At 45.5% G+C, this 144179-nt stretch overlaps 5 protein-coding genes, 1 long non-coding RNA gene and 1 other non-coding gene across 15 annotated transcripts in view; 3 read left to right on the plus strand and 4 right to left on the minus strand.

The window, feature by feature from the left end:
- Positions 1-4103: 4103 nt before the first annotated feature.
- On the minus strand, positions 4104-4179 carry Trnap-cgg (transfer RNA proline (anticodon CGG)). The gene has a single exon. It is a non-coding gene; the product is annotated as a tRNA-Pro (tRNA).
- Positions 4180-17701: 13522 nt separating this feature from the next.
- On the plus strand, positions 17702-75852 carry LOC119446112 (E3 ubiquitin-protein ligase MIB2-like). 5 transcript variants are annotated; one of them, XM_037710464.2, is made up of 19 exons: positions 17702-17816; positions 20418-20735; positions 28988-29159; positions 33292-33398; positions 37191-37385; positions 40990-41156; positions 45269-45379; positions 46537-46641; positions 47302-47470; positions 48691-48818; positions 49214-49362; positions 51876-52038; positions 53047-53201; positions 54878-55004; positions 56329-56544; positions 58086-58270; positions 59616-59848; positions 60408-60771; positions 67487-75852. In XM_037710464.2, exons 2-18 carry the CDS (start codon positions 20507-20509, stop codon positions 60659-60661), a joined length of 2865 nt encoding a protein of 954 aa, XP_037566392.1. In that variant the 5' UTR covers positions 17702-17816; positions 20418-20506; the 3' UTR covers positions 60662-60771; positions 67487-75852. The 5 variants fall into 5 exon arrangements, with proteins under 5 accessions (XP_037566392.1, XP_049519868.1, XP_037566393.1 ...); XM_049663911.1 differs by lacking the exon at positions 17702-17816 and adding an exon at positions 17901-18195 and having other exon boundaries at positions 60408-60775; XM_037710465.2 differs by lacking the exon at positions 17702-17816 and adding an exon at positions 17901-18195.
- A 110-nt stretch (positions 75853-75962) lies between these two features.
- Positions 75963-92914, minus strand: LOC119446114 (synaptosomal-associated protein 29). Of its 2 annotated transcripts, none has more exons than XM_049663914.1 (5): positions 92609-92914; positions 91800-91901; positions 87754-88081; positions 77049-77120; positions 75963-76934 (listed from the first exon to the last, which is right to left on the minus strand). In XM_049663914.1, exons 1-4 carry the CDS (start codon positions 92882-92884, stop codon positions 77113-77115), a joined length of 714 nt encoding a protein of 237 aa, XP_049519871.1. In that variant the 5' UTR covers positions 92885-92914; the 3' UTR covers positions 75963-76934; positions 77049-77112. The 2 variants fall into 2 exon arrangements, with proteins under 2 accessions (XP_049519871.1, XP_037566395.1); XM_037710467.2 differs by lacking the exons at positions 75963-76934; positions 77049-77120 and adding exons at positions 77995-78889; positions 78953-82319 and having other exon boundaries at positions 92609-92913.
- Positions 92915-100500: 7586 nt separating this feature from the next.
- LOC119445036 (organic cation transporter protein) lies at positions 100501-103095 on the plus strand. The gene has a single exon (XM_037709363.2). It carries the CDS (start codon positions 100570-100572, stop codon positions 102367-102369), a length of 1800 nt encoding a protein of 599 aa, XP_037565291.1. The 5' UTR covers positions 100501-100569; the 3' UTR covers positions 102370-103095.
- Positions 103096-107887: 4792 nt separating this feature from the next.
- Positions 107888-109624, plus strand: LOC119445037 (organic cation transporter protein). Its single transcript, XM_037709364.2, has one exon. The coding sequence runs from the start codon at positions 107888-107890 to the stop codon at positions 109622-109624; it is 1737 nt and encodes a 578-aa protein (XP_037565292.1).
- A 1313-nt stretch (positions 109625-110937) lies between these two features.
- LOC119444127 (uncharacterized) lies at positions 110938-120010 on the minus strand. Its single transcript, XR_007466281.1, has 4 exons — positions 119370-120010; positions 114753-114800; positions 114178-114231; positions 110938-111141 (listed from the first exon to the last, which is right to left on the minus strand). It is a non-coding gene; the product is annotated as an uncharacterized LOC119444127 (long non-coding RNA).
- A 13783-nt stretch (positions 120011-133793) lies between these two features.
- Positions 133794-144179, minus strand: part of LOC119446117 (uncharacterized) — a 52844-nt gene continuing 42458 nt past the window's right edge. For all 4 annotated transcript variants that reach the window (XM_037710468.2, XM_049663919.1, XM_049663920.1 and 1 more), the window contains 5 exons: positions 144084-144179; positions 138818-138879; positions 138131-138302; positions 136201-136301; positions 133794-134155 (listed from right to left, as the gene is read on the minus strand). The exon at positions 144084-144179 is cut by the window's right edge and continues 76 nt beyond it. In XM_037710468.2, coding sequence (XP_037566396.1) covers positions 133941-134155; positions 136201-136301; positions 138131-138302; positions 138818-138879; positions 144084-144179 — 646 coding nt within the window. In that variant the 3' untranslated portion in view covers positions 133794-133940. The remainder of the gene's footprint in view (positions 134156-136200; positions 136302-138130; positions 138303-138817; positions 138880-144083) is intronic.

Below are 144179 nucleotides of genomic sequence, written 5' to 3' on the forward strand. Positions count from 1 at the left end.
CATCCCTTCACCCCTCCCCCGGTACAGGGTAGCCAACCGGAGATAACCTCTGGTTAACCTCCCTGTCTTTCCTTTACCTTTTTTCTCTCTCTTAAGCCGTCTGACATCAGAGCGATCACACACGGAACAGGTTTGTTAATCGCACTAATTCGCAATCACACCGCTACCGTTCCAAGCTGCTGCTGGCAGAAACGGCAATTCGCACATACCAGTGCGAGGAGGAGAGCGGCGCGACGCGCTTGCTGGAGGCCACGTTCTTCCTCGCTGATAAAACGCTCTATAATTGGCTGGCGCATCTATGCAAATTGTGTTTGAGTTGCACCGCGTACATATAATCTTTTAAGGCGTTACCAGTGGACTGTCAAAGGGGAAAACAAGTGTGGGAAGCTGGTCACGTGGTCGAGGTAGAGAGGGGATGGGAGCGCTGAGAAATGTGTGTGTGTGTGTGTTCGTATGTGTGTATGTATGTATTTATGTATATATGTATGTATGTATGTATATATGTATGTATGTATTTATTTATGTATGTATGTATGTAATGTATGTATGTACGTACGTACGTATGTATGTATGTATGTATGTATGTATGTATGTATGTATGTATGTACAGTGGAACTTACAGTGGTCTGCTCCGTAGACCACCGTCAGTAGCTGCACTTTGCTCTTCGAAGAGGCACGACGTGTGTCGAGTGAACCCCTGAACAAGAATTTGCAATGACGTGAACGCGGTGTCAGTCAAGTATCCGGGACACCGAGAAGGTGTGACGTAATGCTAACGCACTTCTCTCGCATTTACCGACAAATCGCCACCGAATTGGTTTATTCTTAGGTTGTCGCCGACTATAGTGTTTGCGCGCACGAAGATCATGCCAACAGCGGAATTCAACGAAAACACAACGAAATCAACGAAAACACACTGCTTGTCTCTCACGTGTCCGAACGCCTTCTAACGTTCCACGCTCGAAACGCGCCTGCGCCATCGACCGTGACAGCATGGCGGCGGCGGCGTCGTCGATGGCGCCAGCGCTCCTCGAGTGTTCGTATAATCTCTGTCTCAATAATATTAAATAAGTTATAATTAGATGTTTACTGCTCACACCAGAGCGTACACACAACAGCTCAACAGGAACGCTAGTGTTTTTTTGTTTTTGTTTTGTGTGTGTGTGTGTGTGTGTGGTGTGTGTGTGTGTGTGTGTGTGTGTGTGTGTGTGTGTGTGTGTGTGTGTGTGTGTGTGTGTGTGTGTGTGTGTGTGTGTGTGTGTGTGTGTGTGTGTGTGGTGTGTGTGTGTGTGTGTGTGTGGTGTGTGTGTGTGTGTGTGTGTGTGTGTGTGCCGTGCTCCCTAGGGCTGAGAAGTGGCGTTTTGGTCCTTTACATGTATTGTGGGCAAACGCGCCGTTTTTTCTTCGATGTGCGAGAGGCGTGGGAGGGGGGGGGGGGGGAAGGGAGGGACGTTTGTTGCGGCACCAAGTGCCTTTTTTTTTATTTATATCGAGGTCCGGCAAAGTCACACGCCGCAGCATTTGAGCGAACGTGGGCAAAACGCGACGGTGTCGACAACGTTCTGGTGTTGCGTGTGGTGTGTGTGTCCAGTTGTACAGTGTAAGTATACTGTATCGTGTAGCTCTCTACCATTTGCTATCGCATTGAGGCCACCTTCAGTGTGAAAACTGCGACAATTTTTTTTTTGGTGTCCTTTATTGAACTTTGCATCTGTTCGGTTCTTTTCTTTATTATTTATTATTCCTATCTTCCTTGCTTAAAGAATTGCAAGGAACCCGCCGTGGAGGCGTAGTGGCTTTGGCGTCTCACTGCCCGAGGGCACGGAATTGAATCCTCGCGGCGACGGCCCCATTTCGATGGGCTCGAAATGCAAAAAAAAAAAAAAGAAGAAGAACGCCCGGGAACAGACTGTGCATGGGAAGCACGGTAAAGAAACCTACAGGTGGTCAAATTATTCCGGAATCCCCCACTACCGCTTGCCTCTTAATCATATTTCTTCATGATGGCTTTGATACGTAAAGCCTCAAAATGGCAATTTTTTTTTAACGCGACAGCGTTTAAGGGCCCCGGGTCGCAGAAAACCCGGCGTCGGCAACAGGCGTGCGATGCGGGTGGCGGAGAAAATCCCCATCCACCCCGACCGTGCAGGCCCTCCACGTGGTGCAAGGTTTTGGTGAACAAAAAGTGAATTTCTCACAGTGAAATCCGTCAGGAAAACGGTAAAGTACGACTTAACCATTCAGCGTCGGATTCGCCGTCGGACTGTTTACCAATCGGCGTCGGATTGTAATTTGAATGTACGAGAAAACCTAATTCTGCTGCGAGGAAACTCAAACACAAACCCCTTTTCCATCATTAACAAGCCCCCCCCCACCTGTAGATGGGCGATCTAGGCGAAACGACCTAAAGTTACACAAACAAAAGACTTTTTCAGGAGATAACCAAGTTTCTCGCAGTAAAATAGCATCTGGACAAAGCTGAGAAGATAGAACATTTAAATTTGTCGAAGTAGCGAATATTGATCTGCAGTTGCACTGTAGCAGGCTTATCTACCTTCCAGGGATGAGAGCACCGCAGAGGCAACTGCCTCCTCCAAAATATTGGCTGTTGAGTTGACTCCAGAGAAGATTTTGAGTGTAAAGAGAAATTTAGAGAAATTTAGTGTAAAGTGGTAGTCTTCAGCGGAGAACACCTCGTTTTCTGTGCCCGCATGTCAATTTGCACGTGTGAGGTATCCTGAGAATCAGAATTGTCTGATTTAGTACCGTACTTGTTTGAGGAACCTGGAACAGGCCTGACTTGCTTTATGTGAGATGTCGTCGCAATTACCCAATCGTCCTGATAGTGAGGTACAGTAGCATTCATGTCAGAGTTTACTGGCTGAGCAGTAACATTCGGTAGTAATTGCACTAACTGTGAGGATACAAGTCCATTAAAGCATTCCCTGGCGGTTTCTACAATACGCTCCATAATTTTGGACTTTGGAACGAGCCATGGACTTTTCCCTAGGTTGCGATTACCTCGGGCAGGATTTCATCAACGACAGCCTGGTGTCGTGCTGTCACACTCGCATATCTATGGGCTCGTTCCTTTACCGCCGCAATGGCCCCTCTGAGTGAGCAACGCCTTGTGTCCATAACGTCCAGTATTTGGACTTTAGTTCTAGCAGGGCAGTCAGAGTGGGCTCCACCGCAAAGACAGCACGTGTCCGATTGAGCCGAGCAGTCACTAGCGGAATGCCTCTCCCCACAGGCGCACCAACGAAGGCTCGACTTACAGCCACCTATGCCAAAGCGCCAACAACTGCGGCATTGTAATGGAAGCGAGGCAAGCGGCCGGGTCCACTCTGAAGATTGCAAGTAAGACCTTTATCTCCGTGAGGCAAGATCCACCCGCGAACGTTGCAATTACTAAGTAGGTGCACGTGCATTGTTCATCATTCTGTTACGTCGGTAAATAGCAATTACACCAGCCGCGGAGAGCTTTTCCAGGGTCTTTGTTGGACTCAAATTGGAGTCCACACTCCTAACTATTTCCTTGGTGCAGGCAAGATGCGGCGGGATGAAGGGACCCACTTGCATCGATCTAAATGATGAGCACTTAAGTAGGTCATACACGGACGCCTGATTTGGCGAACAGCAAACAATCCCACGTCTGCCAAACTGTCGTACATCAATAATGTGCAAGTAGTGACGCGTGGCCGCCTGAAGTTCCGCCTGTACTGCTTTCGGGTTGTTCAGCCGGATGGCTCCTCCATGCAAAGGCACCAGCGCCACAGAAATACTGCTCACCCCACAACTAAAGAAAGATTCAAGAGGCATTTGATCAGGTGGTAGTGAGGTCGACCAAGGCGGAGTTCACCCCGGGCTGTTCCCTGGAGAATTTATCGACATCTGTGGCACTATCTCACCCTCAAACAATTTAGTTTCTCTCAAAACACCACTTGGCACCAAAAACAAGGGGATTAAATCCGCCCTACCGTGCTCACGTTGGTTTCGACGGGAATTCAGGGCGCAGGCTCCTTTCCCAAGCGCATCACCCCTGAAGAAAGCCGAACGCCAGGCCGGGGCGCGCTTGTACCCAATTTGAACCAGTGGGTGCCCGGCGGCGGTGGGAATCGAACCCATAGCCTCCCGCAGCCGAGGCGGGCGCTCTACCACTAAGCCACGGCCAAAGCCCCGAGAGCACACTGTTCGAAGAGCCGGACAGAGCGCGGTCTTGACACCGGTCGAACCTTCCAGCATCAGTGAGACAAAGATACATTTTTTTTGTGTGTTCACATATAAGGAACGGGCCCCCGCCCATGCGTGAAGCTCAGTTGTTGTTGTTGCCTCAAAACATGGCTCGTACCCACGAGGGGGATTGGCCACACTGCATAAATTCTATAGCTTTCGTGGAAGTTTGGCGTCATCAAAATCTCTCCCTTCTTCTTCTTCTTCCTCCTCCTGCTGCTACCCGGAAACTACATAGTGACACACTGGAGCCAAATAAATCAAGCATCGCTTCGTGCACACTACAATAAACAACCTTCATTGTTGCGCTGGCGATATCTGTGGTGTTAGATTAAATATTTTGTCAACGAACACCAGCTTCCGTTGAGGTAAAGGTAGTCTGATAAAAAATAATGTTTTCGGAACGCGTCTTTTAAACGACTGTCTACAACAACACTGAACAAAAAAAGCCACAGCTTCGCCCGAAAAGGGAGAAACTGATAGCGATCAATGAACAACTGCACGAGGTAGGGTTCGTAATATTTAAAGCGAAAGCTTTACTAACCCAGTCGAGCCGAGTTTCGCCGTCGCCAGCAATTTGACCTTAATTTGACCGCAGCTGCGCCGTAGCCTAGGCAACGCATCACGTGACTCGCCGGGCCGAGCTCCACCGCCGCCGCGTGCGCTAGCCGTCATGCAAGCCGCAGCGAAAAATAAAAACGCTTAACCTTGCACTCAGCCGTGCAACGCTTGAAACAGCGAAGCTGGGCGGTCGTAGCCCAGCATTTTCCGGAAGTGCGCGCGAACTTTTCATCTTGTTACTCATTATGATGATCATTTCTTTTCGCGCGTCTCGGACTTAACGGCCGTCACTGCGCGTTGCATAGCGCAGCTCGCAACACCGACACCGCGTTCCAGCAGACCCGCTCCGTGAATATGTCTCTCTCTCACTCTCGTTTTCTTTATCTCTCTCCCGAGCATAGCGCGCAAAACCTCTTCACCTCGCAGAGCACGAGCGCGCGTACGCGCTGCTGTGGACGAAGATGACGACGCTCGAACGCAATCACATGGTGCGCATAAATGCATGTTCAGCAAGCGTGGCTGTATAGCCTAGTGGTTACGCTCGCCTTGGGACCGCGGGCACGCAGGTTCGAATCCCGCCTCAGCAAGAAAGTTTATTTTCTTTTATTTCTTGATACGAACCACAAGCCACAAATTACGGCTGGCTTAAACAGCTTCGCTGTTAAAAAAAGTTGTCGCAGTTTCACCTGAAAGGCGAAGCATCAATTGCGATAGCAAATTTGTAGAGAGCTATACGGAGTAATGATAGTAGCTTTATCAGCTGTATAAACTTGGACATGCAGCAGCACCGGCCACACGCAGAACTTGTCGACGCCGACGGCGTTTTGCCCGTTCGCACAAAATGCGTGCGGCGTTGGTGACTGTTGCCGGAGCCTCTGATATAAATAGGCACTTATAGGCAGCTAAACGGAGCCTCTGATATAAATAGGCACAAATAGGCAGCTAAACGTTGCCTACCTTCCCTCCCCCTCCCCCCCCCCCCCCCCACGGCCTTTAGCGCGTCGGAAGAAGGCGCGTTTGCGCTACATATATGTTGATTGTAAAGGAGGAAAGAGACGCCTACTTCTGCAGCCCTTAAGGGAGCACGGCGCAGAACGCGCGTTTGTTCTCCGCCGTGGGTTCACTCCCTGTGAAAGCGCGCGTCCCTCGCGCCCTTCCAGTCGCACATACAGCGTTCGGCGGCGCGCGGCGAGGATTTCATCTCCATTGACGTCATACGGAACCTCACGGTGACGGCGACGACGACAAATCTGCTTTGGAGTGTCCATATAATTGCTATCGCAATAAAAGCAGATGCCCGGCGAGCAGCTCGGGCGCGAACTCGTCGGCGGGGCCTGGGTCTTCCGTTCAAAGCAGACGACCCGGGCGTTCGCTTCAGCGGGCTCGCCGTAACGTTGTATTTGTGCGCACTTAAGTCAAACAGCAGCTGTTCTTGTCGGTGTCTATTCGAGGGCCGTTATACTAACAACGCTGCTAAGCGCAGTGTGTCTTTTTTCAGAATTTGCTAGCCTAAGATGGGGGATGCAGGTGGGACGCGTGAGTGCCCTCAGTAGAACTTGTCAGGCGCGCGGATGAACGGGAGCAACACACGTGACCAGTTGCCTTATCAATCAAAACGGCGACAATTTCTTTCTCGGCCGTCAGGATGATACAGCCATAGAGAAAGAAAAAAAAGTAAAGAGTGGACACTCCCATAGACCCCGGCGGCCCAATCGACTCTAGCGCACCTGGTGGTTGGTGAGAGCAACTGGCTTGCGCTTCCCGTTTCGGTTTCACTGGCGCGAATTTTGGATTACTGTGCGCAACCGACGTTTGGCTATGGCGAAAGTTAATGATTTCAGACCACTTTTCTCCGCCCAAATAGCAATGCTATTGTTTGTCGTTTTGATTTAGCGATTCCCTATTTGTTTTAGCTCAAAACTGTGCGTGCGAATTGAGGTCATGACGTAATCTTTATTTCGACTAAGTTATAATAGAAAGATATGCAGGTAATCATAATTCACTACGGCTTTATTCATCGCGCTTTTCTTTTGGAACAAGCGGTCAATCTATATATCAATCAAAGAGACAGAGTACCCGCAATGTTTTTATTCCAAGGCAAGGTAGAGGCTGAGCATATAAAAAGCACAAAATGAGAAGAACATCGCACAGAAATTTTTCTTTCTCTATGATACAGCATGATAGTTGCTCCGCGGGCTTGTGATCTTTTCTGGGAGTTTCCACTCCTAAAGGTTTCTTGCTCCGTGGCCAAGGATGAGAGCGAGACCAGGCCGTCTTCTGTGAGCGTCGCACGGGAGAGGGAGGCTTTGAGCCGTAGTCGGCAATCGACGTCTGACCACCCCGCGGATATCGCCCGGCGAGCTGCTTCCCTGGAGAGGGTCCGGAATGCCAAGCGCGCGAAGCTAGCGTCGGAGCCTGAGGAAGAGCGACCAGTTCGGCTCGCAAAACGCTTAGACTTGTCGGCTTATAATTTATACCTGGTTTAACGATGAGTGTGTACCTAAGTATAATAAGTACAGCTAAATCAAAGGTTAACCAAGTGAAACCAAGACTTAACCAGGCTAAACCAAGCTTTCGCTTTGCATATCCAGGGTTAGCTGAGCTAAGCCGCAGTCATTCTTTAACAGCGAAGCTATTAAAGCTGGAGGAGAAACTTCCAAAGTGTGCCGAAAACTCCGCGCCGTTGCCTAGCAACAACCAAGCCACAGCTGCGCACCACCTGGCCCAACCTCGCCTAGCCGCGCCTGCGCCGAAGCAGTAGCAACACAGCAACCTAGCTACCGCAGCAGCTGGTAAACCGTTTCCCGCCTCGCCGAAGCTACCGAAAATAGCTGGTACGTGTCGCCTAGCAACCATCTACGTCATAACTGACATAAACACCCAGTGTGCATGCGCTTGGCCTCGGAGTTCGTCATGAAAAGGGCTGCGCCTAGTCGTGTCAACTTGCGCTAGATATCGAGCGGCTAGCCTCCAACGCATTCGGCGTCGCAAGCAACAGCGTTCTTGGCACTGTGCCAACCTTGGTTAGCCTGCCTGTGTTTGTGCATAGCCTCCTAAATATAGGAGGCTATGGTTTGTGGCATGCCAGGAACGCCGTCGCTTGTAGGCGCCGACGCGTCCATAGCTAGTCACGCGAAATGTCGCGAAAGGGAAGGTAGCTCCGAAAATGATCGTTCGAGAATGCCTTCCCTACATGCGTAGTTAAGTTCTAAAAAAACGGGTAAGTTTGCACTCGGTCGTGCAAAGCTTAGTCACAGCGAAACTGTCGATCCTCAAGTCTTACTGGCTGCTACTGCTATGTCTTAACTTGGTTGCTACTAGGTCTTAACTTGGTTGCTGCTAGGTTCTAACTTGGTTATTGCTAGGTTTGTAAGTAGGTTTTGCTTGGCCTAGTATTTTGCTATCACTTCGCATTACTGGACTTGAAGATCGACAGTTTCGCTGTGCCTAAGCTTTGCACAACGGAATGCAAACGCGTTCGCTTCTTATATAGACATTTTAATCGCACCGTGGCCAGCACTGTGTTCATTACACCTGAAAACTTCTATAGTCATGCATTTTTTCAAACATCAAGTTATGGGGTTATACGTGCCAAAACCACCATCTGATTATGAGACACATTGTATTTGGGGACTCCGAAATAATTTGGATCACCTGGCGGTTCTTGACAGCCAAGTTAGCCAAAGAAAATTTTAAGTAAAAATCTCCTCAGGGAGTTATCTGAATGATGCGTAAGCATTCCGTAGTAACGACGTGGTGTTAACACTGCTGGTAATCCTAGCACTGCTGAGCAGCTGCGGTCGTCTTGGCGCCATTACGGTAAATGCGACAGTGCTGCAGTGACAGGAACTGCAGTGGAAGGCGGCGCAGCGTGAATTGATGAGGCAAGCAAACTACTGCAGGGGGCGGCGCCAGGTGGAGCCACGGCTGCTCTACATTTCTGGCTTACTAAACGTGTGCCTAGTGCGTGCCTTAATGCACACGTCACGTGGTCACAGAGACGTGCTTGTGCCACTGCTCGCGCGTCGTCATCTTCCGCAGCTGGCTCCGATGCAGCTGATCATGACAGCGTTCTCATACTGCCCCTCGCGCAACTGCTCGCGCGTTCGCCGTCGCAGCGTCTCTGGTCGTCGTCTTCCACAGCGGGCTCTATCTTGAAAGCGATCGTCTTACGCGAAGGACGGACGGACGCTCGGACAGTTTTCTCGTTTGGTTACCTTAGAAATGCTTACGCATTTAAAATATTCTTGGGGTCGCAACATTCATATCGGGATGGATTACCAGCGAAGCTGTTTAGGCTGCATACATTATAAAATCATACATTTTAGGGGTGAAGCTCCTTAGGGTCGAGCCTTGTCCGCCGTCGCGCCGTTCTAGCTACGCTAGTACTCGCCGCTCCCGCTAGAGGCGCAGCTGTGCTCTTTTTCTCTTTCTCTCTCGTTCCCGACGCGCGCTCTCTCTCTCTCGTCCGTAGCTAGGGGCGCTGCGGTGCACAAGAGCGTTCGTTCCCGACGCGCGCTCTCTTTCTCTCTCGTCCGTAGCTCTGGTTTACCCGAATGATCCCCCGGTGCTTCGCCGACTCATCAACATTCACGTCGTGGATATGCGGTGATTTTTTTTTTTTCATACGGCACCACACTACGCCGACACAAGCGCCGCGCGGTCACCGCACCTCCCATGCGGTGACCGCAACCGCAGCCGCACCGGCACCTCCGACGCGCGTGACGTTTTAACCACAGAAGCACAGGCCACGTGCACAATCCTGTCCAATCGTATCGTCTCCATTCCTGTCACCGATACGGACGCAAGCCGCCAAGGGTGCCCCCAGTTGGAACGCATAGGGGGATGCATACGGGGGCTAGAGGTAAACAGCTTCGCAGTAATAACTATTTTGTCCAGTAGTTTACTAAATGTACATTTTCTTGATGTGTTCGCATTCAAGGAATGGGCCCCAAGCGTCAAGCTCAGTTATATAGCTTTCTTGTTTTACTTCACAGAAAATTCATTTTTCGAACATTATAACTATGCACCAAAGCTGGTGCCAACTTGAGAGTTCGATATGGTATAGGCCATTTATTTATTTATTTATTTATTTATTTGTTTCTTTGTTTGTTTGTTTGTTTGTTTGTTTGTTTGTTTGTTTGTTTGTTTGTTTGTTTGTTTGTTTGCTTGTTTGTTTGTTTGTTTGTTTGTTTGTTTGTTTGTTTGTTTACATCATAGTGCAGGCCGTGTGGCCCAAGCAGGAGGGGCAAGGTAGCACATCAAAAATATGTGTACAAAATGCAGAATTGCAAGATATAAAACTTAGGAAAGCAAACAAAATAGCACAAAACAGCAATGTTACTTACGAAATACTAATAATATGAGTTTGAATTGATTCAGAGTAGTTGAGATGATGGAAGGTTATGAGATTCCATCAAAAAATTTAGAGGGGTTTGTCCTGGCAACGTAAGGGGAGAGAGTTAGGGGCTGGGAATGACGGGTTTTCCTCCATGGATGCAGAAAGAGCTATGTATGGACTAGGATCTAAAGAAAATTTACCGGTTATTAAGGAGTAAAGCAACTTCACTCGTATTATTTTTCGCCTTTAGTACGCAATAATTCAGTTATAGACTCTTCTGGGCCATATTTTGAAAAAATAAAACGCATGGCTCTTCTACGTACCATTTCAAGGGCGTCAATCTTGATTTTGGTAAACGGGTCTCAAATAACGCACGAATATTCCAATTTTAGTCGAATGAAAATGGGGTCGGCTAATGATTTCACTTCATGGGATGCATGTTTAAGCTTATGGCGAAGTACACATAGTTTTCTGAACCCAGAAGAGGCGGTGTTAGCAATGTTGCTATTCCAATTTAAGTTGTTCGTAAATATAATTCCAAGATACTTGTATGCGCTCACTTCGGACAATAGGGTTTGGTCAATGGAATAAAAAAAAAACGTCAGGGGTAGTTTTTTTGTTTGTTATATGTAGATGGCTACGGGGTGCGTGCAAAAAGTACAGTCGTATTTAACATGTAAAAGGGGGGGGGGGGGGGGGTCCGACTTGTTTCTTAATTTTTTTATTTTGGCGAAATGTTTACATGGCATAGCAAAATCCCTCCACACATTGGAACCAAACTTTCTTTTTTTTTTTGCGCACACCTTTGTTTGAGCATGCAAACATTTAACTGCGAGAAGGTGCAATATGCTTCTTACGCAGTTGCACGATGTTCCGACTTTGACAGTCTAAAAATAATATAAGGTCTTCTGTGCTTCCATAATTTTTTACTTAGTTCACACAACATTTTTAACAAAAATAAATTACACTCAAGAGCCCGCGCAAACACATAATGCAAACAAAAAAATGGCAAACATGGCTTTTGAACAGGCAATAAAATATGTCGTTCTGGACACTTTTTATAGCTCTTTTGTTTGTATTTATTTTATTGGTGCCGTAAACCCATATCTGGGGTCATTGCAGGGCGGGTTACAATCATAGGCAATCATATACCGTATCAATACACACTCAGGTGCCGAAACACATAAAGTTACACAATTATTAGATGCATATCTAATGCACGTTCAAGTTCGTGTATATCATTTTTATTAACAACCGAGTTGGGTAGTGCATTTCACATTTCTATTGCATCAGGAAGAAAATGAGTCACGAAAACCATCGGTACGCGATAAGACTCAATGGCTCTACTATTATTTGTTCGCACAGTTCTCCTTCCTGGATGTCAAATGTACTTCTTTTATTTATCTCTATGGGTTGTTGCAAAATCCGGAAAAAGAAGCTTAGCCGATGCCTCTTCCTGCGGCGCTCCAACAGCTCTAAAACGTACACATGTATTTAGAATCATCATCATCAGCAGCAGCAGCCTATATTTATGTGCACTGCAGGACGAAAGCCTCTCCCTGCTATCTCCAATTACCCTGTGTTGCGCTAGCTGATTCCAGCTTGCGCCTGCAAATTTCCTAACTTCATCACTCCACCCGGGGCCCACCTAGTTTTCTGCCGTCCTCGACTGCGAGGACGACGGGCTTGTGTGAACGACGTCTGTGACATGAGTGCAATAACACACGCGTCAAATTTGCCGCAACTTTTTTTTCGCAATTTCGCGTCCGTGTGGTTGCTCCAAGCCGCGACGCGATCAGCGCGACGGGGTCTGCCAGTCGCGTCGCTTGAATATCACGTGCATGTACGCGAGCGGTTTCGCATTTCGCTCCCATGTAAACGCCACCGCCGCGATCGGGAATTAAACCCGCGGCCTCGTGTCAGCAGCATGCAGAATGCCATAGCCATACGTAGACACCGCGGCGGGTCTGTTTGGCTGCAGGCGCAGCAATTGGATAATTCTTGCTAAATTACGATGAGAAAATGTGCGCATGCACGTATAATAAGTATACACTAGCCCTGCAGTTATGCACTACAGGTGTGTTGAGCTCATTTGGCTTTGTCAAGAGATGCAATAATGCAGTTTGGGAACCTAGCGTGTGTGCTATATAGTTCGTTCCTCTCTCTCTTTTTGAGGCGCAATAGTGGGGTAGCCTCGCTCGCTCTTGCCAACGCATGCATTGCCACCCCTGCCAACACGCGTTTTTGCACTTGCTCCGCTAATCAGCCCCGACCACCAGACACCTTGTATATAGTTTTTTTTATTATTTTCTGTTTTTAGTCTATACAGGAAATTATTTTAATTGCCTATGGCAAATATAATAATACTATTCCACGTTGCTTACTCGAAAAGGCGGACATTACTAATTTTTACGAGAAATCAAGATGCGCAATCGAAAATTAACAAACTTTCGCTAATTATGTTTACTAATTGTATATTACGGTGCATATTGCAATGACGAACTGTAACCGATGAGTTTGCAAGGCATACCGACTTGGAATGAATTCTTAGGATGGCGCCGGTTTCAAGATATGCAACGTCATACTTGCGGTAAAAGTTCGCTGTCGTTCCACTTACTTTTATTTAACAAAATGCCGTTTTATGCATCGAAGCACAAAAGTTACCGGAACGCCGCTGTAATTCGTCACACACTTTGATAACGAATAATTCTCGAAACTGGTGCCATCCAGAGAGTGTCTTTCCAAGTTCGCCTCGCGAACTCTCCGGCTAGAGTTTGCAAGTTGCTATGTGTGGCGCAATGTATTTAGTTAAAAAAAAGTCGATCGCGCATTTTAATTTTTCGTGCAAGAAATGTCCGCCTCCTCGAGTAATTCAGTTTCGAGGATTAGAATTGTGCTATCTGCCACAGGGCGATTAAAAAGAAAAAAGAAACACCCGGTATAGAGGAGTGTAACGGACAAAAACTGGTATATGAACGGGCCAGAAAGAAGCAGCGACCACGAGAAGGAAGATACAAAGGCTTCGTTTTGTCCAAAAATGAAGAGACAGAAAGAAGTTAACTCTCGCACCCTGGAGCTGTGCCACAAGTGCCTTTATACCCCTCCTCCCAGCCCACGTAGGCCAAGTTGCGGTCCCGTTATAAAACAACTTAATTCTCTCTCCATCTCTCATTACCCGTCCTTGCATATTTGTCAGCGCTTATAGTTTTCGCAGCTCCTTCCGACCGTAGCAGCTGCATACTCAACAAAGTATACATCCTCGCGTCTTTGTTTATTTTTTTCCTCGCTACAACAAGAAAGAAAGAAAGAGAGAGAGAGAAAAAGAAACAGCCGTCAGATCCACGCACCTTGCTCCGTAAATGGCGCACTCTGGCTTAGTCAGGAACAAATGACGTGAGCTTTGTCTGTGTTCTGTTCAGCTTCGGATCCATAACGGAAAGATATACGGTAAGTGCAGCTAACGAGCTTCAGCGTTATCGAAACACCCTTCAAACTGCGGCGCGTGTGCAATATGAGCCGCCGTGTTGAAGCCACGCACGTGAATGCGCTCTTTCGTGTGCTGAGGGCAATAGGAGGAAACATCTGTAAAACTATAAAGATATCTGGTTCCTGGTCATTATTTGTTTTTAAAACGAAACAAAATGCCTTAGCCATAGATATGTTGCTCCTTGTTTGAAAACACGCGTGTATTTATTTATTTATTTATTTATTTATTTATTTATTTATTTATTTATTTATTTATTTATTTATTTATTTATTTATTTATTATTATTTATTTCATCTGAAGTTGTAACAATACAAGCGTCAATACAAAGCAGCACAAGCTAAAAAATTCCGATGTTCACAACGACAAGGCATTGCTTCTTTTATCTCCATATATTTAGTATACGGGGTGATCATTTTTAATTCATCCGGAATTTTTAAAACTCGCCTGTTGCAGATAACATAATTCTAGTCATTGAGCTGCATTATTCAGAGAGGTGGACATTACGCGCACGAGAAATCGAAACACATATTCAACTAATTAAACAAAATTCACTAATTATCTTCTCAGTTATTTACTTTATGGTACGTACTGCAATTTACGAATTGCAGCCGGTGAGGTTGCAAGGCGTATCCTCTTAGAATTGAATTTCCAGAATGACATCATTGGGATATGCGCAATCAAACTCGCCGTAAAAATGCACTGTTGTTCCAGTTCATTGTTTTTATTAACAAAACGCTCTTTTATGCATTGAAGCACAAAAGTAACCGGAACGCTTATGTATTTCGTCCCACACTTTGGGAAATAAGTATCTCGAACTTGGTGTCATCCTGGAGATTAAGTTCCGTTTGGTCAGCGCCCGTCCTGTCGTCTTCGTTTCCGTCAGCGTGTTCCTGTGCTGTATACATATGATGAAGGAACACGCAGTGGTCTCGTTTTGATCACATACATATTCAAACGAGTGAAATACCTGACGGGAAGATGTGATGACAATGACAGCAGCTCGCAAGTCATGTGCCGAACTCATTTATTGCCGAACACATTTATGCAAATTCTCGTTGGTAGGCATTATTTGTACTTTTGACGAAGAGGCAACATAGACAAAAAACAATAAATATAGACATGTTTGGCGATCCCTTCTTTACTCCTTCTTTTCCCCCCGCTTAGGTTCCCACGCGGCACAACGTCAGTATGAAGCTAAATATAAGCATGCAGGCCTGTTTCATGGAGTTCTGCAATAGCGACTCGTTTCTTTCTTTTTTTTTGTTCTCTGCACTTTATTTACGAAAATAATGTTGTAATGTAGTGCACATGGGCATTCTTCGCAAGAGGTGAGATGATTTTCCTTGTCTTACGAGCCCTTTTAATTGATGTATATAGGTTATCGTGTGAATTTTCAGCATTTATCTGCCCATCATATGTAAAACGATTGGGCGTTTCGTCCTTGTCTGTTGTCCTGTTTCCCTTCTTCGTCGCCATGCACCATCTTGAAATAACATTTATGGAACACCAACTACGCCAATCTGCCGCCCTTCATTTAATGTAGCATAATTGAGTAAATGTCTTCAAGCTCAACGTCAGAGCTAATGTTCGCAGTGCAGAGCAACATCAGCGCTACATCCGGGTTTCTAGCACATTACCGCCGTTTACATGTATGCGATGTGTGGGAAATGCGATACGATGGGTCACGTAGTATTCATGCAAACGAAGCTGCTATAGAAAGCAACAAGCTTTCGTTCACACTAGGCAGACAGGCGCTGTACGCTATACGTATACCTATTATACTATATGCCGGTTTTCGCGTTTGAGGGCTCAGCGAAAAGGACGCATATGCCATATTCATCCACGAATAATATTACTAGCATATATTGGCCACATGCGCACAAAAGGTGGGTAGCGTTCATTAGTTTTGTAGCACATTGCAATTATTATTATCCTTTACGAAAGCATAAGCACTTCCTGCAGAAATCGGGTTTAACCGGATTTTTTTTTTTTTTAATCGGGGTGTAGAAATTTGGAGTCATCGGCTTTTATCCGAAAAGGAAGGGCACTATATATGTTTGGTGCTATGACAAGTTTCATGAAAGCAAAATATTTGGTTCTTTGCCAACTCGAAGTACAATTAAGCGCCTGATCTAACTGGCAGAGCTTGTTTTTTTTTTTTTTTATCAGATTAGTTCGGGTGCCGTGGGTGTATATAGAGGCCGGCTTATTTCTTAACGAAATGGCAGATTTGTTGGCGAAGGCGTATCTGGCTGGTCCGGTTATTCAAGTCATATCTACGTGTAGTTTTCTCCACAGCGGCTACATTTCGGAGACAAATGACGCTGTGTGCATTCTGTGCCCCGTCTGACAAACTCTCCAGATTTTTGGCACCAACAACGCCAATCTGCCACCCTTCTTTGAACGTAACATAACTGAGTAAATGTCCTCTAGCTCAACGTCAGAGCTACTGTTCGCAGTATAGAGCAACGTCAGCGCTGCATCCGGGTTTCTAGCACATTACCGCCGTTTACATGTACATAATGTACATATATTGCTTCAAGGATACATGTATGTATCCTTGAAGCAATAAATATCTGTCAAACGCCAATACCTGAAGTCGTCATCAGTCGACTACGTTGTCTAATACGAATCCTAAATTTTTACTTACACAGAGCTGGCACCTTCACCGATTTTGTGTGTTTGGGGGAGGGGTGAGGAGGGAGGATATAATACAACAGACCGTTTTTTTGTTTCATTGATTGTTAACGATTTTCTAATTTGCGAAAAATAACATTAGAAGCACCGCTCCACCTTCTTGGACTGTTGGGCACCGCGACGGGAAGGTTTACGCTGCCATCCAGAATTTGTTGTTGTTGTTGTTGTTGCCTCAAAACATGGCTCGTACCCACGAGTGGGATGGGCCACACTAGATAAAATAAAACATACCCCCAACAACGTACAAAAGGGGTAAAGGCGAACAATCAAAATGAAGATTTTGACCACTAACTCCTAACACAGATTTTGAGAGGGCCTATACATATACTAACTAAATACAAAATTACGAGAAAACTAACTACAAAAATAAAGTAACATGCCCCACGGTCGGTACCCTAGCAGCGTAACCTACCGGATGCTTCAATCGAACCCTGGCTTGTGCCTAATTGACAGGCGCCAAAAGACAAAATGTTTGGTGTTGTTAAGTGCCAAACCCAGATTACTACTTGGAAATATCAGAAACATTCTACGGAGGGAGGAGAAGCGGTGGCAAGAAAGAAAGAAATGGTTAATAGTTCCCGGTTGATTACAAAACGAGCATAGGTCAGTGATTGATAAACCAGATCTGTGAAGATAAAAATTTAGGCGGGGAACTCTGCAGCGGAAATCTGACAGCGTCACCTCACATTGGCGTCTAAAGCATTTGCTCGTGTTCCACCGAAATCTTAAATGTCGAAAATCGTCTGAGGAAAGTATGGACGATTCATTGCAATTCAACAATAAAAGGCGTTTAAATCTAGCTCCTGTATTTTCTCGTAGGGTCATTGCGACTCATAGTTGTCGTCGCCTTCAAGATAAGGCACGTACCCACGAGGGGGGATTGTCCATGGTTCGCAATGGAAACATAATATTAAGTCCTTGCTTCCCATTAACTATAGTGGTTGGTACTACCTATATTTAAATATTTCAAAAATGCAGACCTTCAAATTTACCCCCCCCCCCCCCACACACACACACACGCGCGCAAACACTCATACAAACTAAATTGACTTCGATTTGTTTTAATTTCATGTTTTCATTTAATCACTCATTTTAATAAATTCGACAACTCAATTTATCTCTCTTGATACTATTTGACCTACATATTATCCAATTTTGTTTGAATTATTCTACATTTCTTCCTTATTTTGATTTGAACTACTTGTTCTTGGCCAATACCACAGTGGGTATGTATACCACTGGCTCCAAGGTGCTACATCTTCTAAACCTCTTTGACGCATTTTGTGCACACCGCCCAATTCATCGCCGTTCCCCACGAATGGTACGCACACAAGAACAACTTCCTCGCACCAACACCCCGTGCACTCAGACGACTGGGATCTCGCGACGGCGAGACGACGCCGAGCACGGTACCGCTGCGCGTAAGCCGAGACGCCGAAACCTGAACCGAAACCACTAACGGCGCACCGTGTACTTCCCCGACATGGTTGCAACAGGGTGAGCATAGTTTTTCCTTTCGTCGACCGGCCGCTTTTCCTCGATTTTCCGGCTCAAAGGCATCATCCGAGGGCCGCGGTTTTCATTTCCATTCATCGCGGCACATCATTTACGCCAGCAGACAGACCTTTCGGCGGAAGCGCCTGCAAGCAAAGGCTTCTCTTTCCATTGTGTCCCAGCGTCAGGCTGCGTGAACGGAAGCTCGCGGTGGTTGGTTGAGCGTGCTCTATTGTAATGCGGTGTTCCAAACAACATGGCTTCCTGTTGTTGTAGGCGGCTCGAACGCTGCGGCTAGGGGCTCATTTTTCCCAGTTAGCAGCGGCTGTTGTGCGATCGCATGCCCGCAGTGTCGGCGTTCACTGCTGCAGTGAGAAGGCAGGTGAGTCCTTTTCATTTTCACGAGCTCTTTGCAGAGATTTAGTGCGCCGACGGCTGGCGCAGCGGCACGATCGGCGGACGCGCTGCGACCACTACCGCGTATGTACTTTCCAGTGCAACATGTTTACATTTTCCTCATTTGCGCTAGCGTTGACGTATCCTGCGTCTGCGTTCAAATCCGAAGTCGTCGTGACGCATTCGAACGTCTGAGGAAAGAACAGAGTGCCGTTCGGTTGACTTGTAGGTCGTATTCGAGGTATGCGTCGTTTCGGTGCCCAGGCACGGTCGCGTCACGGTTCGATTGGTTGCGGTCAGTGGTTCCTGCCGAAAAATCGACGATTGGGTCATATTTAGAGCGTCTGCTCGTACTACGAAAAAAGAGATAGCAATCCTCTTGTCCATGGCTCTCCGTAGTCCATGCACGGGACCGTGTTGGGACTTCTCGAAATTCTTTTTTTGTGAAGTAAGTTGAATGCTTTTGTTGACATGGTGACCAACGATTGGTCACTCCCATGACCGACTCGATCGACGCTTCAACTGTAGTCGCAAGGGGTGCATTTAATGGTTGAGAATGTGCGCAAAACAAATATCTACATGTCACTGCTTAGTGCACGAGAGGTTTTGAGAGCCTCTGTATTTACGTAAACTTTGCTTCCCGCTGACCCGTGGCTGCACTCGGCGTCCCACGCCTGAACGAGTGTGGGCAGTATTTTTCGTGTGCAGTTAAAGCGTTTGTGTTTCGAAGTTTCTGCGCTACCGTAACGGGTTCGTGCAGAATTTGTAAACTGATCTGAGGCTATTTACGATATTTTCCCCGTTTAGGCTGCTCTCAATTGTGGCAGATTTATTGCATTGTCTCCCATGTCATTACTACTGACTTGCTGCTTATAAGTTCATACATTGAACCTACTCGCGGTGCACACACACATACGCGCACGCACGCACATATGTATATATATATTCTTGCCCTTGCACATTTGCTCGGGCTATTCAACATAATTAACACAAAGTGCCTTTGCGCTCGAGTGCCTTGTAATCATTGCATTTAAGAATAACTTTGCACTAGCAAAATAAAATACCTGAGGATCTATCTACACATAAACCATCTTTTACTTTTGTGTAAGGGCGAAGTCAAGCCAGCTTCAAAATAATTAGTGCAAAATCAGTGATGTCAATGGCTAGAGAAACACTGCTGTTAAATGTTAGTGTGTGCACGTAGCTATAATGTGACCGGCACATGTAAAAAAACTACCTGTCATCTGGGAGAAACTGTTTTACATATTGCAGCACCTTTTTACCATATATGTCATGAGACATCTGTTGAGAGCAGACCGTGATAGACTTGACAGGGATCCTAAATAATCATTTGCAAAGTAGGATCATTGTTGTAGACTGACAGTGATCCTGTTCTTTTTTTTTTTGTTTCTTTTTTTAAATATGGTGATGATATAGGCAGTTTTCCAGGGTTGGTACATTGTTATGACTGCTGCTGCTGAATGTCGCCCTGTGCTAAGCTTGAAATAGTCATTGCACTGTATGGCCTCAGACTATCCTGTGCCATCCAGCGACATCATTAAGCACTTATTGCTGCAAAAGCCAATGCCTTCACTGTTAAACCACATCAGTAATTGAATTTATCGTACCCGTGCCTTCACTAAACTCATGGAGAGGTTGCGATGACTAGAATTCAGTGTCACGGCACAGAACTGACCGCTGTTCACTTCCTGCACGGTTTTCTTGTGTTCAGGATGAAGCGAGCATTGCCTTTATAGAGCAACCTGGTTGAGATCTATGTAAATATTACACTAGCTAAAATGCATTGGAGGTTTTTGATCAGTCATTATTGGCTGGTGCAAATGTGTGTGCTTCCACATAATCGTTATTGCTTGCTGTGTTGGACATTTGGTAGAGTAGATAAGAAGAGGGAGCTTTAGGTATTGCATAGCTAAAGTTAGGAGATGCAAACTGCTGGGTGTACAAAAGAATGCAAAAAGGTATAAAAAAAATCCAAAAGGAGTACAAAAGAACGCAAGCAAAGCATATGGTTTTGGTTGTGCAAAGATGCTTGCGTGCGCTATTTCTTAAACTCTCTGATGATGTGGAATGAACTCAAAGTTGTTCCTTAAGTATATCAGCTCCAATGTGGTCATAGAGCTACTATGCAGCGTTACATCAGTGGCGCTCTTCACTAACTGTCGCTGTCTCTTTTTGCTCACTTTGCAGGATGGCAACAAGTGCCGTCCATCCCGTCCGTCGAAGGTAGTAGTGACAGTGGGTGTGCGCGTGTGTGGTGCGTGAGTGGTTGTGTGCCAATGGCTGTTGAACTGGGCCTGCGGGTGGTTCGTGGGCCCGACTGGAAGTGGGCGAACCAGGATGGTGGCGAGGGACATGTGGGCACCCTCGTGGAGATTGGCGAACCTGGGAGCACATCTTCACCAGATCGCACTGTGGTGGTGCAGTGGGACTCGGGCTCCCGTACCAACTACCGCGTCGGCTACCAGGGCGCATACGACCTACGAGTCTTCGACAATGCCCCAGCCGGTGAGTTACATAGCCCTCATGAGAAAGCTTTTACATGTACAGCCTAAAATTAATTACATATCGGACTGCGAGTGCCAACATTATTTCGCGCCACATTTGGTCGTGGCATCCCAAGCTATGAGATCTTCACTGGATGTTACATTTTAGCTGGTATACATTTGTGTATAATGCAGGTGAATACTCGTAAAGCTTGTGCTGCAAGATAAAATGTCATTTGTAGCGAATTATGTTCACTGCAACCTGTGTCAGTGTATTGTGCTGTAGTAGATAGCAAAAAAAAAAAAGTTTTCACTTTTGGGTTAGCAGTGATAATAGTCGTGGTGACATTTTTCTGCACCACATCATGTATGAAACTCACCTGTCTGGTCTAAGCACTGTAATTAGCAAAACCCGGTGACTTCTGAAGCTGTCTTCCTGTGGGCGATATATTATTGCACAGCTGTTCTCGACGTTGCATTTCCTCTTGGCAGCACGTTCGCTAGAAACCGTGAGGGATTTATGCTGTCAGCTGTAATTTTATACTTATCAGCGTCATGACGGTATTAAGTTTTGGAAAGTCTGCAGCTGTTTCCTGTGGCTGGGAGTAAGATCTGTCATGTCACACAGCTGTTCTCATTGGCACTTTTCCTCATGTGTCGACAGGACGAGATTTCTGATATCAATTCTACATATATATTTTATTCTCCTAGATTGCTATGCGGCATAATGTCGGAATGAAATTACATATAAGCATGAAGGCCTGTTTCATGGAGATACTGCAACAGTGACTTATAAAATATATTGTTCATGAACCATCATTCATAGTCTTGAGGTTGGACAATTCTCAACTTATCAGTTATATTTACGCGACTGTTTCGAGCGCCATGTCAGCTAGCAAAATTTTCAAAAGGGGTTCTGTTTATAAGGAAAAAAAAATTAATATATATATTAAAAGTTAAACACAGCATATCAAATGACTGCTCACATTCCAGACCAGTGTTTCACAAGCTGTGGTCTATGGACCATAGTTTCATAGAAAAATTACTAGAGGGAGCTGCGGCATAAATGCAACAATTCACAATTATTATGCATGTGTACAGGAACTTACTGCCTTTGTACATTTAGGAAATGTTGATTTTTCGTAATATAAACAAAAATGTACTGTAGTAAATAATGTCACAAGAATGTCCGAAGCCGCAAACATGAAGGTTAGACAAATCTAAGTACTACCCGTCATTCTTATGGTAGCTGGACGACTGCAGTGCCATGGTTCTCTTTAGTGATGTTTGCAGGAAACTGTGCTATACACCAAACCAAGAGTCATGAAGGAATATCTAAGGGAAGGGGTGTCATGGGGAGCGCAGCAAGATTTTACAACACTAGAAACTATGTAGAAAAAGCAATGGGAGGCTAGATAAGAATTTTTGGTGACCAATCTTTGTGTAGCGAAATTTTCACTGGAATTCAGCTGCTTTGAATAGAAAACAATAACGTAATATTGAGTTGGGTGTAAAATTTTGATTGTCTTCACTTGAATCAAATGAGACCACAGTCGTTACCATGCAGCATTATCTTTTTACAGGTCGCACACTGTGCGTAATGTGTGAAGCACCTATTATGTAAAGAGAGAGAGAGAATAAACTTTATGCAAAAGAGCACGCGAGCGTAGGTAGCTCCTCCGCTCTGCAGTGGGTGGTCCCCTCAGTCCAGGAGTCCAGCGGCCTTAGCTGCCCTTCTCGCTCGGTTGACCAGGTTGAGCTGGTCCGTCGAGTCGGGGCTGGACAGCACTGCCTCCCATTGCCGTGTAGTGGGGTGTGTTATGGGTGTGAGCTGTGGTGTGTTTGCACAAGCCCATACCGGTGTGGTAAAGTGTGGGCATTTATAGGAATACAGCGCAGGGTGTATGGCGTGGTAAAGACTCAAATGTGGATATGTGTTTGTTTGCAGTTTTCACCATATTACAGCTTCCTCTCGTGTCAGAGCATTGTGAGGCGGCGGTAGAGTTCTTTGTGAAAGGCAATAGTGTTGTAGGATGTGCGTGTAGGTTAATGGTATGGGCTCTGGATGAAACTGCTCGGCGAGGCCCTCTCGGGGCTCCCGGTGTGCATGCACTCGGGCGTAGGTGTGTGCCTGCTGATTGCCATGTAAGGACTCATGCCCTGGAGTCCACAAAATTTGTATGTATGGTGGGAGCTGGTTCGCTCCATTCAAAATGCGATGTGCGGTCCTGGAAACTTCGGCGCTTGAAAAATTTCTTCATGCCGTCTGAGGGTCCCTCAGAACTATGACACATTCCCAGTGCGGTCTCGTCGTGATGGCTAACGCTATCGCTAGTTCCTCTGCCTCCGCAGCACTCACTCTGGAAACCGACGATGCATTGATTTCGGTCCCGTGATTGTCGACTACGCTGGTGACGAATGCGGTGCTTCTTGCGGTGCTGGCCGCGTCTATGTACAAGACATTGGGGTGGTTTTCCTACTATTTCGCGAGCGCCTGCCCTCACGCTTGTCGCCGTCCAATGTGGAAGTTTGGGTGCATGTTCCTGGAAATCGGTGAGACGTGCATAGTTTCTTGTATTCGTGTTGGGATTTTTGTCAGTGTGCTGGGGCGCGATCTTGTACGCGTTCCAAAATGGAACGGAGGCGTTCCGTTCCATCGAGCCGCACAGGATTGGTCAATTTCAACCGCGACGTTCAAATTGACCAATTGTGTGCGGCTCGATGGAACGGAACGCCTCCGTTCCATTTTGGAACGTGTACAAGATCGCGCCCCTGGTCTTCTGTACGGAATATCCAAGACGTTCCAAGACGCAGCGTCCCACTATTGTGCATAGTAGCCTTTCTTTCTGGCTTACCAGCTGGGCCTCTATGATTTCCCGTGCGCTGTTGTACACCCCTGTCTCCTCGAGGCGAAAAGTAGCCATTCCAGGTGGGAGTCCGAGCGCTTGCTTATACGCCTTGCGTATCAGCCGGTCGAGTACTTCCACTTATTGCGGAAATTTAAATATGGTGCCGAGTACGCAATGCGGCTCACAATCAGAGCCTGCGCACTAGTCAGATTAGGTCCTATTCCTTGAGTACCCTCTTCCTGCTTGTAATTCGTTGCATCATGCGCAAGATCTGCGTGGTCGTGTGTTGTAGCTTCATTATGGCGTATCCTCCGCCCCCGTCCTTTTGTAAGTGTAAGCCAAGGATACGAAGTCTGTCTACCTTGGTAATTTCTCTAGGACCTATTCGCAGGTGGATGGTTGGTGCCGGGGCTTTTGATCGTCCTCGTGAGTGCTTCTTGATTATGAGGAACTCTGACTTCTCCAGCGCGCATTGCAGTCTGCATGTCTCCACATATCTTGCTACGACGTCTACTGCCTTCTGTATTGCCTCTTGCTGTTCTCCTATGGACCCTCCGATCGTCCATATCGTGACGTCGTCTGCGTACAAGGCATGTCTGATCCCCGGTATTTTCTCGAGTTGGGCTGGTAGTTTCATCATTGCCACGTTGAAAAGGGTCGGCGACAGCACTGCTCCTTTTGGTGTTCCACTGTTAGGTGTATCTACTCGCTGTGACCTCTTATTTCCCAGCCCTATTGTGGCTGTGCGATCTGTGAGAAAAGCCCTCACGTAGCTGTATGTTCGTCGGCCGCAATTCGTGTCACTGAGATTGCCTAGTATGGCTTCGTGCCCCACATTGTCAAAGGCTCCCTTTAGGTCTAGTGCGAGAATTGCTTTTGGGCAGCACGGCGTTGCTGCAGTCAGTACTTCCTCTTGAGCTGCAGGAGCACATCTTGCAGTGACAGGTTGGGCCGAAAACCAAACATCGTGCTCGGCATCAGTTGAAGTTCTTCGAGATGCGTCTGTAGCCTGTCTAAGATCACACGTTCCATCAATTTACCATGGCAAGACATAAGCGAAATGTGTCTTAGGTTTTCCAGGCTGGGCGTTTTTCCTGGCTTTGGTATCAGCGTAATCTCCGCATGCTTGAATTCCGGGGGTAAGGTCCCTCTGCTCCAGTGTACATTAAAGAGTTGCAGTACCTGGTGGTTCCTACGGATGTATTGTCTTTTTAGTTTAGTTAGAGCCTTAGCTTGGTGGCAGTTTCATGCATGCTATTGTGTAAAGCTATAAAGTACCTCAGGGCATCTTGCATGTATTGTGAGTGCATCAGAAAGTGTGCCTCAACTTTTAGCGACAGCAAAAATTAAAGTAACCCTGGTCCGCGACATTGTCTTCAGTTTTACCTAAACCTTGGGGATAGCCAAGGAAGAGTGGAAGTTTTTGGAGATATGGATTTGTAGAAGCAGTGGCGAATGACAGTATATGTATTTTTAGGACTGTAAATGACAGTCTCAATGCCTCTTATGACTTCTGTACTCAGTTTCACACATTGCAACTTCAAAACAAAAAGATTTTTCACCGAGGTAATACCACTTTTTGAATTAGCCTTGCTCGTTGTCCATCATTCCAGGGGAACAGCACAGAAATCTGATTTTGTCAGATTTTGTCAGATTTTTGCGCTGTTCACCTGTAAGATTTTACAAGAATTTTTAGTGCATACGCTTGTAAAGCTAGCAGTAGTCTTCTTTGACTCGGACCTTCACTCAGTTACTAGTTAATTATCACGTGTGGGTTCGAGTACAAAAATGTGGTATAACATAGGGCTTCAAAACTGTCCAACTTTGAGGTAATTAGTTAATTTTTGCGGATGAGGGCATGAGAGGAGCAGTACAAACGTATACTTAGTGGGTGAATGGTGCAACAAAATGACTGAGAGGGGAAAATCTCTTGATAGCCCACCAAGTGAGAGAATGAAAATAAAAGATGTGCACAATTTGACCTAGACACTATGTATACATACATTACTGATAGTAGAATCCAGTTTTGACTTGTCACCCAATGCTTGGCCTAACTTTTAAGCTATTATTGAGATAGTTGGGTCAGTTCTGAACTCCTGGTGTTTGAAACTCACCCATGTTCGATCTCCTAGGATTCGAAACTCAGTAGAATACTGAATAATCTGTTTCTGCTATTGACAACAGATTTTGAGAGATGTGGGCTATGATATGGATTTGTATCAAGTACCTGTTTCATAATCATCATGTTAGCACTATATGGCCGTTCTCAACTATCTGTTTTTTCATGATATATGTTGTTGCCCACTAGTTGTGTTGTTGAACTTATCATGTGTTTTCTGAGCCACTGCTGTCATAAATATGAGCTGAAGACAAGGTGAAGGCTGCTTACATCTCATAACTGAAAATTTGATGCTGAGGCTTGTTATTTTATCCACACCTTATAACTGAAAATCTGATGCTAAGTCTAGTTACTTAATCCGAACATCTAGTTTAGTGAGTTGGAGACTGCAAGAATGGAAATAGGGGGTGTGATAAAAGTGTATCTGCTGGCTACTGTAGTTTCAAACATCACTTATGGTAACCATAATGTGTGCCTAATTAATCATATAAATTTTGATAGTTCAGGACAAAGCTGCTGGACATGTTGATGAAACCTTTTTTTACTTAGTTGCATCACTACTGAGAAACAAAGCCTGCAAGTCAGCCTTGAGTAGTTCCAAAGTTTGCAGATGTGGAGGTAGGCCAAAGGCTTTCCAACGTGGTGTTTTCAGAAGGTTTTTATCTAAACAGAGGCTGATAAAGCTGGGAAAGCATTTGGGGTCTTGTTATCACTTGTAAACAACATTTATCATGTTGGTTGCACATGTGCTCCTGCTTGGCTTCTGCAAAGCCATACCTGTGCTACCTTGCAGTAGTTTCTGATGGGATTGGGATTGCCAACACGTTAGCTAAACTTGCAGCTTTTGGTTAACTTGCCAGAAAGCTTTGTTAACCGCCTAAGGTACCGAGAAGAGGCAGGAGCGTTTAAGATGACAAATTTATCCGTAAAATATGTTGTTGAAGTAGAATAATTGGCTGCAATTATTACTAGGTAATTTGCGCTTCATCCCCCCTTCTCCCGTTTTCTTTAAGGCATCATTTCTTCAGGCTTAAATTTGTTCATGTTAATGCATTACCACGTTTGTGAATCTTTTCGATTTTTTTTACCTTCTTTATTGCAAGTTCTTTATTGTAAGTTCAAGGACCATGGGAACATCTCTAGTGGCAAAGGGAGGTGCCAATTCATTGACCCACCAATCAATTAATCAACCATCTTTATTATCTCATCAACCATATTTAGACAGTGTTCACTAAATTCTGCACTTGGATCCTCAATCAGCTGTCACAAAATTTTAGCTATAGATGAATTAGAGAAAATGAGTTTAGCAAAATAAATGCTGAAAAATCATCTTATTACATGCATGTGCAATGGTATTGTACAAGAGTAATTGTTGAGATTATCAAGAGGATTGCCAGTATGTTGGCACATAACAATACAATAATAAAAATGAATGTTGTAAGCTTTCGACAGCAACGCATACTATAAGCATTAAGACATGTATAGAGGTAAGAATGAGGAAGCATGAAAAACAGCTTTAACACTTAAAAGAATGGCACTGGTCTTATTATTATGAGGTAGAATGTTCTGGAAGCTCTACCAAATGGTTCACATTGCCCTTTAGTGTGACTCACTTTCATAGGGTTGTGTTTATCGTAGAGGTGCAGACTCTGCTCTTTAACCTTGCCAAAAGAATCCCTTAATTTTTAAATTATTTGCTGGGAATATTGGGTCTTTCTACTGAATTACTGCTTTATTTAGTCGGATGAGTGACAGCAGTCGCTGTTTATTACAAACTTTACCCCATACAAAAGGAATGGAGACTTCATGAGTCGACCAGTCATCTTGTAGGTGCGACTGACGTGTGCGCACTTTGTTTGCTCAGTACTACGTTGTTTGACGTAGACCAGAGGAAACGCCATCGTGTCTGCTGTGGGCTTTCCCCAAACACACTTATCGTAGCAGGGAACGCCCAGATAGGAAGTGCCACTGCGATATGTGATGCCTCACCTCCCCCCCTTCGACTCTCGGCTCCGGAGGGCGGGTTGACAAACACTTCCTCATCTCGCGCTGTGCGCTTCATGTTCCCTTCACTCGCACCCCACAGTGTCCTTGCCTGCAGAGCCTTGGAGACAAGTGTAGGTGCATTCTGCTGGTTTTAAAGAGTCTGTTCTCTGACCGTTCTGCTTTGCTCAGTGATGCTAGTTCAGTGATACATACTCCCTCTTCAAGTACTTATCCACTCTGTTTTACCTATTATGCTTTCATGGTTGAGAATAGGAGAAACTGAGAGGGGGCTTTTTGTTTTGTTTTGTTACAACGACATGAAGCCAACAGATAATGAAGCCAGGGGAAGCATAGAGTAAATTAACTTCATTTTAATTGGAATCTCAAAATAATGTAAAGGGAAATGAAAGTGGGCAAAAAAGACAACTTGTTGCAAGTGGGAGCTGAACGCACATCTTTTGCATTAAACATGCGATGCTCTATGATTGAACTACCATCGTGGGCATCCTCCCACACACTTTCTAGGCATTTGCATATATGTGCTGGGATTGTTAGCCACTACCAGCCACAGCCATTGGTGGCAGATATGGAAGATCCTTTTTTCGCTCCTTTTATTATTAAAGTTGTAGTCTTTCTAAATAATTTTTATAACTTCCTTTTTTTTATTAATGGGTATGGGTCAAGCGCTGTTACTTGGAAGTGTGGTTTCACTGAATGACCTATAGTGTGGAACAGGCAGCATTCTTGATATATTTTTCACAATCCCACCAGCTTGTGCTATAAATGGCTTGTATTTTCTTTGTAAGTTGTTTGCATTGAAGTGGTATTTGTGAAAGTGCTGCATGTTTCTGGTACTTCTTGGGACATTCTTCTTTTGAAGCCCAGAGTGTACATTGCATTGTAATTTCTCAATCAAGCAACTCCATCCGTGTGCACAACATTATGCTTTGTCTTCTGCACTTTTTTTCTTCTTGTTTATGTATGTAACATGCTGCATGTGAAGTGTGGTGGATGTGTTGTGTCTGTTGAGTGCTTTTTACCACGACAAATCTGATCATTAAGATTTGCACACAATTGCAGTAATGCGCATATTTATGAATTGTTGGGAAAATGAAAGGTTTCTTAACTACCAGTATGAAAAGGCCAGATGCTTTCTCTCTGCAGAGCATGGGTGTGACTTGACTGCATTTCTTTCTTTTCTATCCTAGCAAAGCTTTTATCTGAAACACATTATTGTGCAGGTATTGCCTCAGAGATAGGCGGGCTACGCCTTTATTCATTCAAATCTCTGCTCCAATCCTCTACTGCCTCTCTGTGCAGGTGTGAAACATCCGAACATCATATGTGACGCTTGTGTCAAGCGTGGCATCAGTGGCACCCGGTGGAAATGCACACGTTGCTATGATTTCGACTTGTGCAACCAGTGCTACATGGCGGACAAGCATGACCTTACCCACACGTTTGTTCGCTACGACACTGCTGGCTCCGCGGGGTGAGTGAGTCCTGTGCATTTTGCAACCACAGAAAGCCGTACAAGTTGCTATGGTTTCGTGTCCTTTTTGCTCATGTTGCGTCTGCATTTTCTGCGCCTGTTGTCTCAAACCACGAGCGCCTCAACATCTGTTGGCTAAAACCTCGCTTCCCGATGTGCAGATGGTCTCATTGCGGTAGGCCAAAGGATGAATTCAACAGTGGGTGAAGCCTCAGTCTAGTGCGAACATTTCGGCAAAAGGTTGTGTCATTGCTCCCTCTGACTGAGGTCATGCGGATGAAAGGACAGCATACACAGCTCAATCAGGTGGCTTTATAGAGAATGGGTAAAGCCTTACAGAAAGGTTACATTGAAGGCTCACGAAGAATAACTCTCTTGTCTGAAGGGGGAAGGGGTACTTGAGAATTTGCATGCCTGCAGCCAAAGTCCAGCAGCCATATTCACAGACGGGAACACTCCATTTTGGTAGCCTGTTGACGCTGCGGGATTTACGCTACTGAAGGTCTGGTGAAGGTTTGCCAGTGCAGTATACAAATAACAGGACAGTTTAGAAGACAGTTCACTTTCGCTTTTAGAAACCAGTTGGAGTGTTAGGTTCAGTGCGAATGCTTTCAGTTACCCACACTACATTCTGCCACAAGTTTTAGAGTGAGTAACCTGAAAATGTACTCATAGTATAAACTGGCTACCCCTGGCAAAAAAACCTCAGATGACACTTATGATAAATATTAATAATCTTCTATGATCATTGAGAACACCTATGAAACATGTGTTGCTGCAGTGGAACATGAAAGAAACTTTATGCACATAAGACGAAGACAAAGAAGAGGCTAAGACACACGAGCGCAGTTCGCAGCAAGCAACCACATATCTGGCAAAATCTGTGACACATCATGTGTGCGCCGCCCGCAGAAAATTCTCATCTTTACGCAAGGAAGATAACTCCTTCCTAGATAAGGTGATAGACGATTTTGACACACAGGTGTCGCAGTTCTGCACTTGTGCATCTTCTCTTTCCTCATCTTGTGTGCACAAAGTTTCTTTCATGTCTTAACCAACATGCCCAAACAGTCACCGTAGTGCAGTGGAAGCATTATTTTTTTAACTTCAGTTTGCTCCCATTGAAATAATGGCCTTCATATAGCCTGTAAATTAATGTAGCTAACCTTTCCTAGGGTCAGCTGTTAAAGTGGAAATACTGTCAACTCTTATTTCCATACGTGACACTAAAAATATATAACTTCAGTTAACTTCTGGTCTATGCATGATGCAACATTGTCGGACATTGTGGCGACAACTTGGAAGGATGAAGACTAGGTTGTATGCCACTATGACATCACTTTCCATTAATAATATGGTTCTTGCTAATGTTTAAACTTCTCTTTGGGGGAACTTAGAGGGATCTGGAAAAAAAAAGTGAACTATCTAAAATTATCTAAAAGGCACAAGGATAATTAGCTACAGCAGCACCAAACTTGTTAAGTCGTAAATATAGCCCATGAAAATTTCGTAATCCTCAGGAGAACTTTCTTTCTACAGAGAAGTTTGTTTTGCTGAGAAAACAATGCAATTAGAAATCAAGTGTAAAAAAGATTTTCCTTTACAGGAATCAAGGGCATTAGAAGTGGTTGATACTACACATGCAATTGACCCACTGGAATGCTTTCCTGAAGCCCATATAGAGCACTGGGAAGGTGTTCTTATGTTCCCCCAAACAGAGACCAACACTTTTCCTATGTGCACGCTTGTGTTGCTCTTGATAAGGGCTCTTATATTTCAGCGTCGTCCATAATCACTTTGACATTTAGGGGCATGGGAACTTCCATGGTTCTTAAGCTAGTAAAAAAAAAAAAATTCTTAAAATGGTCGTTAGCTGTGATTAACCACCATGGTTCAAAGATTTAATTGGGCTTATTTTGAAAATTTTTTAACCCTTGGAAACTCTGAATCGCTCACATAGCAATAATTCAGGGTGTAGGGAAGTCACAAAATATCTGTTTGACTGAAACGATATAACTCTTAATTAGGGGATATTCAAAGCATCACATTGATAAGCTTCACATTGATAGCTCATCAAAACGGTGAGTATAACACTTCCAATGGTTGATGCATTATCATCTTAATAGGCTTTTGGTAGCGGGTCCGTTGAGAATCTGCAAATAATTTACTTCGAAGGTTGCATCAGCAAAGTATGATGTTGGGCTAGTCGATGCGTAGCAGTGAATGTTTGTGGCGGAAAGGGACGGAAGGGAACAAGAAATGTGGGGCCTTTTTTGTTTCTTCTTTTTTTTTTCTAACCTTTTGAGCCATAAACATGACTGCATCAGTAAGCATGCTGCAATTCTTTTTTTTTTTTTTTTCGTCTTGAAAATGAAAAATTTATGTAGTGGACTTTTGACAAAGTATTAACTTGCTATATTTCAAAGGCTAACAATAGCAAAGAATGGTGCAGGGGCATAAGTATATAAACTGCCAATGAAGGCTTTTTTTTTTCCTTTTTTTTTCTTGCCATTGGTGTCTTTTTATTATGGAGCCATCACTTCGCTTTTCTTTTCCTTACTTTTCTTGCTATGAAATTTCACATTTTCCTGCACAGCTGCTATGTCAGCACTCACTGCATATCAGTGCACGGGGCACGCGACTACGAGGAAGTCCCTTTGTTTTGGTTGCTGTAGGAATGAAAGACAAGAGAGCATTTGGTCGATTTCACAACGACTTGCAACCCACACCGGTCGGAGTAGAGAGAAAGAGAAGCGCTCCCTCTCACGCATCTCATCTTTCCACCGCTCACACGCACGTTCCTGGTCTGCTATCAGTGCCTGCTCTTCGCACACTTCACACACTGTGTTCTTTGACTGGCCCATAGTGCTTATCCGAGGTGGTCGTCGCTTTCAAGAGAGAACCGTGTACGAGCGTGAGTAACTTGAATGAAGTATGTGGCCTTTTCTGGTTCCCTAAAGCTAGGTAAAAGACAGTTGGCTATTTCTTCTTTTTTTTTTTTTGCATTGCTTGCTATATTTGTTGAGTTGAATTTGGTGACTGCTAAATTTTTAATGGAAGCACAATCCCCAGGGCATTGGAGTGATGGTTGATCGGCAAATTTGCAGGCATAATGTGGGTCCAGTTTGGTGGCGGACAACGGTAATAGGAAATATCTGTGAGAGCCTTTTGTCTGATAATGACAGTGAAATCTTGTACAGTAAGGTGTGCTGGAGCTACTGGTTTTACTTTTATTCTTTAGTTAAGCTGTTGGGCTTGCTTCTACAGTAATGCAGACTGATTAAAGATTGGAGTATCAGGGCTTAGTAAATTATATTTGGGCTAATAATGAAGATTGTGTCTATTACACAATTTATTGTGTATAGCTTATCGATTTAGTTGAGCATTATTTTAATTTGTCGATCGAAATTTATTTTTAACTTCTTTCAAGCTTTTACAAAAAAAAAAAAAGAATGTTTGTGTTCAGTGCTTCTCCCAGTGGTTAGGGTTTTTACTAACTCATGGTGAGACAAGCAAGAGCACTTAGTCCCAACATGGGGACTATGCCTAATGCAAGCCACATTTTTATATTATGTTCAGAGCACTTGTGTAAATTGTTGTATAACTTATTGGTGTTTCTGTTCAGGGTGAAGGAGTTGTTTGTCTATAAATCTTCAATCTAACAGACTTCATGCAAAAAGCCCATCCATGTTTCACATGATATGCAAACATTTTCCTTGCTTGAATGGCAAAACATATTTGAGGGCTAAGAAAATGACCAACGGTATTTGAAACTGCCAATCTCCTCTGCCCATGTGCAAACCTTCAAAATTTTTAATTATATCTCACAGCTGCCTTTTTCAAAAGTCTTATATATTAGTGCTTTTTCTTCCTGTGTAAGTGCCACATTTTGCCTGTTGTGAGTGGTTAGTGCTCCCCCCCTTTTTTTGTCTATTAGCTGCAACCAAGAAAAGAAGCACAAAAAGTATGGCCAACTCTACTGCACAATGTTCTCTGTGATTAACCTTTGCCTGTGTGTCTCATTATTTGCTATTGCCCTATCAAGAGTTGGGCTTGGACTACAGCTAAACAAGCTTTTTCATGGCTGTGCGAGATCATATGTTAGAGCTTGTGGTCCTGTCTGTGTTTGCAGGATAGAGATGCCCAGGAGGCAAGGTGCTGCCAAGATTCAAGCACGGGGAATATTCGCCGGTGCCAAGGTTGTTCGGGGTCCCGACTGGGACTGGGGCAATCAAGACGGTGAGTGCTGGTGTACCACTGAACTTGCTGTTGTTTACCTCTGCCACTGGTTGCCCTCATAGTTGACAAATGTATTGTTGATGCAGATTATAAAAGTGTCTTATGCGAATGTAGTGGCATTTTGCTACTATGTAAGAAAGTAGCAGCTTCGGTACAACTTTGGTAACTTGATTCAATGAAATTTTCTATATGATGCAACTTTATCATTCCCATAGAGTGTTTCTACGGAAGATTGTGCATTATGTTCTCAATTTACTGAATTAATTTTCTGGCAGGTCTTATTAAGTGTTTGCACATTGCTTGCGCTCTTTATCACCTGTCTCACGAGGGTCTACATGAGCGATGAGCCTATAAATGCTTTGCAAAGCCATTTGCCAGCACGGACAAGACACACTCAATTTGTACTAATGGGGATAGGAAGATATATATCCACAAGTGTCCAATTAACCTACCGATTGACTTTCCAATTAACCAATTAACTTTAACCCATCGAGGAAGATAAAAAAGGCAGAGAAACTAGCAAAAAAGAAGGAATTATTTTTCAGGTGCGAATGATTCTGTTGATCATGTAGAGCAAGACAAAGCAGAAAGTTTGTCAGAAAGGCAAAGCTTATCAGAAAAAAAGAAAAGCGGTGTTTTACACTGTAACAGAGGTGGGCTTCACTGTAAACAAATGCGTTTCACTGAACATTTTAGCTTTTCTTATCTACACGTTTAAGCACAATACACTGTGTTGCAAAATCATTCCCACTCGAAGCTGAGCTCTGCAAATCACCATGTAACTATGTAAGTTATACTCTTCTCTTTGTAAGCTAGCTCTTCCCTTTAACATAACTCGAAGCATTCACCCATCCCACGGAGGGTGCCGTTTTGAAATAGATGGCTGGCGACACAACAACAAAAAAAATACACCTATGTTCATAACTTAGCTCTTCGACAACCTCCTTGTGCCATCTAGTGTTGTTTACAACAAGCACAGAGCAACGGAGAAGTTCAAATCGTCTTGAGGGTTTGCAGGAAAAATAAAACAATGCCGGGCTTGTCATTCGTCTTTTCTGCAAGTGTGCGCCGAGGCTACAGGAAAGTATTGTTAATTTGACGTGGGACATGTTCTTGCATTGAACTTTAATCATGCTGACATTGCGTGGTAAACGTTTTTAAAGAGCCAGGCTGTCCCGTTTTCATACCTGCATTAGCTGGATGGAACATTGTGGTTTTTACTGTAGCTAGAAAAAAAAAAAAAAAAACAGTGAAGCTACACCTTCAGGCCAGGTTTTCTGCCATTTAGTTTTGTTAGTATCTTCTAGGGAAGTCCACCTGAGGGTTCGGCCAACTGTACTTGCCACGGATTTGTTTGCTTCTGTTATGAGAGCTTATTTAAGGCAGGCAGCAGGCAATCCAGCATATAGTTTTGCCGCCACCGTAGCGAGCTCACACGCATTGCACATGTTTGTCTGCATCTTTGGCTAATTGCCTTCATGGATGCTTATATGTTGATGCCTGTGTTGCTGTGTCAGGCCAAGTTGTACACAGGTTTCTTAAACAAACATTAAAGTAATGATCTTTGTTGCTTGAAGAACTTTCATCAAATTATATATTTTCATCTTGTGCATGGCGCATCATAGCCTTAGTTACTTTTGCGCCATAAAACCTTACATAACTAACTTACTAACTATCATTTGAAAAAACAACTTCATACAGCACTCAGCCTGAGCTGTTATTATTACTTTGAGTGTAAACTGGAGCTGCCACGTTTGTTTTGTGATGACAAGCAGAACGACCTGAAACTACACCAAACTGGCTAGCTTACCATATTGTTCCTTGTATAACTTGCCACCGCGTATAACTCGCACCACCAATTACAACAGCCCGAAAAGAAAAGGAAAAACCACGCATATAACCCGCGGAAATAACTGCATACAACGCTAAAATCCTTGCAAGTAATCTCCGTTCGCAGATGCACGACTCATCCAAGTTGTATCTTTGACCAGTGGCTCGTCCCCCCCTCCTCTTTGGTGATGCTGATAAAGCTGGATTTACACAACGGTCGTGATCGCATGATCGTGGACCAATCAATCATGGGACACGTGACGTGAATCGGATCACTTCTCAGCTAGCATTCGCAGACAAAGGATGTCAGTGCGAACGGAGCAGCCCACGCATGGGCGACGGAGCAAATGTGACTGATCCGTATCGTGAAGCGTTCCGCGTGGGCCGAGGGAGCACCGCAGGCTCTGGTGACGTACGTATGATCACGTGATATGTAGTCCGCAAGCTGAAATCTCGATTTGCTTCATCGTCTGAAAGCGTTATCATCAGCTTCTGCTGTGCTAGGATGGCCGTGGAGCGCAGCTCATCGTGATCCGTGTTCTAGTTTGCCGGCGCCGCGTGTGCTATTCACTAACTACTAAACGCAATATTCTGATCTCATAAAGAGGAGAAGAATGGGTGACCATGGAGGGGAGAGGAGAGCTTCAGCACGCAAGGGTGGTCCTCCCAAGCAGGTATAGGAGCTGGGAGTCGTGGCCTCGGAGTCCGATGTCAAACTGAGGGTTGCTGTGTAGCCTACGCCGCCGGTGCGTCTCGTAACGGGTAGCTGGCCTACACTATCGGGACGTCACATGGAGGCTAAGCGGGCCCATGCCGTCGTCCGAGCAGAGTTGATCAGGAGGGTTGCTTCTTTCATGACGAGTGTGGGTTCGAGAGGTAGGGTAAACGGAACAGGAGGTTCATTTACATTTGAAAGGCAAACTTAATTACAGGACATGGTGATACACGTACTCGCTAGAGTACGGAGCACCGTACATTGTTCTTGTAGCTTGAGCTACATGATGGAGCTGATGAAAGAGCACGAAGCTACATCTCTCACAGAGAGCACTTGGGAGAGCCCTTACTACATCTCAGGGCAGATGGGAAAGCCCTCGATGAGCCACAAAAGTCTGCTTAAAAGCCCTCTGGTCGAGCTTCGGTCCCACCTTCCTCCAATCGGAGCGTTGAGAGTCACCGAAGGGTCCGCCGAGGGTGCGCATAATTCCCCGGCGCCTTTGTTCCCTGAACACATTCGGAGAAGTGCCCTCGGGCACACACTGCGCACTCCCCCACAGAAAGGAGGGGACACTCGTAGACAGGCGGCTTCGTGCTTGACTCGAACTGGCGCGTCTGGGTTCCCTGGAAGCGCCAGCCATCGACGGGTTTGTCTGGAGAACGGCCTTGGTGGCCAGCGGGTCTGTTGAGTGGCCATGAGAAAGCGTTGTAGAAACGGCCCTTTTCCAAGAGTTTCTTGCTCCTAGCGTTGTGGTCGGCGTCCGGGTGACATCTAGTAACCACATATTCTTTGAAACGTGTCTAGACATGGTGTCGCCGCTGAACTTTCCCATGGGACGTTTTTCAGCTTCTCGAAGCAATTCGTCACAGGCAATCAGGAGATACTCCAAGTTCGCTGCCCCCGCTGGTAGCCGAACGTAACAGAGATCACGAAACTAAATGGCAGAAAACCTGGCCTGAAGGTGTGGCTTCACGGCAGTGCGACGCGTGCTGCCGCGAAGCCACATTTAAAGGCGAAATTCGCCTGCCATACTGCCATGAAGCCACACTTCAAGGTGAAATTCGCATATAACCCTCACCCTGACTTTACTGTTGATTTTTCTGCATTCTTGTTGCGGGTTTTACACCCACAAATAAGGTGACTTCTCTCAGCTTTCCCACAAGGCAAGGGGTGTTAGTCACCAAACAACTGTTGGCAGCAAAGTGATCTGCCTTTGTTCCAAGTGATATGGTGGTTGCATGGCGCAGGAGGTGACGGCAAGACGGGCACGGTGACAGACGTGCGCGGCTGGGAGACCGAGTCTGGACGTAGTGTGGCAAGCGTGCGCTGGTCTTCAGGTTCGACCAACGTCTACCGACTGGGACACCTGGGCAAAGTGGACCTGAGGTGCATCCAGGACGTGCCGGGACCCACGTATTACCGAGATCACCTGCCTGTACTGGGTGCGTGACAGAGGCTGCAGGCATAGCTCTCTTTCTCCCTCTGGCTGCCCTACAGTGCTACACAGTTTGAATTATCAAAGTGGCCTCCTGGTGCAGCTAATGAGAGACAATTCAATGGAAGGCATGATTGGTAGAATTATCAATCAGCTGCTTTTGGTGTGTGTGTGCCGGTTGACTTAACCTGGCAAAACCATGTCCCGCTAGAATGGTCAGCACATAGTGCCATTAGGGAAATTAAGTGGCTGACATGGAAGTGTTAAAAAAAAAAGCAGTGCACATTTGCGAGGTTTACCTGCAGCTGCATTTGCTTAATGGCGTCATAGTAGGGTCATTCCACGTGAAATGTCCCAGACTCCCAAAGCGACCATCGCCACTTCTCTTGAAAAAAAAATTCTTCTAGTTGGTGACTGTGTGAATGAGGTTTCACCTAAGTATTTTTCTTGAAAAAAATTTCTGGCTGACATAAGCACCCATTGAAGTCTTCCGGGAAGAAGAAAAAGTTGGTTGGAGGTAAATTTTTTTAAACTAGTGGGAAACTAGATCAACAACAAATCTTATTTTAACATATTCTACAGGCATGGTCCTTTTATGTGATGTCATAGGTGAGCACATTTATGAATTTTCTGCATTTAATTGGCTCAGTAAAAAGTACAGAATTGTGCATTTTGAGAAATTTTTTGCGTAAAGATTGTTAACATTTCAGCCACAATATTTTTTACTATTTTTCCATGCTGCTGTAACTTATGCTAAAATTTAGATTATGAAATCAAGTACTTTTCCTGGAAATTACTTCTGAATTTGGCAAGAAGCCACTTTTTGACAATCATCATCAGCCTATATTTATGTCCACTGCAGGATGAAAGCCTCTCCCTGCGATCTCCAATAACCGCTGTCTTGCGCTAGCTTATTCCAACTTGCGCCTGCAATTTCTTCACTTCGTCACCCGACCTTGTTTTCTGCCGTCCTCGACTGCGCTTCCCTTCTCGTGGTATCCATGCTGTCCATGACAATGCTTAAACCTAAATTGAGCATTGAGGCTCCCTAGGTAAAAATACGTGAAAAAGATTGTTAAATGCAGCAACCTTTTAGCTTGTGATCTAGAAATTTTATTGGAGTAAATTTTGTTTGAGGCGTGAAAAATATTTTTGAAATCCACAACCAATCTTACCGGTAGACCTTCCCGAACTGTGCCTTCACTGCAAAAGACGTGCGGGTGACAACTGAATTCTTGCTGTGCTTATGAACTCCTTATGCATAAAATATTGGCGCATGCTTAATTATGCGCAGTAAAGGGCAAAGAAGTATCTGTTTACACTGTTTGTATGTTGATGCCCCCGTACCTATGTGTTACGATAATACATTTGCGTGATTAAAGAAAACCACGACTGCTTCGAGGTCATTGTCATGACCGGATATTGTGCCTACACGAGATATTGTGCATGACACTGATACATTGTTTTGCAAGTACTGGAGATCAGCAGTTTGAGTTATGCCAAGAACCTGAATCATCGACACTCCGCGCCACCCGTGGCATACGAGTCAAATGTAAAGAAATTTCCCATTTGTAGGCTAAAGTCTGATCAAGAGCCGTTTTAGTTCTGGTGTGAAGCAGCGGAGAAGAAATGAACATGTGATTATTCTGCCTCTGTATAGGATAGAATGAGGCGAAGTTGGCCATTATCTGCCACTGCAACAAGCTCACATTTCCGGCGTGTTAGCCTACCTGACCGCCCCGAGCCTCCCAAATTAGAAGTTGTGAACTGACAAGCATACACCGTTTACGATGTATTTATGCTGATGTCAAATGACATATCACACATTTGCTTGGCAAATAGCCACATTGCATATGGGTTCCAGGAAAATAGCCGACTGCCCATACGTGTTCTGCAGTGAAGAGACAGTTTGGGAGTGCCTGCCCTTGGAAAACAATTTTTTGTTCGTCCCTCAAACAAAATTTACTCAAATTAAAATTGCTAGATCACGAGACCAAAGGCTGGTTAGTTTAATGAGCTATCTCACACATTTTTATGTGGAGGGCCTTAATTTAAGCCTAATTTAGGTCTTAACATTGTCAAAAAGTGACTTTATGCTAAATTTGAAAGTCACTTTCTGGAAAAGTACCTAATTTCATAGTTGAATAATTATTTTTAGCAGAAGCTATAGCAATGGTAAGAATAGTAAAATAATGTTGTGGCTGAAACCTTTAACGATGTCTATGCAAAAAATTTCTGAATGTGCAGAATTTGTTGCTCTTTTAACTGAGCCAAGTAAATGCAGAAAATGAGTAAACGTGTTCACATATGACGTCACATGAGAGAACCACACCAGTAGAATATTCTAAAATAATATTTGTCATTGTACCTTGTTTAATGACCTCCAATCAACTTTTACTTCGTTGCGGACACTTCAAAGACTGCATATGTTACCCAAAATCTTTTTACGAGAAAAATACTTTGGTGAACCCTCATTCACACAATCATCAACGAGCCCAATTTTTCCCAAGAGAATCTGCGATGGGGAAACTTTTGGAATCTGGGACGTTTCCCGTGGAATGACCCAATAGTGTATCATGGTATGCTAAAGCATTCGAGTTAAGATATCTTGTGACAGGGATACAAGCACACATAGTTGTATTACGTCATGTGTCCCCGCTGAGGCTGAATTATCAGTCAGTGACTGTATAGGAAGTTTTTGCTTTATTAAAACAGGGTTTTTTATATGTTTAGGTTTGTGGGGGTTGGAATTTTAAGGGAATTATTATTATTTTGTTATATCAATTTGTTTGGTACCAGCCATTTCGTTATAAACAAAGTTTCACGGTACTTCTGATGCTTTTTGAAGTCACCTTTGCATGCTCATTTTTACCTGAGATCCAAGCACTCAAACTTGAGACAAATGTCAGCTACAGCTATGAGTCTTCAACATGCGTAGACCTCTGTCAATAATAATACAATTAAGCACTTGTCACCGCTGACATGCAAATGCAACAACCGGGAAAAAATGGACTTAAGAATTCATTTTTAAATATTAGCCAGCTTTAGGAACTCTTCAAACTCCGGCAAATGTAACATTTACAATGTGTCTTGTACGAAAAGTTTTAGATTTCCCACCGAATAAGAGGAAGTGTGGAAGGTGCACTCTTTCATCGGTCTATTTGAAGTTGCATGTGGCATTCGTTTTATCAGCAGCGTATTCATTGGACCATAATCACTTGCAATAAGGAAGAGGTTGTATAGAAGAGCCTACATTGGTGGCACACGTGCACGGTTATCTATATCGCACGCTGGATGATAACACTGGGACAAGTGAAGTGTACTAGCGTAAAGCAAAGGAAAACAGTGCAGTTGTGCTAACATAGTGCAGGTCGCACTTGCTATTGGCGTTATCAGCAGCATGTTTCCTGCCTCTTGAATGGCTCGGTAAGGCAGATTAGCAAAGAAGGAAGGATTATTCTGTATGGCACCACCATTATCCTTGCGTACACATTGAAACACAGGCATGCAGGAACTGTCTGCTCCATTGACTACACAGCAGGGTCATGGCAGTTGGCTTATCGCAGCAGAAGGGAGTCAACGTATGATTGTAACATGTGTTTGCCGTGCAGGCATGGGCTCTGCATCAGACCGGGCAGTTGTTACTCTGAGAGGCGCATCGGCACAGTCGCAGCGCTCTCCGTTCAGCGTGGGAGACCGGGTGGAAGTGCTGCTTGACATCGAGTCCTTAAAGATCATGCAGGATGGGCATGGTGGATGGAATCCCAAAATGTCCGAGGTTGGTGCACTTGCATCCTTTCAACATGCAATATTCCGGATGTAAAATTCTGTGCAGTCATGTCTAGAAGTCTAGGGGCAAAAGCCTGCGGAAATTTTGTATGCAGCCTTGCACGGTCCTTTGGAGCACCTAAGCTGAATTCCTCTGTTACCTAGCTAGGCTAGGAAACAATGCAGAAACGGAAAAAAAAGAAGAGAATTTGTGCCAGTAGCAACTGCTGGCAGTTGCTTTTATTGATCTGAGTGAGCCTGTTTTAAAAGTGTGCTGAGGCATACAGACTGCAAATTCCATACCTAAAAAAACTGTAAACTGTGGCTTTTACTCTTACAGCATCACGTTCAAGCGCTGACCACTTTGTTAAGCTTCTCAAATCTCTTTGTAACTTTCAGCAGGAAATGGACAGGGTCCGATGTTTTGGAAGCACTGGTTCTAAGTTTTAGGCAACCCTTCACTCTTTATCCATCAAAGCACTGTGTGTGCAGTCTGATCATGCTTTATGCAACTTCGAGACTCCCCTTTATTAATTAACCACGATTTGATTATGAGGCATGCCATTGTGGGGGACTCCGAATAATTTGGACCACCTGGGGTTCTTTAACGTGCACTTAAATATAAGCACACGGGTGTTTTCGCTTTTCACCCCATCGAAATGTGCCCGCCGTGGTCGGGACTCAATCTCGCGACCTCATGAGCCACTAAGCAACCACGGTGGGTTTAGGCAACTTTGAAGAAGTATGCACTGCTATGAGTGTATGACATGACACAGTGCTACATACAATTGCTACAGACATGTACAAACATTTGTAGAGCAGAAATGGGCAATCAGGTCATTCGTTTTGTCGTTTCTGCTTCACTCTTTTTCAAGCTGTTTATCCGTGTTGTAGTTTCTGCAGTGCTCCTTTTTCTGTGAGCAGTGTTGTTGATTGTGTAAATAAAGCCAGTAAGAGCTTATGGCATGCCCTCACTTAGCATAAATATACATTCGACTTCGTTAATTTGACCCGGACAGGACCAACAAAGTTGATAAACTTATCCGGCAGTTCGAGTTAAACAAATGCAGAGAAAGCATCGAAACAACACGGCCTGATTCATTTGGCAGTATTTTCCTGATTCTAACACACCCCTGAATCAAACGTTCGCCCACTTTCTATGTGTCCAAAGCAGAAAACTAACGTAGAAATGGCATTAAAGCTCCTAAACGAAGTAGAAGTCTAACGCGCACCTGATTTTGGTCAGGGGTGGATGCAGGATAGCCTCTAAGTGGGGCCCTCATCAATGCATACAGAAAATGAGGGGGGAGGGGGGGGGGGGCATGCCCACCCTCTCTGTATCCACCAGTGGCAAGGGTCTACTGTGTTGCACAGCAGCTGCCAGTTTCCTAAAGTCAGCTTCGCCGCAAAGCATTTGTGTTATGCGGTAAAGCACTCAACTGCTGCAAAGGTGTTTTTGGTGTCGTGTCCGATTGGCACCGCGCAGGCAATTTCCAGCCCAATTTTCCTGAAAAAAAAAAGCACGTGTTAGAATCGGTTAAGTACCGTAATCATACATTGTGAGCTAGGGTTCTTGCTTGAAAATCTTCCTAGGGCAACCTGAGAATAGGCGTTTTTAACAGGAGATGATATGTGTTCAACAATTTCACTGACCCCTAACACTTTCCTGTTCGCGCCTATTCCCATCAATAGCCCGCTATCGATAGTTGCAAATTCGTATTCTGCTGCTTTCCGAGCGCTCTCGGACAGCTAGCACAGTTATTAGGTTATGTATGAACTATTTAGTCAGTTTCGGATTTCTTTTTTTTTTTTTCCACCACGCGCATATTTTTAAGCCACCTTTAGAGTAGGGGCGTGGTCAGCACGATAAGCGCTTGTAGTTTCCAAAATGGCGTCGGCGTCGCCCGAGCAGCTCTTGCACGGAAATGTTGCATTTCTACCGATTCTAATACTTCTGCGCGCCAGTTTTTGGACTTCGGAAGCCGCACTGACGCGGAAGATAACTTTGGTTTCTCAGAATTTGAGACGGTGTTTCGCTTGCTTCACCGAACAGCTTCAAAGGTGCGGCGCGTCAATATATAGATATCTTGCGTGTTTGAAAGGTCACTGTTCTTATCTGCAGCCTTCGGTCAAGGGATAAAGTGCCAGTGGCTTTGCAGTAAGTCAAGTTTCGCACAAAAAGGCGGCGGGAAGTCGAGCTTGGCATCGCGCTAGGGCTAGTCACTAGGGCTGACATTTTCCTTTATATCTCAAGAAATGTTTTATACATTGAAAAATGATATTTGCTGTAATATTGCATAGGCCCTTTATGTTGAAAATGTATATTCTAAAAGTTTAAAATGTTTTTTCTACACGAAGCAGCAATGACAATATTATGAACCTTTTTATTTCTTTTTACAAAATTTTGCTGACATATTTTTAAAATTCTTTTTAAAGGGACAAACAACCGCTCAGAACATGAATCGACATAACGCTGCTGATGGAAAGATTGGCTATCGTACTGGTTAAAACGAGCCATGTTTTTCTCATTAAACGTGAATTTATATTTTTAATTCTTCATTAAAAGTTGCGAGAAATGACCTATGGCGCCCCCACACGGCAAAAACATGAAGATGCATAGGAGGTCTACCACGTGACCTTCTATTAGTGTATGCGGTTCCTGGTCTTTTTATTAGTATTTAAATTCAGTACACTTCTTTCTGTTACAAGTTTTTCTTAACTTACAATGCGCAGATAGGCCTTCGTTTGTAGCTAGTAGAGAAGTGGCGCTGCCTTCGCCTTCGATGAGTTGGCTTGGCTCATCTATCGACAGAATAGCGACGACGGGGGCCAGCCAGCCATGACGTAGGCGTGTACTTGGGGAAAAATGCGGTACAAGTATAAGAAAGTTCTGTACAACAACGCAAACTTATTGTACCAGCTTTTTATTTTCAAAAGTGGAAGGTCAAAATGCAGGTGGTTAACAATAGCTGCACTCAACTCCTGTGAAAGCATAACGATGGGCTGCTTTCGCAATTTGCGAGGTGGGCTATTGGCATCGCTCTCACTTCTCAATGTTGCTGGAGGAGGGACTCTTTCTTTCTTAGAGGCTGCTCAGGACGAAAAATTCTGCATACAAAATTTCCACGCACTTTTCGAAGTAACAGCTGCAGGTGTAAACACTACCGAGGGTGAGCTTTTCGTTGCGCCATAAAAAACTAGGTCCTTAACAATTGCAGCTCAGTCGACGATTGCGACTCAATCTCGCGCGTGCATGGGAGCAAAGCGGGAAGGAAGCTCGCCGTCTTCCATCACGCGCTAGGTACTGGAGTCAGGGGGAGGGAAGGAGGGCAGCGTGTACTCCCGTAGCAACTGCGTACTTCCACGGCCATGTGCGGCTTATCTTAAAAGTGATCTGTGTTGAGGGCAGAGTCTAGGCGCTTCGACGGCTCATACCTTTATGCGTGTTGCATTCTCGCCGCTCAGTTTGCGTTGAAGCAATAGACAGCACGAAGGTCACTTCACTCGCTGCTGCTGCCGCGCTTCCGCATGCCAGCGTTTTGACAGCGAGTGTCCGCGCTCATCGAGTGTGATGTGTTCATGTTTGCTTGTGCGCGCTGACACCATGCTTATTAATTTAGTTAGGACGCGTACGTTTGCAAGTTTTTACGGCCGATAAGACTACTATTCTTAGTTTGTATAGCTGTCTATTAATTTGCTATCGCAATCGATGCTTCTCCTTTCGGGCGAAACTGCGACCATTTTTTTTTTTTGTTACTTTTCAATCACCCTGCATTTAATGTTTAACTTGAGATGTAAGTGCTGCTTAAGGGCAAGATAAAAAGAATTGCGCAGCTTACTCACTGCTGTTCTACAGAAAGAAGCAACAAAAATAACTTGTCCTATTCCATGTTTGTAAGCTTCAGGTTGTCAATAAATTTGGCCTCACCCTTCAGTCTGCTAGCCTTCCGGTTAACTCTGGTGGTAAAGAGACTGTCCAGAAAAGTGTTAGTCCCAGGTTCGATTTTTGGACTAGAAAGACTGTTTTTCTTCAACTGCGAAGCTTTCTTTCTTAGGAGCCTGATTTATTTTGCTTCGTATCTTTCCTCTTCAATAACAAATAAGCTCACATTTGGCTTGCAGGTCATAGGAAAAATTGGCACAGTGCATCGCGTGACAGATCGTGGGGACATCAGGGTCCAGTACGAGGGTTCTAACAACCGCTGGACATTTCATCCAGACGCCCTTACAAAGGCAAGTATATCTTCAAGTTTGAAATGCTTCAGTATAGCAAGACTTTAAGGTGGCTCATCAAACATTTTGCTGATATATTGTCGAAGTTGTGCCACACCGCGTTAGCTCATCCACATCACAATGCCTCATGATCAGGCGGTTATCTAAGTGACAGCATGCTCGTCGTGTAATAGTCTCTGAATTATGAAGCCACATTCTGACATATATTTAAAAGCGAAAGCAGGATGCCATTTGATAGGCTACTGTAAAATCAGACTTTTCTGTTTTTTCTGTGCCAGTGTCCCAATGCACTTCTACCAGCGTTAAAGGCGTAGGCGGTCACTTGCTGTCCACACTCAACTTTATGAATGGGGCAAAAAAAAAAATCCTGAAAACAGATTTTATTAGTATCTGTTTTCAAGCTTTCTTTTTTTTTTTGTAAATGTTCAGAGTTGTATCAAGTGGCCTAAACGCAACATAAGTTTAAAGGAATACTGACATAATATTTTTGACTTGTCATTTTGCATTGCATGAAGTTCAAAATTCTCTAAACCCTAAAAGGATACCGCCAAAAGTCAGAGCAACCTAAATAATTAAATGTTTCTAATTTACTGTTTCTACAAACCAGTTTCCTTAGGAGTGTATGATGATGTCAGGATACCCTAGCACGCTCAGTTCCTGCGATCACTGCAGCTGCCACATATGAACACAGCCCGAAATTTTTTATATAAAAAAGCATGTAGCACTCTTCGTTTACGAACGTGATCATATCTGCCCTTATGGCTATGCGATGTCGGCAAATTTTGGCGATATTGCTATGTGTCATGATGTCGCAGTAACGTCGATGACACCAGGCTTGGCATTTTGAGACCAACTTTAGTATTAAAGGGACTTTCGTTGATTTCGTGGTAATTGGTTGGTTATCTAATGGGCAAATGGACCGTCAAAGATACGATGTTTCAGTACTTCTTTAACAGCGCCTGTTCTTGGACTGTGTTGGTTCAGTGCTCACCCTGGGGTACTGTTCCTGTCCCTGTGATTTCCTTTGCACAACGCTTTTCGTCATTCCTTGGAAGCTAACTATACTCTCAAATAAAATGTTCAGTACTTTGTTTGGGCTTCAAGCATTTTCCACTGCGGCGTGTTCTCAGTGAGTGTGCATCTGTTTTTGTGCCCAGGTCGTGATGTTTTCAGTAGGAGACATGGTGAAAATATGTGACGACTTGCACAAGCTTAAGGAGTGGCAAGTGGGCCACGGCGAGTACATTGACGCCATGAAAGCGGTAAGTAGTACTGAAGTATTCGGGGTTTCTGTGAAGCGCGTGTGTTTTGGAGAGCCTGTGTATGTCAATTCAGACACGAGTCTGAATTGACACCTCTACGAACATCTTTTAACGTGGTGTGTAGCTGCGCAATTTGTGAGGGTTACAATAGTGAACTTTAGTGGAGCAGCTGCGCTCATGATGTAATATGAATGAAACTATACATCGGAAGAGAAGTGCAGCTTCTTTCTGTGTAGTATTTGGATTCCATAGCTGGTTCACAGCAATCCCTCTTGCTCTGGATAGTTCAGACGAGATTCTTTGTCAGTGTCTCTAGTGTTTTCCCTTGCTTTATTTTTCTCTGCTCATCTGGCACAGTGCAGCGAGTTCTCACATTTTACTCATACATGCCAGGACTTGCAGTGCAAGGCAAGCTATTGAAGCTAGGCTTGCAAGTTATGCTACGTGCTGATCCCCGACACTGGCATCGCAAGGGAGGTTGCTATAATGCCTAGAAATCGTCCAAAATATGTGTGCACGATTCGGATTGTTGGTGTAACTGTACAAACTTGGGCGGTGGAAACATTTGTGCTCTGTTTAGGTTCCCTGGAGCCTAGTTTGGGAACCCCTGCTCTGGTTAGCGGCGAACCATTTCCAACCAAATTGTGCCCATCAATGCAGTGTCTTGGCAAACTTGGCAAGGTGGTCAAGCTGTACTCCGACGGTGACCTACGGGTGAGTGTGGACGGCCAGACGTGGACGTTCAACCCGCTGTGCGTAGTCCCAGTGCCTGGTTCAGCCACCGAGATCAGCAACACGATGACGGCCAACACGCGAGAAGAGCATGCGAGTACGTCTTTCGTTCATTTCAAGTATTTGTACAACTTGTGTAACTTAAAAAGAGTAGCACTGACAACTTAAAACTTCATTACACGTGGAAAGTAATGAAAAATAATGTTTTGTCTAACTACTGCTGTATCCCAATAATGACTGTTGTGTCACTTATCAGTCAGACCTTGTCATAACGAAATAAATTACAATAAACTGATCTAACTAACAAAGTGATTGTAGTAGTTCAGCTTGAAATTCCAGTAGAAGTTTTGAAAATGTGCTGACTCAAAAGCCTAACATGAATAACAGACATTCATTCAAGTATATACAGGGCAAAGTGCACATCTGAGAATGTTGAATAAACAAACAAGTTTAAAATCTCATTTTAATGAGGTAAAATTTGTTTTAAATGGGTGTAACAAACTATTTCTTTTAATAATGTAGTATTTATTTTAATAGTGAACAAAATTAGTGAATGAGTTTTTTTAGTGAATAATTAAACTTCGCTGATCTAGTTGCATGCATTAGGCCAATATCTGGTGGCATGCAACGATGCTAGTAACTCACCTGGTGCAGCTGTTCAACACTTCTGCCGGCTACCTGGCAGTGTGCCAAACCGACTGCACTGCCGAGTCGGTGGCCCTGCTCGCACTCTGCCGCTGCCGCCTCGCCAACATTGCGGACTCCTGCACACTGTACACACAACAAGCTGTGCCTATGTCAGAGCTTTTGTACCACACTGTAATGAAATGCAAACAATGGAATGCAAAGAAATGGGGGTAACGACGGGGTCGATGTTTGCTAGCCACAATCATAAGAAGTGAGAGATAATAAAACCAGAGAAAGCATAAGGAAACGTAATCATTATATTTAATTGAAATGTGGAAGTAATAATGTAAAGGGAAATAAAAGGGGACGAAAAGATAACTTGCCGAAGGCAGGGCCGAACTCACATCTCTGCATTACACTTGTGGTGCTCTACCTATTAAGCTACTGCGGTGCTCTCTCTCTGGCCAAGGTGGCAAACATAGAACGCCTGCTTCACCGCAGGTGTCTCATAGTATGTAAGCGTAGGAGCAGGCAGCTGGCCAATAAACACTCGTTTACTTTCTCATGGCATCTTACTATTTCTGCATTTCAATTAAACATACCAATTAACTTTTTCTATGCCTGCTCTGGCTTCCTTGTCTGTCACTTTGAAGCATGCTAAAGAAGTGATTGCGCTCATTCTTTCTGCAGACCCACTGCTCAGTCACTTGCTGGCCGAGCAGCAGAGTGACGCAGGCAGCATGGACCGCCTGGTGCGGGACGCGGCCCAGGGTCACCTGGAGGTGGTGCGCGATCACCTTGCCAAACACCCGGACAGGGTACGCGCTTTGTCAGCCTTACTCTGTTTCAGTGATGACCTGCATTTTAAACTGAAAGTTTCTTCTTATTTGTCAAAAAAGAAAGAAAAGAATTACAGTTGATCCTTCTTTCATAGTAACATGAAAGTGAAACATGTCTTCACAGAAGCTGTTGCATGTTTGCTTTGTGAACTCACGGTCCGCTGCAGCGAAAGGCGTGCGATTTGCGGGCCGGCGACCATGTTGCAGGCCTGCAATAATGTTGCAATACAGTCAAGACCTGCAAAAAGTAATTGAGTAAAATGTCTTACACCTGCTGCTCAAAAACAGTGCGAATAAAACTTCTGAAAGCATGAGCTCTTCCTCTCTCTCTCTCTCTCCTTCTAAACTGTCATACTGCGTGCCTCGCCCCATAGGTGAACCAGAAGAGTTCGGGCAAGACAGCTTTGCAAGTGTCGAGCCACCAAGGCCATCGAGAGATTGTTGAGCTGTTGCTACAGTGCGGCGCCTCAGTTGACGCCCAGGACGACGATGGAGACACTGCACTGCATTACGCTGCATTTGGGTAAGGTCTGACCTCCCTTCTTGAGTCCCTATCGCACACTTAGTTTAATAGCCAATGAATCCAAAGGACATCAAAATCTATTAGCCTCTGTTGGCTCCAGTGTTACCAACTAGTAGAAATAAAAAAAATGTGCTAGTCGAGACCCCCCCCAAAAAATCTAATACCCACAATACGAGCACCTAAAATCCACTAAAAGCCTGCTAAATGCAGACAACACTCTGAATCACTTTCAAAACATGTTTTCTTGCATCTACATAAAACAGAGTTATAAGAAAAAAAGGTACACTAGGCAGAGAAGTTTTTTTTTTTGTTTCTCAAGCATAATGAGATAAAAAATGTAAATTACCCATATTAATAAGCACTTTTCTTGTGCAACTGTGAAGTGTGGAAACATATTGCGAAACGAAATAAAAGAAGATGCTTCCGTGAGCTACAATCAGTGGTTTAACTTCCGGGTAGTGATTAAAATGACTGAAAAAAGCTCTCTGTTTCATCTTGGTATGGTCTCACGCACATCCTCTATGTTTATTTGTTCGCTGGCGTGACTGGGTCTAGGATCTGTGCCATTGCTGACCCCGTAGGCCTCCATCGTGCCAATATTGCGAACAAAGTGCTCGGAAAGCTTGTATAACTGAAGCAGCATTTACCATTTCTTCGGAGACTAGCCCGCACACTAAAGATGGCATTTGTCACCTCAGCGAACATTCTGTTGTTTAACTTCGATTTAATCACATTCAGCTGGCTGAAAACGCTCTCAACATCTGCGTTGGACCACGGCAGCACCAGTACTGATAAAGCAAAATTAGCCAACTGAATTTTTTAATGTATTTCACAAGGGTAAATCCTCTAAAGCGCGTCTGCAAAAATGGAGAAAAGTGAAACTGCTACAAACGAACTGCTGGAACTCTAGAACTATGGTTCAGAGGAGGCATGGAGACATAAAGGAAGAAATGTGAAGCACACTGTTTGTGGAATGATGATCATAATTCCCTCTTACTAACCAAAGTGCATGAATAAGCTGCCTGTTTGCGACACATGAAGAACGAATTATTGTAAAAAAATATAAAGTTTTTGTACCGCCAAAAAGAAAGCCAAGATTACATGAAAACTGCTAAAAAACTCGCCGCCCGCAAGTGTACAAATTTTATCGCTAAGCAGTGCAAAAAACTGTTAAATTGGCAGCACTGATTGGCTCTCTTTTGTGATCTGTATCAATTCATCAAGCATATTGGCTAAACCTGACAAATTGAACACACTCAAAAGCAGGCCTTGTCATAATGGATGAACACTACTTATCCTGAACACAAAAGTGGTCAAGTAGGCAATCTTATGGCAAGGTGTTCTATCCGAGGTGCCTTGCGGCAAGCGTTATGCACAATAAGTGTGCTTGCAAAGAAACTGCGCGTTTGCTCAAAAAAATTGCTTGACCTTTCCGACTGCCTGCAATCATTTTTGCTATCGAATCGCCGCAATCATTCGTGCTAGAGGTTCACGTAAACATGCAACGAATTGGGTACTGTCTGCATTGCTTCAGGCACCGCAAGCATTTACTGCCACCTCAGAATGGACGCTATGGTCCACTTTGAAAGGGAACATGAACTAGTAATCAAGGCAGTGCAACTTCAGAATTTCGTTTTGTCAGGAAACTGTGACTGATATGCGTTAGGCATCTGTATGTGCAAAAATAATCTGCCGGCAACCCCATCGCCAAGTTTCCCGAACAGCCGTGGAAAAGAAAAAAGAAACTTAAAAGACATGAAATTTAAAGTGAGGAAAAAAAAAAATAAATGAGAGCAGTGTGGTCTTAATCTGAATGTTTTTATTTGTTAAACTTGTTCTTTAAGGCTTTAAAAGTAAATCAAGAATTTGTCTGCCATTCTTTTTTGTTGTTCATCAGTGCCACGTTAAGTGCTTGAAGAGCCACCTTGTTGGCCGTGTCACATGTCAGTGCGGCATACTTTTGCAGAATATTTAGCACTGGAAACCTACTTAGCTTTTATCCTGAGGAGTTTTGCCTTAGCTTTGCAATGTCTGCCTGCTCCGTAACATTGTTGTTCAGTGTTGAAGGGGATAGATTCAGCTTCTTTCCAGTGAGGACTTTCTTTTGCTTTGGCTGGCTATCGAATGCATGGAGTTACATCTAGTTTTTGAATAGAAAGCACTTCTTGCTTTCTTGATGCCATCAATGAAACCACGGTGGCATGGTGGCATTAACCAAGATTGCTTTACCAAGCACGCTACTATGCAAGAAGGGACTGGAACTATACAAGATGCAGGAACATGACAAAACAGCGGCATATCAAGTGGCAACGTAATACACGAGAGTCTATTGGCTTTAGGTTAGTGCTACAGAAATGTGACAGCGGGAGAATGCAAGTGAGGAATGTATTAGTGGGGTTCTACTTGGGGTTCTATTTTTTGGGAGCCATGGCGGGGATTGTAGAAAATCTTAGACATCTTGAACTCTCTGTCATTGATTATGTCAACTGCTCCTCCATGTTCTTACATTGCAGCAACCAGCCTGTGATCATGGAGATACTGTTGAAGGTGGGTGCCAACATCAATGCCGTCAACAGAGCCAAGTGCACAGCCCTGCACGTGGCAGTCAACAAGCAGCACACGAACTGCATTCGGGTCCTGCTCAAGTTTCGCACTATTCTCAACATCAACATCCAGGTGGGTTTGCCTGTTTCCCCCAACCCCTCGTATATTGCATGCAGTAAGTGATATTCGAAAAATAAGACTCTCTTTAAACAAGTACTGACTTGACATTTTTTACTTTGTCATTATATTGTGTTTAACAAAGGTCCGAGCCCTCTAAAGCTTAGACAAAGTTCTGGCAAGTGTCAGTGCCCTAAATGATTTACTGTAATACAATCGAACCTTAATCTAACGGATGTGGATATAAGGAAGTAAATAGAACATTTGGTTGGTGATGTTATATTTCAGTGAGTTTTCTGCTTCTATTACAACACTGGAAATGCAAGGTCCGAGACATCATTGGTTATAGCGAAGTGAATATTTGTTCACTTGAGAGCTCAAAGTATGTATTCCGGTATGAAATGCCATGTATTGGCACAATAAACCGCTAATGGGCCACCAAAATTTGTGGTAGGCACATCCTCAATAAGCCATCAGATCTGCTGTACTTGTTATAGGCCAACCACAGACTGTGGTGGACTTCCACTTTTCACTCATTTGACATCTGCTATGTGAAATAGACTCCTGAATAGCATTGCATGTATTGAATAAGACTTTTCTCGTGTATGTGCACTTGCGCGCATGGATTACCTTTCCTCTCCACGTTTCATTTTCGGTTTTCAGCTTTCAGAAGCAAAAAATTTTGACATTCAATTAGATCTACTTGGAAGTCCATGTTTGTCAATGATATGTTCATATTCAATTCGATTAGCAAATTTGTTTGAAAATCAGTTTTTTTTTTCTGGAACTGTTCTGCAGTACAGTTCAGTTATGGTCTTGCATTTGACTTGTGCTCACTTTTTGCTATGTCCTGTCTATTTCTTGAATGCCAGGATTAGCAGTTCTGATCACCAACCAGTCTGTTTTTTTAATGCCTGCTAATCATGATGCAGGGTTCTGATCACCGGCCAGCCCAGCTTTCTAGCATATAGTGCTGCACCTGGGGTCATGACCTTCTTAGTGTAAACTGATCTTTCAATCCAGGATACATACGGGGATACTGCCCTTCACGACGCCATTGGGAAAGACAGCGTTGACATCATAGACCTGCTCATCGGTGTGCCGGAAGTCGACTTTTCACTCAAGAACAAGCGGGGTTTCAACGTACTTCATCATGCGGCTCTCAAGGGCAACAACTTGTAAGTCTGCCTGTGACCTCCTCAAAAACTGTTGCGATTTCAATGTTGCCTAGGTGCTTTAATTTTCTCAGTAGAGGACATAATTATGTAGTAGAAGTGTTTATGTTTAGCTTATTAAATAAAGGCGGTGCATGTTTGCAGCCGTTTGGGGAGGGTTACTTGCGAAAGGTGTGCAACGTTGTTCCAATAGAAAATGTTCGTTTCATCTCTTGTGTGAGATAGATAAGCACCGTATTTATTTGATTATAATTCAGTCGCAATTATTCGGTCATCATTATAAGGCGACGGTGCAGTTCGAGGACCCAAGAAAAAGAAAAAACAAAGCATGCACCGGTAGCAAACTGATTATTCGGACCCTGCAGGCATTCTCCCACAGACCTTATTTTCATAAGCCCGAAATATCATATTCCCCAGTGAACGTGTCGAAGACACATAATTTCCCGCCAAAAATGCAGATTCTTATCTTGCCTTGGCAGGTATTCAAGCAAAAACATCAGCTTATAGTGAGTGATTACCATTTTTAGTTGATTCTAATGTGTAAATTTTTTTCCATCTGCATTACAATAGGACACAAAACCAAAACCATGTTCACAAGATTTGCGACAGCCAGTGCTGCGAACATAGCTGCAGATGATCGTTTGTGTGCATTGTACTTGAAAATCAGCATTGGGCTTCTGATTCATTGTATCATTATCTTTTTACGTAGTTATTATCGTCATTTTTTATATTAGCATTTATTAGTTTTGCATTCTATTATCTTTTTGTATGTCTCCACATGCCTCAAAGGGATGGATCCTTGTCAGCTTGTTCCTGAATTCTTGTCCTTTCTCAGCACTTCGGCATAGTGCTTGCAACAGTGCGTGGTGAAGCGAGAAGGGCACAGGTGTAGGCCAGTATCATGTAGTGCACTCAATCTTGCACGTCATTATCAAAGGCTGCACAGAGTATTCAGTCATGGACAAATGAAATGCAAACACGAAAAGAATGCCTTTTATGAGTAAAGATCTGAGGTTTGCAAATGCCTTCCTTTTAGTTTTCCTCACAATGCAAGCCATGTCCTCACCTGACCCTCAAGTAAAAAAAAGTTTGCCTACCCTCCCTTGCCCTCACCTATAAAAAGTTTACCCCCTCCCTCACACTCATGTTGAAAAGGCTACCATCCTTCTCTTACATTTGGTTTGTTCCAATTTCAAATAAACCATTTGCTCGTCACGCGAGCTTAGTTTACAAATATGTGTGCTTGCTGTGCACCCTCATCTCACTATGTGAGGGCAGATGAGGGTGAGGATGCTTTCATGATGGCTCACCCTCTGAGGGTGCCCATGTCTGGTAATGATTCAAGAGCATGACTTTGCACCGCTACCCTACAAGGGTTGCGAAATTGACGTCACATTAACATCTTTGCCAGCATTGTTTGTGCACAGTATTCGAAAGGGAAGCTTGACCTTTGTCTTGATCCATCAACCTTTTCTTCGGCGAAAGAAACCACTGAAGGCATACTGAAGGATTACTCTACCAGTCACTGTTGGTTCAGTGCTTTAGTGCTCTGTTAAGGTGACAAACTATGCTAAGAAGTTGCAATTTCCAATATGAAATCAATAAAGATATGAAATCTGTCTCACATTTGCTGTCATTATCTTGCTTGGAGTGTCAACACCGTGCCCTTCTATTCCTAGTGCGACAGAAAAGCTGCTATCACGGACAAGGCAGATTGTTGACATCAAGAAGGATGATGGCTTTGCAGCACTGCACCTTGCGGCTCTAAACGGCCATTACTCCGTTGTGGAGACCCTGCTAACACAGGTACATACCCAGTGCCATGTTCGAATTTAATAATTTTCCCAAAGTTCTCTCTAATCTCTGACAGAACAGGTTCTTTCTGATGCTTGCTTAATATTTATAGTAATATTTGAAGGTCTGTACACGCTACATGCTACTGGCATGATCTGTCTTTGCATACAAAGTTCTGGAGCTGATTTCTCATAGTACTTACATTGCAGGCTTTTACAGTGATAGTTGTGAAAGGCGCTTTCTATAGCATTTGTGGCATTAGTTTCAAGCATTGTCGTGTTTTATCATAGTGTTTCCTTGACAGAACAAATTGTGAGAAAAGTAAAGAAAATTACTAGGGATGGGCGAATAGTGAATTGAGGTTTGAAGCGAATTTGAAGCAAATAGTAATTTGTTCGAATAGTTCGAATAGTATATATCGCATATTACAGTAAAACCTAGTTAATTTGAATTTCACGGGACCGAAAGAAAATGTCCCAATTAACCGAATGCCGAATTATCAGGGTATCCAGAAAACAATAAGCAAATGCTTACTACATCAACACGCTTTTATTAGTGAAATGGTTGAGAAGATCCCTTTGCTATTTTGCACGAAAGCAGTGCAGAAGCTGCAATTCTTGTCATCTCATGACTGATTGGCTCTCGCACCGGCGATCGAGGCCTTGCGACTTCCTTCACAGCACGGCCGCGGCGCACGCCATCATTTGCGACACGTTTTGCACTACCGCGCGCACATCTCGATTATTTTTTCACCAATAAGCTGGTCGCCAACAGATTGCACTTCCATCGCGATGTAGCCAGTGCTCTTCAGCCTCAACAGCTTTGCACAGGGTCAAACCAAATTAACTGTTTTTCGTAACTTTTTATCGTAAAGTTCGTAAGTTAACTTTTTATCGGTAAATATGGACTACATTGTATTCTAAAAGAGCCAAAAACTGAACTTAGCATGTCTTGAGAACTTTAACTGTGCCACATTGCCCAAATACAAAAAAAATATACCTATGTTGAAATCCGTGACATCACACTGGCGTACTGGCAGTGGCGTTCCCGCTCGAAGTAAAAAAGAAGTTTGGCGGTTTCTCATTTTTCTCTTTTCACAATAAACCTATTACCATAACATTAAGGAAACTAATTTTGAAGCAATTTCCTTATCGGTGTAAACAGATGTACTGTTTCTCTTTAGTTGTCCCTTTAGCGATGTGCAGAGCTTGAAGAACCCACTGGTGTGCTCTTCAGAACCGTGGACCACCTTGTATACATGTTGCTGCAAGAATCAACCAGCTTGTCAGTATAGCGGTAATGCGGAACTTTTTTGTTCTCTCTCCACCTGGGGCAGGGCCAATGCGATGTGGACGTGCGCAACAACCGCAAGCAGACGCCGTTGCTGCTCGCAGTCAGCCAGGGCCAGTGTGGCATTGTGGAGCTGCTGCTGGGCATGGGAGCCCTGCTGGATGCACAGGACGAGGACGGTGACACGGCCTTGCACCTGGCCCTGCTCAAGCGCCAGGCCCTGCAGATCCCCGAAAATGGCGAGGCACCTGCCACGGCCATGGTGCGTCTGTTCTCACACAATTTTCGCTGTTCTGCTTGCGTTCTCGCATTGCCTTGAAGAGGAGGTGCAGCTAATGAAATGAACATACCGCACAATTTCTGAGTGACATCTTTATAAACTAATGCTTTATTTGTCCCGGTCAGGGAACTCCAGACAATACAAAAAAAAAAAAGAAAGAAAGGTAGCTTGAGGACAACTGGGGCCCAGAAAGCAAGTACAAGCATACATTGTACAGAGGCGTGAGCATGCTGGCACTATTTATGTCAGCGTGCAATGACAAAATATTTCAGCTATGAAGGGTGCAAGATTCAATATGAAACATTGGGGAAAACACTGCTGCATCAAGCCACCACACTTCTCGGCTCACTCTCGCAAGCTTTCGCTCCCACCTACAGCATACAGCGCGCGGCCGCAATGTTCTCACAATTGGACTTTATACAGAACATCATGGTGACACCAGGAATTTGCCTGGAGTATCCATATAATTGCTATCGCAATAAAGTTAAAAAAAGAGAAATGGGGAGGACATTGCTATCGGTGCCAAGGAAACGTGTTGAGGAGGAATGGGGAAAGTAAACATTGCATTCTTTATATCTTTGTTATTGTTTGGTCCTATTCAAAAATTTTTATGGGGATATATTCACTGAAAGGAATCACTCTCACTGCAGTGTGTTCTTAGTATTGGAGAAAAGGGTTTCCAGAGTTCCTTTAAACTAAACAAAGGATACACAGGAAGATGGAGTATTAAAGTTTAGTTATTAAAAGTGTACAAACAACGTCAAAAAGCAAAGTTCCCTTGTTGAAACATTGGTGCCAGGCTGATATTCATTGTTTGCCCAGTTTTCAAGCTTGAGATTTAGAAATATGGCAATCTAGTTGGTACTGCTTCACCATGCCATCCGGTTTTTCTGCGCATACATTTTCTTTAAAAAAAACTAAAGATCAAATCACCAGAATTTTATGTAGTGTGTCACTTGAGTCCTCGCCAAACTGGAGTGGCCTGCTCCAATAGCCTCATTTTGCAACATGGTGCTTCAAATTAGATTGCTTAGCTGACCAATTGTGTAATCTAGACTGCATTGTAACTTTCATAATATTTGAGCGATGTGTAATGGTCGTCTTGAGAAACAAGAAAAGGGGGGGGGGTTGGGGGGGGGAGTGCATCGCACAGAACAGAACACAAAGGTGAGACAACAGAATTGACTAAACAACTTCTGCACTTGCAAACTTGGTTTTAGCACAAAAATTGAGCACCTTTGTAAAGTTGGTGCCTCTGCACAGACGGTATTCCTGGTTAACATGGGAGAAGGCCTAGGGGTCCATGACAGATGTTTGACTAGAGTTAAGCCTTGTTATAACAAAGTTGCATTGGACACGAAAATGCCTTCGTTATATTCAATATTTCTTATAAGCATATATTCATTACATGCTGATAGCAGTTAGAAACAGTTTAGGTTTACTTCATTATATCGAGTTTGACTAAACTGCATTTCTTGGTTCATAATCAGTGGTACTATTGTCCCCTTGTGATGCCCGACCAGATTGCGAGCCAGCTGGCTGCTACATGTCCTCCGGAAGTGGATGGCAGCAGCCTGGCCCTCGCATGCCTCCTCGTCAAGGAGGGTGCCGACCTGCACCGGCAGAACTTGGTGGGGCGGACGCCACTTGACCTTGCCGGCAGTCCAGCCGTCCAGGAGTTGCTGCAGCACTGGAGCACACTCAGGGAGTAAGTGTCCTTCTCAGTGGGCTGATCTTCTGTTGCTAGCCCAGTGTGTGCCTCTCATGCTGTACCTGTCTTTTCTGCACACATTGTCTCTATTTAAAAAATACAGCCCATGTAAGTGGGGCACGAGATGGGAGCAAAAAAGAACAACTCAAGTACAGGTGGTGCCAAAATTTCAATAATACAGCTTTTCACAGAAAAGCTGTATTTATAAACACTTTGTGCTCACAGCCAGTACGACGCTATACTGTTCGCATGTACTAGTACAGTTTTGATATCTAAATACCAGCCTAGGCTATGGAAGTTTCATATTCTGTGTTCTGCTAATTTTTGGCTACAGTAGTGCAGCTGCAGTCAATATTCTTTAGATTCTGCAGTAATGACCAGTGAACTGAATTTTCTGGCATTGTGCTGCATGGCACAAATTTATGTGGATCTTTTTTTCTCTGCAAACGACAGACCCTTGTTACTACCAATTGAAGTTTCCATAAATTTAGCAACTTTAGCACGCACAGGTAAACTTGGATAATTCTTGAGTATTATCGCACAAAATCAAAGCGGTACATAGAGTTTCGTGGTGTTTAAATTGGCACCATTAAGGTAGGGCGCTATCTCAAATATGAAGTGCACTTCGGGGTTCGTCACCCCCTGCATCCACAAGCCGTGACGCAAAACTTGCATTTTGCATGGCCAGGTAACTCGCCAACCGATTTTTCAAATGCCTGATTATTAGGACTTCCCCACAGCACAGCACCACCACCTACTCCGTAGAACCAATGTATAACGGTGACTGTAATTTTGGGCAATGCAAGGTGTGTCACCTGGTTTTTCAGACTAATCTTTGCATTTCATGCCAAAAAAACATTGCAGTTCGCAAACAAAGTTACCGCCTGTTCTATCACTTTTAAAGTCAAGGCTATTTCTTGTGTTTCCAAGTGCCACGCGGCTGCTGCAAACACTTTCATGACTCGGTACCAAAGTGTAAGTCACTCGCGGGCTCCAAACTAATTGATGCTGCTTAGGCCTAGCTGATGTGTGTGGTCGTCGCAGCAAAGTGTGGTCTAGTCACGGGAGGCTCGCCTTTAATATGTTAGTACACATAGACTGCATCAAAGATTGCACTCGAAATCACATGCATAGGCTGGACTGACTGATTATTTGGACATTTTTATGGCCCTGTCGGTGTATAAAAAATAGGTTGGTTACTGTGTCTATATTATCTGAAACTAGGCTGTTTAGCAGTGAAGAATTTCATTGCAGGTAGCATTTAAGTAGGCACCAACAAGCCCAACATGTCATCCTCCAGTGTATTGCTCAAAGTTTCGTTATCTTTCTTTCCTGTGTGCAGAAGTGCATCTGCACTGACAGTGGCACCCACACTGGAACCACCCAGCGGAACAGCAGTCACAGTTTCATCAGCTGATGAGCTGCCTCATGTCGCTGAATGCCAGATATGCCTAGAGTCACCAGCCTCGGTGACTTTCGAGCCGTGTGGCCACCGTATGGCCTGCGAAGACTGCAGCGTGCGCATGAAGAAGTGCCTCACCTGCCACGAAGTCATCACTCGCAAGCTGGATGCCTGTGAGTTTACGCCAGAATGCGGAATCTGCACATGCAGCCAACCATTTTACCAAATTAAAAAATTTATTTCTGTGGTTTTACGTACCAGAATCACAATCTGATTATGAGGTACGCAGTAGTGGAGACTCTGGATTAATTTGGCTAGCTGGGGTTCGTTAATGTGCATCTACTGTAAATACACAAGCATTTCTGGATTTCACTCTCTTCGAAGTGCAGCCAAAATCGAGCCTGTGACCTTGAGCTCAGCAGTGCAATGCCTCAGCCATTTGGCTACTGCAGCTGCAAGAAAGTCTGTACTCGGGAAACTGTTTCGTTGCTATCAGTGCTCGAGAAGTATACAATATGTATTTGTTTTGACCACAGTATTTATTTTACATTACAGTTTACCTCCATCTAAAAAAAATATTGGTTGTAATGAAGTACTAAACCTAAAATGTTTCTCGCTGATATCATTGTGTAATGGAAGTATGCTTATAACGAATATCAGATAGCATAAAGGAAGGTTATTTTCATGTTGCATACGACTTTGTTATAAGTTTGCTTTGTCTGTGTACCCCAGCTGGCCGGGTGGTAGCGCCCTCAGGCAGTGGCCGCCAAGGTGGCGCTGGTGGGCCTGTGAGCCTGGAACGCCTACGGCAGCTGGAGTTGCGACTGCAGGAGATGGAAGAGTGGCAGGGCTGCAGCATCTGCCTGGAGCGGAGGCGCAATGTGGCCTTTCTGTGCGGACACGGAGCATGCAGCGTCTGTGCCCAGACTCTTCGCATGTGCCACATGTGTCGCAGGGCCATCACCCGCAAGATCTTTCTCTACTAGGCTCTTCTACCTCGTCCGTCGGGCATCAGCAATGAGTGTTTTTTCCTTCTTCTAGCACCGCACGGGCACCTCGAAGCAACATTTGCACGTCACACCGGGGTAGTTACAAGGTAGGTGAGTGTGGCTTTGTCACTTAGAAAGCAACTTCGGGAGTGAATCGTCAGGAAAAAAAAAAAGAAAATTGAAGAGAAGCCAGAAAATGTGGCATGTTCCTGTGCCCTATTTTCAAGTACAGTCGAATCCCCCTACAACGAATGCCGCTATAACAAAATTTCCGCTACAACGAAGATTTTCCTATTCCCCGTCAGCTGCCCATAGAAAGTAATACAAAAAAAGTACCTTCATAACGAAGATCTTTTATTCGGTATTTCCGCTTCAACGAACGTTTCAAGAACGAAACTGGGACTGAATTGAAATTGGAACTGCCGAGTAGTCAAATTCGAAGGCCCTTCCAAAGCTGTGACGATCGTACGCCCACTTGAATGAGGTTTTTGCTTGTCTTTTTCCTTGTCTGGTTCCGGTAAAGACGTGGACTGCTGGCTGTCACTGTTGTTTTGTCTGTGACATGACTGGTGGAGGATGCTGGGTAAATGCACCTTTGCTCCCAAGTTTCCGCTGTCACTCCTAGCACCTTGCAGACAGCCACAGCTCCCATAGCAAGAAGCAGCTGCCACCTGCGAGAACTACCACCCGAATTCGGTCCCCTGTCATCAAGACTATAAGTAAGGTTGTCAACGACCACTACAAACCAGGCGAGCCAAACCTCCAATCTCTCCCGCATGTTTTTCATGAGCCACAGACACCCAGGCCGTTCCATGGAGACACATTTGAGGATGTTGAAGACTGGCTGGACCACTTCGATCAGGTTGCCAGCATCAACGAGTGGGATGATGTTCGCAACCTGCGGAGAGTTTACTTCTCGTTGGAAGACTGCGAAGACGTGGTACGAGAACCATGAGGGTTCCTTTGCGACATGGCAAGAGTTTAGCTGACACCTTCATGACACGTACCGCAACGCCGAAAGAAAGGAGAGAGCCGAACAAGCCATCTCTTCTAAGAACCAGCGGCCAAACGAGAGAGTCTCGATGTTAGTCGAGGACATGCTTTGTCTTTTCAGGCGCGCAGACCCTGCAATGTCTGAGGAAAATAAGGTGCGACATTTAGTGTGTGAGTCAAGAAACAGCTTTTCGCCGGACTCGTACGGAATCTACCAACAACCGTGGCCAAGTTCGTGAGTGAGGCAACCACGATGGAGCGTACTCTCCAGCAGCGGTCGTCACAGTACAAACACCACGACATCACGACTATTGCATGCTCTATTGGGTTCAACAGCGAGAAGCAGGCCCTCGCAGACTTCATATGAAGAGTTGTGTGTGACGAATTGCGGCAACTCCAATCAGTGAGACCAGTGGGACCCCAACCACCTGTGACAGCACTTGCAGACGTCATCCGGAGTGAAATCATACAGGCGGTACAACCACTCGCACCACCAAGACCTGAGGTCCCCATCCTAACATATGCGGCGGCATTGAGGGCTCCTGCACCACCATCTACAGGTCCCATCATGCGGACAGTGGACCAGGCTACACATCTGTTCCCAGACACCCCTTCGCATACGCTACCCGGCTCAACGTACCAGAACGTACCTACGTATCTACCACCTGGCTCATGATGGAGCGCTACTAAGGCAAGTGTATGTCACACATCGGATAACCGTCCGCTCTGCTACCACTGTGGCGAAGCGTGTCACGTGTACCACGACTGCCAGTACCGCCAGCTAGGTCTTTGCGGCTTCCACCCTGACACGCAGTGCCCACGCTATGGTGAGCGTCCCCGCGAAATTAAAGCGTATCTGATTGGCCAGTAAATTCCTTCGACTGTTCAGCACCGCCAATCGCGATCACCATCTCTTTGCCAGTCCGTGTCACCTAGTTTGCCCTCATCGTCTTACACTCCCCTCAGGAACCAATCAACGAGTCCCCACAGGGGAAACTAGGAACCGCGACTTCTGGGGGTGAAGTCGCTTTCCAAAGAACATTCAAAGAACCTCCCTCGACGCAACGACCCGATGACGACCATTCTGTTTTTTCTTTATTTTCTGACACTAATAAGATTGTTTCTGCTGACATTACTGTATTTGTGGACAATAATGCTGTCACTGCCCTCGTCGATACCGATCCCAAGTTATTCAGTTATGAGCGGCGTACTGGCATCTGAATTGAGGAAAGTCACCACGCCGTGGCAAGAGCCCCAGTTGCGCACAGCAGGTGGCCATCTGGTGATGCCAACTGGAATGTACACGGCACGTATTCGAATCTGTGCGTCGACGTTCACAGAGTCTTTCCTCGTACATATTACCTGCATGCTCCCACCCAATAATCCTTGGAAGGGACTTCCTTCGTGAGTACAGCGCAATCATTGGCCTATATGAGTTGCTGGTGTCGTTCGAGGACCCTTTTCCTTCTGAAGCTGACAACACCCAATTACCAAAGACAGCGCTATGTGTGTCTGATGAATCTGTGACTGTGCCCTCTCGCAGAAGCCTCTTTGTCGATGTGGAATGTGAACAAGACGTCCCCAACACTGTAATTGCAGAGGCAGATTTGTCTTTACTTCTTGCACGACAAATCTGCGTTGCTCAATGAGCAACCAGATTTCAGCCTAGAAACAGACAGGCTCACCTGCTGGTCACAAGCTTCAGCGAGGAATATCGTCATCTTACTAGACGCACTGCCATTGCATACTTTGAAAGAATTGCCACCGTCCACGGTCCGCCAATATTAGCTGCTCTTTCGCCGTTCGACCGTTATACCAAGGTGTTCGCGAGCACTCTTGATGTAAACCCGAGCCTATCATCAGCACAACAAGAAAGCCTTCTGGATGTACTCGATTCTTTTCAAGATTGTTTTGCTACGACGACGAAGGTTAAGCAGACACTGCTTGCCCAGCATCGTATCATTACCGAACCTACCGGAAGGCCCGTTGACAACATGCCTATAGGGTGTCGCAAAAAGAACAAGACGCTAAATGCCACCAAGTTCATCAGATGCTTAAAGACGATGTCATCCAGCCATCAACCAGTCCCTGGGCTTCACCAGTTGTGTTAGTAAAGAAGAAAGATAGTACCTTGTGCTTTTGCGTCTATTATTAAAAATTGAATAAGATCACGAAGAAAGACGTTCATCCTCTGCCCCGAATAGATGACTCCTTGGATCGTATACGCAACGCTCAATGCTTTTCTTCCATGGATTTACACAGTGGCTACTGGCAAATTGTAGTTGACGCGCGTGATCGCAAAAAGACCGCTTTTATTACTCCTGACGGCTTCTACAAGTTCAAAGTGCTTCTTTTTGGTTATGCCCAGCGCCAGCTACTTTTCAAAGAAAGATTGACACGGTTCTCTCAGGGCTGAAATGGCAATCGTGTTTCGTTTACTTAGACGACGTGGTGGTCTTTTCGGACACATTTGAACAGCACATTCAGCACCTGCAGACAGTTCTTCAGGCAATTTGCACAGCTGGACTTTCTCTAAAACCCGAGAAATGTCATTTTTGGTACGAAGAACTGAAGTTTCTTGGTCAAGTTGTGAGCCATGCCGGCATCCGCCCAGACCCTGAGAAAACGAGCGTCATCGCCGCATTTCTCGTGCCAACAAATAAGCGCGATCTACATCAATTTCTGGGGTTCTGTGCGTACTACCAACACTTTGTCAAAAAAATTTCTAAATTGCTGAACCCCTCAACCAACTTACGAAAGAAGGCGCCCCATTTGTTTGGGACCAGGATCAGCGCCACGCCTTCGATTCCCTCCAAAACCTTCTCCAAGCCCCACCTGTACTCAGTCACTATGATGAGAAAGCTGACACAGAGTTGCACACAGACGCCAGCAAAGTCGGGCTTGGAGCGTTATTTATTCGTTCGGTGTCAAAATGACGTAGAGCATGTGATTGTCTATGTGAGTTGAACGTTATCTGCTGCCAAGAAAAACTGCTCTGCAACAGAAAAAAAATGCTTAGCCATTGTCTGGGCCATAACAAAGTTTCGACCATACTTGTACGGTCACCCAGTCAGAGTAGTCAGCAACCACCATTCTTTTTGCTGGCTCGCGAATGTGAAAGATCCCTCAGGTTGTCTGGCCCGATAGAGCTTTCGGCTAAAAGAATTTAACGTCACCATCATTCACAAGTCAGGATGTAAACACACCGACGCTGACTGTCTCTCACGTGCACCATTCGGAAGTGCCCACGCTGACCTTGAAGAGGATGACACTTTTCTTTCTGCCATATCAGCAACTGACTTGGCTCAACAGCGCGATAACTTGGAGCTTGGCCCTCTCATTGACTGCCTGGAAGGGCACACGTCAAGTCTTCCTCAATGTTTCACACGCTCACTAGCCTCCTTTTGTTTTCGGGATGGCATCCCTTATAAGAACTTTGACCATACACAAGCTACATAACCTACATACCTGCTAGTTGCGCCAACCTCTTTTCGTAACAATATTTTATGTGCCAGTCACGACGAATCATCGTCCGGACACCTAAGCTACAGATGCACGTTAGAATGAATTCACCGCTCTTACTACTGGCCACGTCTCACAAACACTGTGAAGCAGTACGTTCGCACATGTCGCGACTGCCAACGACATAAGACTCCACCTGTGTGGCCAGCAGGACTGCTACAACCAATAGCAACACTGAAGTCGCCATTTCATCCGATTGGTATGGACTTTCTGGGATCATTCCCACATCTTCCTCGGAAAATTGGTGGATTGTGGTAGCTACCGATTACCCGACACGGTACTACGAAACAAAGGTACTCCCGAAAGCTGTCGCAGCAGACGTCACCCATTTCTTCGTGCGCAGCATCGTACTCCGTCACGGAGCACCTGCAGTCATCATTACTGATCGTGGGACAGCTTTCATCGCAGAGATGCTGCAGGAAGTCTTGAGGCTAAGTGGCACTGCACATCGCAAAACGACAGCTTATCACCCCCCAAACAAACGGACTCACTGAACGCCTGAACAAGATGATCGTGGATATCAATGTATGTAGCCATTGACCACAAAATGGGACGATATCCTTCCTTACGTCACTTTTGCATACAATACCACAATTCAAGAAAGTATAGGATTCACCCCTTTTCTCTTAGTACACGGTCGAGAGGTCACCACAATGCTCGACGCCATGCTCCTTCCCGACAACTTGGGAATGTTTCACACGGATGCTGTCATGTCCGCCCAGCATGCCGAGGAGGCCCGTCAACTTGCGCAATGCCGTATTCAGTGTCACCGGACTGCAAACGCAAGCCGTATTAACCTTCGCCACCGAGAGGTTACCTACAATCCTGGCGATGAAGTGTGGGTGTGGACCCCCATCCGACAGAGCGGCCGGTCAGAAAAGTTGCTACATTGCTACTTCGGTCCCTACACGGTTGTACGGCGACTCAGCGACGTTACCTACAAGGTTCTCCCAGAAGGCACCTCAGGACACTCCCTTCGGCTTGCTCAAACTGATGTCGTTAATGTTTCAAGACGTCAACCATATTTTTCGCGCCGTGACTCAACCGTCAAGTAACTTTACTACATTGATGACTTAGCGTCATTCTTTTTTTTCTTTCCCCTCTTTTGTTCCTTCTTTCACAGGAGCAGATTGTTATTTCGTGTTACAACACATTTCATTCGTTCATATTGTAACCCTCATTTAAAAAAATTTTTACCCTCGTATACAGCATTGAGACAATGCTTCTTTGAGAGAGGGGGTAATGGCACATGGCCATCACTTATGAGCCATGCTGTGGCACGTACACGCTTGGGGGTTGGAAGAAGAAGACAACGTTTTTCCTTGTCTGGTTCCGCTAAAGACGTGGACTCCTGGCTGTCTCTGTTGTTTCGCCCGGGACAATATACAAGTGCATTCTTTTGAGTGAAATAATGCTTCTGTTTCTGGCCATTTCACCTTGTTTTCAGAGATCTGCCTGCTTTTTCTTTGGCCCAAGTTCATCTGGCCACCCTTGTCTTTCCCCCCATCATTGAGCACAGATGTAAAGCTTTTGTAAAGTCCACATCGCCGCTTCTGCATTTGATGACCTCAAAATATGGCGTTGAGGTGCAGTGGTGGCCAAGAGGAAGACAGTACAACTGCAGAATAATTGAACGAATGCAAAGGCTCCATGTGTCTAGAAGTGGCAGCTGCAACTGTGCTGTCAACTTCTAGCCATATGTCCAATTGGCTGCTTCCATTGTCAGAGTGCAGTGGTGTAGGTTGCAGAGCCAGTTTTTGCAGACCTGCGAAGCCACGTGTGTGTCCGCACTGCGCTCCCTCCACGGAGAATACACAGAGGACTGTAGAAGGATTAAGACCACCTGGCGTTCTTTCTGTGTCCACCAAAATGAACACGGAATTGCAGCATGCAGGTGGTCAAACAGTGCATTCAAAAAGGAAAAGCAGTATCATGCCTTAGTGTTTTTTATAGTACTATGCTAAATGTGTTGTACAAGGCACTGCTCATTGCTATATTTGTAACCTGTTTTTGCAAATTCTGTTGTTTCTTATATAGTGTATACTAGCATACCGGCTTAAACTGGAGAGAAGTACAAATTTCATGTGACATTCCTTTTTCTCTCTTATTTTTTTTTTTGTTCAAAGATAAGGGCCATCTTGCAAGAGCGCATTACATAAGAAGGCAGATGTACGCGCTTTTAATTTGGCATTGTCGTCTTAGTCACGCGAGTTGAAAAAAAAATTTTTTTTTTCAGATTTTTTTTTTTCTTTTTTGAGCCAACATAAGATGCCCTTCTTATCCCTTGTTTCTTTCTGTCCTTCCCAGATGATGCTTGTCTATTGTTGTCTGCGTTGGGAAGCATCAGCGGAACCACATGTGGCGTATCAACAAGAGCACCTGACAGCAGACCCACTGCCTGCACTGTGAACTTTCGAGTGCACACTTTCGTTTTATTTTTATTTTTCCCGGCGATACATTTGAAATTGCAGCTGTAAATGATCACCTCCACGTTTCGCGAGTTTTGTCATAATGACAAGCCTCTTGCCCGTGGACTTCGTGCGTGCACTTTCTCCTCCTGTGTCATTGCCGTCGGGGGCCCTGGTGTCGACGCAAGAACTGGCTGCATCATGTTGTCTTTTGTAAATAGCTGGGGGCCTTCTTGCACACCTGAGGAACCTTGTGTCATGACGACGCGACTGAAGTGCACAGATACGATTCAAACTGCATAACCTCGGGCAGCATTTCGAGAGCTCCAAAACCATGGCTCTCTGGTAGTGCTCCAGTCGGCATGCACGAGGGAACGTACATGGTGCACCAATTTTTCGTTTAGTGACCCCGTTCTGCGTTAGCACTTTCTCCGCAGAACTGTGAAAGGTTCGTTTCAGAGACTTAGGTCACGATTACAATGGAGAAGTTCACGTGACTTGGTGAGAGGTAGTGCACTCTACATGTTAGTTTTAGTTAGGATGATGTTGCCACTTGTGTGGGTGTACATTTTTGGGATATTATGAGAGAAATAGATCTGACTTCATTGTATTGTGTAAATAGTAGCCGTTCTGAAGTGACCGAATTCATTGTCTGTGTGTGAAAGTTGAGCTCTGCTTATTGCTTGCAATAAGGAATGGGCACAGAACTGTGTGTATGCTTTGCCTATCACTAATAGACCGATCTTGCAGCGAGTTTTTGCCGCAACACTGCTCCCACTGCCACTTTAAGGGGCTGGTAGTCGCAGTCCTTAGTGAACTGCGTGACAACTAGTAGTATAATTGGAAGCCTGTAGCTCTGTTTACTATTTACTGACTTCTTTTTTCCTGCAATGGAGAGCTATCGGAGAAAGGATAGATAGGTTTGGAGGAGAGGAGAAAGTTGTACATTAGGGTTTGGGTTGAGGAGATGCCCTTGCATCTGTTACTTGACAGATGTTTTGGCAAGCCTTCAGTCTGTCAAACTATGAATATCACTTTCATTCATTACAAAGAAATTGGGAGAAGCATTTAGCTGGTGTCTACCCCCGTAATATTATGCTCTCCCCCACAAAACACTGTGGGCAATAACTCCAACATAGATGGCCTTGGCATTCAGCTGAAGGTTCTCTTAGAGCCCAAGTACAGCTGGAGAGCGATGAGGATTACCGACAACACAGCACTTGATGAGGCAGGTGATCTTGAACCAGAGCGTGGCAAGATCGGTCTATTACCAATTTTCCTGTAATGCTTGTTGGAGCCTTCATTGCATTTGCCTCACATTGAAATGTGTTTTGCCCATCGCTCATTGATAGTGACCTGTTCACATAATGTATTAATTGCTCATGATAATTAACTAATCATTTTCATTCTGCTGTAAAGTTTTTGGTTGTTACTTGAATGCACTCTTCCATTTGTTGTATAGAATTCGTGGCGAGTTGTCACGATAATTCAGGGGTGGTCATAACGAAGTTGCCTCGTCATTTTGATGAGCTCGTACTGGGGGCTGGGTGTTTAGTAGTTTCTCAATTAAATACCTGCTGTTAACAGGTAGTTGCTTGGTTAATTGGTTACATTGATTTAAGTGCATACGTCTGAAACAGCGGATCAAAGTTGCACATTTTGCATTCGAGAGTTGTTTTAATTGTCAGATCAGTGACACTGCGGAGTGTAAATTGAATTTGTGTTGAAGGCAGTGAATGAGGATCCTAACTACACCCATTATCCTGTCATGATAGAAGGTGGTTTACTCTAACAAAGGCGCTGTATTTCCACGCAGTTGTGCGTGCAAAAGTGTGTTCAGCTCGCTGGACATCAACCAGCTATAACTGGTTAAAGATATTAGGTACCGTGAGTTAAGCATAGATAGTTTAATGAGTCACTCAGCCAGCTCTCGATATCATGTGCCAGAAAGGATCCTGGCGCAGTCCGAAGTTTTCTCTGCTTTATGTTGCATGTTTGAGGAAGAGTAGCAAGATCAAGTAGATGCATACAAGTATAGTACAGTTTTCAGATAAATATTATGACAATATTCTGATTGTCTTTTTTTTTTTTTCATTTTACTGAAATGTAAGCAGGATTACTGATCACTCGGGATTACTACTGCACACAACAGCAAGAAAGTGTTGGTGCTTCTGCTGCTTGAGCCAACCTTCAAACACTTACAGCAACGTCCCTGGAGCCATATGACTGAGAAAATGACTGCTTATAGAGAACATTTGAAAGGACAGGCTCTTTGGCTGGCAAATAGCTTTTCAGTTTAACTTTTTATCTTGACATTTGCATAGTGTTTGGTAAGAATCTGCTCTCCCTTTAAACGCTAGCAATGTAGAGAGTGTGTGTAGTACTGGAAGGAGTGTTTGTTGTGGTGTTGTGCCAAGGACAGTGAAAACGGGCAGCTCTGAATGTCGGAGCAAATGAGATTGTCATGTCCCTTTATAGTACATTGCATTTTTTATCGAACATCTAAGGGGGAAAAAAAGCGACGTATTGGTCTAGTCAGCGTTATTCACGCCCAACAAGTCTTCCATGACATCTGCGTGTTTTGCCGTGGGCGTTATTTTGCTCCTCAATTAACTTTACTAATGAGTGCATAGTAGTAAGTAATTTAGCCATAGGTGCAGAGCTTCTTTTTTACTGCGCCACCTTGCTATCTATTGCTGCGCATGTGCGATATGTGAACTGTAATCCTAGGTAGGCCAGTTGCTGCAGCTCTTACAATGCGTGTACACACTTAAAAATGTTTTTTTTCTTTGGGAGTACAGACATCAGCATTGTAATTGCACTTTATTCCATCATTTGTAAGCACTGATTATAATTGTAGCAGACATTGGACCAGGTAAATCTGCAATGTTTAACCATTGCATTTGTTTATGGTGCAGTTTCAGTTTCTCACGCTGTTGAACTTATTGGAATTGGCAGCTTGCATAACTTTAAAATGTGGGCAGAAGCATTCTGAAGCCTGCAAGTTAAATGCTCCAATGTAAAGTGGGCCCCACAAAAGTTGTGTGTCGCGGAATATACAAAGATTTCATTTTTCAATATTTTTTTCCTTTTTTATGTTTTGTAAATGAAATGTCTGAATTACATTAATAGTATCATGAAGGCAAACTTTAAGTCATGCTCAAGTGACAGAATGTATCCCTAGAAACATCTCGGCCTTTGTTCTGCACTAGCAGATGACTTTGATCATTGAAAAAATTGTGCTTGAAGACTTATCTCTTGGAGACAGCAGATTGCCTTAGAAAAAATGCATAAGTCACTTGCAGAACGTCTTACTAAGTAACAATAACTACCACCTGCTTTAAGTGTGAAGGCAGAACAAAAATTGTGCCACATGTCGCAAATAGCACAGACTGTGCAGTATGGAGAGGTGGGTTCTTGTCATTGGGCTCTTTTGTAGGAAAACACAATTGAATTAGCCCAACTGGACTTCCAATTGAAGTTTAAATGTGGGTTAGGTGTCTGTTCCTTTTATAATTATCTGTGGTTGAATTCCATTTAGCAATTACTGTGAACAGAGCAAAAGACCTCATGGAGAGCGGATTCAGTATTTTAGATGGTATCACCAATCCAGCCTGACATTCCTCGCTTGAAAAAGCCCTATTCTTAGTAAAGTTGGCACTCTGATCATCCTGGAGTATTATTCACTTTAGCATGACTTAACATTTGCCTCTTGTGTCCTTTTCAAGGCCATGTAGTCAATGCCACAGCTGTGACCACTTTCACATACATGCTGTCAAGAACTCTCATGATTCACCTTGAGCGTCCGGTATCTGGAAGAAGGAAAAAATAAAACTTGGTAGTAAAATATCTCTTCTGTGCTTGGGAGTTTCATATCGAGCTTTGTAACTGGCAGGGATATTTCTGTCATTCCTTAAGCACAAAGGGGAGAAGCCTAAATTTTGATGTCAGTACTCCTTTCTTTTTTTACAAAATATAGAACAGAAAACTTGTTGCTCAAGCTATAGTGCATAGTAGTCTTAATTCTTTATAGGTGAAGGGGATGGCAGGTGCCAGTAGTGTTTTTTTAGGGCATATTTCACTCTTGTGCACAGTTTTGCATCTATATGGCATTGCTGAAGTTGCATCAGTCTTCTTGTAGATGTTCCATGTGACTTGCCCTTTCGCAGCTTTCAGGCCTTTTTCTTGTTTCCTGTTTGCTGCCTAGAACGTTGCTTCTTGAAGACATATTTCACTGCAGTGACATTAGAGGTTTAGGAACAGTGGGTGGGTTGATAGGCCTAGAGGGCTCGAGAAAGGGCATTGCCATTGCTACACATGTGGTGAACCTGAACTCTGCTCGACTCCTTTTTTGTTGTATGCAGGACCAGTAATGTACAGCAAGTTTGGGTATGCTGTTTCTGAAGCTACCTATTGAAAGCTATGAAAACTACACAACTTAGCCATTTCCTCATCGTCGGTGGTTTAGAGTGCAACAGCCGCTCTCATTGTATTGTGAAGCATGCATAGCCTGCGACTATAAGTGCTGTCTCTGAAAATTAGCCCTAGCTGCTGACAATATGCAGAGAAATCGCAGCATAATCTGTGTCGCTGTTTGTCTCTCTCAGTGCCTTTTCTTTTTCCTTTTTCTGTGCGGCAGGTGTTGAGACAAAGTAAAGAGTGTTGAAAATAATGTGCTTGTATAAAAAGTCTCCCGGTGGTCTAAACTTTCAATTTGTTGCATTACACCCCACCCAAGTAGACTTGTCGTGATTGGTTGAAGACAAGCTTTACTCAAGAATCTCTAGGGGAGACATTTATTTCCTTGTCTGCTTTTTCTGTTTTCAAGTAAGACTTACAATATTTCTCTACTGTTATTCTTCGTATTTTTCCCGAGTTGTTTACTTTGTAGGTGATTTACTACAGAGCTGTTGTTGAAACTTCTTTTTCTTTCTTCTATAGTATGTTAATTTAAGAAAACTCATTTCTACCAGAACGAACATGCATATCCCAGTACGATTGTGTTGTTCATGTAGACTGCTAATTTCGATGCACTTGTGCTTGTGATTGCTGTGTTACTTGCTTGAGTATGACATGTAAAGCACCTTTGTTAAAGTTTTGGTACTTATGTTCATTTTATCGCATTATTTCAAGGCAAAATACTTAGATCATATCCAAGAGTGATTGCATCCTGGTCACTTAGGCTAGAAACATATTTTTTTTTAATGGAACTACTGATAAGATATTCAGGAAATGTAACTGTGTTATCCGAAAACTTAGGAGCAGTTGCTTGTATTTTCTTTTTCCAACATGTATGTTATGTTTGAGTGGCTGTTGCTCACATCCAAAGCATCTTATCATTGTGTCAGGCATAATTTATCATCCCGTGGTATCATCTCTCAGAAATCATTTCATGCATTGCTGTATTGCTTCATGATGAATGAGTGGTATCTACATACTGTTGTAAACACTGGTGGCATATTCTTTATGTTCAGGTGAATTCAGAATTAATCTTAAGTTTTTCTTCCCAGCATCTCTGCCTTTGTTTTACCTCAAACTGTGTTTAAACTGATTTTGGAGGATTATCACACACCTGGTCCTCGGTCATTCTTCCGCAAGAAAAGGAAACAAAGTGAAATGAAGCAAAATGACCACACCCACATCAGAAGGAAGGAAAAGATGCACAGGAAGCAAGAGACACATTGTTGTTGCTAAATTTCTTGGGCAGCAACTAGATGCAGGCCTACCCTCCTCCTGTTGAAACTGGCTGACCCTGTGCTACTCGGGAATGTGCACTTTTTGCGCTTGTGGACAGATTTGAGAAACGGCAGCTTCAAGGACGTGTCTAGGAAGATGGCGCCCTGCGTTCATGAGTTTCAGACGTGTTTTTGCATGCCAGAGCGACTAAATGCTCATTAAGCGACAAGGCATATTGATGATGACTATTCATTTTAGCATCACTTTTAGTGCTGGTTTACAGCATAAGTCCAGTCCTGCAAAGCCGAACTTTCAAAAAGCTCTACTGCTTTTTTTTGTTTCCTTTTCTTTGCTCTGTTCCTTGAAAGGTGTATTACGCCATTTGAGATTTTGGAAGTAGATAAGGCTAGTGATACTACATAGGCCCAGTACAAAGTACACAAGTCGCACGTACAGCAACCTATGCATGCCTGTAAGATTAGTCACACCGGTGATGGAGCTTCTACGATTTCCTAGTTTCGGAGCGATGACCATATCATGTAAAAGACTATGAGAGCACAGTGCTGTCTATTGCTCAGTAGAATGTACAAGAGTTGCCTCCTCGGGAGAGTCAGAAGGTGGACTGCTCTCCATGTTTACTATAGCGCAGTGTCTGTACAACACTAGCCCTAGCCGCAATTGGAGCCTTACTGATAGTCTTAAACCAGTAGAAAAAAGAAAAAAGGCCGTGCCTACATATTTTTACAACACGGCGGCAGCATTAGGGTGGGGAGAAGAGTCCCTGGGAAGCTCCTGCACATATCTCTCTACTTCTTAGCTTTCGCGCTGCAGGCAGGCATGCCAAGGCACAGTACAAGGTGTGCCACGCAACTAAATAGTTCATTATAGCTTATTAGCCTTAGTGAGTGCATTGCACTTTTACGCAGTTTTGGCAGTATTTTGACTTTTGAAATGCCGCGTGCAGTTTTTCCACAGCATGCCGCCTTGAGGTACGTGCGCGTGGTAGTGTAATCCTGGAGCATTGCTAGTGTAGCACGCCTGCAGGAGTGTGTGATATCTTGTGGGTCGTACTTTGTTTTCTTCTTTTTTCTGGCACATTATACTTCTTGCAACTCAGTCCATAGATAGTCGATGTTTAAGCAAGGACACACGTGTTCGCCGTACCACATATGCAGTGTTCATTGCATGCATGTCAATAGGTTGAAATTAGTGTGTTCGGTGTACCTTCTCTGCACATTTGCAGAAAACAGTTGGGGATGGTTTGTTTCTTTCAGAAATGATTGAACTTTCTGTGTGTTCGTGTTCTCACTTTTTGTGTGGTAGATGCTGCCTGCATAATTTGTACTGCAGTGTGTTTCTATGTGTGAAGTGTTGTGTCGTCTCCTCTGAAATGAAAGATGTGGAAGCGAGGTCGATGCCGCTGACCATTTGGTGATCTTTGTGGGAGTGATTCAAGAAATGGTAGCTGAAACGCAGATGACGGGAAACTTGTTTATTTCATTGATACATAATTGTCAATTCCACGATTGCTTTTAATATGTTTAAATATTTGAAATGGCCTGACTCTGCTAGACATGTTGAGCCCTGAAACTCTTCATTGTGAGCTCAAAATCTTGTCCTACTAAAGCGGTTTTTGAGGTTTAGCAGTAAATTGCTTGTTACCGGATGTTTGCCCAGATTTTTTTGTGCCTGATGATGATATGAACGTTGACCATAGCATTCATTTCATAATTTTTTTTTTCAGTAATGGTCAGCAAAATTTGTAATTCCTGTAGTTGAAAAATTATTTTAATTTGTTTTACCTTTGGCAGGTCACAGTGAAGCACCAGAAGTTTCTTTGTGTAAATATTGGGACAAGCGTTGTGAGAAAACATTGCTGACCAGTGTTGTGTGGTACTGTGTGCAGAAAAAGTTGAGATATTTCGTTTGTTGTGCTAACGCCCCTTGTCCGCAATGTGAAGTGCAAATCCTGCAAATGATTCATTGCACTCTGAGTAGTGGTCTTCGGCTTAAGTTGGGTTTCTAAATCTTTTTCCAGTTTTGACTCTAACTATCGCACTAACAATGTGCCTCTTACCTGAGCTGTCCAGGTCACGCATTTCAGCTTGAAAACATAAGCATTGTTCATACGGCAGCAGTTTTTCTTTGTGAACAAGCCTACTTTACTGGTCAGATTACATTTGGATTGAACGTAAATAAGATGCCAGTAGCAATGACTTTGTGTTGCTTTTTGTTCATTTGTTTGTCTACAGAAGTAAAAATTTTCAGGCCTGGCTGTATGCCACTCTTGCAACCGACTTGCATCCCATGTTGCGGTGCAGTTTTTGAGCGCTTGAAAGTGTTTTGTCATGGGAATGTGTACAGTAACTTACTTGAGTGACGTGTGATATACAATAGTGATCAGTCACTTTTGCGATGCCCCACTTGTACTTTGCCTACTAGAAATATGCCAGTGGCCCACCCCCATCACTTCCCTCCCGTTTTGCGGGTTCTCAGGTTGTCCTCCTCGTGTGCTTGTGTCAGACTATTTTTGTCGCACACCATCTGATGGGCACTTATTTAATGAATAAACCCTGAATTACACTCTGGTGTCTGCCTCTCTTAATTTAAGAGTTCACTAGTACAACAGACTCTCAATAATTCTGGAACCATCAAACAAATTGAGTGACGTACATGCCAGAGCTCGTGACTGGGATCGGAGCAATTGCGACAAACTTTAGTGACCTGACCTTTCACAACAAACAAGAATAACACTGATGGAAAAATTTTTGTTAGCTTGCTTCTGAAGATTACATTGTTGTGCATTTGTCTGCTTATGAAAGAAAGCTTGCAACTATATTTAAAAAAAAACCCTTAACTGCCTAACAAATTCGAAAACATTTTTAGAAGTGCATAATTTTTTCCAAGACCTGCATATATTGCACGATGTCTTTCTCAAATTTTTTGCAAATCTTTTATAACGAGTTGTCATCAGCACCAGAGGATGCTCATCGTGATGCTCATCTCATCATCACCATTTAAGGGGTTAAAGGGACCCTGAAAGTTGCAACACTTTTTGAACATAGTAATAAAATGTTGCCAATCTGTTAACGAGGCTCCTGTGAACATGTGAGCCAAATATTGTACTGCATGCTGCAGGGAATTTACAATCTCGTGTCAAAAGCACTGAAAAATCTCTTGCTCTTGCTTCCGCAATGTTGTCATGCAGAATCGTCGCAAGCTGCTGGACCCACACCAGCTATTGGCCGACTGTGATTGCAAGAACATTCTAATACAATTACTGCTCATCTGAGTTAAATGAACATGTTACGTGCTATCTTACGTGTGGAAAGACACATACAAGAAAGACTATTTACACTGTATGTACACTGGAGTGCCAGGCAGGTGCTCGCGCCAAGAGCCCAGACACTTCGTCTGGACATTGTCACAGGTTGTCACAGTGGAGGACGTAGTGGGCATGGCTAGAATGATTTCATAGTTGACATCGGTCACTTGGCGAGCACGTGATATGGGCCTGTGTAACAGGAGAGCAGTTTTTCACAAAGGCCAACTTTACGAGATGGTGACCAAAGCAACGCTGAGGCTGCTGGGCGAAAAATGGACGTCACGGTGACTGAGGTCGTAGCGGTGCTTCTGTTTGCCTTGAGACACTTGCAATATATATGTGCGATCTGAAAGCGACAGAAAAACCATTTCATCTTTGCACTGCCAGTCAACACATGACAGTTGCGCATTGCTACATCTGCTGCGCGTGGCCTCCAAGATTAAAAGCATAGCATAGATACCTTTGGGTGAGGCAAACGGGGCATTGCTCCCTTGTGGCTTCTTGCCATCTCCCCTGTGTAGCTTTCAGCGAGCTAGTGGAAATGAAAGGAAACCGATGACTTTTTATCGGTCTGATAATTGCATCTAACTTCGCTTGTACTGAATGATCTGCAAAAATGTTTTGCGGCAGGAGATTCGTATGTTAGGTAATTTAATAGTGTTGTCATTCTATGATGAGTTGAAGAAGTGTTTCAGGGCCCCTTTAAATGAAGAATGACCAGGGTAATGGATGTTGTATGTGGTTTGGCCATGCACTTACAAGAGACAAGAACACCGTGTGCACATGGATGTAATGCAAAGGGGAAATTTGGTGACTCAAGAAATACAAGAATCATTTGATTTTAATGCAAAATTTTGATGTGAAATGCAATGTTGCTGAACGTAAATTTCTGCACAGCATAATGTGTGATCCGCTGTAGATGTGTGCCTGTGCAGAACCATCTGCATATGCACTAAGGTCTGCATGGGCACGCATTAATGGTAGCGGATTGGGCCTTTGCGGCACTTCGAACAGGCAACCCTTGATTTTTGCTTTAGACCAGAGCTTCTTACCTGTATGCACCTTTGCAACATGCAGTTGTTGCTAGGTGACGCAACGCATGTACCAAGTGTCTCAAAGCATTATCATGCACGAAGAAAGGAGTGGCAAGGTTTCTCTGGTGCTGTGCATGTGTCAGTGGCTTAATGCGTAGATCGGGCTGCTGCACTGGGAGTTGTTCTAATCCCACCTTGGTCATGCAATTGTTTCTTTTATTGAACAACAACTTGTATTAAAGCGCTCACTGTACCTATCCGGTGAGAAACACAGTGAGCCAACCACACCAAACCCCAGTGAGGTTGACAAAAAAAACTTCTGTTCAGAAAATTACTTTCACCAAGAGAAAAATTTTGTCTTAAGATGAAATATACAGAACAGGTGACCAGCATTTTATTGCATAAAAGCACAGTTCACTGATAGCGGAATGTACTGTATATGAAAAGCATCTGCATGACATGCATCTTTTGCTGTATTGAATGGAAAGTACATACATAAAAATCATATTAGTTTTTCATACAGCAAAGAGACTCTTGTATATCCTGTAAGAGCAAAACATGTATGACTGTGTGCATATAACCTACATACATAAAACCACATCACAGTGTTCTTGCAGTAATTTCTGAAGAAGAAGCTTCCTAAATACTAAACTTGAACAAACCACTGAAGACAAAAAGCTCAGATCACAGTTCCAAATTCATATGTGATAAACAGCTACACAGTGGATTGTACAAAGTATGGACATCATTATAGTAACACTGATTTATTGAGACTGCAAAGCCTTTTTATGTGCATGCATAGGTCAAACAAACTGTGGTGGTCTCTAAGCACACGGATCACAGATAAGAAACTCCACTATCAGAAATAACGGGAAGAAAGAATACGACTCGACAGACACTACTTCTAGTAATATCTCCCAGATAGACAAATGCCGTCTGTGGCAGATTGCCCCATGTTTGAAACACATGGAAACTTCGAAGATTGGCTTTGCAGCTTGCAGCTGTAATTTTGCTTCGTAATAGTCACCAATTACAATATGAATATGAATCAGAGGCCAGTGAAGCTCTGTTTCCTTTGCCCACCATCTTTAAACAACATTCAATAAAGTATTTACCATCATCACTTAAACCTTTTTTTTTTTTTTCTTCCTTCTTCACCAATGTAGAGGTTATTTATAATGTAGTACTGTGCACGAAGTATCTACTCCTCATGATAGTATCCACCACCCCGCCATCATCCCCTGCTGCATTCTACAAGTTCCAGTATCTATTCATGATAGCATCCACCACCCTGCCATCATCCCCCGCTGCATTCTACAAGTTCCACGACCTGCAGTTGAAACATGATTCACCACTCCAAGCAGCCAGATACCGCCATTCAAGAGACTGAGCCTCCTGAAGAAACTAGACAACTTTAGCTTGGCATTCACAGTCCACTCCACTCACACATGTACCATTGCAAGCTGCATGCAGTTGCCGAGTGGGGACGCTACAGCGTGTGGGTTCAACACTCGTGCTGTCAAAAGAATGTATCCTTCACTCCACCGCTAAGCTGACCGAATGGACCATGACAGCTCATTCATTTGGCTTTGCTCATTACCCCACAGCCAAGCTGACTGCATGCCACTCGTATTTCTGCCTAGGAGGATCATTGGAACTGTGAAATATGCGCTCCTCGACGGCGCCCATGTGTGCAAACTGCAGGTAAAGCAAACCAAAAGAGACGCTGGGCTGATAAGTCTACTGAAAACTCCTACGATATGCCTTCGATATGAATTACAAGTTGTGAAGTAACGCAGGTGTGTGCCACTAGGATGGACCCTGCCACAAAGTGGTGAAGATAGCTAGGCGAACTTCCCAATAAGACCTAGCTTGTGCTCGAAATGTCAGCAACATTAACGCTAGCAACTATGGCTTGGGATTCAAGTGCCAAGTCGAATGCCGTATATTTTCCTCATGTGGTCAATAATGACAAATGTGGGATATTGCCACTGTTCTACAGGTCTATTCAAAAACACACCTTGAATCAGCATTTCTCCTAGAGTCCATTTAGTGCAGGACAGCATCACCCCTCAAAGGCAAGTAGGCACTGTGCTTCACAATGCTAATATCAATTTCTGAACTACTACATTTTCGTAATCAAGCCTTCTCAGCATCTGCACCTGAACGAACTGAAGTAGAGGGATGCTTCTGGAGAAGCTCTTCTCTCTACAGAAATTGCAGATAAGCATCATTGAAGCACAACACGCAGTACTTGCACAGACATAGCATCTCCAGTTGGCATAGACAAGGAGTGTCACATTTAGGTATGCTTGAGAATATTCAGATTTGTGTGAAGACGTGTGCCTCACACGGCTTGCCAAATGTGGTACTTCTACTTGATCCCACACACACAGCTACGCTGTGAATGTGTGGCCATTATTATCTGTAAAACTTTTTTTACCGCTGCTACCACATGCCTCTAGCTCATACGGCGCAACTTATGCATGACACCTTACCTTGCCGTCCCAACTGGAGACCATTATAAAAAATAAATTGGTGTTTTATGTGCTTCTAGTGCATGCCAACATGATTTATGCGTAATGCCTTTACGCTGTACTAGATCATTTTCTGATTTGCACAAACATTTATCATTAGCATACTTTTGTTTGCCAATTTTTACTTGGTCTTCTGCCTCTGCCCCAGAGCACATTAACAAAAGTTGTCCTGACTAGGCGGAAAGTGTGCGCATACCTAATCACAGATGCTGTTGAAACTTTCCACCTTCCAAACACTGTATGTACTATCGTGAGCAATACGAGCGCGTCAGATAGCCTCGAACTCTGCTATGGGCGATACGCGGCGGCGCCGTCGGAAACAAAGTGGAAAGGGGGTGCTGTTCTAATAACTGTTGGTACGTACTCCCACCATGGGTCTGTTTACCCAAATGCAGAACTTCACATCGCCAGCGTACAGTGATAACTGTCTGGTATTGCAGTTATTGGTAACTGTGCACCGAAGCGTGGCCAAAAGTAGCAGTTTTAATGAGTAAGCAACTCAACGTGTCGATTGACATTAAAAAAATGGTTTAAAATACGAGCCAAGATCTAAAAGTTCCGTCATACGGTTGCATGAACAAAAAAACTCGCTGTCAGTCACTGTGACACATAACTGTCTCATTGGCTGTCGGCGGCCAGTGAACTGTCGTAAGCTGCGGTTTTCAACAAACACAGGCGTGGTGGGAGTTCCAACAGTTACCGGAAGAGCACCCCCCTTTCCCGTCTGTTTTCGTCAGTACCATCTGCGTATCGCTCTAACTTGGTTTCGAGGCTATTTGCCCACGCATTTGCGTGTTCCCGCTTATTACTCACGATAGTACTTTTGTCATAGCTCTGTCACGCTTGGATGGCTCGTCTCCTGGGCTGTCTTTTGGGCATTGTTTCCTATTAGATTTTTTTCCACCAGCTTCCATGCATTGAAACTCTATTTGGCCTCAATATTTTTTAAGTCTAAACATTGGGCTAGAAAAAAAAAATGCACAGTCAGCTAGCACGATGTTTATTCTCAACAACCAACTATCCTAGCTTTGCAGTCTAACAACCAGCAAGCAATGTGGCATAACACTTTTATTGAGCCAATGGTATCTTAATGAAGACACTTGACGATTATGGCTGCAGCAACTTCCAAAGAAAGAAATGTTTAAGCCTGTGTACAAAGTGAAGTGCTTGATGTTTACATGAATTGCACACAAATTCCAGCTCAGCTGCCATTTTCGATGGCTCTCTGACTAGACAGCTGTGCTCTCCTTGTAAGAGCACAATTGAATATCACCACAACACCAAATAAGACTTTATTAGTAATTTTTCTCAGCTGGTGCCACTAAGAGTACCATGAAATCAAGGTGTCGCCATCTACAGTAAGTCCAAACATATGGCAAATACTAGTACACCAAGTAGTTTGCTATGCAGCTGAGACCCCATCCTAAAAAAAGTTTCCCAGTTCTCTTAGAACATGTAATTGGCCTAGTTAAATAATGCCAGCTAAGACAATTGTGCTATCACATTCTATAAATGTTAACAAGAAAATAACGCTAACCAATAGTTACTTTTGCATTTTGTATAACATTTTGTATTCAACACGAAACAACCAAATGTTACACCTTTTTTTAACACTGATGGTAGCATTTAAATGAAAATACTGAGAATGCTAACACTTCTGCCTTGCACAGAGACATTCTCAAAATTTTGCATACTTTAGCCAATGCAGCCTTGACCACATGGAGACAAACCTCCATTGCAATATTTACAGTGTTGCAGTAATGTCTGACTGAACTGTTTTAATTCAAGTCCTGCGTCTTGTGGCAATTAAATACAAAATTCTGGAACAGCTGAAGATAGTTCCCTAGAGTATTCACTTCTAAGCTCCACAAACTCCATCGGTGTAACACAATCTTGTGACATTCTCTTCCACGCTGTTCTTGCAAGCATTTCACACCGGTGTGTCAACCTTGTCACGGGCACACCTGGCTGTCGTCCGCTGTGGTGGTGCCACTCACTTCTTGAGGATTCGCCTGATCTGACTGTTCTGGTGCACGACGGTTCCTTCAGCCAGATCCGTCTTCTCCGTCAGGTTGTCCAGCAACTCGTTCTGGTCGTCAAGCTCTTTGCCAAGGCCTTGCGCCAGAAACTTCAGTCTCCCCAAACCACTGCCAAGTTCCTCTGAAAACGAGGGCACACACATTTGGCAGCTGCTTCTTTGTCCTCAAGATATACTGCTCTTTTTGCTACCCTTCTTTCATCTTTTAGTGCATATGAGCAAGACCAGCATAACTTTCCGAGCAAAACACCAGAATTGGCCTTTTTGTAAGGCTGTGATGTATTTCAATCTGCATGTTCCCTTGTATACAATATACAGGCTCCATGCCCCTCGAAAATGCATGGGCAAAGGGTTTTCAATTTGCAACAAATGTCACACAGGAGGGCATTTCTGGTGATCGCTTGAAATGGATGGATTTTTGCGGTCATGTATCATAAACTGTTAGTAATGTCTTAGTGTGTACCGATATCACAGCACCGCCTTCAGTGATAAGCCATAGTATGATATAACTAGCGAATCTCAAAAGGCAACATTGTGATTTATGTTTTGGAGAATATGGTGGTCACTTCAGCAAACTACATTGATCATAAAGGCACCCTGGGGCAATACTACTGAGCTCAAATATTTTTCAATATAATGTGCAGTGTTGCTAAGAGTCTGCACAAAACTTCATGGAGAACTCATCTGAAAAATGCAGATTTCACCTACAGATGAAAATATTTAGCCACCTTCTCAGAGTTTACTGTAGATATTTCACGTGTGAAGAACGGCTAGGAATAGATTTACTATACATTTACTATACATTTACAAACAACTATACATGTTGTTCTTGGTGCAAAGTACGGAGCATGAAGCAAGGGAACAGGAAAAAGGAGACACAGAAAAACACCAACTTGCCCAAGAAGAAGTTCTTTTGGAAGATGCTAGACCTTCTCGATACTGGCATAGCATGTGTCCAGATAAGTGTGCTTTTCTAAAGTTACTATGTACTATGGTATGATGAGCAGCAGTCGAACAAGGAATGTCACTTCAAGCCAATGTTTCGACACAGGGACTTATCTTCTTCAGGGTAGATGCTAATTTTCTTAACAGCATTTTTATGTATGCGTAAATAATTCTGCCCCACCCTCATAGGGGGAGGTGAATAAACCAGAGTGTGGTGTGGGGCAGGTAACACGAAAAAAAAAAAGGGAGGGGGCAGGTGGAAGACAGATCGGAAATGACAAGCGGAGGAATAAAGATACGTTTCAAGTTATAAGAGAAATTTTCTCTCATAACTCCAAACTTGTCACCTTGTCATTACCCGTCACTCTTATTAGTGCCTTTTTTTTTCTTTTTTTCTTTGACACGTCAGCTGCCGCACACCACACTCCTTCCTATTCTCTTCCTCCTGCCCTATGAGGGTGGGGGAGAGTGAGTTATGCATACATAAAAACACTGCTAAGGAAAGCAGTTGCTGCTCTGACGAAGACAACTCCTCTTGTCGAAATGCTGGCTTCAAGCAACATTCCTTGTTCGACTAATGCTGATGATTTAAAGTTTCCATCTTCTTTTCAACTTCTGTCTAGTTCGGATACACTACATACCAGGTAATTTTATAACGGTAACAGATATATTAAGAAAGGGCATAGGGCTTAAGTGTTATAGGAATTTTTTTCCTTACTATTTGTACCTTCAGCTCAGCAAGCACTAGATTGGGGAGACACCATAATACTTCTTAAAGGGGCCTTAACACCAAATTTTCGAGCTTGAATTATGCTTGAAAAAAAAAAAAGAAAGAAAGAAAGCACCAGCAAAGGCAAGGATTAACAAAATCAAGGTACAGTATAGACCACTTATAACGTAACCGCTTATAATGCAGGACTGGATATAGTGCGGTCTTTTCAGACTCCCGTTAATTTTCCCATAGCACTCCACGTGTACACGTATCGCTTATAGTGCAGTTGCGGGAAATGAAATACCGGTTACAGTGCGGCTGCCTGGGAGTACAGAAGTCAGCGGAGACAGCGAACGCTCCCCTCAAACGGGCGCCCCAAGGAGTGCTCGAGGAAGAGAGACGAAGTGGAGGAGGAGAAGGGCACGTGGTGCGAACGAACAGCCAGTGAGGCTGAAACCAGAATCTTGAGTGCGAGTCGTGAAATATCACAGCGCGCATAGCGAGCGAGGGCCACGAAACTGCCAACGCCGGCCAACGCTCACTTTCAAGATAACGGCAGTAAACGAAACTTCAGGGAGCGGGCGGCGTCGGCACGGCACGGCGCCCTTCAGGGCGCACGCGGAGACCGTGGAATGTGAGGGAGGAGGGCGGCAGGGAAGCGGATTTATTTCGCCTCGGCAACTCCGCCGCTTCGGTGGCTCCCCTCGCCCTTCCTCGTAACTCCCTCACTTTCGACTGTCACCGTGCGCGCCCGCCGCCGTGCAGGCGCCACCGCTCCAGCCGGCCCGGCGCCAGCTCCCCGAAGTTTTGTTTTCTGCCGTTATTGGGAAGCGGGCTTTAGCCGGCGTGGGCAGTTTCGTTGGCCGGCCTGGGACAGCGCCGCTGCTTCCCTCTGCGCCGTAGCTGCAGCGTGCAAGGTCAACACGTGACTCTAGAAAGTAGAGGAAGCATAAAGGAGAAAGAAGGGTTCACTGCCATTTTCTACGCGTGGCTATGGTAGCGTGGCTGAGACATCGCCACGTACACGCATCTTCCGGCGCAACACAGAATCGGCGACCTTGCCATTGGAGAGAGGGTAAAACTTCCGCCGCGTTTTTTTTTTTTTTGTTCGCGCGCAACATTGAGGGGTCTCTCCTAAGCTTTTACTCTATATGGCGGTGCCGGAGCAATGCCGGTCGGAGGCGCCGCCGCGTGAATTATTTTGAATTAACGAGATTCGACTGTAAATTGAATGCAAACATTCTAGCCGCATTCCTCGACTGTCGCATATGTGTGGCGGCTCGGTGCACATGTTTTGCATATGTGCAGGCCTTGAAAATTGTTGCTTTGGTTATAGTGCAGTACCGCTTATAGTGCGGATATTCGCGACTCCGGCGACTTACGTTATAAGCGGTCTATACTGTATATTCACACATGAGTGCCGACTCTCAATAGAAGTTTATTTGTGGAAAAACAAATAAATAAACAATGGACATTTTGATAAAAATAATGTAAAGATGTGCAGCCTTTATATGTTTTTTCACAAACTTCTAGTTGAGAGTCAGCGCTCGTGTGTGAACCTGCATTGATTACTTCATTCTCACCTTTCTTAGCGCTGTTCTTTTATTCAGTACCCACAGGCGCCAAAAGGCATTACAGTGGGGGGGGAAGGTTTTACAAAACAGTTAGAAACGTTCACAAAAGATTTTTTTCTGCACAACGTGTGAGGAAAAAAAAAAGAACAACAAAAGTTCAACAACAGTTACAGAAGTTTCAAAACACGGTAAGTTATACATGGGCAATTCAACAAAAAAGTAAAAGAAACGGGGTAGTTGAGTCACTTCAGCAGGGCAAAAAATACATCATTTGACACGACGTTGACGACACCGGCAGGTAACTTATTCCATTCTTGTATAGTCTTTGGGAAAAATGATTTCTTATACAGTTCTGTCTTGCACAGAACTCGTATTTTTAGCGCATGGTCCACGCGTTGTGACCGGTAATGAGGCGGCATTATATATTTGTCCCTTTCTATACCAATTGTACCATAATATATGGAATGAAAGAGCTTCAGTCGCAGCCTACTGCGACGTACCTCCAAGGTATCCCATTTAAACTCTTCCTTGGCACTCGCAACGCTGAAATTAACTTTGTATCGACCTGACATGTGCCGCACACCTAGATTCTGTACCCTCTCAAGTTTATCGATGTCATGTGCAATCGGAGGGTCCCACACTACACAGGCGTACTCAAGGACAGACCTTACGTATGTTTTGTATAACAGCTCTCGTGTAAACGTGCTGAATGCTCTGGAGTTACTACAAAGAAAACCTAGCATTTTCCCTGCCCAAGCGGTTACATAGTTAACCTGTTTCTGCCATGATAATTCTGGGATGTACCAAACACCCAGGTATTTAAACTGTGTTACTTTAGCTATTAAATTGTTATTCAAGGTGTTAAGAGAAATTTATAGAGTTCTTTCGAGTGAATGTCATGTTGACTGTTTTGGTTAGGTTTATTTGCATGCGCCACTTAGTGCACCATTCACTAATTAGATTGAGGTCTTGCTGAATCAGACTGGCATCATGCATACTGCTAGTCACCCTATATAACACGCAGTCATCTGCAAACAGCCTTAGCTGCGAAGTCAGACCATCGCCAATATCGTTTATAAACAATAAAAAAAGCAAAGGCCCCAGGACGGAGCCCTGGGGTACACCGGATGTAACTTCTTGCCAGATATGAAGGTAAATCTACTTGCCCAAGTATTCCTGCTCTTAAATTATGCACTGCATATGAAAGCGTGCACATGCCACAGCAAGCTGAGAAAATTTGAGTGCATTTGGTGAGGTAGTAAATTTGCATTTCAATTTTTTATATATCGTTAATATATCGTTGAACCCGATAACAGTATGGCAGCACTAAAATGAAATCACACCTCCGGCAACAGCTGCCTCAGAGTAACGGAAGCGAATCTCAAAGACCATGCTTTCGTGTACTGCAAGTACCAAAAGCAATACCACAAGCCAGAATTGCATCATATCATCGACGGTCAGCCTGAGATAGTAGCTTGTGCAGGCATTCTCTGGTTTGTGCTGCTTTTATTGTGCGAGTGAAAGAAGTACGGGCGCAACGCCGTTGGGTGCCAAAGTGTGCGGAGCAAGTGTCCAATGCAGCTTCAGACTGTTTCGGAGCAGATGAAACAGCGGTGGCCTCGAACTACCTGCCATCACACAATGCATGCCAAAATAGCAGTCGCTGTTAGTGACACGAGGGGCTGGGGCACAGCACTTTCAAACTGAAATTGAGCTAAAAAGTACACCGAGAGCCCAGTTCTTTTATGTGTACAATCATATTGGCCCCTCTACTCTGGGTTACAATGATAAACGGAGAATAGTTGGACGACCATGTCATAGCCCCTTTAATTAAAATAAGCTGAGTGCGTATTAACAAAATTGATACGTTAACCTTTTATTACTGGCGTAAAGACCCTTATTACGTTGGAGGGGGTCATCATAGGACATTTGTTGTTGAGACACCTTGAGTCAATTTTTTCCTTCTCTCAGCTCTAATCCTAAAACAAGGTTGACGAAGCATGCCCTAAGTGCTGCCCATGCGATGCATCACACCTCATTTGGTTTCTTCACTGTTCACTGCCTGTGCACCACCATCTTATCTCACAAAGTGCATCTGCTGGCATCAGACTGACATTTTCGGAATGAATGTACAACGAATAGGACACCTCCGCGCCGCAGGCCATTGTATTAGTGAGCTACTTGACATCATGACGGCATCTTTGGCTATCATATCCCCTCCTCCTGCCTACTTAATTTTACCACCCCTGTTCTTGAGGTAAGAGAATAAACTAGCAGAAGCTTGCTTTGCACACATGAAACAACATAGCAAATTTTGCTTCATACCGAGGTTCGAGTCCAGCTTCTGCTCAACTTCAGCTGTACGACTCTTGTAAGGTGCTTGCTGGGGTCGCGCAGCGAAGTCCCCCTTCTCATCCTCAAAGCCAGCCCCGAATCCAGAGGTGTCCAGGCCTCGAACCCGAAAAGCAGGATGTGTGGACGGCCTCGATGCGCTGCTGTCCTGTTTCACCTTGTTCAACGCCTTCTCAAGCTCAGTTGCAGGCCGCTCTTCTTCTTCTTCATCGACTCCAAATCCAGCAGTTGCACCCATATTTCTGGAGGCATCAGCGCTGCTGCCGCCGCGAAAGTAACTCTTGATGCTTCCAAAAATACTCTGCATGTGACAAGAATATAAAATGGTCAGAGCAATCCCACCCTTGTATCCTTGAGAAAAACACTTATACTGACACCCAAGCTTTTTGTGGCATGCTGATTATTATACTAAGTCTGATGCTCAGATGCCATCGTTAAATGTTACTGACACAGTGAGACATATTGTGTAGACTTGTGTAATGGCTGCCCCTTTTCTTTTGAAAATGTCACAAGGTGTGGCTGTTACAGAAATAAAAATGAAAATATTTAGCAATGTAGATTCCTTTAGGAAAGTTATGTTGTCTTCACAGACCTAAATCAACTGTATGGGCTGAGGTGGGTTGTACCAGCAAGTGCAAGCACACAGATATACAATCATCGCTGCAGTATGAAATGGCGAAAACGAATCTGCTGCTACATTTGACCTCCTAGTGTTAAGAGGGCAGGTTATTCATGGTTAATATATCAAAAGAATTTCTAGCACACTCTGTTGGTCAAAGCTAGGGGTGTGGCTATTACATTAACACAGCTATTAGGCACAGCTACATACAGTTAAACCTCGATATAACGAAGTCGTACTTACAGTGAAAAACTTATATCGAGAAATTCGTTATATCAAGGTTTCATTAATTCAATAGAACTAAGGTGGGGAAATAAAAATAGTTTGTTACATCGCAAATTTCGTTAAATCGAGGTTTGACTGTATTATGAACTTACATGGTAAGTGGAAATCCCACCTCTGGTAACTACATCTCATAAGCCTGGGGTAAGCTAAAGTGCATCAATGATGATGATATGTGATGTTTAGTGGCGCAAGGGCCAGGTCTGGCCAAAGAGTGCCATGCAAGTGATTATGAATATTTAATAGAACAGTGAAGTGGAAAGGATTGAACACGGCTGTATATGGGCCTAAAAGTAGAGTCACTGTACAGTGCGTAAAACATGTTTTGAAAGCATGATTTACTAAAATTTGTAAGTGCCAGTGGCACTGCTGCGTCATCAGGAACCTTGCGTGGAAGGCTTTGGAGACACGTGCCATACAAATGCTAGTATCGCAGCAGTAGCCTCTGTTGAGAGGTCATGTTAAAGTGCATCAAAATCCTTGCGGCATTACACAACCCTTCATGGTAATAAATAAGCAAAAGGAGTTGCACTGTGTTCCTGTTAAAACTTTCACCATTAGTGGTAATGCGTTGGGCCCCCCACTCGACACGTGAACATATTGTTTCCAATCGGATGTCAGACAGTGCCCGACGCGCGATTGCACTGGTTTTTCTTTACGTTTGTAGTGGCACCTACCTGGAACTTTTTAAACTTTTCATAATTGCACTTTGGTGTGTCTGCATACGAGGGCAGCACTTCATTACGGCACACTCAAAGGAATTTGTTTATGCTTTTTATGGCACAAAGTCTCAAGAAGATAGCAGCATTTTTTCCATGTGCATTTCACAGAAAGAACTTGTAATAGTTCCAAAGATGATTTTAGTGCCGAGGAAGAATATATTCCGCCTTTAGATGACCAGCAAAGTTCCTTGGGACTCTGGAGAAAACGGCTTCTGTGATGATCACCAACAATATGATGCTAGCTAGAGACTACGCTGCAGGAAAGTCATAAAAATTAATATGTTCTGAGATAAGTCACTTAGTATTAGGGATCGGCAAATATTCAAAGTTTCGAATATGAACCCTGTATTAATGCACTAGCTATTCGTATTCGAAAAGGAACTATTCGGTATTTTCGAATATTTGAAACTAACCAAATATTTCTGAATAGCCGACTTTTAAAAATCTGTTAGTGTTTTCCATCTGCTAAACAAAGAACCACAAATTATCAGAAGTGAAACGACAGCAGTTTACAAAGGAATGCATAAAGAAAACGAATAATAATTCAAGTTTTGTTAATGGTATCGCGGTGGAAACCTTCATGACAACCTGTGAGGTTTGACTGTAGTCTGTCATTTAATGTTTCTGGCAGTCTAGTTATGTAGTATTTCTATCTCTTACGCTACAAGTGATGTTTACCTAACACTGGGTCCTTTTACATGTGTAAAGAGCACACGAGTTCTTAAGCAGCTTTTGTTTTTTTTTTCTTTTTCCAAACTTGTCTTTGACAAGTGTAGAGGGTCGGTAATGTGGGCAATTCATTGTAACACAAGCACAGAGCAAAATACAGGGACAAGATGCAAAGACACAATGGCGCTGGGTTCTGCTTTTTTTTAGCAACCATTTATTTTGCATTTTTGTAGAGCTCTATTCCATACAGCAGGCCTGTGGAAAGCTCGTTTGCAACCCCGCTCTAAAGATGTTGAGAGGCTACTCATGCAGTTTTTAACAAAAATTGGTCATCTTGCATTTAAAACTGATTCGTTGTATTTTTTTGGACTAGTCAGTACAGGTGTGGTAGCTAACTATACAGGTATAAATATTCCTACTGTAAATACCTATATGATTCTGCATTTGACTATTCAATACTTATTATTCATATTCGATTCCTATTCAAGAAATTTGATATTTGTCCATCTCTACTTACTATGTTTATGTTTACACACAAGTGCTCTTTCTGCGCCTTGTCCAAAATGTGTGAAATTGTTCCTGACCCAAATGACCGAAAAGCGGGTAAATGCTCATGACTGCAAAGGGTCAAAGGAGTACTAACACAAAGTATGTTTTTTTTTTCTTTGCTATCACGACAGGAAGCCTAATTTTCTCTAATGCACAACAAATTACCCTTTGATGTGACAAGATAAAAAATGTGCAACAGGTGCAATACTGTCTCTCTGCTACGCGAGAGATCACCGCCGATTGTAGGTATACTCTGTTCCACCAACTCCACGTGATGCAGAGAAAGCTATGGGTCACGTCACCCAACAAGAAATAAGAATCGGAAGAAAAGTTCCTTCACTGTCTACCTCCGATTGCTATCCACGCTGGTTGAATGGAAGCTTCAAATAAAGTTTAGTGGTGTGCAATGGGCGAGCCCCTATTCTTTCTTAGAGCACGTAGCTGGCTATCATAAACCACAGAAATGTGCACCAGTCAGCCCATGAGATGCAATGCTTTGAGGCCACAGCGCCGGACCTTTCTTTCACTGCAGTGGAACACTAAACTGCAACCAAAAAAGAAAACAGAAGCAGCCCATACTTTTCAATGCTACCAGGAGACAGCAGGATAGAACTGCAAACTATAATGAGAGTTTTACATGTTGTGGTTGATGATAAAATCACTATGTTTCAATATAAGTACTGAGGCTACTAATACACCTTGGTATGACAGTTACTGCGGTAATAATGTGCTCATCATGCCAAAGGCTTCCGTTAAACCAGCTGTACTGACACAGCAGGATTTTCTTTTCAAAACTATAACAGAAGAGAAACTTTGGCATCAGTCGGCACATGGTTGGATGCAGAGGGTGCTACTACACATGCAAGTGCCCCTGCAAAAATTTTGTTGTTGCTTGCAGCCTAAACATGCAACTTGATTGAGATTAGTACAACCCACATGTGCATGTACAAACAATGTAGTAAACATCCCGATTCTAGGATGCACGGCCCCGTACAAGAATTTTTTTTTTTCGCTGATATTAACTCCAAATATTACATGCTGATTATCAACCTCGGGTATCTCCACAACGTTTTCATGGGATAAAACCACAGGAACAGCAAACAGTTGTCTTACCAAGGCTTACGTCATTGGGCCATTGAATACGCAATATTAGGTTATGAGTGACAAGCCCTGCTTACCTTCATGGAATTCAGGTGCTTCTGGCTGACTTTGAGGTTCGTGTTGATGGTGTCCAGTTTACGGTCGACATTTCTAAGCTGTTCACCTTGGTGCGCCAATTCCTGTCGAAAGATGAATAAGGCAGAAATGGAAACGCGACAAAGCCATTAGAGGAGACACATCGCACCCGGGTGCGCAACAGGGCGTTGCGATACAAGCCGTGTTACATGACACCGTCTTGAAGGGCGTTCGTATCCCGCTGTGCGCTAAGAGGCGTAGTTTTGGTAACTATCTTTCTAAAAAGGGGCATCATAAGTGAAGCTCGGACGTTTCACTGAGAGACTAACAGAATGCACCAACTTGAATCTGTTATGGGATTTAATGGGTGACAGCGCGGCCGTTCCCGTTGGAAACAATGAAGGTGTTAAAACGCTTCTGGCAAGCTTTCAAGTATTTGACCAACAGATGTTCTCTTCTTCCGTGTATTTCTGAGAGCCAATTTTCACTGCAGAACACAAAAATTTTAAACGCGAATACCTTTTACACGCTCGTGTTTGTCACGCCCGAGCGTATCTGCACATGAAAACCGCAGCGCACCGTGATCAGAAAACATTAAACGTCTGTAAATGAGCGGTTCGTTAGTTTGGATTTATAACGCGGTGTACGTCGCATCGGACGGCTAAACTGGCAGTAAATTGCGGATGAACAAGCAATGTTTACACATGCAGGAACGAAACAGCTGACTACTGATACAACAAAATGCAACGGCACAGGCAGTAGCCGTTTTACCCGCATACAGAATGGGTGGTAAGAGAGACGAGACGCTCACCTCGGCAGTGGCTATGCCAACTTGTTCCGTGTCGTACAGTACGCGAACGGCCGAGTTGGAGCTTTGCAGGATGCTGTCTTCCAGCTGCTGACGTTCGAGCAGTAGCTGGTCGCGCTGCTGCTCCCACTGCTGATTGCGCAGATTTTGCTCATTGCCCAGCGAGTACGGCGAAGTGTTTTTGCGGGCACTGTTGAGGAAAGTGAAGTCGTCCACATCTTCGCATTCGTCATCTAAAAACGGATTCGCAGCTGCCTTTCCTCGTCCAGCGCTCGCCATCTTTCAATTTTGACTGGCACGTGACCCGTCGCCCAGTGTGGCCAGTGCACATTGAGCCCCACCGATGTTTCTGACTCGCTCGCTTGTACAGCCCTTTGACGCTCAGCGCAGTTTGCGAAAGCCAGCGTGAAGGTACAGTGTAGTGAAGGTCAGCACAGCTGAACTTCACAGCACTATATTACAATAGCGAATCTTAGGAGAGTTTTAGTAGAGTGTGCTAACTCTAGCTTTAGTAGCGATCATAGCAGCCTGCCTACAATGGTGGCTTGTCTTCTTTTATTTTTTTCTGTCCACCCTCAATAGAGGCCTAAGCCCTTTTACCAGTTTTCCTTACCCTATAAAAATAAAAAAAAGGAAACGTTAAGGTGCCCTAAATCATTTACTATAATCCAAGTTATTTCTACAAATCAGTTTCGGTTTCGGTATACGTACCCAGCAAATTGATGCGGCATGACATCATAATACATCAGCTCGTTACATGGAGAGCTCGTTATATCTATTCTGGCGATCACTGTAGTTTACACCACGACCTACGGAACTCCAGACCTGAATTAAAGAGAAGGAAAACTCCAACCAAAATTTATTTAAAAAACCCCGAGTTTCGGAGCCCGACCGGCTCCTCCTTCAGGGCCGAGAGCAGCAATACGTGTTACATAAAAGTGTTTTTCCGAGTATGAAAGAAGCCTGAGAATACACGCACAGAACCTGAAGCGGCGAGTTGCGCGGCAATTTTGCGTGTATTCGCGGGCTTCTTTCACGCTCGGAAAAACGCTTTTATGTAACACGAGTAACAGAAAGCTGTATCGGGGATTTTTCATGTTGCTCTACAATTTTCTCGTTGGCACTTTTAATCGATAATATTTGAGAAATTGATTAATTAATTAGGACTAAATATGTAACTAGGCGGAATGCAAAAAAAAATAATCTAAGTATCTCCAAGCGATGGCAAACAATATTACCTTGGTTCTGTCCAGCTACGTGGCATTTGAATATTTTTAAATCTTGGTGCATGATAGTTGGGACCCCCTATACTAGTACATGCCGTGCGCACGATGTATGTACTACGTTGCAGTCGTGGTGAACGTAATTTGAAGAAAGGCGAATTTCGCCCCGCTAGCGTGAGATTTTCGCGACGCTTGTTTTGAGGCTAAATAATGTGAGACTGCGTTTGCATGTGCGATGCGTATTTATGGTTTGTCATGAAAAATCAGGGTTTTGTCAGAACGCGTTAAAAATTCAGTACAATGCTTAAAGACTTATTGAGAGGCCACGAAGCATCTGGTCCAATATTATAGTTATACATGTCCCATTTCTGAAACTTACGTAGTACATGTCTGTATTTCAGATACCAGAGCGGGACCATAGTAGAATCAGTCAAGTCACCTGGCTGCACAGTTCTCAGGTAAATGGGCTTACGCAATTCAAGGAAGGACATTTTCAAGTACCCATACAAGACTTTCACTAATTAGTTGCCATTTTATGTTTGTCACAACCACTAACCTACCATTACAGCATTTCACAACAAAGTATTCCAGTTTCTGTTGTCTTTGTATCTAAATAGTTCAATAAAAGTCACCAAAAATCAACTGTAGTGATAATTTGTCTACAAAGCGCTCGCCTTCGATATATAGCGCGCTTAAGGACACAAGCGTGCGCACGAATTAAATAGCGAATTATATATGCTGTCCTTTCCTATATGTAAAACTATCTTTTTTTTTTATTCTTGTTGCGCAGATACCAGCAATTCGTTTCTTCATCTGGGTTGCATTTAACAGGTGGACATTACTTTCCAAATGAGCAGTATAGTGCATAAATTTCTAATTGACTAAACCGTACCAATTATCTTTTTAATTATTAACTTTAGTGCACATGTTGCAATGGTGTAAATGAGCCCGCTAACATACAGGGCCTATTCAGTTGGAGCCAATTTTGTAACTACCATGCAGTTTCAAGGTATACGTCAAAATATGGTGCAAAAATGCCTTGGAGTCATCTGTATTTTCTTGCGGCACTGTGAATATCATTTTTATTGCGATAGCAATTATATGGACACTCAAAAGCAGATTTCTGCCGTCGGCGTCGCCGTCGCCGTCGCCGTAGCCGTCGCCGTCGCCGTGAGGTTCCGTATGACGTCAATGGAGATGAAATCGGCGCCGGTGGTAAGGTGGTAAGTGGTTCTTGAGGGAAAGGGAAAGGTTGGCGCTATCTTCAACTGCTCAGGTCTCTCCTCAAATCCGCGCCGCGCGCCGAACGCTGCATGTGCGAGTGAAAGAGCGCGAGGGGCGCGCGCTTTTACGGGGAATGAACGCACATGCGCAGAACGCTAACCGACCCATACCGTTTACCGTGCGCACGCTATTTCTCAGAGTTAACGTTACCGTATTAGCGTGTTTACGTAGTGTACGTAAAACATGGCGGCGGTCCCGGCCGCCCGCTTCGAACTGAATTAGGCGTTGTTTTTGTAGAATTCACTTCGTTCGTAGCAAATGACTGCGTAAACGGCTTTTGCTTAGTCTCATGTCGCTTCGCCGAGAGAGTGTTATGGCTAATCTTGAGGAATTTTCGAGATCGCTTCTCGTTTCGAACGCGCCTAAGCCTAACGAGAGAAATTTTTTTCTCAGATCCGAGCGCCATCTGTCGCTAAAGTCGGGAGATAGGCGCGACGACGGCATATGACCTCTGAGATTGGAGGATTTCGGAGGCTATGGTAGACAGCTTGTACTGCTTGTCTGTTTCGCTGCAGATCGGCGGACATGGCAAGTAAAAATACAACGCGCTCCTGGCTTCCATTGCGCTGCCTCTCGCACTTTCCGGACGCACACAAACATATCTTAGGTGCCCTATGTATGCGAAATTCAAAGCGTAATGGAATAGCGTCCCGCACGTAAACTACGCTATCACGCTATACTAAAACTCTCTTTCTGCAAAGTTCGTTTGCGGAACGGTAACGCTATTTCCCGTAACCCCGCTATTACGCTAACGCTAAACTAAAACTGTCTAATGTCTGCAGTTAAGGTAACTCTGCTGAACAAGCGGAATATTTGGTATCTGCACAAAATCGACATAAGAAAACACACAAAAACACTCAGTGCATGTGAGCGAAAAAAAAAAGCCTACATATAAATGCCGGCAATAGAATGCTGGCCGTGGACAAGCCACGTTGGGACCGTCGTGTGGAAGTCGTGGGCCCGTACGGTGGCCAACCACGGCCCCAATGAAGCAACCGGCGGCCATTACGTCGGCCCGATGCTGGCAAACAGATTGGCCACGTGCAACAACCGAGCCTGGCCCGACCCAGAAGGCTGAGATCGGGCCTTCGTCTCTTTACCTGGCCATGGGCGGCCGCCCGATTTCCTGCCGAGCTCATTTTTTTTTTTTTTTTTTTGCTTGGGTTATTCGTTCCTTCGGCCCCCTTGCCCCTGCCACTGCAGTACCTCCAATGCCTACAGGACTGCATTCAGCAACTGCGCCCCGTCCCGCCTCGATCTTCTGACCACAGCATCTTTGAGCATCCGGACCTTCCGTATTCGAAGCACGTCTCTCTCAAAGACTGACTTTGTTAATTTAGTTAGTGTGCCGATGTTAACAAGTTGATACGAGCGATAAAACTACTATCCTTACTTTGTATAGCTGTCTACTAATTTGCTATCGCAATCAATGCTTCGCCTTTCGGGCGAAACTGCGACTTTTTTCAGAAGGATGACGTAAAACATGCACTACTCGTTTGTGTGCGGATCTTGGACATACTGAGACACTCACTTGCTACATTCCGGAAGTAGCCCACGACGTAGGTGCCGAAGCAAAAAAGTTTGAGACTCTGCAAGGTCGATCGCAATGAGACGATATTTGTTACCAAGTATACTGTGGACAGTCTGGGGTCGATAGCGTGCGGGGATCGAAAATATCGCAGCAGAAAGAATCAACGGCACACCAATCCTGTCACGGCACCTTAGTAGCAGGACGGACATATTTAATAAATGACCCAGAAATGGCAAAACGAATTACGTCAGAAGGAACCTCAATGACGTCACGTAATAATGCCCTCTGGCTGTGCTGCAGCCCTCATCTCTCCTTTGCGATTTGCAACACCAATTGCAGCGTGCTCGATGCCCATTTGTCAGTTGCAAAGAGGGCTTCAGAATAAACTCTCGATGCAAATGGGCACGAGAGCGACGACTTGCTCCCTAGTGGTTTTCATGATAGGGCATAGTGGTGCTTCTAGTTGTTGTTGCTTCAAAACATGGCTCGTACCCAGGAGGGGAATAGACCACACTGGATTGATTGAAAAGTATACCTAACAAAAAGTGGTGTTGACCGACAGTAAAGAAAACACATGCTTCGTCTTCTTCTTCTTAGCACATAGGGCTGCCTAACATGCTGCGCTGACTGTCTCTCAGTCCTTATGTGACTAGGTAGTACAAATGATTCACTACTGCACCGGTGGCTACACCTTTTCATTCGACCTCATGCTAAAAAAATCGGTTTCTGTGGCTTCCTGGACCCTGTAGACTCGCGTACGATGAGATTGCAAGCACTTTCATTACGTTTGATTACGCAATTCACGACAATAAGAAATATGATATGGCAGGGAGCCAGAGTAGAAGGAGCGGCGCAGGAAAGGAAAACAAAGAGTAAAGCTGGCAGATGGTAACTTTTTCTCTTTTTTTTTTCCTTCGCAGAAGGGAATAGCTTCTGATGGCAGGTAACTTCATCCTTGACCGCAGGCAGCTTTTATGAGTTAATTGCAGATAGGCTGATGCCAAAGATACATTATGATATACGGCTATGTGCCGTTATATGCAAGCCGGAACGAGTCGAATGGTCTGGCATTAGTTTTCACAAGTTTCTTGCGACCAGCCTATTTTGAAAAAAGTAGATCGAGGCTGCTTCAAGGAAAAGTGACCATTTTTTTTTTTCAAGCATTGTTTCACGTCTTGGGGAGTTCAAAGCTTGCAAATGGTATTCCGGTGTTTTAAAAAGCGCTCTTTCCGGTGGTCCACATAGGCAATGTCACATATACCCGTGACCCAAGTTGACCCGACGGTCGCTTTTGAATCCGGTACCCTCATCACAGCAGCCTGTTGCGCGACCCATTCGTCCAAAGAGCACCCGTAACCCAGGCTGCCAGGAAGACGGGGAGAGACATAAGAAAGTCAGTCCCCTAAAAGGGCGTAAAGTACCCACAAATTGCTAATCGCATTAATAAAGCGCAAACCACAAAAAGAAAGTCCGGGCTGGCTCTATCCTCCACAGATTATTCACCCTAAATTGAAGTGCTATTTACAGTTAGGCCAACAAGTACAACAGTATATACAGGATGTGCCAACTATCATGCACTAAACTTTAAAACCATGCAAATGCCACGTAGCTGGATAGAACCAAGGTAATGTTGCTTTGCCGTCGCTTGGAGATGCTCAGATTATTTTTGCATTCCGCCTAATTGCATTATTAGTCTTCATTAATTATTCAACTTCTGAAATATTTTAATTAAATGAAAAGTGTCACTAAAAAAATTGTAGAGCAACATGAAAACTTCCGATAGAGCTTTGTATTGCTCAATACGCGCTACATAAAAGTGTTCTTCCGAGCCTGAAAGAAGCTAGAGTATACATCCAAGATTGCCGCGCGACCGGCCACTGGAGGCACTTTGCGTGTATTTGCGGGCTTCTTTAGAACTGTAAGAATGTAACCAGGAACCAGCAAAGATGACATTGGTACGTCGACGACGGCGACATTACTTTTTAGTATGACACACATATTCGGGACGAGCTTTTCAGCAAGACAGCAGTCAGTAGCAGCCGCAGGAAATTCGAAGGAAGTCGCAAAGAAAGCTTCTCTGTAATAAATGGAACTCACTAGATTCATTCTCAAATTGTATATTTTTTTCTTAGGGCTCACTTCCGACTCACATTCACCAAATTTCTACTCAACTGGACTCACTCGAACTCAGACTAACCAAAATTTTACTCATCTAGGCTCACACATATGCCACGTGTCGGTACGAGTATAAGCGAGTCAACTAAAGTCTCATTTTACTCCGATAGCAATTTTATGGACACTCCAGGCACATTTCTGCCGTCCGCCGTCGCTGTCGTCGCCGTAGCCGCCGTCGCCGTGAGGTTCCGCATAAAGTCCAAGGGCGATAAGATAGTTGCCGCGCGCCGTGTGCTGTGTGTGCGAGTGAAAGCGTGCGAGGGTGAGCCGTGATCGCGGCTGAATCTCGCGCACGCAAGGGAGGAAAGCGGGAAGGAAGCGCGCCGTCTTCCGTCACGCGCAATGCTCCGCGGGGAGGGTAGAGAGGGAGCGGGGCGTTTTACTCCGGCCGTTGTATCTTGAAAGCCATCTGCGTTGTGGACACAGTCCGCCGTGCGCTGTGTTTTCGAGGCTTAGCGTTGATGCGAGACGCAACACGAAGGTCACAGCGCGCTTCCTCACTCCAGCGTTTTGACCACGAGGTTCCGCGGTCATGGAGTGATACATGTGCATGTTAGCTTGTGCGCGCGTGACGCCATGCTTATTTATTTAGGTTTTGCGCATATAGTTACAAGTTTATACGGCCGAAAACTACTATCCTTACTTCATATTTTTTAAGATTTAACAACTTTATTGAGAGTCCTGCGGAGTTAATTCGCGGTTAGCCGCAGCCCTGGCCTCGGCTTCGGCCGCGATTCCTTGGGCTCGGGTGGCTTCCTCGGCTCGCTGGACGGCCCAGAATTGGTCTAATAGGGAGCTGAGCAGAGCTGCCTCCCAGCGCGCCCTGTGGTTCGAGACTGTCTCCTTGTGGTTTCCGTGTATTTCGTCGTCTAAACTCGTGGATTCCCATAGCATGCGTCCCAGGGTAGCCTTGGCATCGCACGCCCCACATTTATCCGTCGAATAAAGATCTGGGTAACCGCCACGAAAGATCACTGGATTTGGGTATATGTGTGTTTGCAGTTGTCCACACGCAACTGCCTGCTTCAAGAACCTAATTTGTTGTGTGGTGGAGCAGTGCACTAAATCGCTATCGCAATCGATGCTTGCTGAAACTGCGACTTTTTTTTTTAGAGTGCAGCTCTTAATGGGCTGTTCCTTCGGCGAAGGTCAGCGGCCATTGAGATCGGCCCTTTCAGTGACGTGCACGCGGCAAGCCGCCCGATCACTCGATGCGTACACGTATCTTGTCTCAGCTTGACCGCTAGTTTCGTACTGCTCGCGTCAGCTCTCGCTCGCGCTTATTTGGTTTGCTTGGTTTGGTCTCATTCGCGCTTGTTTCGATTGTCAAGGCTTGCAATTGTTTTGTAATCTGATTGTATGCGCGACGCGAATTGTGTAGTACTTTCTGGAAGCCAAGCGGCACCAGCGAGTACACTGGAACCTTCGACGAGTCATCTATAAAAGCCAACGCGTTTGATCCGCAGATCAGACATAAGATGATTGCCGACTCTGCTACATGTCTCTCTCAAATTCCTTGCCTCAATATATCACGAAATAAAAACACGTATAGAGCTGCGCTAAAATATTGCATTAGAGAGTATCTTGTTCGTCGGTGAATTTTTTTTTTACCCCTATAGACGACACGCTTGGCTGTGCCGCTGGTACAAAGAGGAGGAAGAAGAAGGAATGCGTGAGGGCGATCGCGGACTGCGATTCTAAGCATTAGCGAGCCGGTTATCGATGCCATTTTGCTGCTAGCCATACACGTAATGGAGCGACCACCTCGCGGTCTATGTACCAACGTTCCCGACGGCTCTGTGAAGGTGCCCAGAATGACTATGAGGAACTCGAATCGCCGTTCCAGATCGGAGTACGGGGCCACCCAGCATACGACCAATACCATGTCAGGGTGCATGGTCGCAGAAGCTGAGAATGACCAGATTGAGCAGGGGGCGACTACGTACGGGCACGGCAATTTCCAGCGGCGCATCTTCTGCTGCGGCATCGTGGCCCTGGTGGTGCTGCAATGTCACAACCAGGTTTTCGCGTTCATCTGCCCGCCCGTGGATCACTGGTGCAAGCCGGCCAAGCGCTTCGCCAACATGTCGACGCCACTCTGGAAGAACATTGCGATTCCCGTCGACGACGGCGGCCATTACAGCGAGTGCTTAGTCTACGTGTACCCGGGCAACGTCAACGACACTACGGTCAAGCGCTGCGACTCGTGGGACTACGCAGTGGGCGAAACAGATCGGTCCGTGCGCTCCTTCTGGGACATCGTGTGCCACAGGACCTGGCTGTTGAGCCTGGCAGAAGTGGTGTACAGGAGCGGCGCGCTCTTCGTACCCGTCGCCGGCTATGTCGCCGACATGTCGGGTCGGCAGCCTGTTATCACAACAGCTGTGCTGTCACTCGTTTTCAGCACCATTGCAGGCTGCTTGACGGAGTCGTTCGCGATCTACTTGGTAACCAGGTTCATCAACTCGGCGTGCGCCAGCACGGTCCAGGTGTTGACAGTCATTGTGCTGTTTGAGGTCATACCAATCGATTTCCGCACCTACTACATCGGCTTCGCCTGGTCCCTCGGCATCTTCGTGGCCGAACTCTTCTTGCTGCTTCTGAAGTCGCTTTACCACAGGATCGGTTGGTTCTTCGCGCAAATCATCGTCTTGGCGCCAACGGTGCTCCTGCTGTCAGCGCCTTTCTTCATCTACGAGTCACCGATATGGCTGATGTCCATGGGCCGCATAAAGAGCGCCGAGGCTATAATGCTCAAGGCAGCCAGAATCAACGGTGTGCGGCGAGAGAACGCGGAAAACGCACTGAAAGCCATCAGAACCGATATCAGCAGAAGCGACGCCAGCCTGTCGCCGGGTGTAACTCCTTGGGCCATCATCACGCCCGGCGTGATCCGCGTGCGGGCGATCAGCGTTTTCTTCTCGAATTTCGCCATCATGTTCGCCTTCTTCACCATAACGAGGAGCACCCGCCTGCTAGGCGAGATGAATGCCGCTCACATAGCGTCCGTCTTAATCTTGGCTCCCAGTTACCTGGCCATGTACTGCGCCTTGAACTCGTTTGGCAGGCTGAAGCTTTTGATGGTGTTGCTGGCTCTCCTCGGCGGAATGTCGACCATCTGCGGCATCGCCATTTATGCCCGCCCTGTGGAAGTGTCTTACGTACTAGTAATCATCGCCAGGGCTGCGGTCAGCGTCCTGTTACCGACCAACTACCTGTACATAATAGAGCTCTTCCCCACAGTCCTTCGCAGCGCCGTCTTGTGCGGCGCTTACAGCTGTGGCCGAGTGGGAGCCGTTCTAGCCGCCAGTATGACGCCCATCAAGTACGCCGGCAGAGAGGATTTGTGCTTCGCGTTGGCGGCAATGGCTGTTTTCGCAAACTTAGTGGTTGTGATGCAGCTACCTGAGACCAGCGTAGGCATCAAGGCGACCGAAGAAGTGAAGCAAGAGAAGGACATTTTGCACGTCATGCAGAAGAGCCTGTCGCCGCTGCGACAGAAACGCCGTCGAACGCGTGGCAAAGCAGGCTCGATTAGTAACGACCAGTAGCCGGCGCCGCGCATTCGCTCATGCTCCAGCATTGTTTGCAGTGCACTGGACGGCGTGGACGAAATGCTTCCGTTTCGCGTATGAGACGGATTTACTCGCGAAGCCTTTGTTTGGCCCCGAATGCTATATAGTAGCTATGTGTTGTGATTAACTTGTCTTGTGCGTGCGTTAATTTTCTTCTTTAAAAAATGTGCTCCATCCTCAGTTTACTGTACTCGACCTCTGGAACAGTGGATCGTACGTCAAACTTGTAATTCTCGCATTGTAATTGGGTGTCACGTGGCACCTCATTAGATGTCCGTTTATGTGTTCTATGTTCATTTCCTACGTGCAGCTACGTTATGGAGCTTTGGATTTTCCTGCTGAACTTAGTGCCGTGCAAGGCGCTCCTGTTGGACACACGGGTGCATAATGTGTGCGGAACATTTCAGGAAGAGTGCTCTGTCAATATTTCTAGCAGCATCAAGGCAAAATGCATAATTGGACTCGTTGAGCGGCGTTTTCTTGATGACCGTGCCGGACAGGGCCTGCTAGCAGTTGGCGCATGCGGCTATAAGCAAGCGGTTGCTCGTTCGGAACACGAGTTTAGTTTATGTCGCGTCCAACCCTTATGGCTCCGGACACACGTTGTTGGCATTGTAGTTCTGAGCAGTCATCACCACTCCGTCGGTGCGGTGCGCGCTTGATCGAAGCGCTTCTGGGGCACGCCAGCCAATAAAGTGTGCAGTTTTAAACGCGTCATCAAGTGTTGAAATTGATGTCCACCTGAAGATAAATGGGTGTGGCATATAGTGTAGACTTTAGCACCGGTTCCGCTAAGCGCTTGTATCCAGTGTGGGATTTTAGCAGAGCGTCCACCATCAACGCTCTATATGTAGTTACACGGCCAAGTCTAAATTCTGTGGCGTCATCAGGTAGACAAAGCCCTTTCGCAGAAGCGATGGCGTCTTTTACTAGGCGTAGCGGCGTCAAAAGCTTTGAGAGAACATCGTTTATTCGTTGTCCTTTAAGTGACGTCAGTCAGAATATGTAAAGATCTATTTTACACCAGTTATGTGCTATCGTTACAAGAACGAGCAGCAAAAACTAATTTGTTTCGCAGTGGGCGCTCTGTGTGCCATAGGCACTCATATCAAGAAGAGCAAGCACTGATAAGTGTAAAATAAAGCGCCTATACGACACCCGCACTGCTTTCCATTGCGTTCTCCGCATGAGCACATTACATCCGCTAAATGTGATGGCGTATGGAACGGTCTCCTGAAGTCACCTGTAGTAGCAGGCAACCAGTTGGGTATTGGGATACTTTGTTTGTTTCGGCAAACTTGTTCACGTCTCTATACTATTACCAAACAGGAAAGTTGTTGACATTGGCATGGTAAACGTCCAAACGTTGTCACAATAACCTGTTCAAATTTCTTCACATTTGACAAATAATTTTCCGGCACAAACACACAATTCATTCTGCACTATAGACATGAATTACATTGCTTTCGTTGAACCATAGTGTATAGATTGCATATACGAGAGCCACAAATTGGTTTTAATCGTTAACGCTTCGCCAATATATATAAAATATACTGTGGCCGACTCGCAGAAGGTGCCATTTGGACCTGAGCAGGCGCCGCCGGGATGCCTAGAACAATCACCACTGGATATTTTCTAAACGGGACCAAAACGAAGATAACTCTCTGCGTCGGCAGGTTTGTCTTGCAGTCATGGTAGAATATGGTGATTTGATACAAGATGAATCCCTGAAAAAAAAAAGAAGTTGGAGTATCGCTAAATGTTGCAAACAATGAGCGCGACCACTAATGAAGTGTTATTAGCAGTTCACTCGTCTCGCACACTCTTGTTGTGATACTCACTCGAGTTGGCATCTCCTTTGAAACAGGGCGGCGACTAATAGTCGCGTTGCCTGTTTGGGCCTCCTCCCGGGAACACGGAATCGCGGGCTCAACCAGCACCATCTATAGATTAGATTATCAAGGTGGGGTTGGAACACGCTCGATATATGATAGGCACTCTCGGGAACATGAGGGCGAGTTGGTACATCTTCGGCTCGTAGGAAATACCTCGCGTACTCAAATACATTTGGAATGACTTGTCATTCAGCGTTGCATGTACCGATGCTCACAAGCAACAAACGGAGTCGTCAGTACTCTGTTCATCATTATACAGAGGTGGCTTTTACACCGGTGACTGGCAAAGGTGTCGCGGCCTGTTGCGATGGACACGACTCAGCACATTTCATAGGAATGCGAACATATTCACCGACCAAGGACCGTAGGGACAGTCCACTTTCCAGAAGCTCTAGGATTCAAACTAATGGAAGCTTTAACTGCATGGTCGATGGTCGAGTTAAGCACGAAACACTTGGAGTATTCGGGGGGGGGGGGGGGGGGGGGGGCGAGCAGGCAGAAGATATAGCGGGGGTCGTTAGTCTCGTTACAGATAAAGCTCGGTTGCTCGGATTGAAGGCATATTTGTCAGGGTGGGTCCTGTAAACAAAGTAAATCAATGGCTTTGAAAAGAAAATTTGGTTAATATCGGTTTGGGTGGGCATCAAACCGGGGCGTTCGGGGTCCAAGACGAGCACGCTACCCCGACGCTACGGTTCCGGTTGGCTAAAGGCGTGCCTAGTGCGTGCGTCATTGCACACGTAATGTCGCACTGAAGGTGGGGCCTAGTTCGTGCGTCATTGTGCACGTGACGGCGCAGCAAATGGGGAGGAGGTGGCTCCACGTCATGAGCGTATAAAATGAGTGTATAAAATACTAAGCAATTATGTCCTATTGTAAACCGCTGAGCAGTCCTTCCTGTTATGAACACCTCGCGGGCAAGCGAGCGCGTTGAGACGCTTGGCACGTTTTGAATTGGCCTAACCGAGGTATACAGTTAAAACGCAGGCGAACACTTGTGCGAAAAAAAAAAAAGAATTAGGGCAGCTTCACACTAGTGGTGCGAAGACCGGGTAAACAGCGAAGCTGGCGGCCCCACCTAGCTTTATCTCGGTTCGGCCAAGTTTTTGCGACGTTATGCTTCGAGACTCGGCTACGTTTTGCGCAAGATCACCCCGGTATAATCAACAGCCCAGGAGCAACGAACACCCGGTCATTAAAGTATCTGGAGGCTTCTGAACGCTCAAACGCTTTTGCTCGGTTTCGCGGGCTCGTAACTCCGGATCTTCTGCGAATCACCGACATTGTGCCACCGCTTCGGCGGCGCGATACTCGGGATCGGACCAAAGTCGTCTCACTCGCTCTCGAGTAGCGGCGCGGCGGCTTTCGCGCCGCGCTTCCTCTGCTTCGGGAGTGACGCTCTTCTTCGGCCGCCCCATCTTCGCGGCGATGTGCTCGGCGCGGAGAAGGCGCGGCTTTGGTGTCACCGCAGCGGCGACGCGGAGCTATATATCCCGTGGGTCGGCGTAGTGACGTCACGGCTTAGATTCGTGTCTGCGCAGCCGCGGGAACCACTCCGCATGGCGCGGTGACGTCATGGCTCGGCAAAGCTAAGGCGAAGCGATGCGGCGCACGCGATGATGTCACGGCTCCCGCAGCTGTGGCGAGGCTCGGCGCGGTCGGCGCAGCTGGGGCGAAGCGTTTCTAGGCGACGCATGGCGCTGTCATCGCCAGGCGGGCCATCCTCGAGCCTAAACAGCTTTGCTTGTTCACAGGGGTATGTTCCGTTGATCTTAGATTTTTTCTGCACTATCTCTAGGATCGGCCCACAGTTTTTGTTCGCACTACGCGGCCTAACTGTTGTATTCTGCCTTGTTTCGGTTTCGAATTGGTCTTGACCACTGGCACCTGCAGCCACGCCTAATGTTGTAATCAGCGTTCGCGCTCATCCCTTCCCGCTCTCTGAATAAACTAGTCGTCGTCGGGTCCCCAAAGGAAGAAGTAGTCTCCTTTCTCTGCGGCGCTCAGCGCCCCGGCCGTTATGCCTCACCACGTAGGTATCGCGTCCGGCCGCCTCGCAGTGCGAAGCCCTATACCACACATCTTGGCGACGAGGTAAACGATTTTCGCTACAACTCGCTCTCTCCTCCTGTCGCTGCTCTACTTCTGCTTACTTCTGCTGCCAGCATGGACTCAACGCAGCCTGCGTCTACTTCTTCTTTGTCCACCGCTTCAACCATGGCGTTCGCTTCTCCGCCGCCACATTTTCTGCCTGTTCCGAGTACACCTGCCGTACCTTGGCTCACGTGGAAACGCTCGTTCCACACTTTTCTGCAGGCGGCCGGAGGCAATACGTTACCGGAGGAGAGGAAGAAATATGTATTGCTGTCGAATTTTGGTTTGAGGGTCAGCGTCTCTGTTACGACTTGACATCGCATGTGGACCCCGCTACGTTACAATTCCAAGATAACCTCCGCTTGTTGGACAAGCACTACGAAGACAGCATAAACAGCCTCCTTGTCCATCACATTTTCTTCAGAGACCGACGACAGCAGCCAGGAGAGTCTTTCCAAGAATTCGTGACTTCGCTTCCCCGCTTGGCTCCAACCTGCGCGTTCGGCGCTTGGCACGACGAGTCGCTCCACGACCACATTCTGCAAGGAGTCGCGTCAACAAGAATCCGTGAGAAACTTCTCTACGAAGGACCATCGTTGACGCTCAATAAAGCGGAAGAAATTGGGCGAAGCGTTGAACAAGTTCACAAGGACTTCACGTTTTCACCGGGTATACAGTACAGCGCGTTTCTTCTCCGCGGCAAGATGACGTCGCCAACCGTCGCCTTCCTTGTCCAAGATGGCGGTCCTAGCCAACCTTCTTCTTCGAACAGACGCGTCCAAGATGGCGCCGATGAAATGGCGGGAAGTCGCGATCTGGGGAAACAGGCCAACATGGCGCTCGGCCAGAATTTTCCAAGCCCAGTCAAGACGCCACTTTCAATTGCTACCGGTGTGGATCAACTCACCACATAGCATCCGATCCAGGCTGTCCGGCTACGCACGTTACCTGCCGCGCGTGCAAGGAAGTGGGACATTATGCAACAGTTTGCCGTTTACGGAACCGAAAACATGGCGCGTCTGCAACAAGAGCTCAGCTCGTTTCTTCGTCTGCTGAAACAAATTCGGCAAGTACAGTTTCTTCAGTGCTGACAATACAAACACCGAATGTCTGTCCGGCAATAATCTTCGCCGAAGTTGTAATTAAGCTTAAGTTCTCAAGTGCTCAAAAAAAATCACCAAGGGCATTATAATGCTTTTTCATTCCTATACGTAAGCATTATACGTATATAGCGGGGGTCGTTAGTCTCGTTACAGATAAAGCTCGGTCTTAAGTGTCTCTGCCTTTTTTATCCCGACACGACACGCTTGGCTGTGCTGCTGCTACAAAGGAGCAGAGGAGGAAGAGGAAGAAGAAGAAATGCGTGCGGGCCATGGCGGACTGCGATTCTGAGCATTAGCGAGCAGGTTATCAATACAGTTTCACCGGTAGCCATACTCGCGATGGAGCGATCACCGAGCAGTCTATGGATTAACGTTCCCGTCCGCTCTGTTAAGATGTCCAGAATGACTATGAAGAGCAAAGATTGCCGTTCCAGATCGGAGTACGGGGCCACCCAGCCGACCACAAATACCATGTCAGGGTGTATAGTCGCCGAAGCTGATAATGACCAGATTGAGCAGGAGGCGACTGCGTACGGCCACGGCAATTTCCAGCGGCGCATCTTCTGCTACGGCATTGTGGCCCTGGTGGTGCTGCAATGTCACAACCAGGTCTTCGCGTTCATCTGCCCGTCGGTGGATCACTGGTGCAAGCCGGCCAAGCGCTTCGCTAACATGTCGACGCCACTCTGGAAGAACATTGCGATTCCCGTCGACGACGACGGCCATTACAGCGAGTGCTTAGTCTACGTGTACCCGGGGAACGTCAACGACACTACGGTCAAGCACTGCGACTCGTGGGACTACGCAGCGGGGGAAACAGATCGGTCCGCGCGCACATTCTGGAACCTCATGTGCCACAGGACCTGGCTGTTAAGCCTTGCGGAAGTGGTGTACAGGAGTGGCGCGATCTTCATACCAGTGGCCGGCTATGTCGCCGACATGTCGGGTCGCCAGCCTGTTATCACCGCAGCTGTGCTGTCACTCGTTTTCAGCACCATCGCAGGCTGCTTCACGGAGTCGTTCGTGATCTACTTGGTAACCAGGTTCATCAACTCGGCGTGCGCCAGCACGGTCCAGATGTTGACAGTCATCGTGCTATTTGAGGTCATACCACTGGATTTCCGCACCTACTACATCGGCTTCGCCTGTTCCCTCGGAAACCTCGTGGCGGAACTCTTCTTGCTTTTTCTGAAATCGCTTTACAACAGCATCGGTTGGTTCTTCGCACAGATTATCGCCTTGGCGCCAACGCTCCTCCTGCTGTCAGCGCCTTTGGTCATCTACGAATCGCCGATATGGCTGATGTCCATGGGCCGCATAAGGAAGGCCGAGGCCATTATGCTCAAGGCAGCCAGAATCAACGGTGTGCGGCGAGAGAACGCGGAAAACGCACTGAAAGCCATCAAGAACGATACGAGCAGAAGCGACGCCAGCCTGTCGCCGGCTGTAACTCCTTTGGCCATCGTCACGCCCGGCGTGATCCGCGTGAGGGCGATCAGCGTTTTCTTCTCGAGCTTCGCCATCATGTTCGCCTTCTTCATCATAACGAGGAGCAGCCGCTTGCAAGGGGAGCTGAATGCCGCTCACATAGCGTCCGTCTTAATCTTGGCTCCCAGTTACCTGGCAATGTACTGCGCCTTGAACTCGTTTGGCAGGCTGAAGCTTTTGACGGTGTTGCTGGCTCTCCTCGGCGGAATGTCGACCATCTGCGGCATCGCCATCTACGCCCGCCCTGTCGAGGTTTCCTACGTACTAGTAATCGTCGCCAGGGCTGCGGTCAGCGTCCTGATACCGACCAACTTCCTGTACATAATAGAGCTCTTCCCCACGGTCCTTCGTAGCGCCGTCGTGTGCGGCGCTTACAGCTGTGGCCGAGTGGGAGCCGTTCTTGCCGCCAGTCTGACGCCCGTCAAATTCGCCGGAAGAGAGGATGTGTGTTTCGCGTTGGCGGCCATGGCGACTTTCGCAAACCTAGTGGTTGTGATGCAGCTACCAGAGACCAGCGTCGGCATCAAGGCGACCGAAGAAGTGAAGAAACAGAAAGACCTTTTGAACGTCCTGCAGCGGAGCCTGTCGCCGCTGCGGCCGAAACGCCGTCGAATGCGTGGCAAAGCAGGCTCGAGCCGTAACGAGCCGTAGCCGGCGCTGCGCATTCGCTAATACTCTAGCATTGGTTGCAGTGCACCGGAAGACGTTGACGAAATGCTTCCGTTTCGCGTATGACACGGATTTAATCGCTAAGCCCTGCTTCAGCCCAGAATACTATAGTAACTATATGTGTCGTGATTACCTTGTCAAGTCCGTGCATTAACTTTTCACCTGTATAAATGTGCTTCGTTCTCGTACTGTAATTGAGTGTCACGTGGTATCCCGTTTGATGCTCGTATGTGTGTTTTCTGCTCATTTCCTTTCGTGGTGACTGCAGTATCATGCAGATACGTTTCGCACCTTTGGTTTTTCTCGCCGAACGTAATGCCGCGACGCTCCTGTTGGTCAAATGGCGCGTAATGTGCGCGGAAAATTTCAGTGAGAGTGCTCTGGGAATACTTCTAGCAGCATCAAGGCGAAATGCATGATTGTGCTCTTTGAGCGTGGTTTTCTTGATGACCATGCCGGGCAGGGCATGCACGCAGTTGGCGCATGCGGCTAAAATTAAGGGACTGCTTCTTCGCAACACCAGCTTAGTTTATTTGGTGACCAACCCTCCGACTCCGGACACACGTCGTTGGCGCCATACCTCTGAGCAGCCATCACCACTCTATCGGTGTGGTCTGCGCTTGAAGCGCGTTTGAGGCACGCCAGCAAATAAAGTGTACAGTTTTTATACGCGTCATTAGGTGTTGAAATTGATGTCCACCTGAAGATACATAGGTATTGCAGTGACACGGCCAAATGTAAGTTCTGTGGCGTCATTAGGTAGACAAAGTCCTTTCGCAGTATTGATGGCTTCTTTCACTAGGCGTAGCGGCGTCAAAAGCTGTGACGGAACATCGTCTATTCGTTGTCCTTGAAGTGAGGTCAGTGAGAATAAGTAAATATCTATTTTACACCAGTTATGTTCAATCGTTACAAGAAGCAGTTGGAAGGACTAAATTGGTTCGCAGTGGGGCCACTCTGTGCGCCATAGGCACTCATACCAAGAAGAGTCAGCAATCATGAATGTAAAATAAAGCGCCTATACGCAACCCGCACTGCTTTCCATTGCGTTCTCTAATAGCAGGCAACCAGTTGAGTATTCGGATACTTTGCAACAGCAAACAGGAAAGTTATTGACATTGGAAAAGTAAACGTCCAAGTGTTCTCACAGTAACGTGTTCAACTTTCTTCACATTTGGCAAATGTTCCGGAACAAAAATACAACTTATTCGGCACTATAGGCATAAATTACATTGATTTCGTTGAACCATACTGTGTAGGTTGTTTATAGGAGACAAACAAATGGGTTTTATTCGCTAAGGCATCGACGCTATGCATAAAATTTACGATGGCCGACTCGGAGAAGGTGCCATTTGGACCTGGGCAGGCGCCGCCGGAATGCCGGGAACAATCACAGCTGGATATTTTGTAAATGGGTTCAAAACGAAGATAGCTCCCTGCGTCGGAGGGTTCATCTTGCAGTCCTGGTAGAATATGTAGATTTGATACAAGATGACTGCCTGAAAAATGAAAAATAGAAGAAGCCGGAGTTTCGCTAGACGTTCCAAAGAGAGCGACCGCTAACGCTGTATTATTTGCAGTTGACTCGTTGTCTCACCCACACTCGCTGTGATACTCACTCGAGTTCACTCGCATTCATGGCATAATTTACTCGCTCATGATGACGATGATCATCATTTGTCGGTAGCCCCTTTGAAAAGAGGCGGGGACAAATAGTTACATAGCCTGCTTGAGCCTACTCGCGGGATCACGGATTCGCGATAGGGAGCCTACATGCAACGCCATTTTAAGACGGCGTGGCATGTAGGCTCCCTAGTTCGCAATATCAACAAGAACCACCTAGACTAGTTTATCAAGGTGGGGTTGGCATACGTTAGATATATGATACGCGCTCTCGGAAACTTGTGAGCTCATACGTAAAATCTCGCGTATACTCAAATACATTTGGAATGACTTGTCAATCAGACTTGCATGACAGCGCTACGATTCAAAGCGGATGGAAGCGTTAACTACATGGTTGGTGGTCGAGATAATCAAGAAACGCAAGGAGTGTTGGTGAAAAAAAAAAAACAGGCAAAAGATAGAGCGGGGGTCGTTTGTCTCGTTATAAATGTGCACTATAGAGATTCGAGTAGACAAAGGGAATGGGAGGTTTCGATGAAGAGGGAGAATATAAAGTATGAAGAGGCAGAATGCTAGGCTCCAATAGATATAGTAAAACCTAAAACCTGATTCGCTCAACCAGGCTAGTTGAACGAAGCCAAAGAAAGCAAAATGAAGTTTATTGTTTATGTTTTAACTGAAACGTACAAAAATGCGGCAGTTTCGCCTGAAAGGCGAAACATGGATTGTGATAGCAAATTGGTATACCGCTATACGAACTAAGGATAGTAGTTTTTTTTGGTTGTATAAACTTGTAAACATTCGCTTACTTACTAAATTAACAAGCATGGTGTTACGAGCGCAACGGGTAAACATGGACACATCTTGGATGACCGCGTGAACTCGCTGTCAAAACGCTGGAGTGAGGAGGCGCGGCCGCACCTGCGAGCGAATTGACCTTCGTGCTGTCTCTCGCTTCAACGCGAACTGAACGTGGAAAGCACAGCACATACGAAGCTACCGACGCTAGTTGTACTTTGTCCACATCGCAGATCGGTTCAAGATGAGGCCTGCGCGGGGGCGCAGTTTGTCCACGTCGGTGCCTGCGTGGCAGCGCTGCAAGTAGCAGCCGCAGCAGTAGAACGCCCCCCCCCCCTCTCTCCTTCCCTCCCTCCCTCCCTCAGTCACCTCCCCCTCGTGCCTCACGCGCAACGAAGTCGGCGCGTTTCCGCCCCGCTTTCATCTTTCCCGCGCGCGAGATTGAGCCGCGATCGTCGGCTGACCCTCGCAAGCTTTCAATCGCACATACAGCGTACGGCGCGCGGCGACGATCTTACCGTGTTTGGACTTTATACGGAACCTCACGGCGGCGGCGGCGGCGGCGGCGGCGGCGACGACGACGACGACGACGACGGCAGGAATACGCTTGGAGTGTCCGCATAAATTGTATCGCAGTAATAATAAAATGAGCTAAAGGGCAAGTGGACTTGCCGCAGTAGGGGACCGAGCATTACAGTTGCGGTGCTTTCCTAATTAAGCTAAAGGGGCGTCATCATCACTTTGCTGGGTATCCAGGTGCAATATTAGCCTCGGGAGTGATAGCGCCACTCACAGCCAAGGCGGTGGGTGCGGAGCATTTTAGCCTCTTGGCAACATGTAGCACGGGAGCTATATGAGCAGGTAGCTGGATAATGGACCCTCGTATCCTACCTCGTGGCATCAATACTGGCAAATTCGAGGCCCTCGCTATGCATGCAGTCAGTGGGGAGAATGAAGGGATCCGATGCGCTCGAGTTTTTGCTAGTCTTCGTATGCCTTAGTGTGTGTAGCCTGTGCCCGCTACGGAGAAATTTGTAGAGCCCAGGATGTGTTAGTGTGTAGCGAGAACTGCGACATAACACGTACTTTTACTGTGATAGTTGTTATGGGCTCGCTTTCTTGGTCGTTTGGATGTTAGCCGGAGTCATCGCTGGAATCCAAAGTCCTTTGCTAGGAAATTACAAAGAAAGCAAAATTATCCTAGTTCCGCAAGGATTCGAACTAACGACCAACCGATTGGCATTCCGGGATTGTGCCTTTCTGCCGCTCTGCCAACACTATAGTAGTGGAGAATACTATAATCCCGGAGAGCGCGATCGCGCTAGCAGCCTAATGTGACTGGCTAACGCCCGCTGAACATCTGTGTACTGTATAGAGCTGGCATCCGCGCAATTCTTCGTGCTCTAGCACGTCTACTTACCAATTTGCGGTGGTGGTCCTACGTGATGACAATGATTGACTACATTCATCTACATTGTCATCCTTCGTCATCTGCATTGTCTACATTTGTCTTCTTCTTCTTTGAACGCTCGGCTTCTTCTCATGCTTACTGGAAGGTGTTGACGTCTTGTTTTCTTCAAAGTCAGCGTGTGCCTATTATTGGGGTAGCCCTAACATAAACTTGAGAAAAGCCGAATGAATCTAAGTATCTATCTTTAGTAGTAACTAGTGGCTAAATCCGGATAGGTAAGAGGAGGAAAAAAAAGTTAGTGACGTTTCACTCCATGAACGCGGGTGACGTGCAGCGTATGGGTGCTATAGCGCTCACGAAGCTATCGGCCCTCAGGGCGCCTATACGCCTAGACTATCCGCATCGCAGATCGCTTTCAAGAGAGGGCTCGCGCGTCCGCGCCATAAGCATCAGCCGCCGGAGGAAAACACCTTCGACTTCCACAAAGGTCTCAGAGTCACATGTGCCCCTTGAAACGACTCACACTTTTTATTTCTCGAAAGGAGATTGCTGGCTCCCACCTGAGTATGTTCACCCCAACAAATACCGCACGAAACAGTCTAAAGGCTAACTGCGCAATATATTTCTTAGGCTATTGCATCACGTCTTCGCGTTGCGAGTGAAAAGTTTTAATTTTATTTATTGATAAAATTGTAAGACCCACCTTCAACATGGCCAGTGCTATGTAGAAGATGGCAGGCTGCAGGAATGCTCGATTCTGTGGATGCAAACATAAAACGTAAAGATAAAAAAAAATCAGCACTAGTTCACACGACCTTATGCACCAACTTGGAATAGCAAAAAGTAGGTACTGATTGACACTATAAGAACATTTAGTGACTGCCGTTATGAAAATGGCAATTTTCTAACTACTTCACGGTCATTTTGACGCGTTAAACTTGATGGCACGAATGAAAATGTTTAATTCGCAGGGTGGACTTTTCGCATATCGTTTATCGAACGAAGAAGTCTGTTACGCCGAAAGCGTTTAACGGGTTGGTGCCATATGGGAATGATGTAGTGAAGTAGTTTATGAGTTGAAAATTTCAAGCAAGTGCCAGCACGGTGATTTTGTTTATGACAAAGGCGAAGCGGCTGTCGTAGGTGAAGTTGTGCAGAATACTGGAATATTCGCAGATGTTCTGCGCCGTAGTTAATTTGTGGAATGTCATTTATATAGAAATTAAATAGGAGAGGTCCAAGTATGCAATATTCGCAGACGTTTGGCCGAAAACTTACGCGCACGGACCGTTCCTCGTCGGCGTTGTGAACCCCCTCCACACGAATCTGCAGCGAAATCGCGCCGCCGTGAGAAAGTCAAATGGTCCAGAAATTCTAATTGGATGGTCAAGCGAACTAGTCGTATGAACATATAGATTTAATATCAATAAACTAGAAGCTATTCAAAAAAAGGCTGTAACGTTTATGTATTCTAATTCAAACTAACAGACTCGCCAGGCGAGCTCGTGACAGCCCACAATATTGAAAAATTCGAAATACGACGGACGAAGAACTGTATAAACTTTCTTTATTCACTTCTGAATCATAAGTTCGCCCTTGAACACAGAATTTATTTCTCTCCTCTGTGCACCAGACATACAAGACATCATGGAGCGCATTCTCTAACTCCATATTTTGCTAAAACTAACACATTTCAGTTTTCGTTCTTTCCACGCACAATATCTGACTGGAACCGCCTAACGGAGCCTTACGAAGTGAACGTTCATTAGAGTTTCAGGTATTTTGTCATGTACAATTCATTAGTGTTATATTTTCATTTTGTTGTTTCTTATGATTGTGTTGAAATGGTCCTACAATTGTGTTTTCAACTCTGTTATACTTCTGTTTACAATCTTCACAATTTAGTTTATACTTATTTGCATTTTGTTACGCGTGCCTGTCCTGCTTGAACCACTTGAGGTCAGCACTATGCAATAAATAAATAAATAAATAAATAAATAAATAAATAAATAAATAAATAAATAAATAAATAAATAAATAAATAAATAAATAAATAAATAGGCAGCATGTTCTTCTACACAGAAAGCAACCGACATGTGTTTCTTTTACGTTCATCGGCAGATCATCAAAACGTTTACAACAACAACAAACAAAAATTCTTGATTACAAACATTAACGCGTGCACGGCACAGTTCTATACGACTCAGTTATCCACCTATACGGTTCACATATCAGGCGACTTATAAAAGATCCACACAAATATTTTAAGTTTTTACAGCGAAGATGTGCTACATGGCTAGGGCGCATTCCGCTTGTTAGCGAGCAGAAACCCCTGCTCCACTAGGCGCACGAGTGAGCGAAAAACCGAGAGTGAGGCCTGCGAAAAAAAACTACAGAGGGAAAGAGAACGTCCGTTTCTTTCGCATCCAAGCGTGGTTTTAGTGGCCACCTGTGCCTGAAACCAGGTGCTTGTGACGTAGTGCCTGTCCGATAAGGGGACAGAGGCTCATTTTCTCTCCGCTGTTTCCATGGGACGGCCGCGAGTGGTTAGTACGCCCGAGGAACAGCGAATGTATACTTGGAACGACGCCGAGAGCAGCGGCGGGAATGTGACTGTCGACGTCGCGCCGCCGACGAGGCGGTGAGAGAACACGAACGCTTCCGTGCCACCTAGTGAGTAAGAGCTTTACCAACTACCATAGCAGCTTCGCTGATCTACCACCTTCACAGAGTGGAATGTCCGATGGTTTAAACAGCGTGTTTAAACCGTTTAAGGTATCCGTAAAACCTTGCTCGTCGAACGAAAAAAACATCGCTGAGCGACGAGTGACCTGGGCTGCCTAGCACCCACCTCACGGAGCGGCGTGTGCTCAAGGAGGTTTTCAAAATAAAACCTCCCTTGCGCGTGCTTCATCTTCCTATGCCGTGTACATGTTACCTTGACATGTGATGTTAAGGAGAGGAACGGAGAGCATGCTCCCGACGCGCGCTATGCTCGGGAGAGAGAAAGAGAAAATGATAGCGAGAGAGCGAGAGAAATAAATTACTCTATCTCCCGCTAAAGGGAACCGTGTGTGGATGTGAAGCAGCGGGGAGATGGTTAGCTTGATCCGCCGCTAGACGTTTGCGTTGTGATTCGGCTTCGCGTTCCCGCGCCGCCTCGGCATCCACCGCTCGACGTTGACGTTCCGATTCGGCTTCGCGAGCCCGAAGTTCGGGATCGCCACGTCGCCGCTCCCGTTTCGCGGCAGCGACCCGAGCGCTCATCGCGGCGCTGCACAGGAGAGAGAATGAGGCGTGCGCGCTCCGTCATTTTCATACCGCGGAACTACCGTGGCGCCCCCAGCGGAGTATGCAGCTGTCGCACCACCTGTCGTGCGCGCCGCTCCGTAGAGTAGAGGATTCCTAGAGGAGAAAAAAGAGGGGAAGGTAGGAGAGGAGAGAGAGGGGGAGGGGACGCGCATGCGCTGTGGGGATGTGGGACGCGGGCGCCGCTCCGTACAGTAGAGGATTTCTAGAGGAGAGAAAGGGGGGAGCGTAGGAGAGGAGAGAGAGGGGGAGGGGACGCGCATGCGCTGTGGTGGTGTGGGACGCCGCGGGATGGAAGGAGGGACGGACAAAGTCCCCGCCATAAGCTGCTTCGCATCTAAATGAAATTGTAGCAGCGCCAACGAGGCAACGCGCAGAGATGCTGCCGACGACATCCGCGTTTCCCCGTTTCCCCGCATTCGCGCCGAACGCGCACGGTGTCCGTGACTGCAGCCGGCGCCTCTGGCGGTGGCTCGGCAGGTTTCGATCAGCCACGCTCCGGCAAGTGTGGAGGCGCAGCTTGGCCGTGACGTCACCGGAGAGATAAAGCTCGGATACGCCGCGACGGCGGCAGAACTCTCGTTGACTCGGTGGCGAATACATGTAGCCTTGACACAGGACAACCAAAGTAGATCCGAACACCCGAAGAAGAAGCCGATCATCTTGAAGTTTGTCGCGGGGCCAAGCGATAATCTGCGCGTTGGCGGCGAGCCGATTCGCAATACCGTGCAGCAGAACTTAGCATTTCCTAGCAAAACTTAGCCAAGCCTAGTAAAACCTGGAAGAAGCTAGATCGATCTCCAGCTCCGCTGTTTACTCCAGCCTTGCACCACTAGTGCAAGCTGCCCGCATTTTTTTACAGCGAAGCTGTAAATGGTTAGGTCTCTTTGTTTCAAGGTCGCGTAGTGAGGTATAGATAGTCACGTAACCCAAGGAAGTCCAGAAGCGAACCAAAGTATGTCGAACAATGTGTAAGAGATTATTAATGATTAGAAAGGTTAATTAATGATTGATTAGTGATTGGATTAAGGTGCATTAGGGCGGATGAAGGTGGGTTAAGGTGGATTAATGTGTGTTAGGAAGGATTAAGGTGGATTAGGGTGCTTAATGTGGATAATGGTCGATTAAGGTGGATGAAAGTGTATTATGATGGATTAGGGTGAATCAAAGTGGATTAATGTGGACTAAGGTGTATTAAACAGGATTCGGGTGTATTAAGGTGGATTAAGGTCGAATAAGGTGGATTAAGGAGGATTAAAGTGGATTAGGGTGGAATAAGGTGCATTCGGGTCGATTAATGTCAATTAAGGTGTATTGAGGATTAGAGTAGATTAAGGTGGATTGGGGTGGCATGAGGTCGATTAAGGTGTATTAAGGTCTATTAATGTGTATTAAGGTAGATTAACGTCGATTAAGGTGGATTAAAGTGGATCAAGGTGAATTAGGGTGGAATAAGCAGGATAAAGGTGAATTACAGTAGACTTTACAAGGCTTTCACCTTCGCGTCTCTTAGGCAATAGCTAAGGACACCTGGGAAGTTTTTTTATGAAGACTGCGTGACTTGAACTGACGTCCTAACGTTCGCCTGTGCACGCTTTCCAGAAGGAAAGGACTTCTTCATGGTGAGCATGATAGGTTTGCCGCACTCACAGATTCAAATAATACGATAGGAAATTTCGTCAGAGGGTATGAGAGTTCGGGGCATTGTGGGAAACCTACCGGCACCAAGTACTACATCCGCGCGAGGCTTTCAAAGGCGTTAACGTTTACCGTGCATCAAATAAGGCTTTCATGCTGCGCTACTCGGGCCATTCTGAGTTTACCTAATGAGGCACTTACGAGTTCACTTTTGTGAAAATTAAAAATTGCCAAGCAATTCCTTTAGTCATCCAAGTATTTTTTGCGTCGTATAGTGTATTTGCGCCGACGCGACAAGAATAACCGCCGCTGGATATTCAAGAGATGGGAGAGGCGAGGGGGTCACTTCGGCTTGTCGATATGTATGCTTCATTACATTGACATACACTATATAGCTGGCTAGCGTCGCCGCATAATGTAGGTACACGTGCAGACGCTGGTACGCGAAGTACCGACTCTTTCATTGAGCCAAGCCTATCCGGAGTGCATGCACTAAGCCTACATCGGAGTCTGAGTATTGTTTCTGCAAGGCAAAAACGGACACCAGATCCACTATTTCATTCTATGGCGTACGAATGCAGGTCTCCGTGCGCGTGTTTCCATGCCGGTGCTCGTCGCATGGTTTAGAAATCGCAACGCGGAGTCGAGGAGCCACATAGGATCCGAATGGTTCGAATCGTGCACCAAGAGACCGTATATACTGATAGGAGCCCAGGCCGAGTTTCGAATGAAGTTATTGATCAGCGTGCTATATTGTGGCAACTTTCTTGTTCTTGCACTCTTCTTTGAAGCCTTGAAAATGCAAATATGCCGTGTGCACGCTGCCTATGTTTGAAGCCTTGAAAATGCAAATATGGCGTGTGTACGCTGCCTATGAAAATGAAATGAAGCATGATTGCACCGAATGTCGGCGCATGGTCAACGAAAACATTACGGTATCACACTCACATTGCGGGATAGAAAGTGGGCGCCCGCCACATGGCCACCACAGCAGACGACGATGGTCCCGGCGTTCAGCGTCAGGAACTTGCGCAGAGTCTCCACCACTTGCGCCTGAGGTGTATGCGCAATACACCGTGACAATATGTGTAACCATCACAATATGTCTATCGCCGTAGGCAGGCGGAGAAGCAAGAGACATCTCCTTCAAGAGCTGCGAAACATGGCGTCGTTCGATCTCAAGCATGTTTCCTTACAGTTGCACAACTAAAATTAACGGATATAAAACCTCATTCAATACTAGAAAGCTACAGCACTAAGCTTCTTTAGACTGGGAGATTATTCTGTAGAAACATTTATTTGGCTTGGACAAATTGTTCTTTACCGAAGGAAATTTGATGGCGAAACAGTACTTTTTCGGCAGTCCAAATTTGTCTGAAGGTTTCGCATTGGGTTCTCCCACTATCATGACTAATAGGTACTTCACTTCGCTCATTTTCATATCTTTTACATAGCCCTCACTTTACCCTTTGCCATTTGCTTGGGATTCTCCTACATGAGAGTCAGGAGGCTGAGGCTTCCTTTGTTCGCCCACTGTTGATCAGTGGATTTCTCATGACACTTGGTAATCAGCGAAGAGTACCCTTCACTTGGAAGGTATATAATGACAGCAAACGAGACGTGCATGAGGTCATAATGTTACTGATCACGTTATGCAATGAACACGGGGCGTATATTTGTCCTTTCAATGCATAACAGCCAAGGTCCGCATTTTCTTCGATCACCTATCCGGTATATCCTTTTCAGCACGCAGTGATTGGCTCGGCCAGCGGAAGTTAATGCGACGAAAGGAACACACCTCCTGTTAATTTTTTTTCTGTCGTCCCGTTGTTCTCGAATTACTTGGCAGACTGCCTGCTCGTTGCTACTGCGTGTTAGTTATTAGGTCGCGCGAAATGAAAGTGTCCCTCCCGGAAAGTTATCGATCCGAATATGGCCCCAGAGCAAATACATTATATACCTGTTCTCATGTATCGTGGTTGGTTGACTCAAGCAAATTCAAGGAACTGAAATTTTTGTGCCTTAGCGCTGTGTCTTTGCTGCTGCACGCAATGGAGTGCTTATCCGCTAGTAAAATTAAATCAAAGGCCCTATATAAGCCGGATGTGGCTGAAGAAAATGTAATAAGAACGCGTATGTCTGCCTGCAAATATCATCGTATGTTAAGGTGTGTCCCTCTTCGCCATGCGAAGTTTAACTGTAATATTCAGCGCAGCCTTTCAGTTGCGGGCAAAAGACGCACAATTATTACTGTAAGCTGTAACAACAACAGACAGAAAGTAATTTTTGATTGAGCTCTTACAGGAGTTGGACCCGAAAGTGCCGGGTTGGCCTGGAAAGAAAACAAAAAAAGAAAGAACATTGTAACTGAAACGATAGAACAGCAGTGTATCGTATCTATGCATCGTATCTGGCGCAGCGCTGGCTTCATATCTACGGCACCTTTGACGTGACCGATATCTGTATCGCGCAAGACACATGGGGGTGAGGGAACACACCCTCTCCCACTTAGTGTGTATATACACGGCTGTTAAATAAACGGGGACGTTTTCCGCTCCCCTTTCTTGGAGCCTCTGGCCATGTCTCGCCTGCGGCACACCATGATACAAGCAGTGAGAGTACTGAACGAAAGCACAGACAGCGCTGGGCAAACGTACATTGGTACGGTTTCTTATTAACACATGCAACAGCGCATGTGTTAGAAATGCGGCAGCTCAGCATTACGAATACAGACAGGAAGAAACACACCGCGAGCGCTGGGGGGTCCTTATCCCTAACGTTCTGAAGTTCTGACGTTCTGAAATTCTGAACGCTGAGGGGTCTTATCCCTAAAGAAAAGTTCTGGTCACCCGGGTTTCTTTAATGTACAAAGATTGCATGGTACACAGGTGTTTTTGCATTTCGCCCCCATTGAAATGCAGCCGCCGCGGCTCTGTTCGTTTTTGAACATGTGAATGGTTGAGCGTGCGTGACGCCGCCAGAGCTATAACGACGCAGCTTCGCCACATACGCACTCACTGTCGTACTGCCTATGACACCTGGTAGCCTCTGGGTGCTGTTTACGCTGCACAGCAGCACACGCCTTGCGTGCTTGCTATCGCTGTCAATGATTCACCCTTCTAGCGAAACTATAATAAAGGATTGTGGACATTTATGGACTTGAATTTGTGAATGAGCAACAACACTGCCACTGCTTCTTAGAATAGACGCTTCACTTTCATATTATGACCAATTCCCCTGAATACTGCAGTCACTGTTATAAACTTATTTCATTGCACCGGGACAGATTAACATCCCGAATACTCTGTACTCAGTGCTATAGAGGACCTCACTTCAGGGCATAGCGTTTTGATCTTCTTTTGGTATTGGTTCATAATTAGGAATGTTTCAAGAAAGTGTTTGCCGAACTCTCACACTCTATTGAAGGCACTGGCCTTATTATTTGAAAACTGATAAGTATTCACTTTGTATTCGCATTTGATTCGATCTAAAGAAAATATTATGCCCCCCTCCTCTATCCATATGAAGAAGTCATTTAACCCATTCTAGCCTGCATTCGCGATTTGGCGACATACGGAATATAAGTAGTTGTCACAAAAGAGCGTAATCCAAGCGCGCGCCGCCTGTCACGCAAGCCAGCAAAAGAACACGCCGGCCCCGCGGCAACTTCAACAGAGGGGGAGAGCGCATAAGCCTCAAACAGCAACGTGAACAATGGCGCCTAGACGTCTAGAAGAGCATCGACGAAGCGACGTTAACTGGAGAGAGAGAGAGAGAGAGCACGCGCGCGCGCCGAGACACCTTCTTACTCGGCGAGTCGAGAGAGATTGCTACAGCGTAAGCGTGCGCCAACGGGATGAGTAATCCCCCCCCCCCCCCCCCCCCCCTACCCCTCGACAACGCTTCGACGGCGGCGGTCGAAGGTACGAGAAAAGACGAGAAGATTCCCAGGCTTTGGCCATGCTACAGAATCACGACTCGGACAGGAAGGTTCGAGAACGCCTGTGGAAGTTTTATAACCGCCGTGCGAGAAAGTAGTAGTGGAGTTCAGTCCGCACCGGTGAAGTGATGTAACGTGAAGACCGAGCGTCTGCGGAAGAAGGGGATTCCCCGGCAAGTTAGTCGACGAGTTCATCGAGCGTCTGCATTGCCGGAAGTTCCTTCTTCGAGATTTGCCCCGAGCTACGCTGAGATCGTCTGACAAGACCAACACGGGTGAATGCGATTGGACACTTAGTGTTCCTATTCATTTTGTACTTTACGTGTTGGACTCTTAGTGCTTGTCGTTAATTATTTCCTGTGTTTTGTGACTACCCATCTGAATTGTATTGTGTTGTGTCTAGCCTAAGTGTGCAAGTGTGTGTGTGAAGGCCTTGTGTGAATAATATATTTTGTTGTGTTTTAACAACTCTGGGCTCTGACTCGGTCTTTGTACAGCAACCGGCGTTCGCTGGCGCACCAGAGGGCCCATTCGTAATTGTCCTTGCTTTCGTGGGATTATTTTCGGAAGCTGATAAGTCGGCTTTAGAATTTGGTACGGCGTCTGCGCCTCGTTCACGGGGTCTGTGACAGTAGTTAAATTTGAACGGGATGCCTAAGCGCGAGAAAGCCCGATTTTGACGTCATATGTAGTCATCCGACGAAAAGAAGTGTTACCATCTCTAACTCAGCAAACAATAGTCTACATACGGAGTTTCTAACGAGGGTGAACAATTTACGAAACCCGCGCGGGTGCATCCATTCAGGTGCAAAAATTGTAGTCGCATATTCTGCAATAGAAACTGTTTTAGGGGCTAGCATAAGATGCGAAATGGTTAGCCTGCTTTATCAGAGTATGTACAGTGTGAAAATGTGCAGTAATAAAGGCTTTCTTTCGTGTTTGACACCCATTTCAGATTTCCGTGACCAACTCATAAATTTTACCCAGAGGTTGCAAAAGTTGTAAAACTAATTTTGGATGATCTAACCTGACAAGGAAGTAGTATGTCCAAGTGAAATTGGGACACTTTTTTCAGCCAAGAAAATTCTTGCTATAAGAAGTTAAAACGTGCGACACCAAATTGGTTCAATGAAGAAGAATGGTACTCTGTCACATAACACATTTCAAGGTGAATTGGAAGCGGCTATGTGGCGCACTAGAATCAGCCGTTGACAGGGCTTTAACAAAACTGTGGAGTATCAGGTGCCCGCTTGCACGCCGAAATTGCAGTGCTCTCATACGGACCGCGCATGAACAGACAGAACATTAAAGCCTGGTGTGCTGCTGCTTAAAAAAAGTAAACCCAGTTCCACCCAATGTGATATTTGCTGAAACAGCGGAGCTGTGTTTCTCCTGTGTTTCTCTGTGATTTTGTGTGATTATCTGTTGGTTTCTGTGATTATGTTTGTTTTCCAGTGGTTTTCGTGTGATTATGTGTAATGTTTTGACTTTTACTGCTTAACATTCCCTGCTAACTCCCGGTAGAGGAAATCTCTTGCACCGTCGGTCAAAGGGATATCTCGGCGCTTGCGTCTTTGTTCTGCATCTTGCTGGAACAAATCAGGGTTCGCTTTCCTCCAAGTACGCGTGACTTGCCTTGCTTTCTTGCGTAGCTCCGGATTAGCCTCCCACTGCTGCCGTTTCGCTTGCGCTTCCCGTGCTCGAAACGTAGAATTCGCCCGGCGACGGCGCTGCCGTTCTCGGGCGAGCTCCCGCAGCCGTTCGCGCCGAGCGGAATCCGTGGCGAGAAAGGGTGCGCGCTTCCCCTCCCCATACGCGCGCTCTGATTGTGCGTAGCGCCCCTAGTGGTGGGTTTGCGAACCTGCCCCCTGCGTGACACCGGCGGACAGACGGACGGAGCAGCCTCGACCTGCAACCGCTCCGCTGTTAAAAGTGACAGGGCAGCAATGCAGGTGTTGGCTGCACGATTTAGACCAGTAAAGTGCTTCTCTCGCGGCGGTTCATGACAGCGATAAGCAGTCGAAGCAGCACACCAGGTTAAATGCCTGATGTGATGATTGGAGAGCACTTAAATCACAGTGCGCAAGTTGGCATGTCACGCAGAAACAATGGTTACCTAACAAGTATAAATAAGGAAGTTGCTCAATGAGATGTTTTCTAGGACGCTCTACAACTTCCTGAATGGGAATTAAGTCGTGAAGTTAATACTTGCAATGTTGGTATATTAATCTTGACTAATTACGCAATTAAGCATGAAACAATGAATAGTGCTACTTGCTCCAGACTAATGCCAATAACATGCATTTGGTGGCGTCCTCCCAGAGGTTTTCGGCCTGTTGTAAAACCTTGGTTAAAATTAGCTGAGACAGCCTGTATACCATACTGTGAAGTTTAATGTTCGAGCAGCGTACCGGGACTTGGAGTACACTGAAGAGCATAAAATCAGATGCCATGTCCAGGCCTGACTCAGCACCAAGGATCAGGTCGTAGAAGATCCCCGCGCCTGCGTATTTTGGTTTGCGAAAGATATGCAAGAGTCAATAAAAAAAATGCGAAGACAATACTAACATCAAAATCGCAGATTTTGCTAGCCACATTACTTTTTTTAAATGTTCGCAACAAACTGGGACCCCACAGGCTAATCCAAATGAACAACTGATGCAGTATAACCACAGTGTGCATTGACTGCATCGTTTAATACGTTACACACACGAGCAACAAGAGTCAGTCAGTTGAATCTGGTGCCATAGACTTCTAGTTTTACACATATCTTGATGCGCTACTTCCGCACAGTGGCTTATTATAGCAGCTAGCAGTGGTGAACAACTATGATTTTTAGGAAATAAAAAACGGGTTGTTTTTTACGTCATCTGTTTACTATATATACTGAAGTGAAAGGCAAAGTGATGTATTTTCCAGAACATATAAGAGCTATAGAACTGCCATGGGTCTCGCATAGGCGGTTATTCAAACAGACGCCTTGAAGTCACGCTTTGCTACTCAGTTCTGCATGCTCTCGACTTGCGCTGAGACCGCACGCGAGAGAGAAAAGAGGAACATGCCACAGCAGGCTTACAGTCTGAATTAATAAAATCGTTTCAATGCAATAAGGACATTAATCTTCGGTTCGCTATAAGTTTGGTGGTGCAGCGAAAGAAAGCTCAAAAGAAAGAAATTACTCCATCTCCCGCTAAAAGGAACCATGTGTGGATGGGAAGCAGCGGGGAGATGGTTAACTTGAGCGGGAGATGGTTTCGCGGCAGCGGCCCGAGCGCTCATCGCGGCGCTGCGCAGGAGAGAGAATGAGGCGCGCGCGCTCCGTCATTTTCATACCGCGGAGCTACCATGGCGCCCCCAGCGGAGTATGCAGCTGTCGCACCACCTGTCGAGCGCGCCGCTCCGGATTCCTAGAGGAGAAAAAGGAGGGGAGCGTAGGAGAGGAGAGAGAGGGGGAGGGGACGCGCATGCGCTGTGGGGGTGTGGGACGCGGGCGCCGCTCCGTACAGTAGAGGATTCCTAGAGGAGAGAAAGGGGGGAGCGTAGGAGAGAAGAGAGAGGGGGAGGAGACGCGCATGCGCTGTGGGGGTGTGGGACGCGGGCGCCGCTCCGTACAGGATTCCTAGAGGAGAGAAAGGGGGGAGCGTAGGAGAGAAGAGAGAGGGGGAGGGGACGCGCATGCGCTGTGGGGGTGTGGGACGCGGGCGCCGCTCCGTACAGTAGAGGATTCCTAGAGGAGAGAAAGGGGGGAGCGTAGGAGAGAAGAGAGAGGGGGAGGGGACGCGCATGCGCTGTGGGGGTGTGGGACGCGGGACAACAGACAGAGCCGCCGGCAAGAAATGCTTCGCATTTAAAAAACGCGGTACCGGCGGGAATCGAACTTGCAACCACCTATGCGGCGCACCACCGATTGAGTTTCTTCAGCGGCTGCTCCTTAGCCGCATCGCTGCGATGCCCTGAGCGCAGTGCTGGAATCCCCCTAGTCGAGGAACGCTTAACTACCTTCGTGGATAGATGATCCAGAAGCAACCTCAAACAACTGCCTGTGCGAACGACTATATACCCATTACAGCGTGTTCTTGATTTTGCGCCACTGTCGTGCTCACCCTGGTGGCAGTACTTTTTCCGTTACTTTATCTTTTCTCCACCCTTTTCCCATCCTTGTCAAGTGCAGTGTAGCAAACTGAATAATGCAATATGGTTATTATGTTTTCCTGTTCCTTTATTGTCCCCGTTCCCTCGTCTGTCGGGTGTGTTTATATGCGCACGTGATGCAGCCTCACCTTTTCGCAGGGACAAGCTGTAATACAGCCTGCCTTGAATATCGCGGTGAGTGGGAGCGTGCTGAGGCCACGCGAAATTCGCTAAAGGGAAAAAGGGATGAAGTTGCCCGAAAGAAATTTTATTACAAAAATTTTAGACGAACTTATTTTACAAAATTTGACGCCTCGAACATGTAAAAAAAATATGCCTAGGTAGAAAGAGGTCACCTCTGGAATCTGCCACTTCACCACGACAACTTTCTGTGATTGACTCCTGATTAAGATTAAGAATTCTACGGCTTCTACTTGATCAGTCATAGACGTTACGCCATCGACTTGGTCTGGATGAAGCATTGATGGAGTTTATCTGTGTCGCGCAGGGCGAGCCACCAATTCATTCTTTGACAACTGACAGTTTAGAGACTGCGGAACACACGTTATTTGAGTGTCTCGCCTACCGCGACGATAGATTCTGCCTTGACCGCAAAATATATACAATTTGTCACGGTCCACTGACATCACACGGCTTCGCAAGTCCTATTCCCTCCCCTTGAAAACATCGTAGGGCCTTGCAGTCATTGTTTTTATACCTTTCAAAAATTGGCCTTGTCGGAAACATTTAGCTAAAGTTTGCTTCCTGATGTAGAAAGGCCTGAATTTTTCGTCCATCGTTTCACATGTAATTATAATTACTAGGTTTACTCGCACACTCAAGAATTTGTTTCCTTTCTTCCACTCTCCCTCTTATGCATCTTCCAATGCCCTTCGAAGCCTCCCTATGCAGAGTAACAGGTCAGCGGTCATGGGCACGAAGGAAAGATCTCTGCCTTCCTATAAAAATCGAGCTTATCCCCCGACGTGAAAAGTGTTCCTGCAGAAAAGATACGTGCATTACCACTGCCTCTCCGTAACAACACTTCATCAAGTGGCCGTGGCATTATACAGAAACATAGCTTCTCTCACGTGACAAAGTCTAGAAAAAAAAAACGTTATACAAAAGAAAAAAAGAAAACGTTGTCTCGAAAGAATGACGTGCAACACGCACAACTACTGGTTTATGTGCGGATCTTGTACATTCTGAGACACTCACTCGCTACATTCCGGTAGTAGCCCAAGACGTAGGTGGCGAGGCAGAAGAAGTTGATACTCTGCAAGGTAGATCGCAGTGAGACGATATTTGTGATAAATAACTCTGGGGTCGATCATAGCGTGCGGGGATCGAAAATATCGCAGCGGTAACATTCAGCGGGCACGTCACTCATGTCACGGCACCTTAGTCGTAGGACGGACATTTAAACTATTCAAAAATGGCAAACCGAATTACGTCACAAGAAACCTCAATGACGTCACGTAATTATGCCCTCCAGCTGTACTGCATCCCTTGCGATTTGCAACACCAAATGCAGCGTGTCCGATGCCCATTCGTCAGTGGCAAAGAGTGCTTCGGAATAAACTCACCATGCAAATGGCGACGAGCACGATGACTTGCTCTCTAGTGGCTTTCATGGTAGAGTATGGTGGTGTTCTTCAGCGACAGTCATTGTTGTTGTTGTTGTTGTTGACCTGAGTGGTTGCGACAGTCAAAGAAACGTGTGCTCCTTCTTCTTCTTCTTTCTTCTTCTTCTTCTTAGTACATAGGGCTGACTTACCATGCTCGCCGATGGTCTCTCAGTCCTTATGTCACTAGAAAACACAAATAATTCGCTACTGCATCGGTGGCTACTATTTTTCCTTCAACCTCATGCTAAAGAATTTCGGCTTCTGTGTCTTCCTTCATGGACCCAGTAGACTCACGTACAATGAGATTGCAGGCAGTTTGGCAGAGGCAACGCTTTGTAAGCTCCGTAGGTTTCTCTGTACATAACGTAACCATGCTGTCTGTAGCCGTATCGTGACACAACAACTGGTGTGTCGAAAAAAATGAGCCTTTCCTTGGCTTTACTTACCATCAGCAGCAGGGCCCCAAACAATCGATCCCGACTGACATCCGTAGCTGGATCCATACAGACCCTATTCCTAGAAATATGCACCCTGAATATAACAGGGCCCGGCGCCAAGCTCGGGCCGGAGCAATCATAAAAGCCTTTGCTCGTGTACCTGGCGTTACATTTGTTGATGCAGCCCAATATTCCCATGGCACACGATTTGTGGCCGTCGCCACACGCGATGGAGTCCTACACCACGCCTCCAGCGTCATTACCCCCACTGCCGAAACGTCTGAAGAAGTGGCCATCGCCCTGGCCACTCTAGATCCCACCTGCCACACCATCGTGTACTCTCGCTCAGCCGTCACTAACTTCAGCAAAGGCCGTATTTCTCCTCAAGCTCTTCGTATCCTCCGCCAGGCACCACACTCTAAAGAAAGCATGATCTCCTTGACATGGATCCCGGCCCATGCGGGCACTGTCCACCCACACCTCCCCAACCTCAACGAGGTCACCCACTCCATTGCGCGAGGACTAGTCAACCGCGCCGGAGACACTGGAGACGAGTTGGACACCAGGGAAAGTCTGACTACTTACAACGATCTCGTTAAGGCATTTTACCTTAGTCACCGAACCTTCCCCCCACCTCACCCCAAGTTCAGCCGGGCGCAGGCTACCACCCTGCGTCTGCTACAAACAAATACGTACCCTTCACCCGCCCGCCTCTACCTTATATTCCCTGAAGTTTACAGTACCCCCAACTGCCGGTGCTGTGGCACTCACCCGGCTACGCTTCCGCATATGCTGTGGGAGTGCCCAGCACAGTACACACGAATTAACACCACGACCCTCTCGTCGAGGTTGCGTGAGGCTCTGCGGAGCTCCGCCCTCGACGACCAAACCTGGGCGACCCAGCACGCCCGTGAGGCGGCGGCAAGGCAAGCCCTCGACGTCCCCTCATGGGAGGCTTAGGCCCGGCCATCTTAAAGTGCTGGTTCCGAAATAAATGTTTATTCCTCCTCCTCCTCTTCCTTGCTGCAGCGGACTGCATACGTTTAAAGTGCCTCGAGCGGCCAGTCGCGCGGAAATTCTGCGCGCATTCGCGGGCTTCTTTCACGCTCGGAAAAACACTTTTATGTAGCACGTATTGAGCAACGGAAAGCTGTATCAGGAGTTTTTCATGTTGCTCGACATTTTTCTGATTGACACTTTTCTTCTAATTATAATATTGGAGAAGTTCAATAATTAATTAGGCGGAATGCAAAAAAAACAATCTGAGTATCTCCAAGCGACGGCAAACATCATTACCTTGGTTCTGTCCAGATACGTGGCGTTTGCATTTTTTAAAAAGTTTGCCGAAAGTTACGTTGCACCCTGTATATTTCGTGCCCATATAAGGCCAACGGACAATGAAGTTAAGGAAAGCTCGTAGGGGAAATTAACTATGCTTGGGGATTGAAATTTTGAAAATAATGAAGAAAACAAAAATGAAAGTGGACGAAAAGCTAGCTTGTCGCCGGCGGGAGCCGAATCCACGACATCCTCCTTACGCGTGCGTTGCGCTACCAATTGTGCTACGGCGACGGCTGTCAATCCGGTCACTATTTTGGGCAAGTGTTGGCTTTATATGGTAATGATTAACAAAAACCGCACCCCTAGGTTTCCCTTCTTCTAGCATTTATATATATTTTATTTATTTATTCAGGAATACTCATAGAGGCCTTCAGATGAGGGTTTACGTAAGAGGGGCAGAACTGGTACAACTTATCATTGATCCCTTATTCTACTTTTAGTTTTCATTATATTATCTACAAAAGCTTGAACAGAACACATATGTAAAAAATGAAAATAAATACAAATGAGAAATTATCTAAATGAAAGAAATTACAAGGTGTCAGGAGCAATTTGCCATTATACAAACAAACATTATAATTACACTGAGACATACATTTGCACACTACGGAGAAAAAAGCCCTTGCTATGATATGTGTGAAAACACTGGCTGAAAAAGCACTAGTGAGTACAAAAGCATTGATTGACCTGGAAAACTATGATAACAAAACATGGCCTATAAAACAGAACAAGTGTAACACGTATATAATTCATACAGGGAAGTGCTAAGTGAGTGTAATTTATTGTGCCCATGAACACAATATACATTTAAACTTGAAGATGAATTGCTAAACATATGTTAGTCTTCGTTCAACATGCTCATTAGTTCTTGGAATCATGTGACGTCAGGATGAGTGGCCGATGTGTGACAGCACATTATTCCATTCAATGATAGTGAAAGGAATAAGTGGCATGGCAAGATGAAGTATTTTGTACCTTACGCTTTTTGATTTTATAAGAGCGACCTCGGTTGCGGCTTTACAGTTGTGGCTCTGCGTGGCTGTGGGTTTGTGGAAGAAATCTTGATGCATAGTGCGATGTTGATAAAGCTTGTGAAGGGAGTGAAAGGCGAGAACTCTAGCGGCGACACGATATATAGTTGAGGCAATTCAGCGCGTATTTTAAGAGCAGTGACGCTAGTGAAGCTTAAGTATTCGTAATGAATGAATCGTACAAACCGGTTTTGCTAGGATTGAATGTTAGCAGTAATGCAAGTCTGTTCCGGGTCCCAATTTGGCAGATGCGTATTCCACTTTTGGATTGATTAATGAAATGTAAGCAAGTTAACGAATGTATGCAGGAGCGTGTTGTAGGTGGCGCTTGAACAGTCCTAATTAGCAGTTGGCAGATGCAAGCATATAATGTCTGGTACTGGCATGATAAGTCGAGCTGCAAGTGCAGTCCACGGAACTTTTAAGTGCTAGTAAGTTCGACTGGCTGATCTTTAATTGTGTAAGTACTTTTTATCTGGCAAAAGTGGTTAATGAAAGACATCTTTTCTTATTTAAAGGTACGCAGGAGTTGCACCAATCACTGAGTATATAAAGATTTTCTAAAGTTAGGCGGTTAGCACCACAGGAAATGTTACGGTAGATGACGCAATCATCAGCGAATAATCTAATACGGCAAGAAGCGCAACATGGTAGCTCTTTACATAAATAAGAAATTGAGGGCGCTGCTTTTTGATGCGGGTGGAAGGTTAGTCACGTTACATCTTTTATTGCGATAGCAATTATATGGACACTTCAAGCAGATTTCTGCCGTCGCCGTGAGGTTCCGTATAAAGTCCAAGGGCGATAAAATCGCCGGAGAGCGAACGCACGGCGGAGAGCAAACGCGACTTCCGTCACGCGAAAGGCCGTGGGGTATAGGAGAGGGGGAGGGGGGGCGACACTGTGCTGCGGCACCAAATGCTTATCTTGCAACCGGCCGTAAAGGGAACTGGCCACTCAATCTCCCACGCGAAAGGAGGAAAGCGGGAAGGCAGCGCGGGAGGGAGGGGGGGGGCAGCTTCTACTCTGCCAACAACTGCGCTTGTACTTTGCGCCGATGCGGGCTGTCGCGCACACCATATCTTGAAAGCGATCTCCACACGGCTCTGACCTTTGTATGTGCTGTGGCATTCGCCGCTCAGTTTCCGTTGAAGCGATAGACCGCACGAACCTCGCTCGCTGCGGCGGTTGCGCTTGCTACCAGCGTTTTGACAGTGGTTGTCTGCGGTCATCGAGTGTGATCTATTCATGTTTGCTTGTGCGCGCTGACACCACGCTTGTTATTTCAGTTAGTAAGCGAATGCGTCTAAGTTTATGCAGCCGATAAAACTATTATCCCTACTGCGAATAGCTCTCTACTAATTTGCTATCGCAATTGATGCTTCGCCTTTCGGGCGAAACTGCGACATCTTTTTCGCGGGCTTTCGTTATCAGTCGGAAGAAATAAACGAGCAAAAGATACTTGGCTGAAAATATGCCAGCTTTAAGGTTTCCTTCAGCCCCCCCCCCCCCCCAAATAAAAAAAAGAAAAAAAAAAGAAAAGATTTGCTCCGATGCGGCACACGTCTTCTTATCCCCCGTGTGCCCGCTCCATTCCCAGCAACCTGACAAGAGCGGTCGAAATTTCCCTGAGGATGATATGGAGGCTCGGATAGCTTTCACTCCTGCTGTCACCTGCAGGTGGAAGGGATTCATCACGGAAGACGCCACCGGCCCCAAGTGTTCGACCCTGGCACAAGACATCGATGTGCACCGCCTCTTGTGGTCTTGCCCAGGCACATGACACAACCGGGAGCCCTTGCCCAGTCGTTCTGGCCTCCGTGGGCACCGGAATGCTGATTTCAGCAATTGGAGTCGAAATTCACTGTTAGCACAGAGCCTTACAAGACTTCCTCCATGATGTGGGGTTGCATTACAAAGAAAAAAAAAAAGAAAAGAAAAACAAAACACTCTCTCTCGCGGACGGTATAGACAGCGCATCTCTCTTGTTTGTATATATTTTGTTCTTTGGACATGTTCGGCACGTTGAACATAAACCAACCAGACCAGCTATAGAAGTCATCATTCAACGCCGCTAGTTCACAGGTCGGCCTGGTGCTGGTCAGGGTTCGAACTGCTCTCCGTCAATTCCAGATATTGTGATATCTGGCAGAAGCTCTCCGTGCATTTTCTGCAACAAACTGATGTCCTGTTCATATTGTTCGTCTAGTTGATTTTGCTCGGAAATGATTTTTTTCCCGGCTCAAGCCTATGCTGTGTGCCTCTAAACACCACCACAAATGGACTCGGGGGGACGCCTACTGCTTATGGCAGAGTTCGTGGCAGGCTGAGCACATCAAAGAATGCTGCTCGTACCGCGATACACCCTTTTAGGTTGATTCTAGTAATATGTGCATTGTCACTTTCCGGATTGGTGTTCCATTGTTTTTCGTGGGTACAGGCTGCATACTTCTCGCGTTCATTCCCCGGCGCCAGCCTGCAATATCAGTGTCGACGAGGATTCTTTTTTTCTCGTGTGAACCCTGTACGTAACCTGCGTCATCCGGGGCTCGCTCCGCAACCGCCTTGCCTCTCTGCGCAGGGTTCTCGTGCCGTATCGTGACCATATACAGTGGTTCGAAAACGTTATCTACTCACTTCTACAGGGTCAAAATTTAAATCTTTCAGGATAGTGACAGAAGATTAACGCCAACCAATTTAGGTAACGACTACCACGCAAACATCGCTTTTTGTTTACTTGACAGTTTCCTGTGAGGCAACTTAACTGAACTGCTGTCTGGTACAAGCGGTACATGTATTTACGGGAACAGAGTAGCCGCGGAGGTTCAGCTTTATACTATATAAATAGTACTTTACAAGCAGCGAAGGCAGCCAACATTTTATTGGGAAGTCTCTCGAGACATTGCAGTCTTGAGTCAGGCAAACAACAACGCCGTCAATGAAGCCATTTTGTTCCAAAAGAAAAAAAAAATGCCGTAGACCGGCCCTTCTCTATCCATGCACCTGCTTGTCTAGTAGAGAGTGATCCTCTTCGTTATGGGAACACGGCACATGTGACAAATTCTGAGATTTTCGGCGCAGGCAGCGCACGCGCTGTGGCCGCACAGGAATGCCACGTTTCGCCTGCCCTCCATGCAAATGACGCACTGTAAGGCGCTCTCTAGCTCCTGCAGTTTTGTCTCCAGCTCCGCCTGGGCAGCGTGACCCGCATTGTGACTCGTTGAAGCTGTCGGAAGCAAGAAAAGGCAAAACGAGTTTAGAGATAGTCACAGTTAAGACAAAGAATCGCCGGAAATAGAAGCAGAGATTGATCCAGCATCGACATACTCTCTGCATGGACAAAAGGAAAGGTTCGCAAGATACTTCAAGCTACCGGCCTCTCGGCTATCATTTATTTGCGCTGCCAGCAAGCATTCGTGTTCACTGCTTTTAGACAAATTACCAGCCCCGAAAGCTCTACTTCATTTATTCTAAACTATTTTGGCACATTTTTCGCTTGCGCTGCGCTCAGAGTGGGAAAGGGTGCGCAACTGCGCATCCGCTGTTCACTCATTCACGATCGCGCTCTAACAGACCGGCGCTTTCGCTGCGCTGGCAAGTTCACCGAGTGAGTGCACGAGAACAAGGGCCCCTGCCTCGGCTACCACGCGACCTAAAATTTTCAATGTTATGATGCACCCATGTCAAGTAATAAAAGAAAATGCTAAAATTATAATGTCAGATGCTACAAGGATTTCAAAATATTTTGCAAAGAACCTCGCTAGAGGTAATATCAGGTAATGCTTTTATAGTAGTGCCGGATTTTACTATTAGTTTAAGTCGCAAGTGACAGCACACGCCACGTAGTAAGCTTCAACTAGCTCCAACCGCTCAGCTAAAACAGATTCACCGCCTCCGCTCCCGAATGGTTGAGCGTGCATGCGTGAGTAAATAACTCTATATGTCCTGCTAAATATACTTAATAGCACTAGAACACCATCTTCTTTAGCACCGTGCGTTATTTGTTACCATTTCAGCTTTTCGAATGAGTTTAATATGCAAATTAAATTAACGCCGGAATAAGAGCTAGCTGGATGCATTCTGGCAGCGCGAACGACCGAACAAGGAAGACACACAATCAGGACGATTGCTAAATTCAGTAATGGATGCGCCAGTACTTCTACGTTAATCTATTAGCCAAATTAGTAACGCAGCCGCCACCAAAGTGGGCGCTTTCTTTGCATGATGGTGGCAAGAGCATTGCTTATGCAGTGAAGTAATAATACCCTGGCAGATACAAAAGCATAAACGCATTAAATAGATTTGGAAGAAGCACGCCACATCTGAGCGTCTGAACAAGCGTTCCTCTGTATAGCGCGAGAGTACAACCAGAGTAGCAGCGAGCGCCGAGTTTCTCTAAAATAATTCGTGGGGCCACATCATTCATATGGGGACGAATTACCAACCAAACTATTTAGGCTGCATACATGAGCTGCATACATTATGAAATCATACATTTTTTTTCATACGGCACCACATTACGCCGACACAAGGGCCGCCGCGGTCACCGCACCTCCCATGCATATGCCGCAACTGTTGCTGCAGCCGCACCGGCACCTCCGACGTGCGTGACATTATAACCACAGAAGTGCAGGCCACGTGCACAGGCGCCGTCGCCACACTCTTGCCCCCTCTCCCCTACCCGTCCCCTTTCCTGTCCCAACACCGTGTCCCGATATGGACGTACACCGCCCAGGGTAACCCCCCCTCCCCTGGAAGTGCATGCGGGGGATGCATACGGGGGCAAACAGCTTTGCTGCAACAAAATTGAACAGTGGAACCTCAGATGAAGGACACAGGCGTGCCGCCACACAAAACACATGAATTCTAACAATGCTGTATTCCAACAAAGAACATTTTTGACGCTTCAATAATAAGCCAGTTTGGCTTGTGCTGCGTGAGTGTGCCAGGTAACACAATGACTGGTGCTCTGAAATATTGGGATAGGTGGTGTGTTGGTGTGAATTCATGTAAAATTGATGACCCGTTTACATTTACAAGCATTACTTTCTCGTTTTCCCGCCCTTTCTTGTCCGTTTATTCCTGTGGCAGTGGTGGTGGGCGCACCACCACAGTCTGTCTTTCTCACGTATTCAACGCACGCACGCACGCACGCACGCACGCGCACACACACGCACACACACGCACACACACGCACACACACACGCACGCACACACACGCACACACAAACGCAGTGTGTTGAAGAGTGGAAGACAAGTAAGCCATCTGACCCTTTTCATTCCTCTGTTCATCTCCCTGATCGACCGTGTCTTCCACTCCTGTGCATTCAGGCTGCGTCCTTGTCGGTTGTTGTCTGGGTGGTACGCGTACTCTGCAATTGCAAAAGGAAATAGATTATAGTCTTTAGCAGTAAGGACAGCGCAGGGGAATGATTACGTGATTCGGAGCATACTCTGCTGTTGTGTTCCGCAGAGCGCATGGCAGAGTCGGATGAAAAGACAGGCCTTAAGTGAACTTTGGATATATGCGAGACCGCTACAAAAAATCGGTAGCGAACTGCGCTGAACTGTTGATTTTGTTGGTTGCCGCATAGTGACCCTGTGAATATATCGTGTGCTTGGGCAAGGTCAACAGCAAGTGCGAGTCCTTTTATATACTTTCCTCACACTGCTCGCGAAAATTACTCAGCCAGTGTTCACAATGACTGCCTCTTTATTATTTCTCTTATCTTCCCTTATCTATTCTTCTTCCCTTATTCCCTCGCCATGTGTAGGGTAGTCAATCGCGCACATCCTCGGTTAACTTCCCTGCCTTGCCTCTTCAGGCCACTGCTCGATAAAGCCTCATAGGTTACCTGAAGGTATCAAAGCTGCCGGAGTCAAGACTCTCGCTATGTAATCAACGAGAAGAAGTAACACTGAGGGACCAGATTTTTGTCAGTTTCCAAGCCATGGCATACAGATAGGATGTTGTACATCCACTGCCATGGCCACGCGTGGTTCCCAGGGTTAAGCCTTGTACACGTATACAAATATCAATGAAAGTAGACGGGAAAACGGTGTCGCGGTAGCTCACTTAGTAAAAGCATAGCACGCGTAACGCGAAGACCTGGATTTGCTTCCCACCTGCGTGCGGCCAGCTTTTTTTTTTTTCGCCCGCTTTCATTTACCTGTATATATATCATTTCTGTATTAAATAAAAAGAAAAGAGGGACTGATATAAATGGTAAACTCAGTAGTAATGCAGCTCCACTCAACGTGAAAGCTGGGGAAGTGCGGAGCAGTGATTCGCCGGTGTTTCCCTTGTGTTTATTTTGTGTTATCGTGTGTCTATCTTGTGTTTAGCAATCCATCATCCGTTTTGATACATGTGCTAAGGCACAACTGGTGGGAAACCCCCACACACATGGAGCCAAACCCCCACGCACATGGAGCCAAAGCTTTGCTGGTGATAGTTAGAAGCGATTTTAACGAATTTCTGTTAATTAATGCGCTTAATGCTTGATTATTCCGTCTTTTAAATTATTCTGAATCATGTTAGTTTATTTTGAACCGGTTATGATCAATTATGCACTTGTGTTGACCCTGTTTTGAGCACTAGTTTTTGAGCGTGATCACGCGGTAGACGCCGACAGCCGGGGCCCCTAAAGGGCTCCGCACTTAAAACAAGTAATTCACCCTATTAGTTTCGTCGCCTCGTTGTCTGTTGATTTTATATGATTGGGACTGCCAACTAACGGCTCCCTCAGTTTGCCTTCCCGTTTCTTTTAGGGGCGAAGCTCCTTAGGGTCGAGTCTTGTCCATCGTCGCGCCGTCGTAGCCACGCTAGTACTCGCCTTTCCTGCAAGAGGCGCAGCTGTGCTCTCTTTCTATTTCTCTCTCGTTCCCGACGCACGCGCTCTCTCTCTCTCTCTCGTCCGTAGCAAGGGGCGCTGTAGTGCACAAGGGCTATATAAGCGCTGTATATACTGTACACATGTACAGTATATATATATATATATATATATATATATATATATATATATATATGTACTCCACGCTCCATATTCCAGAAGCCGGAACCGGAAGCCAGCTTCGGGCGTTTTGCCCGAATGATCCCCGGCCGGTGCTTCGCCCACTCATCATCATTCACTTCGTGGATATGCGGTGCTTTTTCTGTTTGTATGAGTATGGCAACAAACTCGAAGCTAGATGCGCTTACCCTCTGCTTCCTGGGACTTCGATGCGCATGAAGACGTGACTGATATCGTGCTTGCCTTCAGCGTAACAGGTTGTGCAAAGGTCGCAGTTTCGGCACACGGCGCACTTCCAGCGGGTGCCGACGATGTTTTGCTCGTCACAGACGTCGCAGGTGATGCCTATGAATATGACACCTGTAAGACACGTCGTGGTTGTAAGAACACTACCAGGCCTAATTATACCTTGTCTTGCACAAGTACCGCTTATTGAAGCGGGAAGCACAACTGCTATGTAGAGCTGCGGGGTCAAACAGTTCTTGTTTGTTTGGCTTGTTGATAAAAGGGACAGACAACACAGCCGCTGGTGCGGAGTGAACACGTGGGGTTGTGCGGGCGAAGGGGAATAAGCGGGCGCAATATTATTTGTGTTTATATATATATATATATATATATATATATATATATATTGTGACAAGTATCCTGGCTTTTTTTTTTTCGTTTAACTGTGCGCCTTTCTTAAAACTTCGCAGCGTCTTCTGGCATCGTTAATATAGCTTTCTGTCATGACCGAAATCCGAGTTCGCTCACTACTAAATTAATAAGTAATGTCAAGACGCCAAGGTTTCTTTGATATGGCATATAAAGGACCACCACCATTCGGCAGTCTGGAACTGCTTTCATCGATTTTCGACCTCAAGACTGCCTCATACCTCCGTGCGAGATGCCTCCGCCGTCCGGTTCAGTTGAGCCTTGCTTCGGGGACACTTTTATTCTGGAAGCAGAATTGCGCCAACTATTATATATCAACAAAACATTGCAAAAAAGAAGCTTTTCGCTCGTAAATGCTGTTTTCCATTGGCCGCATGCAACATGGCGAATGGCTGACATGTGCTTCTACCAGGAGTTCTATTGGCTTCGTGGGCGACCGATGGTGGCGCTGCGAACGGCGCTTAGGTGACGTCAGGGGAAAAGAATCGCCTTTGTCATCTGCTACGCACCGGCTTGAATAGCTGCATTCTCATTCATTTGCTCGCGCTCTGACTGCGTCCTCGCGTAGCACGGCGCTCTCCAATTACTACCCATATTTATTTCTAGTATTAAATTTATAAATGCCAGCATTATGAGGCCAACCAAGTCATACCTTAAATGTATCTGCTATAATAGCACAGTCGTCGTGGTCAGGGACACGACCTCATGACTCAGTCATACAACAGGCCGAGTGAGGAACTAAAGTCTACACAGCTATGGAAACAAAGCACCATATATCCGATATACACGGTGTTCATTTTTAAGTTTTACAGAATTTTTTAAAAACCGGCTGTGGCAGGTAGGATAATTCTTATCGTTGATCTGGGTTATTCGAAGATGCGGCCATTAGTAGCACGAGAAATCGAGACACATATTCAACTAATTAACAAAAAATTACTAATGAACTTCTTAGTTAATTACTTTAGGACACATATTGCAATTTACGAATTGTAGCCGGTGAGTTTGCAAGATGCATACACTTGAAATGAATTTCCACGATGACACCAGTTTCGTGATATTATTTCCCAAAAGGTGGGACGAAATACATGGGCGTTCCAGTTACTTTTGTGCTTCAATGTATAAAATAGCGTTTTGGTAAAAAAAGTAAGCGGAACAACAGTGCCCTTTTACGGAGAGTTTGGTGGCGCATATCTCCGAACTGGTGTCATTCGGGAAATTAATTCCAAGTGGATACGCCTGACAAGCTCACCGGCTGCAATTCGTAAAGTGCAATATGAGCCGTAAAGTAATTAACAAAAAATTTAATTAGTGATTTTTTAATTAGTTGAATATGTGTTTCGATTTCTCGTGCTACTAATGTATGCCTCATCGAATAACCCAGCTCAATGATAAGAATTATGCTACCTCCACAGACGATTCCTAAAAATTCAGTAAAACTGAAAATGAACACCCTGTATAGAGACAATCGAGTAAAAATTGTATGAGAAGCACGAAATCGTAAAGAAGTGGTGGAAATTCACCAATGACTGAAGCAAGGATGCCGTAGGTCCCCATTGTTGTTCATGCTTTATGTTAAGGGTATGGAAGGACGACTGGAAAACAGTAAACAAGGGTTTGATTTAGCCTACATGCGTAATGGACAAATGGTGCAACAGAAGGTTCCCGGACTGATGTACGCAGATGACATCGTGCTACTAGCGGACAATGCAAGAGATTTACAGACACTGGCCAACATGTGTGGCAAAGCAACGACAAATCTAGACCTTAAGTTTAGCACGGAGAAATCGGGAATTTTTATCGTTATTGAAAAGACGAGTAACTACGTGGAGTACATTCAACAGCAAGTCATACCCATAGTCGAGCAATATAGATACCTCGGTGTATACATAAACGAAGGAAAGACTTACTCGAGCACCCCCTACGATATTCTGAAAATAAAGGGGAAGCCGAATGCAGCAATAATAAAACAGAGCACTTTGGGGCCACAATAATTATGAATCTGGAAAGGAATAATGGTGCCAGCGCTACCATTCGCAAATGTCATTCTATGCTTAAAATCGGATATCTTGTCAGGGTTGTAAGTTAACCGAAGATCTGTAGGCCGGTTGGATTTGGGAGCCCACGGTAAAACCACAAAATTAGGTAGTGCAGGGTGACATGCGTTGGGCGTCTTTTGAAGTCAGAGAAGCCCAGAGCAAAATCGGTTTTGAAGAAAGACTCATGAACATGGATAAATGGGTGGCTAAAGTGCACAAGTATCTGTACCTGAAAAGCGTAGACACAGAATGGAGGAAGAGGTCAAGAAAGTTGGCAACCAAGTATAGGGTAATTGAACGTGTAAATAGACAACCAGGAGTCATCAGAAAGAATGTGAGAGAAACAAAGACAGGGAATTGGATGCAAAGATTGGGAACAAGAAAGACTATGAAGATTTGCAAGAATGGGAAGAAAGAAGCAATGTGTTGCTATATGAGGCTCGAGCTGGTTACCTAAGGAGAAAAGCATATCGGAACAGATATTCGCAACAAGATGAGGCATATGTATGCTCCAGAAAAAATCCTTCGCATACCATCAGCACATCCTGATGGTATGCGAAGGGTTTCACCCAGTGAGATCCGTTGGTAACGTGTACCTTGAAGAAGCACTTATATTTGACGTGGACGGAAGCATCAATCGGTCAGCAGTCGAGATAAGCGAGAGACGTTTAGAATATTGGGGGAAAAAAGGCAGGGAAGATGTTAGATTTATGACCGGACCGATACGACCGGACCCGTTGCGGGCCCACGTAACGATACAAGGTAGACAGAGAAGCACGAGGAAGGAAAAAAAAATATTATGGAGATGTATACAGAAATGCTAGAATGAAAAACGTGTACAGCACAACTGATTAAATCAAGCCGGTTAGGAGACTATTTGTCACCGCCCCGTTCCAAAGGGGGCGCCAATAAACCACCACCACCACCACCACCACCACCACCACCACCACCACCACCACCACCACCACCACCACCACCACCATTACCACCACCACCATTACCACCACCACCATTACCACCACCACCACCATCATCATCATCATCATCATCATCATCATCATCATCATCATCATCGGGGCTATTAGCGTAAATACTTTTTTTGTGAATACGAGCCCAAATTAGGGGATTCGGGTAGAAAAAAAATATTGTAGCTTGCACTGGAGGCGCAATGCTAAAGGGAGCTAGTCCTGGCTTTTGAGCTAGGCTAAGCACTACCAAGTCATACCCAGCATTATTCAAAATTTATTGATTATTGATCGATTATTGATTAGCTATTGAATGGCTATCGATTGTCTATCGCAAGGTATTGGCCACGTATTTCGGCTAGGCTAAGCACTACTAAGTCATCGCGAGCATTTTCCGAAATATATTATCGCGATAGCAATTATATGGACACTTCAACCGGATTTCTGCCGTCGCCGTCGTCGTCGCCGTCGCCGTCGCCGTGAGGTTCCCTATAGATAAAATCTTCGCCGCGCGCCGTATGCCCGAGCGGAAGCGTGCGGGGACGCGCGCTATCACGGAGAGCGAACGCACTCATCTCCCACGCGCAAGCAAGGAAGCAGGAAGCCAGCGCCGGAGGGAGAGGGGGGGGGGGGGGGCGCACTTCTACTCTGCCAACAACCGCGCTCGTCGCTCGTACGCACCGTCTCTTATCTCCACACGGCTCTGACCTTTATGCGCCGTGCATTCGCCGCTCAGTTTCCGTTGATGCGATAGACCGCACGTACCTTCGCCCGCTGCGGCGTATGCTTGCTGCCAGCGTTTTGACAGTCGTTGTCTGCAGTCATTCAGCGTGATCTATTCGTGTTTGTTTGTGCGCGCTCACACCACGCTTGTTCATTCAGTTAGTAATAGTCGGGCCACATTTTCCAACGCACGCTACACATGCAATGCTGCCCGGATCGGCAGTGCATGCAGCGCTACAGGTGTGTCCCTTCGCACGCGCTGCCCACGGGAAGCGCTTCTCATCAACACCACTGTTTCACACGCGCCTTCTCGTGGTCATCGAGTGTCTCTTCACGTCGGTCTACTTACGCCGCAGCACACCTGCTTACTTAATCAGCTCATGTTTACTACAATTCATATTGCTACCAAAGCCGCTCACCTTACTTCGTATGACATTGCTGTATTGCTATCGCATTCATTGCTTCGCCCTTAGGGCGAAACTGTGACATTTTATTATTGATCGATTATCGATTAGCTGTTGATTGGCTATCGATTCGCTATCGAACGCTGACTAAGCTTAAGTAGTCTCAAACATGCTTAGCTATAGACTTAGCTATAGACTTAAAGAACTCCAGGTGCTCACGATAGACCCACCTCCACTACAGCGTCTCCCACGCTTCTTGTGCGGTCTGGACGGCACTTCACTCAGCTAATCATTAGGCTCTGAGGTTTTGGTTTACTTGTGTCGTTTACGCATTCCACCTTTGCCAGCTCGGATATCTTTTTACTACCAAATTGATAAGTGTCCGCCTGTGTGCGACAGAACAAAGCGAGAAACCTCGTGATTAAAATACCCCTTTAACATTGAACGCATCCGGCGAAAGAAGGGACAGTGTCCTAATAAGTAAAACTAACCTCACGTGATACCCTCGAGGACGGATTTTACAGTCCGGCTAGCCGCACCATGGCACAAAAATAACAAGCGCCGCAAAGTAAACGCGTTACTGCAGCTAGTACAGCTAGTTTACTTAGGAGAAAGAATTTTGTCTAGGTTGTTCGAATGGGAAAATATCAAAATTACGAATACCAATGGAATGGCAAATACCATTCGATTCGTATTTAAATAAAATCGCCACTTTGCCCTGCGTCTGAAGTGCGGGAAGACCTAGACCACTTATTCTGCACTTGCAGGCTATTTACTTCACAAAAATTGTTGCACTAAACATTCAACAAAGACTGTCATCCTTTGAGCTAAGGCATGTCCTTGGCCCATGGACTAGCGCTTCCTGTGCATCTCGCGCAACGAAGGCCCTTTTGTGTTTCCTTTCAGACACTGGTCTCAATGAGACACTTTAGTCGAATGCTGAGTGTTGTGTTTTGCGTATGTTGTGCGTCTTTGTTGCGAACACATCATTTCATTTTTCATACTATCCATCTGACTGAAGTAGCATGCTAGGCATGTCGCCTGGCAAACCTCTGCAGGATCCATTAGTCCCTCTCTCTCTCTCTCTCTTTCGTATTCGAAATTTCGAATACTCGCGCACCCTTGCTTAAATCGTTAACACAAGCGTGCTTTGGAGCTTGGCTACTGTTAATGAGCAGAGGAAAACAAGCATGACGTGTTCTTTTAGGCCGCCTTTTTCCTTTTATGCACAGCAATATAGTCAAAATGATAGAAAAATACGGCTATGTTCTACAGAGACGGCATGCAACAATTCAGAATACGCATTTGCTAAAACAGTTGTAAACTCTTGTGCACGTCAGCATGTGCAGCGGCGCTCACCCTGAACCACGTGGTCTGTCGAAGCGGACAAATGAGTGAGTGAGGTTGTGCTTGTTGGACACGTAGCATGGGGCGCACAGGTCGTAATCGACGCAC

The sequence above is a fragment of the Dermacentor silvarum genome, chromosome 3 (assembly GCF_013339745.2).
Source record: "Dermacentor silvarum isolate Dsil-2018 chromosome 3, BIME_Dsil_1.4, whole genome shotgun sequence".
In the NCBI taxonomy this organism is placed as follows: domain Eukaryota; kingdom Metazoa; phylum Arthropoda; class Arachnida; order Ixodida; family Ixodidae; genus Dermacentor; species Dermacentor silvarum.

Coding starts and splice junctions, on each gene's coding strand:
- LOC119446112 (XM_037710464.2), top strand. CDS start 20,507: ATGGCTGTTGAACTGGGCCTGCGGGTGGTTCGTGGGCCCGACTGGAAG. Junction 52,039..53,046: donor TTCTCAACATCAACATCCAG/GTGGGTTTGCCT, acceptor CTTTCAATCCAG/GATACATACGGGGATACTGC. Junction 56,545..58,085: donor AGGCACCTGCCACGGCCATG/GTGCGTCTGTTC, acceptor ATGCCCGACCAG/ATTGCGAGCCAGCTGGCTGC.
- LOC119445036 (XM_037709363.2), top strand. CDS start 100,570: ATGGAGCGACCACCTCGCGGTCTATGTACCAACGTTCCCGACGGCTCT.
- LOC119446114 (XM_037710467.2), bottom strand. CDS start 92,884: ATGGCGAGCGCTGGACGAGGAAAGGCAGCTGCGAATCCGTTTTTAGAT. Junction 91,902..92,608: donor TTGGCATAGCCACTGCCGAG/GTGAGCGTCTCG, acceptor ATCTTTCGACAG/GAATTGGCGCACCAAGGTGA. Junction 82,320..87,753: donor GAAGCTGGACTCGAACCTCG/GTATGAAGCAAA, acceptor CCTCGTTTTCAG/AGGAACTTGGCAGTGGTTTG.
- LOC119445037 (XM_037709364.2), top strand. CDS start 107,888: ATGACTATGAAGAGCAAAGATTGCCGTTCCAGATCGGAGTACGGGGCC.